The 144,179-nt window shown below is 39.1% G+C and overlaps 5 protein-coding genes across 10 annotated transcripts in view; 4 read left to right on the forward strand and 1 right to left on the reverse strand.

Annotated features, from left to right (window-relative positions):
• The first annotated feature begins 1,883 nt into the window (after nucleotides 1–1,883).
• On the forward strand, nucleotides 1,884–8,323 carry arpp19a (cAMP-regulated phosphoprotein 19a). The gene is made up of 3 exons (XM_084929971.1): nucleotides 1,884–2,090; nucleotides 2,801–2,923; nucleotides 6,862–8,323. The coding sequence occupies exons 1-3, from the start codon at nucleotides 2,034–2,036 to the stop codon at nucleotides 7,030–7,032; spliced, it is 351 nt and encodes a 116-aa protein (XP_084786097.1). The 5' UTR covers nucleotides 1,884–2,033; the 3' UTR covers nucleotides 7,033–8,323.
• Nucleotides 8,324–14,414: 6,091 nt separating this feature from the next.
• Nucleotides 14,415–76,480, forward strand: myo5aa (myosin VAa). 3 transcript variants are annotated; one of them, XM_084929992.1, is made up of 41 exons: nucleotides 21,034–21,142; nucleotides 31,714–31,824; nucleotides 34,244–34,415; nucleotides 34,844–34,988; nucleotides 36,575–36,731; nucleotides 39,584–39,727; nucleotides 41,887–41,968; nucleotides 44,863–44,970; nucleotides 45,064–45,170; nucleotides 45,628–45,893; nucleotides 46,068–46,149; nucleotides 46,451–46,591; nucleotides 47,880–48,005; nucleotides 49,873–49,956; nucleotides 54,582–54,737; nucleotides 55,065–55,162; nucleotides 55,336–55,422; nucleotides 56,041–56,149; nucleotides 56,273–56,484; nucleotides 56,570–56,726; nucleotides 56,885–57,124; nucleotides 57,231–57,479; nucleotides 58,502–58,595; nucleotides 58,695–58,843; nucleotides 59,086–59,199; nucleotides 59,418–59,552; nucleotides 59,816–59,851; nucleotides 59,985–60,212; nucleotides 62,288–62,385; nucleotides 62,533–62,589; nucleotides 66,024–66,104; nucleotides 67,692–67,890; nucleotides 69,047–69,140; nucleotides 69,236–69,385; nucleotides 69,547–69,701; nucleotides 69,856–69,945; nucleotides 70,266–70,416; nucleotides 70,856–71,138; nucleotides 71,213–71,387; nucleotides 71,515–71,595; nucleotides 72,616–76,480. In XM_084929992.1, exons 1-41 carry the CDS (start codon nucleotides 21,110–21,112, stop codon nucleotides 72,766–72,768), a joined length of 5,589 nt encoding a protein of 1,862 aa, XP_084786118.1. In that variant the 5' UTR covers nucleotides 21,034–21,109; the 3' UTR covers nucleotides 72,769–76,480. The 3 variants fall into 3 exon arrangements, with proteins under 3 accessions (XP_084786112.1, XP_084786118.1, XP_084786107.1); XM_084929986.1 differs by lacking the exons at nucleotides 21,034–21,142; nucleotides 62,533–62,589; nucleotides 66,024–66,104 and adding an exon at nucleotides 14,415–14,682; XM_084929981.1 differs by lacking the exons at nucleotides 62,533–62,589; nucleotides 66,024–66,104 and having other exon boundaries at nucleotides 21,036–21,142.
• Nucleotides 76,481–77,607: 1,127 nt separating this feature from the next.
• Nucleotides 77,608–92,385, forward strand: gnb5b (guanine nucleotide binding protein (G protein), beta 5b). Its single transcript, XM_084929997.1, has 13 exons — nucleotides 77,608–77,700; nucleotides 78,451–78,600; nucleotides 81,810–81,921; nucleotides 83,371–83,507; nucleotides 83,677–83,718; nucleotides 84,615–84,691; nucleotides 84,797–84,929; nucleotides 87,649–87,792; nucleotides 88,005–88,096; nucleotides 88,626–88,674; nucleotides 90,322–90,418; nucleotides 90,637–90,803; nucleotides 91,866–92,385. Exons 2-13 carry the CDS (start codon nucleotides 78,475–78,477, stop codon nucleotides 91,875–91,877), a joined length of 1,188 nt encoding a protein of 395 aa, XP_084786123.1. The 5' UTR covers nucleotides 77,608–77,700; nucleotides 78,451–78,474; the 3' UTR covers nucleotides 91,878–92,385.
• A 4,776-nt stretch (nucleotides 92,386–97,161) lies between these two features.
• bcl2l10 (BCL2 like 10) lies at nucleotides 97,162–101,938 on the forward strand. 2 transcript variants are annotated; one of them, XM_084930000.1, is made up of 3 exons: nucleotides 97,162–97,308; nucleotides 98,628–99,086; nucleotides 101,151–101,938. In XM_084930000.1, the coding sequence occupies exons 1-3, from the start codon at nucleotides 97,195–97,197 to the stop codon at nucleotides 101,271–101,273; spliced, it is 696 nt and encodes a 231-aa protein (XP_084786126.1). In that variant the 5' UTR covers nucleotides 97,162–97,194; the 3' UTR covers nucleotides 101,274–101,938. The 2 variants fall into 2 exon arrangements, with proteins under 2 accessions (XP_084786126.1, XP_084786133.1); XM_084930007.1 differs by lacking the exon at nucleotides 97,162–97,308 and adding an exon at nucleotides 97,340–97,807.
• Nucleotides 101,939–115,534: 13,596 nt separating this feature from the next.
• trpm7 (transient receptor potential cation channel, subfamily M, member 7) overlaps nucleotides 115,535–144,179 on the reverse strand; it is a 152,683-nt gene continuing 124,038 nt past the window's right edge. Inside the window, exons 15-41 of one of the 3 annotated variants that reach the window (XR_014800406.1) lie at nucleotides 139,977–140,105; nucleotides 139,587–139,864; nucleotides 139,263–139,491; nucleotides 138,660–138,815; nucleotides 138,329–138,472; nucleotides 134,493–134,621; nucleotides 134,051–134,302; nucleotides 132,053–132,227; nucleotides 130,904–131,036; nucleotides 130,551–130,729; nucleotides 130,290–130,422; nucleotides 129,114–129,916; nucleotides 127,677–127,771; nucleotides 127,077–127,173; nucleotides 126,416–126,492; nucleotides 126,262–126,299; nucleotides 126,123–126,151; nucleotides 125,543–125,596; nucleotides 123,743–123,787; nucleotides 123,488–123,553; nucleotides 120,303–120,586; nucleotides 120,031–120,113; nucleotides 118,802–119,007; nucleotides 118,465–118,516; nucleotides 118,099–118,205; nucleotides 116,918–117,086; nucleotides 115,535–115,979 (exon numbers count right to left, since the gene is read on the reverse strand). Coding sequence is in view for 2 of the 3 variants with exons in the window: in XM_084930026.1 (XP_084786152.1) it covers nucleotides 116,974–117,086; nucleotides 118,099–118,205; nucleotides 118,465–118,516; nucleotides 118,802–119,007; nucleotides 120,031–120,113; nucleotides 120,303–120,586; nucleotides 123,488–123,553; nucleotides 123,743–123,787; nucleotides 125,543–125,596; nucleotides 126,123–126,151; nucleotides 126,262–126,299; nucleotides 126,416–126,492; nucleotides 127,077–127,173; nucleotides 127,677–127,771; nucleotides 129,114–129,916; nucleotides 130,290–130,422; nucleotides 130,551–130,729; nucleotides 130,904–131,036; nucleotides 132,053–132,227; nucleotides 134,051–134,302; nucleotides 134,493–134,621; nucleotides 138,329–138,472; nucleotides 138,660–138,815; nucleotides 139,263–139,491; nucleotides 139,587–139,864; nucleotides 139,977–140,105 (4,086 nt within the window). In the remaining variant the exon portion in view is untranslated. Of the gene's footprint in view, nucleotides 115,980–116,706; nucleotides 117,087–118,098; nucleotides 118,206–118,464; nucleotides 118,517–118,801; nucleotides 119,008–120,030; nucleotides 120,114–120,302; nucleotides 120,587–123,487; nucleotides 123,554–123,742; nucleotides 123,788–125,542; nucleotides 125,597–126,122; nucleotides 126,152–126,261; nucleotides 126,300–126,415; nucleotides 126,493–127,076; nucleotides 127,174–127,676; nucleotides 127,772–129,113; nucleotides 129,917–130,289; nucleotides 130,423–130,550; nucleotides 130,730–130,903; nucleotides 131,037–132,052; nucleotides 132,228–134,050; nucleotides 134,303–134,492; nucleotides 134,622–138,328; nucleotides 138,473–138,659; nucleotides 138,816–139,262; nucleotides 139,492–139,586; nucleotides 139,865–139,976; nucleotides 140,106–144,179 lie in introns of those variants that run through there. The other 2 variants (XM_084930026.1, XM_084930017.1) reach the window with 2 other exon arrangements.

Consider the following 144,179-nt stretch of genomic DNA (forward strand, 5'->3'; position numbering starts at 1 on the left):
TTTTAAACACTGGCCAGTAGTCACTGACTCATCCTGGTGCAAAACAACACTATAAATACATGTGTTGAGATCTGTTACTGACAGCCCTTGTTTTTAGTACATTGTTGATGTTTTTCAAACACAGACAGCATAGCGCACTCTTTGGGATGAGTCACAAGCATTCCTTGTATATTAGGCGGTAATCAGTAAAAGTATATGCACATGAACCATTTTAATCACAATAAGAGTAAAAACGGTATATCTGAGGTGTAAGTGAGAGTTTAAACAGAAGTTAAATTGCTTTATGTAATTACAGAAATTTGTTTTGTTTTGTTTTTCTCCGGTTCAAAACAGTGAGTCTTTGTTACCATACACCCCAAATGCATTTCAGATATTTCAGTTATTTTTTATCAGTCTCTCAATTTGTAAAACTGAGAATAGGCTAAACTTAACCAATTTTATAAACTAAATAACTGGGGTGTTTTTGAAAATCGTACATTTCTGATGAAAACTAACTTTTTCTTTTCTGAAAAAGTTAAATTTTAGAGAATCCTGATCAACTTTTATACTGTTTCCAGGGCTTTTATTTTGAAAATCAACCCAACTGAATAGTTTCCTATATTGGAGGACTTTATTTTGAAAATTACATAATTTTTCATATTTTTTTTATTAAGAAACTGGGGGTTTGTATTGTATCTGACACACACCTGTTGGGCACTGTCAGGGTCTGGGCCTGTGGTCTGTTGTCCTTCAGTGTGTGTCTGAGAAAGAGGAAAGGAAATTGTGAATGGCATCTGTGAAAACTTGATGTTAAGAGCAATGTTGCCTATAAACTGCATGCGTGCAGCTTATAGGGATATATATATATATATATATATATATATATATATATATATATATATATATATATATATATATATATATATATATATATATATATATAAGATATAGAGCCAAATAATAAATGGATCGCACCAAATTCTTTTAATTAACTTGTTGAAAGAATGACTTGACATGACTTCCAGCTTACATAACCACCGGATCCACCATGCAAGGTATTTCCAGGTATTTTGCCTTTAAAATGATAGATTTCTGGAATCTGAGGTATCATAACAAAGATTAAATGACTGGTCGTTTACAGCTTGAAGGATCCTCTTTGTTGTCAATACAATGATTGAAGATGACTAGAAAAGTTTTACTTTTGATACAATAAGATCCTTTCGAAGGGGTAGTGTGAATATCATTGATTTTAAGTAAAAGGGTTTAAGAAGTAATGCAAGTACACTTGTTCAAGTACACTTGTTCAAGTACACTTGTTTAAACTTGTTTCTTGGCACACTGTGGGGGCCCTTAACATGATCTGAGCTAAATCCCACATCCAAGGTGTGGAATACTGCTGATCGTGTCATCCCTTTATGGCCAGTGTACTCATATTCTGATGGCGGCTTCCAGTAGCATAACACATCATGTCACAAACGCTCAAATCATTTCAAACTGGTTCATTAAACATGTCAATACATTTCTAAAAAATTACAAATGGGTTCTAAAACATTAATCGTTTACACTGCACGTGCTCATATTTGGCTTTTTTTTTTAATCAGAAGGAAAAACAAATTACTCTGGGGGTGGGTATAAAAAGAAAATACTTTATTTTGTATAGCTGTATTCCTCTTGGTTTTGTGCAATGAGATGTAGTGAGGAAACGGAAAATAAATCGGCCAGCATTAAGCGGTGCCGGGCTCTCCATCCTCCAGATCTGCGGATTATTTTCTGAGATCTGGATTTGTGACACAGCACATGGACCCAGCAGCTGATCTTTGTGTCATTATGCAACCTAAATCTGAACTCCGTACCCGGTGCGTGTGCACTGCGGGAGCGCGCGTGGTGTCTCCGCATGTGACGTAGTATTGTGTGCGGGAGTGAGCGCTCGGCAGCTCTCGGTTGGGTTCGGTGAGTCAGAGTCGAATCGGGCGAGCAACACGCGAGCGGGGGATTTGTGGAACACTTGTTCGGCTGGTGAGCGGTCTCCTGACAAAAATCACGACTGTTTAAACATGTCGGGGGATAACGAAGAGACTCAGACAGCTGAGGAGACGCCGGTGGAAGAGAAGGTAAACGCGGGCTTTTCCTCACGAGCCCCGGGGACGGTTGCTTCGTGGTAACCTAACACTGTAGCTTAGCTTCTCCTCTTCCTCTATTTCGTTGTTGACATATAAATCATAACTAGCTACCGAGACCCAGGTAGATTAATATTGTTCGTCGGGTATCCTAACGATCTTCTATTACGTAGTAATTCGCGCTTTGTCTTTCAGCTGGAAGTGTTTTGACGTTAGCTGACGTGACATTCAAAGCGTCTATTAGCTTAGCTGCTAAAAAAAATTAGCTTAGCTCATTCAGCACAGTGACAGTTCTCTTTAAACTAGAAGTGCTAAATCAGGGCCTGTCTAATTAACTGTCTTGCCAGCCTGGCTATTGATAGCGTGATTTTTTTTATTTTTTTATTTATTTACTTTTTACAGAAACGAGAATCCCAACCGGTGGTCCAACCTACACGTTACTGGCTAGTAGGATATGCTAATGCTTCTGTCTAGCTTGACGTTAATATGCGGGAGCGGTGAATTTAAACGCTTTTCCATGGAGGACCACCCTTTGCCACCAACGTATTCAGTAAAGTTGTTCAATAACCAGCCTTCAAACGTCATTAGATAGGTTTTATTCATAGTTTTACGGGCTTAAACGTCTGTGTAAGTGTGATGCTGTCTGGAGCTACCAGCTGACCGAGAGCTGATTAATCTAATCTTATGCTTCTGTTTGTTTACAGGAGGTTCAGGAAAAGACGATCAGCCCCGAGAAGGCAGAAGAGGCTAAACTGAAAGCAAGATATCCAAATTTGGGAAATAAACCCGGAGGGTCGGATTTACTTCGGAAACGCCTTCAGAAAGGGGTGAGTAATCTCTTGTGTTTGTCTTCAAAACATAAAGGGTTCACTTTAGGATTGTCCTTGAAGCTTTTGCCATTTTATATAGGTGCACTACACGGTCCTGACTAGCAAGTTATTGGTGTTGGACATAGTTAATAGAGAAATATGTCCAGCCCAGTTTATCAGGAAATTAAACTGAGAAACTGACACATATTGGGGGATTTCTGTTTTATTTTTGTTTTTTGTTTTTTTAACTTATAAAATGAGTACATTTCCAGAATTGTCTTCCATAGAAAACAGTTCAGTCTTGGTAAAATCGACTTTGATTGTAGATGCAATTTAAGGATTTTCTGCTTCTGTCATGTTGTAAAATCTGGGACAGCAGAGAATCGAAAATAGGTTTAGGTTTAAATAACTTGTGATTGGCACCGTAATAATTACTTGACTTTTTAAAAGTAATCACCTGTCAGTAGAAGACCATCTAATAACTGCTGAAGGGCTTAATAATATGTCACAGCGTGATTTAACCTGTGTGGTCAGCTTCCAGGAAATTTTCCATTCTCTTTTAGAACATTTTAGTAATCATGTTTGTTGTGATAATAATACACTAACCAAGATTAATTTTCTTTGAATAAATAAATATTTTTCTTGTACTTCTCACAAGAAATTACCTGCTGCAGTAAAACTGATGTTCCCTAAAATTATTATTCGCAAGTGATGCTAGTTTCAGTCATTGTGCAGAAGTACTGTTTATAAGGGTGGGGAAACCTGCAGTCAGCTGAAACTGAAGAAGTCACTTGGATGAGTGATGAAAATTTTCTCCCACTGAAAGCGCTACGTCCAGATGAATAGGGGTGGGGGGGAAAATCGATACTGTGTAGTATCGTGATATTTTGTTTGCTAATAATGTATCGATACAGCAGAAATCGATATTTTGTTACAAAAAAAGTTTTTGTGGACTGGAACATGCTCTGACTTCAGAGCATGTTGATCAGCTCCTTTTTCTGAGCAAGAATCCTGACATTCCTTCACTGTCCAAATGTGTTTAACGTTTTTTTTGGCAGCAATAAACATGTCGTTAAGTATTGTAATAATATCGTATCGAGGGATGTATGGTGATTCCCACCTCTACAGATGAACAGAATCAACTTTTTGGGATTTCCTTACCTGGATGATTGAGCATGCATCAAGACACTAGTTTTTTCTTTTCCTAGCTTTTGCATTTAATTTGCTGATCAAGATTGTTACTGAGTGTATGTGTTCTAATGTTATACTGTGTGTATTTCTTATAGTGGATGTTTTTCTTTCAGTGTTTGCATGGTCCTCTCTGAGGAAAGTTTTTCTTGGCAATTTGGCATTTATATTTCCTGTGTGATACCCTGAGAGACCACAGAAAGCCTCCACCAGTTGTCAATAAGAAAAAAGAAACACCTGATTAAAATTCCTTAATAAAATCTCAGGAGTGTACCTTTTTGATCTACAGGGTGGGCCATTTATATAGCTACACCGTAATAAAATGGGAATGGTTGGTGTTATTAAAGTCCTGTTTGTGGCACATTAGTATATGTGAGGGGGCAAACTCCTCAAGATGGGTAGTGACCATGGTGGCCATTTAGAAGTCGGCCATCTTGGATACAACTTTTGGTTTTTTCAATAGGAAGAGGGCCATGTGACACATCAAACTTATTGGTAATGTCACAAGAAAAACAATGGTGTGCTTGGTTTCAACGTAACTTTATTCTTTCATGAGTTATTTACAAGTTTCTGACCACTTATAAAATGTGTTCAATTTGCTGCCCATTGTGTTGGATTGTCAATGCAACCCTCTTCTCCCACTCTTCACACACTGATAGCAACACCGCAGGAGAAATGCCAGCACAGGCATCCAGTATCCGTAGTTTCAGGTGCTGCACATCTCGTATCTTCACACCATAGACAATTGCCTTCAGATGACCCCAAAGATAAAAGTCTAAGGGGGTCAGATCGGGAGACCTTGGGGGCCATTCAACTGGCCCACGACGACCAATCCACTTTCCAGGAAACTGTTCATCTAGGAATGCTCGGACCTGGCACCCATAATGTGGTGGTGCACCATCTTGCTGGAAAAACTCAGGGAACGTGCCAGCTTCAGTGCATAAAGAGGGAAACACATCATCATGTAGCAATTTCAAATATCCAGTGGCCTTGAGGTTTCCATTGATGAAGAATGGACCCACTATCGTTGTACCCCATATACTAGGGCTGTTCGATATAACGATATATATCGGATGACGATATAAAAACATCTATCGTTTCATTTTATGCTATCGTTTGTTTCGTGGTGTCGCAAAATAAACTGTTTATGGCAATATTTTTTCACCGTTTTGATGGTCACTGTAGTGGCTATATTAATTTCTTAAATTTCTCTCTTTCTCTTATATTTAATATAACCACACTACGGACAGACAAGCACCTGTTTTTATGCGTTGTGGTTAGCAACAACGACGGTAACACCATTGTGTGTCCGCTTGTTTATGTTCCACATAAACCTTTCACAATAAAGCTCAAGATCCTGTTGAGACTTTTCAAAATAAACTGAATCACGTGAAAGAGCAGATTATTTACGGATGAGAAGTAAAAAAAGACGCCAGGTGCTAAAAGATAAACCTTAGACTCAAACGTTAAAACAGGCTTTTCCCTGCAGCACGCCGTGTAATAAATACTCACAAAGAAAACGGCGGCCGTTACAACCTATGTCTAAAAATGTATAGTTTCATGCATCGGTTAAAACACTCGACTCCAGGTACATGACGCGCAGCTGGAAACACTTCACGCAAGTCGAGCTGCCCGTGATTCACAGAATTTACAGAAAATGTTACATTTTTGTGATTTATATCGTTATCGGGACGATAGAATTCTTATATCGGGATATGAGATTTTGGTCATATCGCACAGCCCTACCATATACCACACCAAACCATCACTTTTGTTGTTCCAACAGTCTTGGAGGGATCCAGCCAATGTGGGTTAGTGTCAGACCAATAGCGGTGGTTTTGTTTGTTAACTTCACTATTCACATAAAAGTTTGCCTCATCACTGAACAAAATCTTCTGCGTGAACTGAGGGTCCTGTTCCACTTTTTGTTTTGCCCATTCTGCAAATTCTGTGCGCCGATCTGGGTCATCCTCGTTGAGATGCTGCAGTAGCTGGAGTTTGTAAGGGTGCCATTTGTGAGTAGCTAATATCCGCCGAAGGGATGTTCGACTAATGCCACTCTCCAGTGACATGCGGTGAGTGCTACGCTGTGGGCTGTTGCTGAAAGAAGCTAGGACAGCCACTGATGTTTCTTCATTAGTGACAGTTTTCTTGCGTCCACATTTTGGCAAATCCAACAATGAACCAGTTTCACGAAACTTAGCGAGCAGTTTGCTAACTGTAGCATGGGAGATGGGTGGTCTCGTAGGGTGTCTTGCATTGAAATCTGCTGCAATGACCCGGTTACTGCGTTCACCAGATATCAACACAATTTCGATCCGCTCCTCACGTGTTAACCTCTTCGACATGTCAATGGCTGTGAACAAAGAGAAACTTGTAAATTACTCATGAAAGAATAAAGTTACGTTGAAACCAAGCACACCATTGTTTTTCTTGTCATATTACCAATAAGTTTGATGTGTCACATGGCCCTCTTCCTATTGAAAAAACAAAAGTTGTATCCAAGATGGCCGACTTCTAAATGGCCACCATGGTCACCACCCATCTTGAGGAGTTTGCCCCCTCACATATACTAATGTGCCACAAACAGGACTTTAATATCACCAACCATTCCCATTTTATTACGGTGTATCCATATAAATGGACCACCCTATAGATCGCAGTTTGTGGGATTTACTCTGACATTTAAAAAAAGAGACATTTTTAAATTGGTGTCTATTTTCATTGGTGCCACTTTTGTTTAATTTGAATCTTCTGTTTTTCTGCAGCAAAAGTACTTTGACTCTGGTGACTACAACATGGCAAAAGCGAAGATAAAGAACAAACAGCTGCCAACAGCTGCACCAGAGAAGACCGAGATCACAGGGGACCACATCCCCACCCCCCAGGACCTGCCCCAGAGGAAACCCTCTCTTGTGGCCAGTAAACTGGCAGGCTGATGTACACGCAGCCTCAGATGGCCCCCTCAGCACCTCCCAGCCCCTAACCCTCTCCACTTAAGTCTCAGAGATGTAATATTACCTCTCCTATGTCTCACTTTATCACTCCACCCTTTCCACACTGACCTGGGCCCCACCCAACTGGATTCCACACCTCCAGGTCAACCATGTCAAATCCTTTTTTTAAGTTGTTTTTTTTTTTTTGTTTCAACCCACCCTTTGGCTTTTTCCTCTACTGCCACCACATCCTTTCCTCTGTTATTGTCCTCCTACATTTCCTTCATGTCTTGTCTTTACCTCCATGTTTGTCCATGTACACTGAAGAAACAGTCTGTGATGCCTCTGAACAATGGATGGACAGCAGATATGACTGTTTACGAGCTGAAGTGAGGGGCGAGCAGCAGAAGCTTGCATCTTGTGAGGTTTGGGCGCGGGGGTGATTTAGTGTGGTGTTCAGTCTGGAGATTATGATTGTGTGTGTGTGTGTGTATGTATCTGATATATATTTGTCTGGCACAGGGGCAGAATGTTTTACATCAGATTTGTATTATTCACTGTATGACCTTACTCTAAATTATGCTGTCAATATGCTTGAATGATTGAATATAGTAATTCAGAGGCCAAGTTCCGTTTTATTAACACTATGATTGTGTCTGCATTAAAGGACCTTGCAGTAAAGGCTGGGGTGTCACTTTGAACTGCATGTGTGATGCTGGGCTCCCGAAGGTGAAGCTTCACATACTGCATTTTTATTCATCAAGGTGCACTGAGCAGATGTTTAAAAGAGATGCTAAAAAGCTTGGGTGCAGCTCAAATGCTGGTAGCAGGTAGTTCCTTCAAGAAGTGTCAGAAATAGATCTTCTTACAAGAGCCAAATGCAGTGTTTTTAAGTTTACACTGTGTGCTGCTCCATTTTATATGCCGACACAGTCCTCTCCTAAGGATGGAGTCATCATGAATGAATCAGGTTTTAATGGGTTAGAGGGGATACAGGACCTGAAGGGTAAAATCCTTCAGAGGGACCAGTCTTTATGCTGTATACATTGGTGGACAAAAACAAGGAACAAATAGTGTAAGTTTTGGGGAAATAATCTTGTGTAATCATGACTTAAAGTAGTTTTATCTTTAGCCCTGCATAGTGCTTTTCCAAGGGTTTTTACTGGCCAGATGCAATTTACTTGTGGTGTGATAAATCAAAGCTAGGACATCTGTCCAAGTTGTGCATGTACATGGCTGCCCTGCTGTCACATTGTGCCATTTTGTTTTGTAAATAAAGTAGTTTTGCACAATACTTTTGTGTAATCTTTAAAGACCTACGATGTATTTCAGGTGCTTTCAGATTGCTAATGTTTACATGGTAAATCTAATGTTTACATAGTAAGATTTAAAATAGTTTATTTTCTAGAAGTTAGAATATTTCTGTGTTCCAGGAGCCAGAATTTAAGTACAGCTTATAACAAAATAGTTTAAATAAGAATAAATATTCAAGCATCTATTTTCTTCTGCTTATGGTCACACAAGCAGAGGAGCCTAAATGTTTAGACACGCCAGATTTGTCCAACTCACCACTAGGTGGTGATAAGTTGACAGCTCAGTTCCTCTCTTCACCCAAGTGTCCAGAAGATATACTTGCAGATCTGATGATACTGTTACAAAATCGACCCTCGACCTGCAACCAGGGTGTCCTGGTGCCATGTGCACTTAGGGGCACCCTTCTGTTCGAACATGGTGTTTATAATTGATAAACCGTTATTTGCCCAGAAATCTAATAACACAACATTAGGCAGACCGTTCCAGTCACGCCCCACCAGGTCTCAGTGTCGTTTCCCCTGTAAGCATTAAAGTCCACCAGTACGATGACAAAGTCACTAAATGGAGGACACTCAAGAGCCACACCCCGTCACTCCCAGAAGGCTGTGTTCTCTAAAATATCATTCGGTCCATAGGCACAAACCCAGTCACTGGCACAGGTAAGCAACCCCCTCATCCATGGGCGAAACCCCCCAGGGTGCACACAGCAAGCAATAGGGATACAAGGATACCCACCCTTGCCCACCGACTCTCATTAAGGGCAACTCCAGGTGGCCTACATGGGTTAAGGCCTAAGTGCTCTACCTTAAGCTCCCTCCCATTCCTGACTCCAGGGTGAGGCCCAGGTAGCCCTATCCCAGTCAGGGTAAGCTGGTCCCTTGTTCTCTTTTCCATTTCCTCACTCAGGACTAATTTGCCTTGGGAGACCTAACCAGGGCCAAAAACTCCAAACAAAATGGAGCCTGGGCTCACTGGGAGAAGGAGCTGTCATTAAAATACAACAGAATGAATACATCAATGGGGTGAAGAATACAAGAACAGCTTGGTAGAACGAAAAGGAGCTAAATACTTAAAACTATAATTACAATACAATGTAATGTGAAGATGAATATGAATTATACACTGGTTCGACTGTTCGGTAAGGCAAATATTTAATCAATCACATGGCAGAAACTCATTGCATTTGGGTATTTAGACATGGTAAAGACAGCCTGCTGAATTTCAAACTGAGCATCGGAATGAGGAAAAAAAAGTGATTTAATGGACTTTAAAACATGACAGTTAGATGGTCTCATCTGTATATTTCAGAAAATGCGGATGTACTGAGATTTTTCCATACAACCATCTCTAGAGTTAACCGAGAATTGTCTGAAAAAAATAAAGAAAATATTCAGTGAGCAGCAGTTCTCTGGGTGAAAGTGGCTTGTTGATGCCAGTGATCAGAGGAGAATGCCCAGACTGCTTGGAACTAATAGGAAAGTAACAGAAGCTAAAATAATCACTCATTACAACCAAGGTACGCAGAAGAGCATCTCTGGACACAACATGTCGAATCTTTGAAGCAGATTAGCTACAGCAGCAAAAAAAAGTACGCCAGGTGCCACTCATGGGTGGTTTTAAACAACACAGCCAGCCTACCTGAGTATTGTTGCTGACCATGTCAGTGGATACACCACAGTGTACAGCAGGATATCACACATTGTCGCAAAGATCAAATCATCTCAAGCCAGTTTCTTGAGCCTTCAGTTTGTGCCAACTCTGGGGACAAATGTGTAAAATATTATGACAGCCAAGAGAGCATTTGTGGTTAGGGATGGGTATCGAAACCCGGTTCTTGTTGAGAACCGGTTCCCACTGTTTCAATTCCTTGGAATTGTTTGCCATTTTTGCAAACGATTCCCTTATCGATTCCAGTCGCCCCGAATGATGTCACCACGTTGCGGAGCATCATTTACCTGGCAGGAAACACGGCGCCTAAGCGGCTCAAACGCTCAAAAGTTTGATTATACTTTACGAGAACGGATGACAACAGGGCAACTTGCAATACTTGAAAAGTAGATATTTCATTTAAGGGAGGAAACACTACGAATATGGAAAAGCATTTGCTCACAAAACACACGATAACCTTAAATGAATGTCGTGTTTTTAATTCCGCTCCGGACTCGTGAATCTCAACCCAGCAGCAGCGGTAACGTTTGTACGTCCTCTCCCGTTAATGCGGCAGGTAAATAATCAACTAACAGTGCATATTATGTTAGCGCGATCTGCCTTATTACAAAACCTGCCATTACTGTGCATTTAGGTGACCATGATGAGAGAGACAGACAGTCTGGCTGGCTCAGATGCTGGCAGTTCTCGCTGCAGTCTACCGTTAGCGTCTCCTTTCAGGCCAGGATAGACGAATGTCACCGAGCAGTGACTAAGTTTGTGGTCAAAGGCTTGAACCCATTTGCCACAGCAGATGCCCCCGATTTTCGGTAAGTGAATGTGTTTAATTGTAGGCAGGGACATTACTGGAAATTCTTGTGTAATTGCTACAGAATAATTTATGTTATACTTTGTTATCGCTACAGAAGAATATTTATTTTATTATTTTACATTTACAATTTTTTTTCCTGGGGACCCTGTGACACCCCATTGAAGAGCCGTAGGCTGTGGATCTCTTAAGATCTCACTGCTGGGTTTGTAAGGCCAAGTTACTCCTAAATTTCTATCTTGTTCAAAGAGAAGATATAAAACAAAGTTCTAAGCTAATCGACCTTAGTGTTCTCCTTTTTTAAAAAGAATCGATAAAGAATCGAATCGTTAAACAGAACCGAAAATGGAATCGGAATCGTGAAAATCTTATCAATACCCATCCCTATTTGTGGTTTTCATGTATTTATGATGATGATAAGGAGGAAGGAAGCACACACATACATGCATAAGTGTTAATATTAGTATATTATTAATATTAACACAGAGTTTTCAATGTGAATTTTAAATATTAGATTCTGATCTAACAAATGTCTAAACTCATCTATTGTCACCATTTAAATTTCAGCCCCACTTTTCATATTTGTTGTCATTCCAGTTGTGCCCTGGCAGAATTTGTGATTTTTGGCCATTTTTCAGAGAATATGAATGATAATACAAAAACGTTTCTTTTACTCGTGGTCAGTGGTTGTGTTTGCCCTTTTCAAATCAGAATGACACTGATCAGAAATTTACATACCCTACCAAAAGTTTACATACCCTAGTTCCAGCACCGGATCCCCGCAGAGCTGCATTCCCAGCCCCCTACTGTACACCCTGTACACCTATAACTGCACACCAACCCAACCTAGCAGTGGCTGCACTTCCTCGATGCCCTAAGGAAGAATAAACTGGACCAGAAGCTGCTGCTAACCTTCTAGCGCTCCTCAGTGGACAGCGGGCTGGGTGTTTGGTACAGGGGCCACTACTAAGAACAGGAAGGCTGTGCAGCGGGTACCCCTCTGAGACCATCACCACATACTCTTGTCTCAGAAAAACCAGGGCCATCACAGGTGACCCCTTGTACCCCTCTCACCACCTGTTTGGCCCACTGGCCTCTGGTCAATCAGGTCCCACACCTCCAGACTTACAAATAGCTTCTTCACACGCAGACTCTATTCAGACCAAGTCTTTTCTTTGCATTACTTCTAAGCACTTTGCAACCATTTTGTTCTCTAATGTGTGCCTTTCTCTTATTTTTGTAAATATTTATTTTGTATATATCCATCTGGATTATATATATTTCTCCTGTTTGCTATTTATTCCTGCTCTCTACCATTTATATTTTGTTCTGGCACAGTTGGTGTGGAGGACCTACAATTTTGTCTTACATGTACAATGACAATAAAGGGCTATTCTATTCTATTCTATTCTATTTTCTATTCTATTCTAAATACCGTGTATTGCCTCCGTTAACATCAATGACAGCTGTAAGACCTTTGTAGTAGTTGTGGTTGAGGCACTTTTATTTTCTCAGATGGTAAAGCTGCCCAGTCTTCTTGGCAAATTGCCTCCAGTTCAAATTTTTTGGCCTGTCTTGCGTGAACTGCACGTTTCAGATTTCCCCAAAGTGGTCGGTAGATTTGGCCTTGTGTTTTGGATCATTGTCATGTTGGATCATCCAAGTGTCTTCTATATGCAGCTTCAGGGCTTCTTCTTCATCCTGGCGTGGATGAAGAAGAAACCCTGAAGTTTGCAGCTTCAGGGCTGATGAGTGCAAATTTTCCTCCAGCATTTTCTGCATTCATCTTACCATCAGTTCTGACCAAGTTCCTTCAGCCTATGTTGCTCACACATCCTCAAAACATCAGCGATCCTTATCTTTTTATATCTTTCCTGTTTTATAAATTCCAACTATCTTCTTTTGCGTTTCCCATGGCTCAGAATCCAGCATCAGTGCAGCACAACATGAAACATGCAGCAGTCTGTCTGAAGCCCAGAAACTCAATGAGTTTTTATACACACACACACACACACACACACACACACACACACACACACACACACACACACACACACACACACACACACGTTACAAGTAAACAGATCACAAGTGAGGAGGGTTACCTTTAGTAGTCATTTAAACCTCTTTGTGTCAACTTGTGTGTGTGTTATCATGCCAAAACTTCGAGGGTATGTAAACTTTTGATCAGTGTCATTTGGGTAGTTTGTGTTGTTGTTATGATTTAAAAAGGGCAAACACAACCACTGACCATGAGTGAAAGAAAAGCTTTTGTAATATAATTCATATTCTTTGAAAAACTTGTGGGGATAGGTTAATTGGATAATCCAAATTGCCATTAGGTGTGAATGTGCGAATGAAAGTGCGAATGGTTGTCTGTCTCTGTGTGTTGGCTCTGCGACAGACTGGCGACCTGTCCAGGGTGTACCCCGCCTCTCGCCCTATGACAGCTGGGATAGGCTCCAGCGCCCACCGCGACCCTGAAAAGGATAAGCGGAAGCGAATGGATGGATGGATGAATTCATATTCTTTGAAAAATGGCCAAAAATCACAAATTCTTCCAGGGTATGTAAACTTATGAGCACAACTGTACATCAAACTTAGTATTCACCTCACCCTTACAGGGTGTGCACAGTGGGTTTTATCACATCAACAGAGTGAGTGACACAACAGTCACCTTATGTGGTTAGCATTATACATCACAGTCACTGCAGAAAATGTATTTTACTGACAGAGAATGTTTTTTTAATCGTCATTATGATAAAAAATTAATTTAATAGGGACAATGCAATTTAACAATGACACAATACAGACCTTGACAGTGACGTGCTGCAAAGATACAAATATTTTTAATTTCCAGTCCTTGTCCCTAGGTGGGTTTTTACATCGACAATACACAAATAATATATGACTCGCTCAGTTAACCAGAATATGTCACCTAAGGTTTTTGCTATATGTATATACAATTATGAAAATGTAAACACAAATATATACCATTAAGGAGGCATTGTCACCAAGTGTAAGAAAACTGAGAAAGAGGTGCCTGCATTGCTGGATGCAATAAATACACTGAACATGAGTAGGTTTTATATCTGCCTAACCAATTGCATCAATGCCATTATATTATATATATCACTGATGTTGGCTGCTGGGTGTGTGGAGAGATCACTTACTGTTTCCTTACTTGTCTTCTTAGGCACTGATTTTTCTGACTCATGCTAGGGTAGTACACACTACATGTAGATTATGTATCAGTTATCTGTCCTATATAAGTCGTGATTTTGATTGGATATTATTGCCATTGGTCTTGTGAACTATCACAGGTGATTTAACATGGCGCTGTCCTGTGTTTCATTGTCTGATGAAGAGCTGGTGTGCTCAAAACGTCATACACCACGAGATGCAATGAAAAACATTATTTTAAAAAAGAAACTGGAGTTCTGCGTTGTGCAAATTATCGATTGTTTACTATGTTTAAATATTTCTGAGCCCGTGTTTCCTTTCCTTTTCTTTCCTGCGTTCCTTTATGTGTAGGATAAAGCCTTGACCATTAGGGGGCGCCGTTTCCCACGCGGCAGCAGTTTTCCTCCGTTTGGCTGAATCATTTTATCCATCATCATACCCAGAATGCAAAGTGAGAGACAGCGAAACCTCGGCAGCCTGGAGCCTGTTGGGTTATCATGGCGATAAGAGGCACGTCTTCCCCCTGAGTCTCCGTGGCAACAAACGCTTTGCTTTCCCGCTACATGAAAACACACGCTGAGACCCGAGCAGCGCGGAGACCTGCCGGACTTTCAGCCCAGATTGGAGGAAGGACATAGCGAGTGACCGTCATGGCAGCGTCGGAGGAGCTGTACACAAAGGTAACGCGAGTGTGTAGCTTTGTGTAGGTGCCTGCTTTTTGTAGCCGGTCCGCTAAATAAATGTCCGAATCGTGGCTTCACCCTCTAGGAAAAATAGCTAGGTTTCCGCCCGACGAACAAAACGCCGAAAGTTTGATTTTTGCACCTCGGGGAATGTGTCCGCGGCTGCAAATGAATGAAAACGGGGTTGAAACCGCTTAAATCTCGTGTTTAGGTGTTTACATGTAACCTTGGATGAACAGCTGAAATGGGTGCAGCTGACAGATGCAGCACAGAGTCGTTTCCTCGCCTCTTCCTCCTCCCTTCATAGTCCTCCTTTGCGTGCAGAAACATCTTCCAAAAGATTTACTTTGCCATTGGATCTCCAAAGAGAAAAACACATATATTATTTTTTACGTTCATATTTTAATTTTACATTTTACTCTCTGGAAGCCAGGGGGCTAGGATGATGCAAAGGCGGTGCCAGCCAACATGGAGGCTCTGCTTTTTCGGCTTTAAACCCTGTTATTTTAGCTTTAGCTCAAACCTTTGCATTCGACATATTTTAATGTCAGAGATTACTTTGGATTTAGCTTCTTGGCTCAGTTGTATGAGCCCTTTCTTTATGTACTCTTGGCTCATGCACATAAAGACCGCCGCATCCGGACACTTTAGCATCCTTCCCCTCAGCATCCAGGATGCTCAGAGGCCCTGAAGCCTCGGTGTGGCTGTGCAGACCCAAATAGTCCCTGAAGACACCATGATACTGCTGCTAGAAAGAGGCCTGTGTTGCACTTTTAACTCTCAAGGTCATGCTGTTGTTTTGCTTTTGCGTGTTGGTGGTTGTAAATGTGAGGCAGAGATGCAAGAAAGTGGTGTGTGTGCTTGTGTGAGGGAGAGGGAGGGCAGATGAGTCACCCATCCCCCTACTTTGACAACTGGTGTCTTTAGTGTGAATAACGTTTGTGGTACAAAGACGGTGCAATGATTTCAAACCTGGACTAAACTCTTCTTTTAAGTGAATCTCTGGACCCTTTTGCAGTCTCTGTTACCTAGACAAAGCTCCAAGGAGGAGACAGTTTTAAACCTTTGGTCACCAAAAGGACACTGAAGCATCCTCAGGGCTGTTTTTCTAGAATCAGTTAAAAAGGCATGTGTTAATTGCTGTATGTAGAGCTAAAGCACTGATGGGAAATCATCTGGAAAGAATGACACTTATCTGCATTGATTAGATCCTATTTAATGTCAACTTTTGCTGGTTAGACTTGATCACGTTTGAATTTTGTGCACCTATTGTTCCTTATCGTAGACTTGGATTGTATTAGAGTAGCTTTGCATGATTTTAAATAATCCACATTGATCTTGTAGTGAGCCTTTGTTCAGCAATTCAGTTCATCCAGTGTCAGAATTAACTGTTTTAGCTCCCTTCATTTTTTCCTTTAAGCCATCTTTCTTCTAATTGGCTGCCCCTCACAAACAGAAGGTTTGAATGGCAGGTGGGTGGAGCTTCTGTGCTTTTAGCTTAGAGCTATGTGCCTGAATTCTCTCACTGACATCCGACAGAGCAAAGAATAGAAAAAACCTGTCTGAAACCTGAGCTTTGGGCTCATAGGAACAACTTTTTAGGGAAGAGCACCACCATTCAAAAGTATCAATACATAGAAGAAAATAAGGAAAAGCAAAATAGGTCTTTGCAGACATCCTTCAGAATTGTCACAATTTACTGCATTTTCTTGAGATTGTGAATTAACACGATCAGGCTTTTGCAAAAGGGAAAGAGTGTTAAAGGATGTCCACACAGGAAAAGATGAGCGGCGATATGGCGACCAGAAACCAGGAATGTAAATGAATTTTAGCAGCTTGAAATAACCATCATTGATTCAGAAGGGATGGATCTAAACTTTAAACTCTAATTTTTTTCCATCTTTTAAGTGAGAAACTCAGGAAACCACTTTGAATTACTGTCATTTAACACTTTCCTAGAGGTCATGAGGATTTCAGGTTGCTAGAGATTTCCTGAACAATCTCTAGAGTGTGTCTGCAGCTTTAGAGGGCTACCTATAAAGCCTGGAATGTTCCCAATGACAACCAGTGGGCTAAAAGTCATATGCAAAAAGCGAATCACTTTATATCTGGACAGGGATTAAAGATGTCACCTTTCCTTTTCTAATTTTGTTTTTTAAACAAAGTGATTAACAGAGAAATTGACTGGCAGATTATTAATTAAGGGTTCTGCTGGGATAGAAAAAAATACACATTAAGATGCCTGGATTCTGCTTAAATAGCACTTAGGTGTTCGATTCCAACCAGCTACCAATAGATGCTGCTGAGTTTGCTTCCTCTGCCAGCAGGATATGGCTTATAGCCATGCATCGACTGAGCTGCCCGTTTCCATAAAAATCTGTTAAAGCGGTGAAATGGCTTTAAATGCAGGTGAGTGTTTGGTCGTATGTGCTTGCATGGCTGCTGACAAGAGTTCGTTTCTGCTTTGAATGGCACAGTGTATTTTAGGAGGACTCTCTATGCGATTTACTTTTCCAGCACAGGGGCGGGAAACAGTCTGCCCTCTGTGCACACGAGTCAGCCTTATAGGAGCTTACTGTGCATATGTTATCACAAACATCCACACACACACACACACCAGCAATCTGTGTTTGTCTCCTGCGTGACCTGACTGCCTGTTTAAAGAGAGGTGATTCAGGGGTGAAGTTCTTTGCTTTAAGACTCGAGTCTGGGTTTTGTTTTGTTTGGGGTTTTTTGTAACTCAGACCAACAATATAAAACAGATCAAGATCAAAACTAGTAAGAGGGAAAGAGAAGCAAACAGAGACAGAAGAAAGAGAGGGCGCTCTCGTGGAGAGGAAAGCAAGCTGCACCTTAAAAAGATGACTCAGAGCTGAAAAGGCCTTTTACCGCACAACTGAAGCTTCAAAAATACACCTGAGTGTCATACAGCTGAGTGTTTGCTGCACTATAACGGGCACATGTGCTGTGTTTTTAAAATAGCTAGACTCAACATTGATTTGTAAAACTAAACTCAGAACTAGGGCTACACTGCATAGCTTTTTTTTTTTTTTTTTTTTTTTTAGCTGAGGTGACCAAGAGTGAGCAGTTGAGCAAGAAGGGGGCGTCTGAGAATATCATAAAGAAAGTTAAAAATATCAGCTCTGCTACGATTACTCAGAAAGTTACAAGCAGTGTACCCATACAGCCACTGGACTTTACAGGAGGAGGTGTGGCTCTTTCCCAGCTAAAGCAAGAGCGCCATAGATTTTTTTCTTTTCCTTAATGGCTTCTTTGAAAAGGGAGTTATAAAAAGCTGCTAAATCTTGTGACAAAGTTGCTACGTTTGCAACAGTGAAGTGAACTGAAGATTGAAGGTCTCTGCTGAGAGCAAGAAGGGTGTCATGCACTTTGAGCTGAGATGCTGGGTAGTTTTCATATTTAAACCAACAAACCAGTGAAGATCAGAATCGAAAACCAAATGAAAAGAAAATGAACGTGTTCCAGCCGCACTGAAACAGCTTCATGATTCGCCGTGTCGGAGAGCTAAACATGGTTAGACTTTTCTTACCATACATTGTTGCATATAATGCAATAAGAAGCTCAATAAGCAAAATGAAAAAAAGCACTCAGTAAGGAACAATCTAAATAAAATACAAAAGAAAGTCATGTAAAAAGGTCAGTGTAATACAACACAAAGTCTTTCTAAGTTGTGTTTATATGGGCTCGTTGAATGATCCAGCGTAAGATCCAGTTTTTCCTTTAATAGTAAAAGATAGTAAAGGTTAAGTTGCAAAAACGGAGGAAAAGATAGGCATGCTAATAGTAGGTTAGGTCATTACTGCTATTATTTCTTGGTTGATTATGGTATCACACACAGGCACTTATAAAATATGTGATTATACTACGAGGCGGTTACAAAAAGATCTCTCTGTAGCTGATTAGAAAATTATTCCCACATGAGGTTTTCACAACGCTCAAATTAGTCTGCATATTGTATATTAATTACAGCACAGTATTTATTTATGCTTTTGTTCTTTTCTAAGATAATTTTTTTGGATAGTGAAGCAATGACAATATGAAAGTGGGGAAAGACGTACAGCAAAGGGCTGCGGGTTCATAATTCAAATGTCAGTTAAAATGTAAAAGTTTTCTACTGTAGGAACTTGCAGCGAGCTTTAAGGTAGTGTGTCAAACTGCAGGAACTGCCCGTTCTTTCAGGGACATATCAGAGCACAGTACTTGTTTCGCAGTAGGTATATCTGATCGGTCCTGAAAAGCTGCTGCGTGGGGCTTGACGCTGATTGGTTAAACCTATGCTAAAAGCAAAATGATCAACAATGTAAACAACAAGAATGAACAACAATGTCTCAGTTCCAGCAGTTGGTATAATTTTTTTTCATTTGTCAAAATAGTTGCAGAATTGTTACATTTAAATCACTGTTAAGGATTTATGTCATTTTAGAAAAAAAATCAATTTTCCAATTTTTTACATTTTTAGATTACTTATTATATATTTTTAATCTTAACTGTTGAGTCACACTTAATTATATTGTTGTTGTTGAACTCAAGACTTGTAGTGGCTGGTTTTTAAATTTTATATTGATATTTTAATTGTAATTTATCCTTCGAGTCTGAAATATTGTTTACACTGAATGGTTTTTGTAAGGGTTTTTGGAACGCTGGCTTTAAAAAGGATATTTAACATAAATATTCTTCTTATTTCTATTATAATATTTATTATAGGGCACGTCAGACCTACCCAGCATTGCTGCAGTGGAAAGGTACTTAAAAAATGTCATATTTTTATTCTCTGTATTGTTTTTGTGATTGTCCAGCTTCTCATTGTCTCACCTCTAAAAATTCTCACTGTCTCAATTGACATGGGTCCTAAGCTCAAAGAGCTGCAGGTTGTTTCAGCGAAAATGAAAATGCTGTATGATACAAGATAACCTGTTGAGCAAGCTGCACATATGGCCACATGCTAGTTAGTGAAGTCACACAGTGAGAGTAGTCAGGAGCAGATGATGGAAGGAAAAACACCTGCTGTTACATCACTGGTTGGGGTGTTGCCGGCATGTCTGACCTTTTCAACCCATTGACAGCCATGCATTGGTGCACTTCTGCCATAACTGAATGATCATTTTGTCTCATTTATTCTGGTATCAAGACGCAGACTACCTAAGAGACCTAAAATGTGGACAAACCTTTTTTGAAAATATTATTTTATGACCTCAAGTCTAAGAATTAATTCATTTAGTGGAAAGAAAACCATCAGTTTGCATATTGTAGCTTGATATGCTGATATCCCTAACCCTTATGGCATTTGCCTGAACCGACCTAAACTTGGTATCAAAGCCTTTATTTCTTACATATGTTTATTACATTTTTGTCAATCTATGGAGAATTATAACTAGCAAACACGCTGCAGATGTTAGTTTGACAGAATATCGGTACCACCTAAAGTGATATGTTGGACTCCAGTTTAACATTGATGCAGATGACTTTCTGTTTCAGTTATTCACAGTACTGCAATACCATTGTGATACTATAGTGGTAGTATTGTATCGCAGTCTGTCGTGAGTTAGTGTAATTGCCACCCCTATTAAATGTGACATTTTTAATGATACGTTAGCATGCTCGTGTTACAAAACCCAGTTTGATTTAAAAAACTTCACGAATAGTCAGATCTGTAGGTGTTTTTCCAACTCGTCAGGTGGCAGGTTTTATATTATTCAACGTCATGGGTTTATTTTTTCCCCTTTATCTGTAATTGAGAGCATGTGCATTCAGTTACTGCCATGACCTGGTTAAAGTAATTGCGCAATCATGTTGTACTCGTTCATGCATGAGGTCATTGCAATCCAAACCAAGATACATGGAAGTATTCTATGGCTGATTGTTCGTGAATAAAACAGCGAGTCCTTTTAATGTGACTGTGTTGATGTAGCATCTGATTTTGACCAGAAAGCATAAAAAATGACCAGAATTCAATGGTAAAAGAAATAAATAATTACAGAATTTCAATGTTGCTTTATGGGAAGATATTACGTTCCTTTAATAGGCTAGCTCCCTTCATGTATCATCCAGGTTCAGTTTTCATCTTTGCAGCTCCCGGCCTGCAGTTGTTTTTCAGAGTGGCTTGTGAGACGGTCCTGTTTACTTGCCGTCTGCCTCGTAGCTCATGTGATCAATGAAGGAAGCTGAGATTTTTGTTGACAGACAGCTGGGAAGGCCAGTCGTCTGCCACGGGGCAAGGAAGTTTGGAGAACGTCGTTGAACGCCGCTTGTGTCTGCAGACACAATGGGAAGATTTCATCTGCCAGCGAGCTTTGGCGCTCACTGCTCGATCAGTTAGTGTCTGGTCTTGTGGCGCGTGTGGCTGGAGGCATCCACAAAACCATCAGAGTCACAGAATGAGCCAGAAGCTCGCTCAACAGTCAAAATGAACCGGGAGTTGGAGTATATGTTTCTGAAAGTAAGTTTTTGCTCCTTTTTAAGCTTTAAAGAAATTCCTTCCCTCTTGATTAAATAGTTGTGTCATTATTTTTTAAGGAGATGGATGCTTTTAATGATAAACTGGTGTTTCTCTTTATGTCATATAAAGAACCTTTCTATGCTGTGGTTTTGAATTTGGTTTTATTACATTGCCTCTGTAATGGTGGCTGTGGAGCCCCAATCCTGACACGCCCTTTGAAATGGTTATGTCACTGAAATCAGAAGGACAGCAATAACTTCCACTTAGCAACAAATCAGATTTTAGCCTGTGCTGAGTTTTGTTATCTGAGTAACAGCAACATCTTTGTTACGGTTTGATGAAATTGAATCAGTGGAAGTAGCTTGTAGTTTTTCCTGCCTGTTTTGGATGCACATCTGGCTTTGCAGGCTTCAGTACAACTTTGTTGGTTGGATGGACCAGCAATATGTTCTTCTGGATAATTTATCTAGCACTGTAATTGCTATCACATAGATTTATTTGCTTTTTATTGAATGTTTTAAATAACTAAAGAACTGGCGAGCTGGAACTGTCTTCCACTTACTCTGTTGGTGTGTTGTGGTGTTGTAAATATAAGAGAGGACAATTGTGGGTCCCATTCTCTGCTCTTTTATAGTGCAAAGAGGCAAACAACACTACTCCTACACTATGCCAAGAGTCAGCACTGGCCAAACTAATGTGATTAGATGCTGATCAGCGTCAGAGCCTCTTAGTAAGAGATCTTGGACAGTCAGTAGACGATTGGCACGCTAGTTGTGCCAATGGTCTAGTTGGGAGCGCAGACAATCAAGGTTCCTTCCTACCAAGCTCTCCAACAGCGCTGAAATCTCTCTAAATCTTGGCGTCATGCTGTGTCTGCCCAGCTGAGCAGAAAAACAGCAGATTCTCACATGAGTGGTATCATGTGATGAGGTTTCTGCAGTCTCCATTGACCGCTTTACTGAGAATATGTGAGCAAAACACTTTTTCGCATACCGCTGCGGCTGTCTGGAAGGTCGCCTTTGCCAGTCTGTGCTACAAAATATATTAAGGTTTTCATCCATTTCCGCTTGACTTACTTTTATGAGGTGCAGTGTACTTGTCTAAATTCCTTTTGCTCCTCTGTTCGGTCAAAAGAACAACATTGTCTCAGTCACTAGACCGAGGAATAGATATTTTATTTGAAGACAGTTTAGCTGCGTGTTTGATGTTTCAGGTTGTTCAGCCATAATCCTTCTGAAATGAAAATTATGAGAATCTGAAATATAGTTTTGAAGTTTTTTGCTCTTTTTGTAGCAGGTAGATTACACCTAAAAACCAAATACCCAGAGAAATACAGTCATTTGGAAAATTGTAAATATCACAAAAATCAATAGATTTTCAGTTACATTTGCATGGAAACAAAGTATAAATCATGAAGGGATTTTTCCTGGCTCCAAATAGGCAGTTAGGGGTGAACCTCTCATGATAAGCATGATTGATCCATAGATAGATAAAGAAGTAGGCTTGTGTTACCTTAGCAAGTCTATGGCCCCTTAATATTTCTGCCTGCAACTGCAGTATGCAGTAAATGTATCACTTTACTGAAGAGGACAAACCCGGCCATGCAGGCTCTCACTTTATGAGAAGGTGAGTTATAAGTGGGGAAAAGACACTTGCAGTAGGCCAAAAGGCACCCACTTCTAGAGCGAAAGCTCAGAGCTCCGTATTTGCGTCTCTTTAATCTGTTGTTGACTCTGAGCAGTGAGTAAACACTGATGGATGCCCCGCCCCATCGCCACAGCCTTGCAACCCCAAAACGGTGCGCTTTACACACTCCCAGCTTCCTGATCTCTGTGACATTGAAAACCTCAGAACACCTCCAGTTTCTGCATTAGCAGGAATTATTTAATACCGAGAGGCGTTGCAGTCGAATACGGAAGAGTTAAAGCTGAAATGACTTTCAGGACGTCTGCAGGTCTTCTGTGATAACATCAGTTCTGTCATATTCAAAAGGTACCACAATGGTTCCACAGTGTTTGGTGGAAGAGGTTTAATCTTCATCTCAGTAGTTTCTTACTTCTTTCATTTGTTGATTTTTAGATGCTAAGAGCACAAACTTTGGCCGTCATGTAAAGAAGTTGCGGTGTAATTGAGTGAAATACGATTAGCTGGTGTTTAGCCAGAGGTAGCCTAATCAGTTCCTGATCCTTTGTCTCAATTAAACCAGGATTAGCATCAGCTCGACTTGCAACTTCAAGACCTTTCCCTTCTGTTAATTGACCTGCTGACCCCTACTGTGTACTGAAACCTTAAGTACAGGAAGAAATCATTTTTGACAACTATAATGTTCACTTTGTGTTTCAGGTAATAATATCATCTTAGGCGCAGGGGAGCATTTATTAAGTTTGAAGTAAACCTTGATGCCATCTGTCTTACCTTAGCATAGACCTGGAGATTAAAAATGCGCTACACAAACCCAATCCCAAGATTGTGCTATTTGGCCCTTAAAAAGAACTAAAATACAGGATTTCTTCTTTTAAATCATTGTCTTCTGAATGTAGCCAATATGAAACAGCTGAAGCATCCGCTATGCCCCCCCCCCTATATATAAAGTATATATAGTGTCAGCTAAATTGTTGGTTTATGAGCCAATCATCAATGTTTGGAGCAGGGAAGGGAGATAAAGCCACATCTTTTAGACGGCAGACGATATAAGAAGCTGCACCAAGATATAGTATGAGATAAATAGGTGTTACTTTCATCCATGAAGTCATGCAAAGCTGCTCTAGTAGTCCATGTGGTATTCAACGAAAGCTATACTACAAATCTATTTAAAAACAAAAGTAATTAAAATAAAGTTGACCCTGAGATACTTCCAGAGAAGTATCCTCTTCCACTTGGGGTAGTAACTCATTCCCAACTTGGAGTGGGCGCTCCACCCTGGGTGGGCTTTGCTCACTCTTAGATATAAGGCCTCAGTCATTTAGGAGGAGCTCACAGTAGACCCTCTATAGCTCCACTTGTACTAGCTTGATTTATTATTTTCAGAGAGCGCTTAAAATGGGGAAGGTTCATTTTAGAAAAAGGTGTTATGTCTAAAAAAAAGTGTTCCCTTCATATTTCATACTTACATTTGTATACATGGAAAATCTTCCTGCATGCCAAGGGTCAGGGGCATAAACCACCAGTGGAGGTCATTTCGCTGCCTCCAAATTCACGAGAATCTATTTCACAGCAATTTGCTGCTTATTTGATTTTATTTTGATTCACTGACAGTCAAAGAATGACCGCCAGATCAGTGTACGGACGTATTATGCTCAATGGATCTGGAATTGAGCATAATATGTTCCCTTTAAACTGTTTTAATAAACAAGTCAGTGACTCTGTCTTTTCCTGAACTGTAAGAAAATAAATGATTAGTTTCAAATTAGAACAACAATGAGGGTCAAATGGAAGTTAATGCTGCAATGTTTATATGCTGGTTATACTGTGATATTGATAAGAGATGTTGGTTTCTCTTTAGGAGTGAACACATTTTAAATCGCCACACAGAAAACATTTCATCCTTGCTTTGCTGCAACCAAGTATGTGCTGCATGGACGTGTCTTGCATTCAGCATGTGGGGGAAAAGTAGAGACACTGTAGTCACATGATTGCTGATGTCACACTTGCTCTGACGTCTTTGCTCCTTTATTGTCATGCCTCCCCTCATTGTCTGCCACCCCAGAAGACACCAGCCTAGCCTAACCAGCCTCCATCCATCCCTTCCACCATCCACCCGTGTCTCTCTGTCTGTCTTTGAGGTAGACAGTCGCTGCACCCTGACTCATCACATTTTTCTCTCCAGCATTTAGATGCTATTCTTTTCCAGCTTCTTTTTCACTGTGGACGATGATGTCCTTGAAACATGTAGATGTCTGTCAGTTTCTGTGTGTGAATGCGAGTGTGTGAGAGAGACTGCGTGGTTTCAACCTACATCTCTCCTCTATTTCCGAACCCAGGGGAATTTGTTGGACTATAAATATGATTCATTACCTCTGCAGCTGTACTACAGTGCTGTCTTTCCTTTCCCCCTCCATGTATGTCTGCTAATGTGCAAATTGGGAGCATATTTCAGTGTTAACTAATTCAGGATAATCGTGCCTCACACCTAGTGGTGTGTGAAACACGTGCTCTGTGTGTGTGTGTGCTTTTTGTGACAATTACCAGGATCAGAAAGTGTGCAGCTTTGCCTCTGTGAGGTGTGATGATGCTCAGAACTTGCTGTTGCTATTTTTAGTCTCCATCCTCCTCCTCTTCTCCTCCTCCTTCTCGTTCTTTCTGCCTCTTTGTTGCCATGAGGCTGGCTGCTGGGATGGTCTAACGCAGGGACATGTTGGAATGAGGAGGAAGATGGTAAAAGCCTATATTCACCTGCATATATAGAGCTTATAATTCCATCCAATCTGTCTCTCTTAATTCCTTTTAAGTAGCTTTATGTGTATAGAAATCATATATATTAACAACCACTTATGAGTGTCTTGTCTTATTTATCTGTGATTGCCATGCCAGTGGAAAATCCCTTCGCTCCTACTTTGAAATTTCAGTTGCTGCTAACCAAATAGACTCTGCAGAGAGTTTCTCATACTGCAGTTGAACAGGCTCCAACTCCACACTCATGGACTGCAGCTGGAAACGGTAGCCTTTGGAGGATCACTTTAACCAGAAATTTATTCAGGTGAACAACTGGTTTATGTACAGATACGCCAAACTCACCAAGGCTGAGGAACTCACTATAGAGACAACCTATTGTTGCTCTGTTATTTGTTACCAGAGTATGCAGTGTGATATAGTTTTGCAAGTGACACAGAAAAAAAGAAATGCGTAAATTACAAAACACAGTAACTAAAAGTAATATCCAGGGCCTCTATCAAATCCTGCTCATTGAATACAGCTAATTATCAAAGGACAGTGTTGGGTGGATGTTACTGAAAAACTTTGATTCTTGTCTGTACCAGGGGTGCTGGACTCTGTTTTTCTTGGATTAATATTTTTGATAAGGAAAAAGACTTCAATAAGAGAAAATACAAAGGTTATGGGTTCAACAAGCCCCTGTTTATTTTCTAGAATAAAACTAGTCCATAGTGAAAAACCTTTCATCATTTCCTCCTTTTTTAAAATATTCTGTTTGGCTGATAGAAAACTTAGTTCATGATACACTATCCTCCCGAGATCCAGCCTATGCAGTATGCCCTCTTTTTATTCCCACTTTTTATTCCAACAAACTTTCCTCACAAGAAAGTTACAGCTGCGAACTTCAAAGCCACAACCAAACATATCGACCATGATTTAATGATGGTGGTCGTTATCTGGCACAAAGCAAAATCTCTCTGAAGTTGGAAGGAAAATGGTGGAAAGCTTTTTATGCGTTTACATGAGCTGAGCATGGAGGAACAGTTTCTGCTGTAAGGGCTGGTAGAGTAAGGCCAGTTTTCCAGCAGCTATGCCAATAACCTGACCTGTAATATTAAGATCACAATCTTTAACATGATTGTACAGCCTGTGCTGCTTTGAGAAGACTAAACGGAGAGAAAACACCGATATAAACATGAAAAGAACCTAAACCTTCATGAGTAAAAGCTTAAAAAGGACGTTTCATTTAAATCTACCTTCTTTCTTGTTTTAGGAGTTTTGTGCCGCTCAGTCAAACATGCTGTTTGATAAGTTTTTGCCTTGCAGAGTGGTGTTTATACTTGTCTTAGGCAGATGGTTGCCTCTCCGTGAGTCAGAGGTTTCTTTTTATAGTCTTTACCTTGCAGAATAAAGGTTTTGAGGCCACTGTTGTTGTGATTGTGTAAATAAACTGGATCAAAATGTCTGGAGAAAGCTTGGTAGTGGCCTCGGCCCTGACAGGGGCCATTGGCATGTCGATGAATGTTGCTCTATTTCATGCTTTCATTTAAGAAAACATGCATTTGATCATGTCTGATTTTTTTTTCCCAGTAATGAACATTAAAAGTGGCTCATCTGAAGTGACCTAGCAGAATTTACCAGCAGCCTCTCTAAAAATGATCTCAGCAGCCATCCCAAAAGCATGTCACTTTTACTAAAATTGTTCTGTTCTCTTGTAGAGAGTTATCTATTTATTTAACTTTGAATAAAATTACTGTAAATCCACTGGAATTCAAATAACAAAGTGTCTCTTATGAGAGATAAGGCTGGATGTTTGATGCTGCAGATGATAGCGAGCATCGGTGTCAGACAGTAATGTGGTTGAGTCCTGTGGTTTGATCATTTGGGCAGTGTTTCAGAGCTTCTCCCTTTTAGCTGCTGTTTCATGTGTAACTCGGCACAGACGCATAGATGTGCAGTTTCTCCGTCTCTCATTGTCTTCAAACATACTGAATACAATAAACATAACACTTATTGTCTCAGTATTAGATAAACTCAGAGTGTGATACATAAATTAGCTCATATTTGTAGATTTATCAGCTAGTACTGGCTTATCTAAGACATGCTGGTATTGCGATAAAGTAGGTGCTGGTGAGTAATTGCAGTACAGAAATGCAAAAGATATCCAACTTTAAAATGTCACAACACGGGGACTGTAATAGGGCTGCCACGATTAGTTGACTAGTCACGATTACGTCGACTATCAAAATCGTCGACGACTGATTTAATAGTCGACGCGTCGTTTGAAGCTTTGTAAGATCACAAAAGACGCAGGAATAAGTAGTAGGATTTAAGAGTGTAATAACGGACTGAAACAGAAGATGGCAGCACTGCATGTACAAGGATGTCAGCTGCCGTTAAATCCCGAAGAAGAAGAAGAAGTAGCTCTGTCCCAGAATTCATAGCGCAGCCCAGCTCAGTTTCCAACAATGGCGGCAGCTACTTAGTTTTACTATTACTCTTATTATTCTTTCTGGGTCACAAAATAAACGTTTAACATATTTTCAGGCGAGAATGTAGCTGTGTAAATCTCAAATATCTGCTCAGTTTATCAAGACACCACATATTTTCAAAAGCGCTCCGACGTTTTCGGAGACGTCTGTTACCTACTAGCTCGATAGCTAACCGGGGGCAAGGCTCACTAGAGCCCGTGAGAACACCGGACTCCCGGCAAATCGTTTTCAAACCCACCGCCCTCTTTCGCTACTCAGGTTAAACATGATATATAAGTCATTTAGATAACGTAAAAATGTTATTGTTTGGCTTTTTTTTTAGTATTTTATTTGTTCCTGAGTAAATCGGTTTGGCTGAGGATAAAGTTATAGTTTTTACACAGCTGAATACAGGTCAAGCAGACAGCTGATTATCAGAAGTGTGAGATGCTCGAGAATATACTCCGGTGTCCCGTTGTATTTTAGATAGCAAGGAGTTTATTAAACTTCACCGAAACAATCTGCAAATTTCATTAGAATTTAATAAACTATGATCTTGTCTTTATTTTTAGTTAGCACATACCTTAAACACTTAAAGCTGTAAGCTAATGATAGTTATATAGGAGCAGACATGCTGGTGCAATAAGCTGTACGTTTTACGTCCAATGGATGATGATCTGATTAGTCGACTAATCGCAAAAATAATCGGTGACTAGTCGACTATCAAAATAATCGTTTGTGGCAGCCCTAGACTGTAAGGCACTTCAAGTAAAGACTTTTTTTGCTACGGTAGAAGTAGCTGTTGTGCATTTTGCAGACTTTAAATGGTCATTTGCAGGCCTTTAAAAATCCAACTTTGGATCCACTGTCACAAAAGCATTTATATACTTCTTTTCTACTAATACATTGCTGCTGCATATCCAGGCTTGGTGCTGTTTGGAGAACCAGCCCACATGAGAACTGTAATTTCTGAGACTGTAACGAATGTTAAAAATTGATCCTCGTGCTTCTGTTCACTTTATTGCGGCTAATTAGCCCCTTTAGTGTTTTTTTTCCTCTTTCAAATGGGCTTCTTGTGAAAAACCTATGGGACTTGTGCGTTAGCTCAGAGTGACCCACAACTTCCTCTCTACCATTCAGCAAGCAGCAGCACCCAGACAGAGTTGTGCACTCCCTGTGTGACATTGTGTTGCCTCTGCCTTTCTCTCCAAGTGTAGCACATTGTCAGACAACATTGCTGTTATCAAATTTGACCCTCCTACCCCCTTAGTCGGGCAAAGCTTTAAATATTTCCTATTTATTATCATTATTAACTCTCAGACATTTAAAAGATGGTATTCAGGACAGCCCTAGTAATTTCCACCTGGGGGATTCTGGGCTGAATCTGCCAATCATTGGTAGGTGCCATTGGTGGTTTAACCTCGTAGGCCACCTATACAAGTTCTATCTTCATCCCAGTAATTTTGTGATCCTGCACTGGTTCCCTTTTATATGGATGCCAAAACCTGGCAGTTTGGGTAACAACACTGCTTCAATGGAAGAGTTGACTTTTAAGAGTTTTAGTTCTTAACCTCTTGGGAACACAACTCACTTTATTCGTGTTAATGTGATTGTATCCTATTTTTACACACCTTAAATATTCCCTATTTACTGTGTTCCATGTATATCTTTTTTTTTTTTTAAATTTTCTTCATCCTCTAACTTACAAAGATGCTCGCTCATTTCTAAGTGCCATTCTCATTTTTCTTAAGTGCCACACTATACATAGCATAACTATACAGGTCACACTGTTTAGTGTTTCTGCACCAAAAGAGAGAGAGAGATAGGAATAATGTGGATAACCTGAGGACTTGATGGAGCTGGGCCATGGGGCAGCATTCTCAGCAGCGATGGCAGGCTCCCTCTCCCCGGCAATCTCATTCTTTTGGTCACTACCCAAGCTTGGGACCATGGGGTATGAGGGGAGGACTTGGATCGACCGATAAACCAACAGTTTTGTTTTCACACTCAGCTCTCTCTTTACCTAAACTTACCAGTGCACCTGAGGTGGTTTGCAGACAATTGTGACGGGGCTGGAATGAGAATCAGCACTTTTTTACAGGTGAAAAAACCCCTAATTGGTTCACAAGGCTCTAAAATATTAAGACTCGACAGTTTCTCTGCTAAAGCTGCCATTTCACCCCCACCACTCTCATGCACTACGAAGGGAGGGTTCATGAGGATTTGTGTGACTATGAGGTCATGATTCAGATGATCGGTAGTGAAGCAGCAGACAAAATTAACCACTTATTCTCCCGTTATGCTCCTCTACAGTGAGGTCTTTGTCTTTTGCTTCTGTGAAATCGTCATGAGCAGTTTACGTAATGAAGGTTAAAAAAAATCCTTTAGGCCTGAGAGCGTTCCTGAAAGTTCAACAAGGAGTTTTATCGTCATGTGCATTAGATGCTCTGGAAAAAATTGGCACTTTAATATTTCTGTATTAAAAGTTATTCCTGTTCATTTTTTCCCCTTTTGTAATGTTAAATATACTCTAAAAGAAAAAAGCTAAACACATGCACTGTTTAGCTTTTGTCTTCTGCCAGGCACTCTGCGGGCACCTTGTCCCATCACACCGTGGTCCTATTAATGCCCCACTCACTGCATGGTTCTCCAGCTGACTCCCGTACAGTTGGGCTTCCTTGCATAAGTGTGGGCATGCGTCACCATTTATAAGCTTGTCTCTTCAGCCATGTGACCGGCAGCGTCCATCACTGTATTCCCACATTTCTGTGATCAGCTGATTGCCTCCAGTCACATGTATGTAAGGCTTGAAACACTTTTCTAGTGATGCCTGTGTGTCTGTGTTTGTGGGTTTGAAGTTATCATCATGCAAGATCCACTGTTGCTTTCTTTAGTCAGTATAAGCTAGTGTTTGTTCAGTTGTTTGTTCCTATAACTTAACTGACCATTAGGAGCTGTGTTCTCATGACTGTGAAACACAGAACCCAGTGTTTTCTCTGAGGTCATGGATATTAAAAGGATATATTGGATATATTAAAAAGGAGGCGTTTTAGTAAAACTGTCCTGTTGTCCTCCTCCATTTGAATTGAGCAGAAGGAAACTAAGTGATTTGTGTTGGCATGGAGCATCAGGTGGAGTGGGTTTATCCAGAGATGTGAGAAAAGAGGAGATATGTCACTCAGTGAATTGTGAATTCAAATTTATGGAAGAATTCTGCAACAGCGAAGATGGTTATATGTGTACTACTTCCAGGGAGGAGAAAAAACCTTATTATGTAAAAAGGGCAGAAAGCATGTGTTGTTTTTATTTGTTTGTTTCTTTTTAAATTACACATAGAAATGGCCCATAGGCATGAATGTGAGTGTAAATAGTTGTCTGTCTCTCTGTGTTAGCCCTGTGACAGACAGGCGACCTGTCCAGGGTGTACCCCACCTCTTGCCCTACAATAGCTGGGATAGGCTCCAGCCCCCCCCCCACCCCCCACCCCCCGGCGACCCTGTGATAGATGGATGGATGGATAATTTCATTTAAAAATCATGGCTGGGAAAACGATAGAAATTTGGATGTCCATAGAAATGGTCCTGTGTTTAATACTATAAACGCAGCAGCATCTCTACAGTTTTTATGCAAGTATTAAAGCACTTTATTGTGTACCTGATGTGAAATGACATGTCTGGTTTCTAACTTTATCTGTTTTTGTTTTTTGTGTGTGTTTTTTGTGTGTCTCAGTGTGCTCGGGTTTGGATCCCTGATGCAGAGGAGGTGTGGAAGTCTGCTGAGCTCACCAAGGACTACAAAAGTGGAGATGTCTCCCTGCAGCTCATGCTGGAAGATGGAAAGGTGAGGATGGTAAGAAGAGGAGCAGGGTGGGGGAAGAAACAGCCTCTTCCTCTTTGTTTTTTCCCCCCCTCTTCTTTCTCTTGGTTTTTCTGTCTCTCTGCAGGATTCCTTTATGGAGAGCGCTAATGATAAAGCCAATAACCACTAATGAGATGTAGCAGAAGCAAAGATGCCCCGTGGAGCATTTTTAATGTATCTCAGTACATTTAATTTGTTGGCTTAGGATAAAAACAGCTACCAGCATGAAGCTATTCCTTACCATGAGGCACTCATTTAAATGAATGGCTGATAGTGGCTGAACCATTTACTATATTGCCCGTAGTGATTTAAGATTTATGCAGTCATATTTAAAAACACAGACTATTAACAAATCGAAAGAAACACCAACATAAAGTGTCTTAGTGTGTTGAGCCTCTGCTTCCTATCAGAACAGCTTCAACACATCTTAGTATCGATTCTCCAAGTCTGTGGAGATGAAGCATCATTCATCCAAAAAATGCTCCAAAATTTGGTGTTTTTATGATGGGCATGAAGAATAGGATAAAGGTTTTGTTCTGTTTAGCTTCTCAGCTGCTTAATATCGCTAAAACTTCAAACATTTAAAATTTAATTTGTTGAAAAGTGTCAAAGAACAATCAACAGATTTTGGGAGTCAGTAAAGGTCAGATGGAGGTTCATGAGGTTTTTTCCTTTTTGTTCAAGCTAAATGTCACAAACTACCTATCCCTGGGCTTTACGCTGCCATAAAAGTAGTAACAATCCAGGTTAGCCAAGGTTACTATAGCTGAGTAAAAATAAATTAAAAAATGAAAATAGGTGCAAAAACCTCTTTCAGTAAAATGAAATAACTCAATTCAAAACCAGACTTAGAAAAAATATAAAAATAAGATAATTGTATAGAAGACGTCTTCTATCTGATGAGGCAGATGTTGTTGTTGTTGTTTTTGAGTCACCTACCCTCCATGTACCCTCCAAATTAACTAATTAACAAGACTAAAGTTGACACTAAAACGAAGCATTTTCAAAAAAAACCCAAAAAAATTAAATGAGCAAATCCACTCAAACCAAAACTAATTTTTTTTTTTCAAAAAGCAATTAAAATATGCAAAATGATAAGAATTCTGATTTTGATTAAATTGAATAGTTATACAGCTTAGGTGCAATATGCTCATGTGTGTTAGATGACCTCTGCTGATCATAATAACTCAATTATTCTGTGAAACATGTAGCTAATCTGTCTCAATCTTGATATTGTTTTCCTGAAGATTTCTTCTTACTGAACCAAATATTCTTATCAGACAAGTATCTGAAATACAGTACATCAATCTCACAAAGATATAAAAGGAGCGAGCAGCAGAAGCTTTCACACAGAAAGAGGGGAGCGAAAATGAAAACAACATTTATACTCTCCAGCTTTGAGCGGTGGAAAATCAGTAGCCTGTCTCATGACATTTCTGAGAACGTGGATATGAAATAGTGTTCAAATACCCTGTTAGTGTGGACCTCTGTTAGTGGTTATATAAATGATCTGATCTCTTCAGAAAGCCCCAGACAGAAAACAGCAGCATGGAAACAGTTTAAAGATAAAATCTCTGAGTGGATTTTATTGCAGGACTTAATTTAGTTTGATGTTAGCAAAGCAGATCTTTTCTCCTTTTAGCAGTGGGTTAAAAAACATGTTCTCTTCTCATCATTTGATCAGTGGGCATAGTGAGTTTAATGGTGACATTGTATTGTATAGGACCACATAATCTACTTGGCTTGGCTGGTAGTTCCTTATTATTGTTAGAAACAGCACATTTAAGTGCTGTAAATCCTGTAATATAGCTTATATCGCTCGAGTCCCTTCATTTTTTTTTTTTTTAGTCCCAGTCGAATATTTGTGTCTTCGTTTTTTTTAACTGAACCCAGACGTCCAAATGAGGTTGTCTGGACTCAGAGTTTGGATGACAAGCTTTTGACGAGTCATTGGTGAGACAGGGTAGATCTGACATACCTCCACATCAAAAGAAGCCAGTCGAAGTGGTTCAGGCATCTGACTAGGATTCCTCCTGGGTGAGTTGTTTGGGTCATGTCCAACCGGGAGGAGACCTCTGGGCAGATCCAGGACACACTGGAGGGATGTTGCAGCTCTGCTGGGCTGGAAACATTGCGGTATCCCTCCAGAACAGGTGGAAATGGTAGCTGGAGAGAAGTAAGTTTGGGCATCACTGCCCCTGTGACCTGGACCTTGGTGACGAGTAGAAGATGGATGAATGTTTTTCTGCAAGTTCTAACAAATCTAAAGTCTCATTTTAATATTTTAACCCAGGATTTTGTACCAATCCACCATCTTTTAATAAAACGAATACCTTGTTGTGCCATATTTTGAATAATGTGCTGTTTCTTGATTAAGTCCTGTTCTTGTGGTCATCCTCAGAACATTGAGCACAAGCTGGACCCTAAGACAAAAAACCTGCCTTACCTGCGAAATCCTGACATTTTGGTGGGCGAGAATGACCTCACAGCACTCAGCTACCTCCACGAGCCAGCAGTGCTGCACAACCTCAAAGTCCGCTTCATCGACTCGAAGCTTATCTACACTTACTGCGGTAAGCAGGTGCTTCATCTATCAAAGATGCCAGACTGTATGTTTGCACGTTTAAAATTACAGCTTTAAGTAATGGTGTCATTGAAGGGATAAATATTGAATTGTCACAGAGTTCCTTTTTAAAGCTGAAAGTAATATAAGCTTTATTTCTCAGCTTATTTTAATCACCTTAATAATGGAAGATTTATTAATTTAAATAAACAAGTCAAGCTTTGTCTGCCTACAGCATTTTAGCTACTTTATTCCATTATCCTCACTGATAAACTCAAGACATGTTTGCTATTATTGTAAGACAAATTCAGTTCACATGAGATAAAAAGATAATTAACAATATTAATCATTTAGCATCATAACAGCATAATTCCTCTTTATGTGGTCTTGCTGCCGTTCAGCTCATTCTTCCGTTTATTTTTTCTCCTCGCGTCGTAGGAATCGTGCTTGTGGCCATTAACCCGTACGAGACGCTGCCCATCTATGGAACAGATATCATCAACGCCTACAGCGGTCAGAACATGGGCGACATGGACCCACATATCTTCGCTGTAGCAGAGGAAGCTTACAAGCAGATGGCCAGGTTTGTCTGAGCATGTGTGTGTTACCTGAGCAGGCTTGGTTGAAGTCTCCCTGTTGCTCAGCCTTGCCTCTCTCATTAGAGTTTGTAGGTCAAAGCGGAGCCAGAAATAGCCAAACGGTGGTCTCACTGACTCTCCCTCTCTTATTTTAATCACATGCGTAGCCCACAAAGACTCTCTGCAGGAGCCAACTAGTAGATCTTTGCACTCTCCTGGTGGGGGCTCATATCATTAACACATTGAATATTGACAGTATGTTGCACTAAGTTTACTCAGACCACAGGGCAGTGAAGGAGGGCCAGAGGCAGCAGCCACAAACATGTCCACTATCTCATGGTTGCAATCCTCTTTATATTATAATCATTAAATAATCATATGTTTATTGTAAACTAGGGTAAGTCTGTAGGTTAGTATTCTATTCAAGTTCTTATTCAAGTGAAATTCGCACAAAGCTTCAGAGTCCTAACTGATGCAACATGTTTGAGACTGATTGAAGTGAAACTAAATGTATGTAAACTCAAATCAGAGTGAACATAAACTTCCCTTAAAGCCTGCAAAAAGGATAAATGGTGGCTGGAGATGGAGTAGGATCTGCAACTGGAACTACAGAAGAAAGGTGATGCCTTAGGAAGTAGCAGTATGTAAGGATTATGTCTCGTGCATAGAACAAGGAAAGTGACCTGCAGATACATTAAAGTGTACAGACCTGCGATGCTTGTTCTGTCAGCAGGCTGAAAAAGTGTTGATGATGATAGCATGTGACACTTCCTATCTGGCTCCTGAAATTGTGTGTGTCACACTTTTAATTATGAAGCTATATTTAATTTGGACTGAAAGCTGTAGCAATTTGCATCCAACTGTTTCCATTCTCTTAATTACACTGGTCTGCAAAAAAAAAAAATCAGCTGCATGGGATATTTTTGGTAAATTTGATGATTTTTAGGGTGCTGAATCCAAAAATGATCTCCATTTCCCTCCGTCATGTACAGTTTTTTTGCAAAACATGAGGAGTTTACATTAAAAAAGTGCAGCAGCGATGAAAAAATCAATATTTTATTACAATTAACTATGCATCATTTTTCTGATAATTGAACAAAGAAATAAAAAAATGATTCATTTGTGATTATATTTAACACTACGTTTACTCTTTTTGTCTGTGAAACCTTTTCTTCTTCTCTTCGATGCGCCTCTGAACACACTTTTGCTTCATTTCACTTGATTCTTGCTCTTAGAAATATTAAATTAATGTGAGAAATCATTATTGGATATGTTTTTTTTTTGACTCAAGTATAAGATACCCGATTTCAGTTTAAAAAGGGAAATTGTATGCTTAATTAAACTAAAAATATGAGTTTTGCAAGAAAACCTGGAATTTTAAAAATATTTCCTGGTTTGAGTGAGTAAAAATCTGAAACAGTCAAAAAATCCTGTGCAGTTATTTTGTTGCAGACCTGTGTTATCGTTTCATTTAGTAACATAAAAAAACATCCATATGATCCCAACACTATATTGTAATCTACAAACTGGACTTTATCAGCATTGTTATGCATGAACTATAAAGCTGTTTTGTTTTGTTTTTTAATTTCAGGGATGAGAGGAACCAGTCGATTATTGTAAGCGGGGAGTCTGGTGCAGGAAAGACGGTGTCAGCCAAATACGCCATGAGATACTTTGCTACGGTCAGCGGCTCAGCCAGTGAGGCCAATGTGGAGGAGAAAGTCTTGGCTTCCAACCCGATCATGGAGGTGAGGACTCGATCCTGATCGTTCACCTGTTTTCTATTTAATTAAATTCACTTTTGTTTATATAGGCTTGGTTTACAACACCAGTCATTTGACAGCATTTTACCTTGTAAGGTGAGGACTTTGTAATAGTAAGAAAATAAACACCATGATCAGATGATCCTTTGGGAGCAAGCACTTGGAGATGATGGGGAAGAAGAACTACTTAGACTTTGTTAAATAACTTAAACGTGACCTTGTCTAACCTGTATACTTAAAATTACAGATCAAAACACACGTTGTGCTTCCGCACTACAGAGTCTTACAAAGTTTAAGTTTATCGTTGGAAGCTAGGTTCCTTGCCCATCATAACAAGAATTTTCCTGTTTAGATTATTCGAATCTTTGTCTTTCCAAAACTTTTTTTTTCAGGGATTAAAAAGTTTCCTTCAGATTGTTGTTGTCTGTCTGTGTTTCTACTGCAGTGAAGACCTGTGAAGCTTAGGCAAATTAGTCCTGACAGCTGTTTTTACGCACGTAACAGCCAGGTTGTATCTCGGCTGTCTGCATCTGTCTTTTCTTTTCAGTCTGCATCAGAGCTTCAGGGCAGTGCGATGGCCGATATAAGCACGCACTTACACACATCAAGCATTAACACCAGACTGGAAGAAGCCTTCTCTTCATTTAGAAAAAGCACCTTCCCTTGGGTATATGTGGAGATATGAATATGGTGTATTTATTAGTGATTTGTATCTATTTTATATCAATCACAAAAATAGTGTTTTATTTCTCCTATTTACAACTTCTTTTGTACTGTTCATTCACTTTCTTCCTCGGTCACCCACAGCCGTTTGTTGTCCCATTCTCTTTCACTCTCTTTGAACAGTAAGTTTAAAGCTGCCATCATTTTCCAATTTCAATTTTTACTTTTCATCTGTTTGTAATTTAAATAGTTGTCTTCAGCTTTAAGCCTCACCCAAACGTTTTTCTGGGCTACTTCCCAGAGTAGGTACGTCTTTCTCCCCTGAAAAAAGTCTTAGACAGAAGTGCTGTCAGGGAGGTTTTCACTGTGGTCACGCAAAAAAGAAAAATCCTCTTGTGGAAAAGGGCCTCTTCTCTTCCTTGCTTTCATTCTTACTCGTATTTACAGACTATTTTGTTCTGTTTCTTCACCAGACTGTGGCCTCAGGCTGCTCTGTGCTGTGATAACACAGGTTTTATCCTTAAGTGTGCTTGTTTGTGTATTTGTTCCCATGGACTCATAAGTCCAGGAAGGTTGCAGAGCTCTTTTCTGCCCGTATGCCACTCCTTTAACCCACCCCTTCCCCCACCTTATCCGTTCTTTCCTACCCGTCTGCTAACATCACTCTCCTCGACCACTGCTGCTCTCCCCTTCAGCCAATCAGGAACAGGCTGACAGAATGAATAGAGAGCTTTCTTCTTTTGCTGCGGTGATGTCACTTCAGCCTGGATGCAGAGTAGACTGTTGCATCGATTTCACAGAACCTGTGTGTGTTTGTTTGTGTTCGTGACAGAGGGAGAGTGTTTGAACGAGGTGTTTGTACGTGTTGGCTGATGCAGGCAGAGATTGGAATACCTGCTCTGATAAAAGTCCCTCTGTCTGCAGTGAAAGACTGTGTTTGACCTTAATTCAACAAGAACCCACAATTTAACTACATTTAACTGACCTGGTTCTTAACTTTGTGTTGTCTCTGGGCAGCTTCAATGGTCTATTTACATCAATATGGCTGATTGAGAGCTCGATGTACTGTTTTGGTTTTAGAGTAAGATGAACATAATACAGAAACTTTGGTACAACTCATTGTGGCGTTATGGGGTAAAAATGAAAAGCAATATCAGTCAAAAGAAAAGAGTTTAGATGCAAGAGCCTCTAAAAGCCGCCTCTGTGAAAACCTAGAAAATATGTGTGCTAAATCCCGCTAAATCCTACGCTGAGCCTCCTCCAAAACATGGTTTCCTGGCAGAAACCTCTCAAAGTCACTTCTGTTCATCACAAAAAAGCTACATGTCCACAACACAACCAATCAGAAGACGCAAATCAGATCATCAACTCTGTAACATTCAGACGGATCAGTTCCAATTTAACAGTTCGCTGACACTGTCACAGTAATGTTGTTTTCCAGCTTCAGACATTGCTTTGTACCTTAACTTACTTGACATGACAGCAGTTGCTTTTTTTGGAGTTATATGTGCACAACTGTAGAAAAGTGTCATTTAGCCTTTTAAGCCTAACACTATTTTTTTTAATGTACATATTTTCACCAGAATGTCATCTAAATGGAGTCTTCTGCAGAACTGTGAGGCCAAAATGAAAATCTGAAGAGACACATAGGAGATGATGATGATGATGATAATAATAATAATAATACATCAGTTGTCAGCTTTTTGTGGAAATTGCTAGATAGTACCTCCTTTCCGATGATCACAAATATGTTGCAATACATAATTAATCAGGGATCAACATTCAGCCCTTACTGTACTTACTGGCCTCTTTAGTAATGATGCTGCGCTTAGGAACCATCAAAAGTGGTGGAGATTGCAGTTTTATAACAGGTATACTTTGCATCTGGTACTGGGTTCTCCAGGTTGTAAGATAAATGTGTTTTTTCTGTTTTAACCACAGTAAAAATGACCGTTCACTCTGCTGTATATTTTCTTTTCTTGTGTTTTCTTGCTGCTCTAATATCTACCCAGTCAAAATCTGAGCACTCTTAACATGATCGGGGTTCTTCCACTATCCAAATGCACAGACTCTTTGCATTTACAGTGCGCGGACCAGTTGTGGTTATCTGCATAGCCTCCCCTAAACACGCACTTTGAGATGATTGTTGGTTGTGTCTGTCTTCTCTTACCCAGGCCATCGGAAATGCAAAGACCACCAGAAATGACAACAGCAGTCGCTTTGGGAAATACATCGAAATCGGCTTTGACAACCGTTACCGTATCATCGGTGCCAACATGAGAACATATCTGCTGGAGAAATCGCGAGTGGTATTTCAGGTGAGTGCACAAAGTAAGCCTATGCTGTGTTTGTTGTTCTGTGTACTGATTCGTCCCCTCATTACGTTTTTTTCAGCAGTCACCGATTAATGCTCAAAAGTTAACCTTTAGACATTTTCAGTTTCTACTCTGAATTTCCTGAATGTTTTTGAGCATCACTTTTGCTTTGTTCTGGGTGAGCATCTTGTCGTTAGCTTGCTTCCTTAATATTAGGGGTGCTTTGGGGAAAAGCTTGTTGTCGGCCTTTACAGCATTATAATGAAAGCTGTTGCCCTGCTAGAGTTACAGCAACATTCTTCAGGTCATTCATAAGAAAACTGCACTGGCAGTAAAAAAGTCAGACCCTTCAAAAACACTCACTGGAAGGTGTTTAATAATATCATCACTTGAGTAGTAAAGTCTCAATCATTGATCCTACAGCTTATGTAACATTAACCCTGCTGTAGTGATACAGTGGGTAGACTGTGAAATGCTGTTACACAGGAGGATGGTACTCTTTGTAATGCAGTCACTCCTCAGCAGCATGTGCTACATAACATCATTAGTGGTGATCATGAAAAACTTGCCCTGTAAGTACAGAATAGGTATGCAACAATCATTTCCTCCTTCACAAAGACAAAGGAAACCAAGTAAACCCGTCCTTTTACTGCTCATCTGTCACACTAGGTGACAGCACGGCCCTCCTTTCCTATTCCTTCCATTTCTTTGTCTGGGCTGGCTGACCACTGGGTTTGGAAACTGTGGAGTCCGATCAGATGAGCAGTGACCCTGCGCACAAAAGTCAAATCAGTTTTGTGTGAAGTTGACTTTTGTTGTGTATATAAGCTTTGTAAGTTTGATGTTCATGGCAAAATCACAGTGCACACAGTGTAAGAGGTCTGAATTAAACTTCCAGGACTAATTTCAAAATAGCAGCCATACTGGAACCTGTCTCAACATACCCGAGCAGATGATCCTGGACTAGAGATTGGCCAGCTCATTTCAAATAAGGATTTCTTTTTATGGGCACATTCCGGGAAATACTTCATAATACCTCATAAAAGTTTACTGAATACTGTCTTTAAATATTCTATAAATAGAGTTTTTCTCTTATATAAGCTGTTATCTTTCTTTCTTATATATTTAGTGGGTGTGTTTTCTTACTGGAGAAGCCTGTAGGGTGGCATCTAGATGATAAAAGAACAAGGACATTTAATGCCTGGAAAAAGAAACATTTTCTCTCTCTCTCACTCACTCACTTTCCCTCCCTCTCACATGCACACACACACACACAGTTATTATAGACAATGCTACTGAGGAATGAGGATGTTGGCAGAGAAACTTGATTACTTTCCTCCTCACATTTTTCACATGCTCGATTCCAGTAACCCAGTTGTAGTAAGTGTGTGTGTGTGTGTGTGTGTGTGTGTGTGTGTGTGTGTGTGTGTGTGTGTGTGTGTGTGTGTGTGTGTGTGTGTGGTCCCGCTGATGTGGAGCACAGGTAACAGACTGCAGATCTTGATGGGTTTTTTTTTCCTAGATTAAAAGCACCTTTTAAATCAATTTTTTTTCACTACATATTCATCTGTAGCTTGAGTTATTGTATTTCTCACAATGTCACATATAGTCAGTTGTCCAGTAAAGGGTTAAACACAGGTAGGTAACACAACTCCATGTTAACTGGGAAGAATTTCCAGGGCATATCAGGACAATTTCCAGGACATATAAGGAATTCTTTCCTTATATGTCTCAAGATGTGAGAGTGGATAGTGGAATTGTAAAGCACTTTGAGGGTCTCGAAAAGCGCTATATAAATGCAATCCATTATTGTTATTATTATTATTATTATTATTATTATTATTATTATTCACACCTGACTCCCTGACATCTGCTATTGTCCCCTTGAGCAAGGCACCGAGTTTCCAGCTGCCGGCCTGTGGAGCTTCCAAATGTTAGGCTGTCAAACTGTATAATTGTAAAGCAGAATGCAGTATGTAAAGAAACAAGCAGCTGATTTTTCTTGTCCCATGAATGTTAGCTGTAAAAAAGTAAAAAAAACATATCTGAATGATGATTAACTAATTTAGTGAACATTAATATTAAACCATTTTATTCATTATTAATTAAGAAATATAATATCTTATTGATTAATCACATATGATCTTTCTGCTTTCTTCCAGGCGGACGAGGAGAGAAATTATCATATCTTCTATCAGCTTTGTGCATCTGCCCATCTGCCTGAGTTCAAGGCTCTGAAGCTAAGTAAGTCGGTCAGATACACGTTTCTCTCACACACACACACACACACACACACACACACACACACACACACACACACACACACATATATGTATGTACTTATATGTATACTGACAATGGAATTAAATACAAAAGCTCTAGCTGTAGAAGTGCTAAATTCATTTGCAGCACCTGAACACACATGGCTATTAATGAAATGCTTTAGAGGTTCAGACTTTATAAAAGTTGCCATCATGGTCTCACTCATTTTGAGAGCGCCAAACCAATGACTTGTATAAAAGATGGATGTATACAGGCCAAGAAGTATAGAAAGCTATTGGTTTGAACTATACATTTTGGAGCCTCAACATCAGCATTTAACAATGTCAGTGTTTTTAAAGCCAGAAGGTTCCTAATTTAGACAAGAGGTTAGAGTGCTAATTTGCGAGCTAATGCTAGCTAGCTTGATTAGCAAGCTCATGAGCTGCATGAACTGCATGCAGTCACATAAATATATGCAAAGTAGTGCCAAGCAATAGAGTATTAAAAAAACAAGAATTTCACCAAAATGGAAACACAAACTTCTTGGATGGTCTGTATCACAAATCAAACCGTATTATTAGACAGACTGTGCCATTAAAAGCCCCAAAAGGCACCAATAGCACAAACAGAGAAGAGAAATGCAGTCCACTGTTCAGCCAGCACAGCTGAGGCCTAGAAGACAGCCAGGGGATACAGGAGTCTTGTGTTGTACATTTGCCAATCAAAGTGGCCACACCTCTTAATTAAATCTAAATAAATAAATAAATCGCTCGCTGAAGGGGGAGACTATCCATAGAGACCGCAACTGTTTTCGTACCAGGGTGTAAGCATGTTTTTAAATGCTTTAATGTGGGGCAATTTAATATGGACGTCTGTGGGGATAAACTCACTTTTTAAAGCAGCCTTGAAGTGGAGGAAGCAGAGGAAATGCAGTTTATGGAACTTCAACGCTTCAGTGCTATTTTTTTTGGTTGCTACTTGTTTAGACCTCATGAAAAAACCATTAAGTGCCACATAAGAGTGATCTTTTTCTTTTTCACTTCAATTTTAGGTGCAAATAGATTTCACAAGCAGTCCAGACCTCTAATATGAGTCATGCTGGTGGTGGCATCGGACTCCTGTAAATATGTTACAGAACAGAAAACTAGGAGAGGCCAAAAAAACCCTCCCTGTTCTAAGCACCGATCACCAGATGAGCACGTGCGTACACAGCTGGGATTCAACCCCAGACTACTCACTTCCTCCTCTGACCCTTTCAGCACATATACTACATTCTACTCCGAATCTGATGATGCCTAAAAAAGATCTTATGTTAGACAAAGTCATCATTTAAAAACGAGGCAAGAGGAGGCAAGTACTTAATTTACAATATGCTGAAAGGTTATGTTTTTTTTTTTTTTTGTTTAAGGCTACGAAAGACCAGCTGTAACTAGAACTAACTTCCTTCCTCATTCGTCTGTTATATTTTTGTGAATGAAACTTACCCACAAATAGAACATAATGGTTAGACTTTCACTTTATGCTGTAAAGTGAAAGCATTTCATTAAAATGACTTAACAGACTGGGGGAATTTCTTTTCCCAAGTGTATTTATTTTTTTGGCTTGTGAGTCACTCTCACTGTAGACAGTATGCCAGAACGGTGAAATCCATTGGCTCAAGAAGTCACTGACTTTGTAATGAGCAATAAAAATTAGGCTTAGATTGAAATTGCTTCCTGATTTTTATGTGTTTTAGAGCATTAAAAAAAAAAATGAAACGACAAATGCAAAGCATCCTGCCCAAAGATCTAGATCTCGTTTAGATATATATAGGTTCAGGTTAGTGTAATGGTCTGGCACTAGTACGATTGGACAAGCAGTTGATGAGATGAGTGAAACACACATAGATGGACAGTCAGAGATTTCTCTAAATTATTAGTAAGATATCGGCTTAGATGCATCAGGCAAAGTTCCTGCTGTAGGAACTGAGCTGTGACTCATTGATTCTCTGGTTCATCAGGCTCCCTTATAGAGCGCTCCCACTGTGGACCTGCACCTGCTCATCCTAGTCATGGACACACACTCTCTGCTGGCACCGCCATTTACTGCCACTCACTTGGCACTCTTTCTATCTCCTACACACACACACACACACACACACACACACACACACACACACACACACACACACACACACACACACACACACACACACACACAGCTGCTGTCTTTTCCTCTCCTGCTAACTTCCTGGCTCAGTTAATGGAGTGGTTGTCACAGTCATGTCACTGACTCTTGTTGCCAGGCAACAGACCGTGCCCTAATTCGGTGTTAAGTGTGTATAAAGAAACCGATTGTAAGAAAGTTGGGCTCATACGCAGAAGAAGCGTTCTTGTTATCAGTCTCCTGATCTGACAGTGAACAAACACCCAGCATCACTCTGAGTGAGTCAGTGTCACAGAATAAAAACAGATTATGATCATTTCTACCTAAACTCAGGAAGATACAGTGAATAAGTTGTTAATAACAATGAAACAAAAACAAAAAACTTCAGCTCAGCAGAATATGACGTATTACCTTAAATAGAGACCAGGGCCTTTAGAAAGTAGAAGTAGTAGGGCCTGTAGAAAATCTTCTGAAATCTGACCGTGAGATTCGTTTGATGACCACAATTTTGTGTCCTTGTTTTATTTGACCCTTCAGTTCAGCAAATCAGGATTGCAGCTCTGGTTAGTTGCAAGGTTGCACGTTGAGTTCATTCTGGACACAATGTCACAGCATATGATTGTAATACACACCTTCCTAGTTAGTGGCTGAGGTTTTAGTAGCACACGTGTCCAAGTAGCACAATGTAAGACTCACTGTTCCATGTTTGCCCCCTCTGTGTCTCTATTCAGGCAGTGCAAATGACTTCCTGTACACGAGGCAGGGCCGCAGCCCCGTTATCGACGGAGTGGATGACACCAAGGAGCTTTGCACCACACGCAATGCTTTTTCCTTGCTGGGTAACTCACACACCTAAAAATACACGCAGGTTGAAATCTGTATGGAAAAAATGGAAGTAAAAACCTAAGGATGTGTTTGTGTGTCCTCTGCAGGTATTAATGAGTCCTATCAGATGGGTTTGTTCCAGGTTTTGGCTGCCATTCTTCATCTGGGAAATGTGGAGATTAAGGACAGAGATGCAGACAGCAGCGTTATTCCTGTGAGGATACTCTTCATACTGCATAAAGAAAAGGGGGAGCATATCACTGGGCTGTTGCATAAATAAGTGTCGTAATTAGGAGGGACTTTCTCAGTTCAGCTGCTCAGAATGTGATTGCATGTGATTATTAATCATATTTTAGTTGTTTCGTGTGGTCTCATAGAATTGGGTGTTGGTCAGTGGGTTTATTCTGCATTTCCTGGGAACTGGCTGCTGATCAGTAAATAGGTAGAGGCAGAAATGAGGCTGCAGCTTTAGTTGTTTGGATTAATTCCACTGGGATCTATTTTTTCTTTTGTTTTATTGAGAATTTTTTAATAAAAGCCACTTTTTTTCCTCACTTATTCCTCCCTAAAGATGCATTTAGTGGCCCCACATCATATCCATCTGTGATGTGGAGCCACATCATAGTTTTGTGTTGGATAGTGGAGATAAAAACTTCTTCTTTCTGATGTAGTCCAACAATCGTCACCTGATGGCGTTTTGCGAGCTGGTGGGCGTGACCTACCAGGATATGTCCCAGTGGCTGTGCCACAGGAAGCTGAAGACGGCCACAGAGACGTATATCAAGCCCCTCCCTCGTCTGCAGGCCACGAATGCCCGTGATGCCCTGTCCAAACATATCTACGCCAAGCTCTTCAACTGGATTGTGGAGCACGTCAACAAGGCCCTGGTGACAAATGTTAAACAGCACTCCTTCATCGGAGTCCTCGACATCTACGGGTATGTCTGTGTAGTACTTTCAAAGTATGTAGTAGTTACAAAGGGGTAGCTAATCAGCCTGAGCTTTTTAGCATCATTCTTTCGCTGGATTTGTCTGAATTTGCTCATCAAATTAAAACACAGCAGTGAAAAAGTGTGTTTCAGGTCATTAACATCACTCTTGTTCTTCACAAGGTTTGAGACATTTGAAATCAACAGCTTTGAGCAGTTCTGTATCAACTACGCTAATGAGAAGCTGCAGCAACAGTTCAACATGGTAAGCAGCAGCAAAAAGCAAACAATCAATAACTGCTCTCAATCAAAACGTGGCAGTTCACAAACTTCAAAAGCATGTCAGTGGTGGTTCTGAACAAAATATGCAAATTCCATGAAAAACCTCAGAGTTTAAAAATAGAACTAAATAATGGACAATTTACATGAAAAAATCTATTCTGATTTACTTTCTGCAAAATGTAAATAATGTATAAAGAGCTGCATAACTCTTGTTAGGCCACTCCTTTAAAGGTAGTAAAAACTATTAAAGTTAAATACCTAACTGTGTGTTTCTATCTGCACAGCATGTGTTCAAACTGGAGCAGGAGGAGTACATGAAGGAGCAGATCCCCTGGACTCTGATCGACTTCTATGACAATCAGCCGTGCATCAACCTCATAGAAGCTAAGATGGGCATCCTGGACCTGTTGGACGAGGAGTGCAGGGTACGTCTTACTTTACCCGACAAATAGTGTATGCAGAATGGGCACAACATTGAAATACTTGGTTCCAGTTTCTTAGGTTCGAGCTAATTCGATTTGTAGAGTTCCTGCTAGTTCTGTGAGAAGTAAATCATGGGAGTTGAATCTGTGGGCTAGGTCTGATGATAATCCATCCCTTAGCCACTGAACTCTGAACCTAGCAATTCTGTGGTCCCATGCTGGTGCTAGTTTGTACAGGTGTCAGTGTTTTATTTGTAGAAATGCATGGCACTGGTTCTAGGTTAGCACTGCGTGGGTGAATACAGGGTAATTGTTGTGTTCCCGAGCAGTTTCTGTGGACTGGCTTGTGCATCATCCTAATACAGCAATGCTGTGGTTGGTGCTACATGTTACTTTAACAGCAGTTTTCCCAGCAGAGCGTTTCATTTTTACAAGGCGATCAATCTTGTTTACTACACCGATTGATTACTTCACCGGTGTATTTCAGATCAGTTGTATCACGGTCAGCGGTTCTGTTGCTTAGGTTGCATCATTCTTCACGTTTGTCTTCTATTTGAGCAGTTTGCTCTTCATGCAAAAGTTTTTAAGAACCGACTTTCTCCAACTACATATCTTTAAAGAAAAAGAAAGGAATTACCATTACATAAGTTACTTACATAAACTTTCTCATGAATATAAACAAGCAAAATAAAGTAAACTGAGCCTGTGCTGCATGTTAAGCAGAGGCCTGTGGGTTTCTTCATTCACACCCACATTCTGCTTTCCATTTTTTGACGTCAGCCTGCAGCTTGTCATTGCCTCCCACCACACACAAGGCTAAAGTCACCAATACCTAAAACTGAGAAACCCAAAGCTAAATATTAACCACAGCTCTCTTTTTCTTCTTTCTCACTGCGAAACTAAACAAGAGGCAGACATGAGGTTGTTTTTAGTTTATGTTCATTCATGTTAGTAAGACTGGAATGAAATATTGAGCATGTATGAAATAAACAGAATTGAGCTTTGTTTTAGTTAATACTGTGGCAGCTGTGATATTAAAGGCTCCAGTTTTTTGTGTTGAGGTCCTGTGTCTGTTGAGCTTATCTCTCTGTCGCTCTCAAACTCTGCAAGGTCATTTTACAGGCTGTTGACATTTGAGGTGGGAACGCATTTCTCACATTATGGCAAGGACGTATGTTTGTCAGTATGCAATGAATGACAAGAAAAAGTTCAATCAAACAACTGCAATAAACATTGTAATTTCTGAAAAGATGAAAATGCATTATTCATGGTTTCTTTCTTTCTGTAACAGATGCCTAAAGGTTCGGATGACTCATGGGCTCAAAAGCTGTACAACACCCACCTAAAGACTTGTTCCCTGTTTGAGAAGCCTCGCATGTCCAACCGCGCCTTCATCATCCAGCATTTTGCAGACAAGGTGGGTCTGTCAGACTGTATGCTTTGTGTTTCCACACTGTTACATATTAGGTTGTTACATTTCTTTTTTTTTTTTTTTTTGGTGTATCATAAGTGTTTGTGTACATTTAAAAAAGGTTGATTTAAAAGATTTAACAGCATGAGGGAACAGATTAACTGCATGTGTGAGGTATTTTTAGGGTAGGAAGATGGACTTTAAAAAATAAATAAATAAAAATTATCGGTGCTCTAACGTAAATGAGCATTTTAGCAATGACATGTTCGTGTAGTGGTGTAATAATAAGTTTTGTGTCCTCTAATGAGATGCTGTGTGACAAAGCATTAATTTTCATGTCTGTTTTTACAGCTTCACTATAAGGTTACTGAGAAAGCGGATTAAAAGACCAACTGATGTTATATTAGGATACCTAGAGCCATATAAGTCTAAGGATTTCCAATATTTATAGTTTTTGTATTAGATGAAATTTGCTTTCACTGTAGTTCAGTTTGACTCATTACCAAGAGGAAAAATACATCCTGTAGCTTAAGTTCTTACAGGAGTAACTCGGGCTGAACAGATCCAACAAATAAAATAATTTTATAATAATTATTAGATATTATAAAATCTCTTACCATAATTATGACACACAACTCTACATTTCAGTGTCACCACATGATCATAGAGCTTGAATAAGTCTGTATAGCTGGAGTTTCTAAAAGAGGTTCTAAAAAACGGTTACATTTTTAAATCAGGCCAGAATAATTGTGGAACAACAGACAAGACAAAGTCTATTACCATTTAAAAAAACAAAAACGAAAAACATCAAAAATTAAGATATTCCTCTCTAAAGCATATACAGAAAAAACTTTATGCGTCTCCTAAGACAGATTTAAAAAATTTTCACTAAGCACTAAATGATCTCCGACAACATTACACTTCAAACATACTTTACAAAACATGTGGAACTCTCAGGTCATCAGGAAGAGGTCACCTATGTCGCTCCCAGAATCATAGCAAACCAAAATAAAACTGAATAAATTTGGAGTGCTTCTTCAGTACATTTATGTCTTGCATGATTTTTTTCCTTCTCTCTCCTTATCTTTTCTTCCCTCTGTAAAGCATTGCCTTGTGTTTGAACAGTGCTATACAAATACATTTGATTTGATAAACTTTGATAAGCATTGTGTAGGTCAACGAGGAACACAACACTAATGCTGACAAGTGATTTGAAATGTTGACACGAGAGATTAAACAGTAGACAAAATTACAAACTGTGCAAACTATAGGTTTGATTTCTGGCATGTAAAGGACAAATGCACATCATTGTATCCAGATACTCCTCGCTCTCTGTATTATAAAACTCTCAGCTTATGGTAATCATCTGTCTTTTAATATCTTTTTTTGAGCTACCCGTTTCTTGTCAGACACACATGTACACTGTTACTCCATGTCATTATTCTCACCTCATTCAAAAACAATAATAAATGGAAAAACTCTATTAAAGCAAAAATAATTAAAGGCTGAAAATTTTGAGAATGTCTTTCCATCAGCTTCACCCACTCAAATGTACATTTTAATAGCTTTTTTGTTCTATTTCTATTTATTGATGCTAGTGTCATTCATGATGATTCACTGAATAGCTCAGTTTCCCTGTTGAGCGCCACTTAAGCAGTAAAAGACTGTGACTTGTTGACCTGCACTTGACCCATGATGGAGCCTTCCCTGCTTCCCTTACAACCGTTCATTAAAGGTGTCCTCCATGTGTGCTGAGTTTTCTAAACTGGACCATTTTCTCAGTATGTGGGTTGGAAATGCTGTGCAGTGCCACATAAAGTGGGGCACCCGCTCGTCCTAAGTGTAACACAAGCTTTGCTGTGTCGTTGGGCAGGTGGAGTACCAGTGTGAGGGTTTCCTGGAAAAGAACAAGGACACGGTGAATGAAGAGCAAATCAATGTGATGAAAGCCAGCAAGGTGAGACGCACAAACACCAACAATGAAAATATGTTTTGTTGTATGTAATCAGCCAAATGTAAGCCTTTAAAACACATTGGACTTCAAGAACTGTGAAGCATCCACTGACATATACGTCTGCTGCTCCTGCAGAGATGTGCCACCTGGTCTCTGTGTGGAAAAAATAGAAAGTTGTTTATTGGCCAAACATGCTGTTCAACTTAAAGTATACGGGGGACAGCGCCCTCTACTGGTGAAGAGGATAGTGACACTAGCAGAGATAAATTCTCAGTTGTGTAGGTTTTTACTTGCATGTGGCACAAAAAGCTAAATGTGTGCTACACATTTATCCTGAATGCAGGATAGATTCAAGTTTGACACACGAAAGACCTTTCTGCAACTTTATACCTGAGTTAAGGACTTCAGTTAAATGTAAGTATATGTTATAGTAGATCACAAAACCTTATATATGCAGCAGTACTCAGAGACCCAGTTTTTCTACACACATAGCTGCAAGTCCAAGTTAGTTAGATCGCAGCTGAATTAACGTCACGTGTGTGTTTGTGTGTGTGTGTGTGTGCGTGTTTTGGTCTTGGCTGGAGATCACTGTGTAAAACCCTGTTGGGTTAAAACGGGCCTAAGCCTTTAAATCCTCTTCGCTGTTTTGGCTACACACACACACACACACACACACACACACACACACGTACGCACACACACACGTACGCACAGAAACACACACGCAGACTTTATTGAAGTGTGTTTGTTTAAAATTCTCACAGTGACCTTCGGCTGTTCCTTTATAGACCTTTTCAGCAAAGCCAGAAGTGGGTAAGGGTTGAAATATAGATATAGTCCGCTCTAACATCTAACAAGACCTTTTCACTCTCACACACAGATTTGTACTCTTATAGTTACCATGGAAATCAGGGGCATTAAAGCAATTGGGGTTGACCTCTTAATGAGATTTAGTCAAATTAAGGTTCTCTGCCAAGCTTATCCCATCATTCTTAATGTTTCTGTGTGTGCGTGTTTGTTTTTACTGAGCTAATACTTAATATGAATATGAATACATATTCATAATATTGCAATTAACTAAGGATCGTGCTGTCTAAAAAACAGCCTTCTATTCATCTGTAATATTGTCTGCATCTGCGTCTAAAACCAGCTCTTAAACCAGCCCTCAACAGCCAGTAAAACTGAAATCATAAACATTTAGCTGCTAGCTGTTTGTGTAGTTTAACACATTAACAGATAAAGTATCATAAAGACTCTGAAGAATCTGCATTTCTGCTTTAGGTCTCTCATCCAGAAATGCACTCCGGCACACTGAATACCATCTCCTCTCCAATCTTTCAGAAGATTTCAGGCTCTTCAACTCTTAAGCATAAATTCCTAAATTATTATGGCCTGTGTCTTACTCTCTAGTTTTATTGTTTTGTCGGTATTGACAAAGTTTTGATTAAAAAAAATTAATGAATTCAAAAATTGGATGTTGTTCTACAACAAAACAGTTGAGAACCGTGTGCGCACAGCATCAGATAAGCAGCGTTTGGGAAAACTTCACTTTTTCTTCTTTCTCACTGTGATGGGGAAGCCAGTTTCACGTTACATTTGTTTGCAATTTTTTTTAAAAGGTGTCATCTCTTAAACTTTCATTTTCCAAGCAACCCAAATGAGATGTCTTTGCAGGAATTGGGTCTGAATGCAGCCACCTTTCAACCACAGATGTGTTTTATACTGCATGTCTGCTGGATGTCAATGAAAATGTTTTCGTTTTGTTTGTTTTTTAAATCATGGTTCCTTCCATCCATTTCAGCTTCATTTGTCTCCCTGGTTTTCTTTTCCTTTTCATTTGAATCATAATTGTGTGTGATTGCTTTGGATGGGGGGAAGGTCGTGATTTAGAAACTGACCTTTAGGATTTTTTGACATTTGGCTTTCCTTTTTAACCTTTCATTGTGGGGTTTTTTTGGTTTTTTTTGTAATTGTGTCTCCATATGTTGTCCATGTATGTTTGGTTCTGTCCTCATCATGACAACCTTCACTGCCAGCAGAAGGTAAACACAAGCGTTCTTACAACGCTAGTCTGCCTGTAGCTCTTCATTTAGCTCCTTTTTCCTTTGACTTTCCTCCTTTGTCTCTCTCTGTGAGTTAATACACTCTAACAGCACTGAGGAGATTTGAGTTTTGTGTATGCCTTTGTTTGCTGCATGGAAAGCACTAAAGGGGGGATTCAACATTGAAAATAAAGGGATGAAGGAAGGAAAGTATTTTTATCTGAGAGTAAGCAGCACGTAAAGCCTTTGTGGATGTGGCTGTCCTGCTTAATGATGCTGGTTAAAAGCAGCATGGCACTGCAGCGACACATAACACAGCATCCTCCTCATATAACCTTCATGTCATATGGAACATGACATGTTTGTGATATTATTTCATGGCATAATGATGCCGTACACTCATATATGGCCACTGCATACTGTCATATATGACAAAACTTAACCTTTTAATTACATTTGTTTGTAAAGCATTGTAACAACTCTGACTGTGACTGAATTTAACAAAACTTTTTAACAAATCAACCAATCTTTTCGCTCTTCTACTTAAACTCTCAAACTGCGTTCGAGCTGTTTTGTTTTGGTTGTTTTGTCCGTAGAAGTTTTAATTAATTAACTCACTCTGATGTCTCCACACTGCATTTGTAAATTGAAAACATACAAGTCCAATTCCAAAAAAAGTCGTAAATAAAAAGAGAATGTAATCATTTGCAAATCTCATAAACCCATTTTTTAATCAGCCAAAACATATCAAATGTGCCAATATAAGAAAAAAACAAAGTTTACCACAACGGTCTGTAAGCGTCTGCGAGTCCAGGGTCTTCTTTGGTGTATTTTACACTTAATAATGCTCAAAGTGTTTTCAGTTGGTGAAAGCTCTGGACTGCAGCCAGGCCAGTTCAGCACCAGGACTCTTCTACTACGAAGCCATGCTGTTGTAATAACTGTAATATGTGGTTTAGCATCAGCTTGCAAAAATATGCAAGGCCTTCCCTGAAAAAGATATCATCTGCATGGGAGCATATGTTGCTCTAAAATGTGTATAAACCTTTCAGCACTGATGGTGCCTTTCCACATGTGCAAGCTGCTAATTTCACTGGCTGTACCGCACCTTCATATTATCAGGGGGTGCTGAATAAGTCAGATGGCACGTCTCCTTTTTAGTTCGGACCGCAGACCAGTTTTCCACTTTGCCTCAGCCCATTTCAAATTAGCTTTGGCCCAAAGAAGACAGTGGACTTTATGGATCGTGTTCACATACAGCTTCTTCTTTGCATTATGGAGCTTTATGGATATCGCAGACAGATTTCTGGATGTGTTCCCGAGCCCATGCATTGATTTCATGAGAGAATCATGCATGATTTTAATGCAGTGCCGCCATAAGCATCCAGTATTGATATTTCTGGCTTTGTGATTTCTTCAGATTCTCTGAATTACTTGATATTATGTACTGTAGATGATGAGATATTCAGTATCTTATGTTGGGGACCATTATTCTGAAATTCTTCCAGAATTTGTAGAAGCAGTTTTTTGTAGAGTGGTGAGCCTTTGGCCGCTTTTACTTCTGAGAAACACTGCCTCTCTAAGATGCTCATTTTGTTAAATACCTAACCGCGTTGCTGATCTGATGCCAGTTAACCTGATTGTTATTATCCTCCAGCTGTTTCTTTTTAGTACCACTTTACTTAACAGCCTTTTGCTGCACCGCTTCCAACCTTTTATAGACGTGTTGCTGCCATCAAATTCAAAATGAGCCAATGTTTTTTCACGATATAGTAAAATCTCTCAAATATCTAAACACTTCATACGTTTTATATGTTCTGTTGTTAGTAAAATATGGGTTTATGAGATTTGCAAACACAGTGTCCAAACATTTTTCGGAAATGGGGTTTTACAGTAAGTCCTCATAGTGATGGTTTTCAGTGTCGCAAAAATATAGCTGCTGTCCTGCTTTGTAAGCCAGTATGTACTGCACGGTAAGTTAGAAAAATCAGAACGCATGGCAGCATAAAAAAATCATTTGTGATTTGTAGGAGTTGAACTAAAGCCTAAATACTGAAACAAAATGAAATATTAGTAAGTCAGAATTATCTGCAGTGTGTGATGCCATGCACAAATGTAGGAATGATGCATCATTGCAGGCGCCGTGTTCCTCAGGGGGAGCTGGACCTCCTAAAGTACGTTTGTCTATGGAGGCAAAGGCAGAGGCTGTTTGGTTTGTTTTAAATAGTACTGCTAAATTAGAATGACCCAAATGCTTATGTTAGATATAAGCCTTTGTTTATGAACTTTAAGTCACCTAAAAAGAAGGATTGCTTATTGTGATATATTAAATTAAACATATTGGGGACAGTAAGATTTCAGACAGTAAGATAAGTTCTCACATGTTCAACTTTTATTATCTGTGTTTTTATTTATTTCTTTATTATTTCCACTGGGACATTGAAAAGCAGAAGAAAAGTGTGGTATTGTTTATCAAACCACAGTAATCAGAATCCCTGAGCAATATGGCAGCAGCAGAGATGCATCTTATCGTTTAGGATTCATGTCACTATCAGCTGGTAACTATGAGTGGGCTGTTGTTTTTAGTTTGACCTGCTGGTGGAGCTATTCCAGGATGAGGAAAAGGCAACCAGCCCCACTGGTCAGGTCCAGGGAACCGGGGGCCGCACCCGTCTCAGCATCAAACCCGACAAGAACCGGGACACGAGCAGCAAAGAGCACAAGAAGACTGTCGGCTGTCAGGTGGCTGTCTCACTCTTAGCTGGACTTGTGTAACTTGGACACTCTGTGTGGTATTTATGTGGGTGTCTGTGGGCATTAGGCGTGGACACGTAAGTTTGTGAATGCGATAACTCCAGAACGAGGTGACGTAAGAGTTTCAAGTTGTTATCATAGGCGTATCTACTAGGAGACTGAGGCGAAGCAGTTGCCAGTATTTTATCTTTCTTATGAGTTTATTTTGGGAAATCTGAAGCCTGTTAATTGTGACTTAGTGAACTTTAAAGACTTTCATCTTAATTTTACAAAAGGGATTTAGGTCATGATGATGATGGTGATCCTCTCTTGTAGTTTCGTAACTCTCTACAAAAGCTGATGGACACTCTGAACGCGACCACTCCTCACTACGTACGCTGTATCAAACCCAATGACTTCAAGTTGGCCTTCTCGTGAGTTTCAGCGTTGTTTTATAATCTGCTGTTTTTGTAGGAAGATTTATCTCTTTTTCAAGTTCTCTGTTTAAATTTTAAACACCAGTAACACTGCATGTTTATGCAGTGTTTTATTGTACAAAACTTTGTATACATGATTCACATTGGCTGTGGTTATTCGATGTCGGCAGGTTTGATCCCAAACGTGCGGTGCAGCAGCTCAGAGCCTGCGGCGTCCTGGAAACCATCCGGATCTCTGCTGCAGGCTTCCCATCGAGGTACTGATGCACCCCAGCAACACTGTGACTGACTCACACTGTAAACGTCTAATTATTTAATGTGTGTTCATATAGAAGAAATATAACATTTGCATAGCAGAAGGCCAGTGCAAGCAGTTGGATCAGCTGAAGTGATGAGTACTGAATTAACTCACTCAAATAGACATAGACACGGTGAAGAGTCTCAAAAATGCTGTCACTGCTCATCTCACCGTGAGCTTCCCCAGTATGTGCACAGTTCTTACTTTCCCCAGAAAATCCAGGAGACGTGTAGAGGTAATAATAAAGGTGAAAAGCAAAATCAAAACCAAAACATAGTGTATTAAATACATTTTAAAGTAAAGAGACGACTATACAACGAACAGCAAAACTTCACACACCCAGCACTACTGAAGAAATTGTTTTACATATCAAAATGTAGACAGTTTAGTACCATCTCCCTCAATGTGATGCTCAATGCAAAAAAAAATTCAAAATAACTTCTTCTTAGATCAAAGAGTCTGCCGACCAAAACTCCAAATACTTAAATCTTTCCAGCTTTTGGTACTTGAAGTATTTCAGAGGAAAATTTGATAAATTGAAAGGATCAGATTTTAAGCGTCTGTGTTTGTTTGTCAGATGGACGTATCAGGAGTTCTTCAGCCGCTACCGAGTGCTGATGAAGCAGAAGGACGTCCTCGCTGACAAAAAGTTGACCTGCAAGAACGTTCTGGAGAAATTAGTGCAGGTCAGATAGTTGGTCCCTTGCTTTATTTTACAGTTCTCTGTTATAAAACAACAGATTAAAACAACTTTTAAATCATGATTGAGTTTCGTTTCACCTCTGATCACTGCTTCTTTTGTCCCTCAGGATCAGGATAAATATCAGTTTGGTAAGACTAAGATCTTCTTCAGAGCCGGTCAGGTGGCTTACTTGGAGAAACTGAGGGCAGATAAGCTGCGTGCCGCCTGTATCCGCATCCAAAAAACCATCCGCTGCTGGTTGGCACGCAAGAAGTACCTGCGCAAGCGCAGTGCCGCCATTACCATACAAAGGTTCACCAGAGGATACCAGGCCCGCTGGTGAGAACTGTGGCACTTAACATTTTATCCAGCTAAAAACTAGAGGTGTACAGAATTTGAAATCCTGACTCTTGCTTCTCCTCAGCCTGGCCAAGTTCTTGCGCCGCACTCAGGCAGCCACTATCATCCAGAAGTACCAGAGGATGTACGTGGAGAGGAAACGCTACAAGCAGAAGCAGGCAGCCGCTCTGGCCATGCAAACCATCCTCAGAGCTTACATGGCCCGGCAGAAGTATCAGGCGGTGAGTCATGAAAACACTCCTGTTTTTAATATTATATTCTGTTATTCTATATTTGCACAGTTTTCAGTGGACAGAAGGAAGTGTAATTTTTCTAAAATTCACTTTAATGTACTCGTATTTCTTTTCCTCTCTATCACTGCCTTTGTATGTGGCTGTAGCTGTTGCGGGAGCATAAGGCGGTAATCATTCAGAAGCACATTCGTGGCTGGTTGGCCCGGTGCTGGTACAAGCGCTGCCTGGAAGCCATCGTCTACCTGCAGTGCTGCATCCGCAGGATGAGGGCCAAGCGTGAGCTGAAGAAGCTGAAGATTGAGGCTCGCTCAGTCGAACACTTTAAGAAGCTCAACAAAGGCATGGAGAACAAAATCATGCAGCTGCAGAGGAAGATCGACGAGCAGGTAACATGTTGACCTGTCGTGTTATTTATTTATTTATTCATTTATTTATTTATTTTGTTCTCTATGAGGGTTTTTATTTAGCTTAACTTTTGTGCTGTAAACGCAGAGCAAGGAAAACCGGTTGGTCAACGAGAGGCTAGTCGGCCTGGAGAGTTCCTACGCAGTGGAGAGCGAGCGAATGCGCGGCGAGCTGAACCGGTTGCGCGGGGTGGAGGAGGATGCCAAGAACAAAGCCAACCAGGTGTCCTCTCTGCTGGAGGAGTTGGAGAGGCTGAAGAAGGAGCTGAGTGCCACGCAGCAGGAGAAGAAGACCATCGAGGACTGGGCACAAAGTTACAGGGACGAAATGGAGAAAGTAAGACAGTAGCCACTGACACATCTCTGTCCACCATGAATATTTAGCATCTTCATATTTCTCTTCATTGTCATCCACTTCTTTCTCTTCCTTTATTAATTTCCACATATTTTGGTTGCATACTGAACGCTCGCTTGCTGCGGATGAATTTAATCACATCACTTTTCTTGCGCCGCCTCTCTTTCCCCTCCTCTTTCTCATGTCTCTGAGACTACTTCAAAAATCCACATTATTAGTTTGAAACTAGAATCAACAGTGACCCCTAATAAGTAAAGTCCCCGGTAGTCTCCAGGAGAAATATATCTTGTTTATCACAAAACTGTGTGTTCTTTTTTGCTTGACTACACATATTGGCAATTCAGGAGCCAGAGCGAACCGGGGGCAGAGGGGCACATGGTGGGCTCAGAGGGCAGTATTGCCCCAGGGCAGGTGAGCACAGGAGAGTAGTGATTTAGTGAGACAGCTGGTGTGTGTGGTTTTCTCTAGTTTATATTGCTTTGTCTTTCTTTACACTGTTGCCAGTGAAGGCTATTAGATTAAAGACCCAAAGAGTTGTGATAGTTTTGTATTTTTAATTTTCTTTTTGCTCATTAGTACTGTTAGCGGGTTGAGCTACTGTAGCAAAGATACATTTTTTTTTTGTTATTGTTTTTACTTATGTTTAGTTTCCCTTAGAGTGAAATCCCTCCAAAAATACTGATGTGCTTTTTGCAGGACATAGATTTAGGTTTAAAGGGACGTAAGTGTTGGAAATGTTGCTTTTAGATAGAAAAATAACCCACACCACTGCACACAGTTGAGTTGACTCCCCTGTTGCAAAGAGACATTGGAGAACAGCACAGACCGAGTCAGACTCATTGCAACGCTATCATAACATCTCTCATTACATTTCATTTCATGAGATTATTATCACAAATCTAAGAGTCTAGATTCATCTCAGCAACAAATGTGTCCCACACAATATGTTCTGTAAGAAAGGTTTAATCATTTGTGATGTAAGGATCACATTTGTGTGTTTTTAGATGGTGGCAGAGCTGAAGGATCAGAACGGGCTGCTGAAGAAAGAGAAGGACGACTTGAATCGGTTGATTCAGGAACAGAGTCAGCAGATGACAGGTACGCATCACCGCATACATTTAAGTTACATCCAACAGCTCAGTTAATTTCATCTTTGCAAAGTTTGAAACGACTTGTTCTTTATGTTTTACCCCTCAGAGAAAATGACTCGTGCGATAGCAGAGGAGACTCAACAGCTGGAGACCGACCTGAACGAGGAGCGTTCTCGCTACCAGAATCTCCTCAGCGAACACCTTCGCCTCGAGGAGAAATACGACGACCTCAAGGAGGAGATGGCTCTTTCTTCGGTGAGCAACACATTTGCTCATGTACTGCGAACAATAAGCCACATTTCTACACCTTTGTTTAAATGTTAAGCTTCCAGAAAAGGTGAGAACAGCAGAAATACTGACTCTTCATAGACTCTGTGGAAGGCAGATGCTTGGTAGTGTTCAGTGCCTAACTGCACTTTTAATCTGCAAGCGCAGCAGAGTGAGTGCGAGTCAATACTTGTTCAAATTAAAAGGCTTATTTCCTCTTTTGTCTGCAGAACGTCTCGAAGCCTGGCCACAGGAGAACAGATTCTACCCACAGCAGCAACGAATCAGAGTACACGTACAACTCCGAGTACGCCGAGTTGGAAGATGGTACCCGTGGCCGCGAAGTAAGAAAATTAATTGTGATCTGAAGATGGAGTTTCAACCATTAGGGAAGCAAATCATTAAAGTTAAAGTGAAGCATAACCCTAACTGGAACACAAGTTAGGAGATGTTTAATATTAGTATTTGAAAATGTTATTATAGTTGATGTTTATGTGCTTTAAGCATTTGCATTTCAATACGTTTCATGTGGCACATTCGTAATCGTTCTTCTCACATGCAGGATGTGACACGAGGAATCGACACCTCGCTAACTCTCAAGCTGCAGAAACGTGTCACAGAGCTGGAGCAAGACAAGCAGTTGCTGCGCAACGAACTGGAAAACAGAGAGGAGCAGCTGCAGCGGGCTAGTGCCATGGTACCTTCACCCATTTTCACTGCACTCACTGAAAAACAGATGATCTAAAACCAAAAGTTGAAAGGTCTGTTAACATGCAGTTCAGTCAGATAATGGATATTTGAGATGATATAGAATATAATTAGAGCTTGTTCAGGTTCAGGTCTTCCTCAATACTTATAAAATAACTTTGACTGTTATGGTAAAAAAAACTCAGACCAAAATCATCTACATGAATAATTATCACTACAGATTAAAAGTATATAAACGTGTTTTCGTTTCAGGCTCGTGGGGCTGAGCTGGAGTACGAGTCCCTGAAGGTAAGTAACATGACCATAGGTGTCCTAACCTCCACTCACTCCTCTGAATGACATCATCAATGCTTCTTATACAACAAATGAAAACAAAGTCAAATTTTCTGCTTGTATTTCTGACTGTAACTTCATCTTTCAGCGTCAGGAGCTCGAGTCAGAGAACAAGAAGCTGAAACATGATCTGGAGGAGATGAGGAAAAGTCTGCTCGGTAACGCTGCTACAGGTGCCGGTGCTCCGGGCTCGCCAGCTTACAAGGTGCTCCTGGAACAGCTCAACGCCTCCTGTGAGGAACTGGAGGTCCGCAAGGAGGAGGTGCTGATCCTGCGCTCCCAGCTGGTCAGTCAGAAGGAGGCCATGCACCACAAGGTAGAGACAGCACTTGATATTCTTTATTTTGTTCACATTCAATTAGAGCAAAACAAAAAGGGGTCTTGTGTTTGGCATGTTGTCATGTTTTACAAGGTCTCATAACCGTGAAGGTGGATGAAATGCTGCTTTTTTACATCCACCTTCTCATATTTGTGTGTTTTCATCTCTGTCTGCGTTTGTTGTTGTTGTTGTTAGTAAGCAGATAACAAAAAAATTGGTCAACTCTATTGACCCAAATAATTTTTTTCTAATTTTAATTTATAACTCTTGTTGTGTTTAAAACTAAAACTTCATTGAGCTTAGATCGTAAAACGAGTCTTTATTTATTCGACACGTGAACTCTTTTTGGGGGTAAAATCATTGTTCACACTGCGTATTGACAATGCTTCAACCTGTCCATCGTGCCTAACTGCCCCGTCTCCACCTTCTCTCCTCCATTCATGCTTCCCCACAGGATGAGAAGGTACAGTTGAAAAATGGCATCAACCACGAGTATTTGACATGTTTTTTCATGGTCTGTGCTGTGTATGAAACATCCTCAGGCATCTCAGTGAAACACAGAATTACAGCATTTATTCTGGTTTCCATTTACAGCGTGGACGCTATCAGCAATGAAAAACAACATAAAACAACTGCTTTCCTGATTCAGTTGTCTTTTATTGTCTTTTATTCTGCATTAGTTTAACTTTGTGGAATGAAGAGATGCGACTCGCTGCCATTGTCTGCTTTCACACACTCAGTGAAACACATTAAGTCCTGTTCTGTTGAAGCTGTGTGAAATTTTGTAACCTAAATTGAAGACTAAAGTAGAAAGGTCAAAGAAGTTACTGATATTTCCGTGTGGAGCAAGTGTGACCGGTTGTAATACAAAGTTAAGTAAGTGGGTAAGAATCTGAAAATAAGTGAGAAATCCTTTGCTAAAGATAACTGAATCAATGTAGCTTAATATTGGATAGACCCTCAATGGCCACTTTGTTAGGTACAAAGATGTTTAACTGCTTGTTAATCAAATATCCAACCGAGCGCATTACAGCAGCTCAGTGCCTTTAGGGGTGTAGACATGTCAAGACAGCCTGCTTAATTTTAAGCTGATGTACGTAAATTTACTAGTGAAAATACTTTATACTTTATTTTAATACCTAATAAAGTATAATACTTTATTAATCCCAGAGGAAATTATGTTCAGAAAATTCTGAATTTGGTGTAAAATAACAGGAAAGCATGTACCCATTGTGCCTTGTATCAACAGTTCAGGCTGGTGGTGGTGTGGGAAATATATTCTCTTGACACTCTTTAGGCCCTTTAGTACCACTTGAGCATCATTTAAATGTGTGGCCAGTGAATCTGTGATCAGTATAGATGTGCTAAAAAGTAATAGTTTAAGTAGACATAAGTAATAGATTTTAAAATTTCATATTTGGCTACAATTACATGTGTAGAATTAGTGGAGCGTTATATAATATATAAATATTTACCTGAATATCATGGATATCTGACTGAAGCATAGAGGTTCTGCTTTTAAATGTTAATATGAATTCAGAGTTTAAGCCGCAACATAATGAGGTGTAAACAGATCTAAATCACACTTTAATATCAGATCAAGTTCAGATTTATGAGGAGACTGGGGCTCATCTGACACCAAGCAGTATTTGTGTGTATTTATTTATAACTCAAATTAAAGGATACAATACTATAATTACAAAATTAAAAGAAAGGAAAAGAACAGATAATTAAAAGAAGTAAAATTATAGAATCAAGACATAATAGTCATATTTATAATCAGACACTGTCTTCACCTGTGTATTGTACATTTGTCTTGTCCTTTGTGTGTGTGTGTGTGTGTGTGTGTGTGTGTGTGTGTGTGTGTGTGTGTGTGTGTGTGTGTGTGTGTGTGTGAGATAACCGCAGTACTGTTATCAATGCAAATATTATATGTATCAGATATACATATATTCTGGCTACCAGTGTCTCATTAGGTGAATGGTTCTTAGTCATGTATCCCAAAAAACATCAAAACTTTTGATCACAAGTGACAAGTATTGTTTCTCTATTGTCTCTTCGCTTATTACCAGGAGACCATGACGGAGCCTTCAGTGTATAAAGATGACGTGTCCAAACTGAAGGACGACGAAGTCAAGCAAGCTTACGTAGGCCTCAAAGACACCAACAGGTACTTCTCTTCCTCACCTCCATGTCTTTACTCATTGTCCTCCACTGACTCACATCAACCTTTGTATGCTCTAGTGCCATTATGATACCGTGTATGTGTGAGCGCTGTGTGTGCGATGTGTGTGTGAATCCCTGTTTGTCCTGTCAGATCTCCTAGGTTCATGCGTCAGCAGCTGGAAGTCAGTGATCTCCTGAGTAGGCTGAGGTAACCGATGAGACGTGGCCGATGCATCGTGGAGCAGAGCACGCATGGCCACGCTGTCGCTGAAATACTGGGTTATAAATGACAGATGTTACTGCAGCTGATTTCAGTCTGTAGTGCTGATGAAAGCTTGAGCGGCAGAGCGTAACATTTTTTTGGCCCTAAAAGCATGATGAATAACGCGCCTATTTTCATTATCACGGCGTCAAATAATGCCGCCGGCGTGTCTTACCCAACTCATTGTTAGTTTTTCCTAAAACTAATGCGTTTAGTGTCTAAACCAAACCTTCCAGTAAAACTGAAAGGGAAAAATGAAGGAGAAAAGAAAAGTTCACATCATTTTGGTATATTGTGGGCCTGATCTGTAATTTCGTCTTACTGATTGGAAACTAGCTGACTGATTAGGTTTAGTGTTATTTATTTGTGAAGTTGGATTTGAAAAATATGACGGATAGAAAAATGTTACAGAAATAATTGAACAAAAAAATCCTTTAATCGATTAAAAATAGTTCAGAAAATGTGTGAAATTGAACATTTGAACTTCCTTCTGAGACTCAAAACATTTTGAAAATGCTGCATCTGTCTGCCCTTTAGAGTAATAAATAAACAATTATAGCTCATGAAAAAATTGTATTACAATGAACTATGATTAGGATGAAAGAACTTTATTAGGATAAACTAATCTAGTCCCCTAATTTTCTGTCTTTAATACTATATGCATATGACTGACTTCTAATGTTTAAAAAAAGAAAGTGAAAAAAGGTTTTAAAAAGTGAAGTAGGACGTGAAGACATTTTCTGGATGATTAACCCTTCAGCTTCCTAAAGCAGGTCTTTGTAACTTCTTGTACATAATGGTGGACAGACGGCAAAAACGGCATATTTGACGCGCAGGAGTGAGAACACGCTGCAAAATAAAATATTAGATTCTGTTTTGGCCTAACAGAAAGAGGACATTGTGTATATGTAGCTGTACTTACTGACATCAAGAATATTTATGAGGGAAGTGAGAAAATGGTTTGCATGGGTCAAACTGTTCTGCATGAACCGGAGCAGAGTTTCTTCTTCTGTCTTCTCTTTAAAACAAAGAGTTCTGTAACTTTAATGGCTCTACAGTTGTTGTGACTTTATCTCTGTATTCACGGTGCTGTAGTTACTGCAGGACCTGCTTCACATAACAGCATGAAACTATCTGAGCAGCGAGGGAGACGGCTTTGAGTTTCGGTTTGACTTTTACGCCCAAAGTGACTAACCGTGCCACAGTTTAGATCCCGATGTAGAAGAGCTTCAGCCTCAGCTTTATAGAAGGAGTTTGGCATGAATGGTGCATGAAATGATTTATTTATGTTTTAATTGTTTTCATTATTACGCTAAAACAGCGATGCACAGCGTACTTGTAAGGAAGCGCGCATTTACACACAACCACAGACTCTCCAAAAAAACAAATTAATTTACACAATACATTGCACGAAAAAAATACTTGATGTAGCAAATATGACAAAAATTAAAGCTCATGTTTGCAAATTAATATTTAATTTATAATCTTTTTAAAGATTTTGTCACAAAGTTCAACACAGAATTTTCCATTTTCAAAAACTTTTCTGGTAATTATTATTTAATGGTTCAGGCTTTAAAGGGTTAATTAGATTTGACCCTTGCTCATCCAATTTCAAAACACGAAGATAGTAAAGTCCAAAACACGTCACAGCAGGGCTTCCATCTTTTATATACAGTCTGTGTGCACAACTAAAATGGAAAAGGGTAAAATGTTACAATCTCTGTATTTTAAAACGTTAAGTCAATTTACTTTTCCTCATAATAATTTTACTGGCTTCAGAACAGTGCAGACATTAGGCCTCATTCACAAATCTGCGTTTGAACATTTCAAACGTTTCGTGCAGAAATCCCAAATTCATCCATATTTTTTTCCTGAAAGCTGGTTTACAGCAGCCTCAGACAATCATGAGGGCCTTTCTGTCTCACACACATTTTTGCCGAAAGCGTAGCATATTAGGGTGGCTTTAATAAAAAATAAATAATCCAAGCATATTTGGCACAATTCATTTAATAGAGATCATCCTAATTGACAGTTAACATCGCCTCTTTACTAAATGCTACTTCGGCATAATAAATGGCTTTGGGTGATGGATCAGGTGGTGCTCGTCCTTCACCCGTTGCCTCCTTTTTCTTCTTGTCTGTTTCCAAGTTTTCATAGCAGCTCTGATGTCGAAACTTTTGCCCATGTCACCTTTCGCTCCGAGTCTCTGGAGACACAATATTTACTGCCTCGGCTATTGCAGTCCAAGCTTTTCACTCCTAAGGAAACTCTTCAGAAAAGTGTGCCTTCTCTGGCTTCTACCTCAAAGCTCTCACTCCCTTTACTTTTTTGTTTTGTTTTTTTAGCAACCGTGCTTCCCTTTTCACTCTCGACTTCATAGAGAAATGGAGTATGACAGTTTCTAGACAGCAAAAAACAGCCACATGCCATTCAATATAGAATGATTTGGATTTGCACACGGAGGCGATGGGAGCTAAATTTGAAAGTAATCTTGCAAGTTTAAACATTACTGTGCAAAGTAACACATGCACATTTTATTGAATGAGGCCAAATGTTTGACAGCTGATAAGATCAATGAGATCAGATTAGAAATATCTACAGCGACAATGTTGGTTTACAGTAGAGCTTCCCTAAAAGTTCAACTTTGTATTGCTGCATTCATTTGTGTCCCATTTCTTGACCTTTTCTGTTCCCACTGACTACAAAGTTCGGTCACTGGATCACTCAGTAAATGCAAGAACAAACTCATTCACTCACACACATATAAAATAATGCAAATTCACATCAGTAGATTTATACCACTGTTACCTGCAGTGGTTGAATAAATGATTAAAGTGGACCTTTTCTTTATTTTCTGTTGTGCACATATTGTTATAGTAATGAGGTCTGCATATGTCCATCTCATCTCTGTCAACCATAATCTCAGGTTTGACACTAAAGGCTCTGTTCCAGATGTCTTTTTTTACTCTTTGTGATCCCTGTGAAAGTAGTTATCTCTAATTTGGTCATTTCAGGCAGAGAAGCGCCACCTGCTGTTCTAACCTTGTTAATGAGGCGGCAAGATTGATGCAGCTGTTGTAAAAGACAGAAGGGGTTAGAAACGAGCGGAATAGGTCCACTTTAATGTATTACTGAAATGCATTGAGTCAGAAATAGGACTTCACACATCATCAGGATCAGGTTTTACAGGTTTTCTTCCTTTAACTTTATGACATCACACAAATTATTATTATTGTTATTTTGTGTTGAAGACCAGATGCAGGATGTTATCACACCTCAGATAAATATTCTTGCTCATATGGTCCCGCTCACCCGACCACCCTTCACGTTTCTTTGTGCCATTGTAATGTTCATGTCGCTTTGTGTTGTGTGTCGGTCAGATCTGCTGCTCCAGACTTACGTAAGCTGAATGAGGACGGAGAGCTGTGGCTGGTTAATCAGGGCTTGAAGGAGACCATCAGGTTTAACAGTGTTTTTGAGCATGATGCGTTTGCCTTTTTTCACGGGAAAGGATGTGACCCGTTGGTTTTCTTCACTCACGTTTCTCTCTCACACTTCATTTCTCTCACATCAGTCTGTTTATTTTGACTGCCTTCTGATTATTTGTCTTCCTTATTGTTTCTGCCACACACTTCACAGGGTGCTATAATGTAAAACTTTCTTTAGGTGTTGTGTAATGTACAGTCACTGATGCAAAGCTTTGGTTTGAGTTTCTAGATTTATTTCTGACAGTGAAGCAGGATTTGTCTTCGTACTGTACTAACCATGTTTTATGCAGCTATGAAAGCTTGTTAAATGTCAGTTGACCTTGGAATTGTTCTTCCTTTTATGCTGTGATGCCTTCGGCTTGTGAAGTTAGATGGGCTGATTTTTTTATCCACTCAAGTGTTTCCTCAATAACTGCTTACTATCGTTAAAAAGCTGTCGTTAAAAGTGTTGTTCACAGACATTGATTAAGGTTAATCACTTTCTGCGTGCTTTTTATTTTTTACAGTGTTTGCCTTTAAATCTTGAGAGGTCTGGTAGTGTCATAGAGCAGTTATTTTTCTCTGAGGGGGTTGCACTGTGATGTGTGTGCGTGCAGTACTTTAAATACATAATAAAGAGTTCAAACACATTTTTACCTTGAGCTATACGAGGTGCTGGTAGAGCCACAGAGGTGCTTTTTATTTTAAAGCAAAAAAAAATTATCCAGAGGAATATTTTAACAAGTTTTAGAAATAAAACCCAGACTACTATAACCTTAAAAACGTTTTAGAATCTGTGACAAACAGGCGGCTGCACACGAGTTCAATCCCCACCAGAGCCGATAGCCCCATATTCCCAAAGCACAGGACACCTCGAGGAATGTGGACGAATGTCTTCTCCAAGTCCACAAAACACATGTAGACTGGTTGGACAAACTCTCAAGAAGAAATATCTGCTAATCATCTTCGTACAGGTGTATTATAAAATGATTTATGCATGCAGAAAAACAATTGGATCATAAAAACTAGTAAAATAATAGAAGTCATTTTATGCACTATATGCATAAAATGACTGATCCCTAAAAGGCATCAGCAAGAAAGGATTGCATCAGAGAAATTGATGGAAAAACAGAAAAACAATGTCTATCCACCAAGAAAGGCAGTCAAAGTTCTTTTTTAATAAAGTGTATGAAGTGCTGCTGTTGTACTAACTGCTACTGTAGTTTTCATAAAAACATAGAAATACTGCATGTTGGTTGCTGAATGAAAACTGAACCTCTGTCAGCTCTACCTGCTCCGTTCCTGAGCCTGATCTCTGAGTACTGATTTGGCTCGGTTCAGTTTTCCTCAGAGAAACTTTTACTCTGAAGAGGGGAGGAGAATGAATGAGCGTTGTTCAGAGAGGCCGGACTCTGAGCTGCTGGTAGTGTCTGCACAGCATGCTGCTGCTGCTGTCCTCAATCACCACTTCCTGGTGGAAACTACAGCTTCTCTTTCCCTTCTGCACTGGGCGTCTCACTGCTTTTCTCCCCCTCACAGTATGATGCTGATTTCTGTCTCTTTCTCTCTTACCTCTCTCAGGCTACTGGAGCACCAGCTGCAGACTCAGCGGAGGACTTACGATAATGAGGTGGAGTCGTTGCGCAGCGAGCTGCAGAACGTCAAGGAGGAGAACAACCGGCAGCAGCAGCTCTTAGCCCAGAATCTGCAGCTGCCTCCGGAGGCCAGAATCGAAGCCAGTCTGCAACACGAGATCACTCGGCTCACCAACGAGAACCTGGTACGCTGCAGCTTCCACACACAGATACGAGGAGGAGCTAAACTTTGTCTCACAAATTCAGCATAATTTTTAAATGATAAAAATAAAAACAACACACTTATTTTTACCAGTATACACACACCTAAGAATGGATTTTAGGTGTGTGTATACACAAACTTTTCTTGATATATATCCATATAACTACTGACAGCTACAGACAATTCGTATATCTTACACTCATATTAAATCTGCAATCACATTATTTATTATTAACAGGCCAAAAACCCACAGAATAATTTTAAATTGCTGTAAATACATTACCACATACCACTAAGAAAAGGTCACACCCCCAACCAACGCTTCTGAAATAATCATTCCACCCCACGGTTTGAGAAAACTGGGACTACGAAGACTTTGGGGGACGGTCAACAGTGTGGATATTACACTATCCGTAAAGATGGCCACAGCTCATTTGACTGATACGTTACATCACTAATAATAAGACCACGACTAAAAACTCTTCCAGTGGTGGAAATGTGAATAAAAGCATTTGACTGTGTGATTTGAGTCACTTTCATGGCCATACATACACAAACGAAACCAGCCACTACAGAGCTGCGTCCCACACGCTCATTTGTGTGGATGGTGTCACCTGACAGGAACTCATGGCAGACGACCCCACGGCATCCCGAGAGGCTCGAGTCGTCATTTTACGGCGGATGGTTGTATGTAGAGACCGCGTGTGTGTTTGCCTGCATGTTTGCACGTTTCTGACTAACTGAGATTGTTCTGAATGAAATGCTGCAGGGTGTCGCTCTAATTCTCTGCAACAGTGTCTTGTAACTCACAGCGGAGCAGCGCTGCGCCTTCTTCTTTTTCCTAACAGCCCAAAAATCCTGCAATCTTCCTCTGAAAAACCCCCAAAACAAAAACCAGTACAGCAGCACTAATGTTGATTTAAAAATCACACCAAGGATGTTTCTAAATTCTTTTCTCTTCATCTTCTAACCTTTTGATTTCCGTGTTTGAGCTGATGTCCACTGCAAAGCCACTAACAGAAGAGTAGGATTCCTCCTTGTCACCACTGGAGGGCGACATTGCGAAGCGGTCTGTGTCTGATGATGCTGTCTATTAGTCCTCACTGTTCTCTCCTCCTTGTCCCTCGCTGTGTTTTTAGGATCTAATGGAGCAGCTAGAGAAGCAGGACAGAACAATCCGAAAGCTCAAGAAGCAGCTGAAAGTTTACTCCAAGAGGATTGGAGAGATGGGAGGTAAAGCGAGAAAAACCGAAGCCTGAAAATCTCTATTCATATATGCTCGTTTCCACCACATGTCAGCTGACAGTCACATGCCATGCTTCTTCCAGCCGGTCAAACCGAAGGCCAGACATCTCCGGGACAGATGGTGGATGAGCCAATCCACCCTGTCAACATTCCTCGCAGGGAGAAAGACTTCCAGGGAATGCTAGAGTACAAGAAGGAGGATGAAATGAAACTGGTTAAGAACCTCATCCTGGGTAAGAATTTAGAATTAATGATATAGTCCACTATCTAAAGCGTTAAAGTAGATGGAAAGGAGTCCTGAAATTACTGAAACTCCCTGGAAACTGAAGCCTCAATTCACGGTTTGCACAAAATAAAATCTACAAATAAACTCACCCCTCCTCCATCTCTCCAGAACTAAAACCTCGTGGTGTAGCAGTGAATCTGATCCCAGGTCTGCCAGCCTACATCCTGTTCATGTGTCTGAGACATGCAGACTACGTCAACGATGACCAGAAGGTCCGCACTCTGCTCACGTCAACCATCAACAGCATTAAAAAGATCTTAAAGGTACGTATGCTTTTAATATTTGAATAAAGTTCACATTTTGCGTTTCTAGCTCCTTTGTTCTTAAATTAAATTTTTGGATGTTTTTTTGCGTTAGATAACTAAAAAAGGTTCTGCAGTGAACACAAACTAATGCTGATGTTTTCTTCTTCGTCAGAAACGAGGAGATGATTTTGAGACCGTCTCTTTCTGGCTGGCCAACACCTGCCGCTTCCTGCACTGTTTGAAACAGTACAGCGGAGACGAAGTGAGACCAACAACAATACACAAAACACAGAAAATGTCCCATTCCAGTACCTACAAGGTTTTTCTAGTCAGTTCAATAAGACATCTGGTATCACTGTATTTAGATATTCGGAAAGAAGGAATCTCTTTTATTATCTTGCTGTTGCAGTCCTTTATATACTAATCTGTTAAAAATGACCAAAAGGACAAAAAATATAAAGCTTGACGTAACAAGCTGTTGTTTTGATTGTTTGTTTGTTTTTTGTATTGACCGACTGTGTCGTGGATTAATATTGACATCGTTCACCTTCTCTAACACATTGTTTTCTGTGCTTGTCTCAGCAATTCATGAAGCACAACACGTCGAGGCAGAACGAGCACTGTCTGTCCAACTTTGACCTCGCAGAGTACAGACAAGTGATCAGCGACCTGGCCATCCAGATCTACCAGCAGCTGATCAAATGCATGGAGAACATCCTCCAGCCCATGATAGGTGTGTCCCTGTACATACGATGTGTGTGTGTCACTTGATCCATGAAAAAGAGGATTTATGAGGTGCAGTTAGGAGTTAGCCATAACTGCAAGCTATCAAAATAAAGAAAAAATGCAAAATTCTAGCTGAGGAATTTCTGAAATAAATCCATGTGATACTATAATTTTACTGCTATGAATGTAATTATAGACGAGGATTTAAAAATAGTAAGATTTTAGGTGGTTGGTGAAGTTAGGAAGTTGCCATAAAATGTTCAGGCACCCACAGCTAGCTACAGAGATGTAGTTGGGCTAACACATAGTTCTCACAAGACTCGATGCAAAAGAGGTAAGTACATGCTGAGAGGGTTGAACTTATAATCAGGGTTGATTGGTCGTCATTTAACAAGCGGGTAGAGCACATGTACTTATACACCTCCTGTGTGCGTGTGTTTCCTCAGTCTCTGGCATGTTGGAGCACGAGACCATTCAGGGCGTGTCGGGAGTTAAGCCCACGGGTCTGCGTAAACGGACGTCAAGCATTGCCGACGAGGGCACCTACACCCTGGACTCCATCCTGCGACAGCTCAGCGCCTTCCACTCCACCATGTGCCAGCACGGCACCGACCCTGAGCTCATCAAGCAGGTGGTGAAGCAGCAGTTTTACATCATCGGCGCTGTCACACTCAACAACCTGCTGCTACGCAAAGACATGTGCTCCTGGAGCAAAGGCATGCAGATCAGGTATGAGGTGTCGCTGCTCAGAGAAGATCTCCAGAGTGAGGCCAGATGCGTTATCTCATCATGCGTGTTTGCAGGTACAACGTGAGTCAGCTGGAGGAGTGGCTCAGAGACAAAGGTCTGATGACCTGCGGAGCCAAAGAGACGCTGGAGCCTCTGATCCAGGCCGCTCAGCTGCTGCAGGTGAAGAAGAAGACTGACGAGGATGCAGAGGCCATCTGCTCCATGTGCCACGCTCTCACCACTGCTCAGGTAAAATATTCTGTCATTACACCTCATTCAGATAAAATCTGATCTTTTAAAATTATTATCAGCTAAAGCTTCAGCTAAAACTTTTCTCCTTCTGTGTTTTGTAACTTTTCTGTCTTATGTCTTTCAGATCGTAAAAGTCCTGAACCTCTACACCCCCGTCAACGAGTTTGAGGAGAGAGTGTCAGTCGCATTCATACGAACCATACAGGTAATTTCTTTTTTGGCTAAATCAAGTCGATACTGCTATATCTTCAGTGTTTTGGGGTCATTTTTTTTCCTGGTTCCAGGCAAGCTGCAGTTGAGTGAGGCTGGCTCTGCCCGGGTTATCTTCCTGTTAAAAGGAAGTTCTTCCTCAAAGCGGTCACTCGTAGAAAACTGTCTGATTGTTTGGGTTTTGTCACTAATATTGTGAGGTCTTTGAGACACCTGTTGTTGTTAACTAGTGCATGTACTGTAAAGGCAATGAATGTGTGCAGCTTTGAAAAACATCAGCATTTTTCTGGCGTTTCTGGGCATCTGATAAACAGAAACTTCTGTTCTGCTTGAGTAACTGAAACGCCACGCAACACAGCTGCAGAGATGAATGCATCCAGTGTCAGCGTGCATGTTAAGGTCAGCATTGGATGGGGATGGCTTTTATATTCAGTTTCCTTTGTGCTAATATATGTCATGTGAGAGAAATATGTCAGAAGTAACGTCAAGTTAAAACTACATTCGCAACAATGCTGGTGAGGAAGAGAATGATATGTAGCTACAGCTCCAAAACCACAACTGCTAGCTTTGACTTTGCCTAAAGCCGTCGCTCTGATGGAAATGAATGAGCTTGTTTATGTGGTGGAGGGGGTGCTGCCAGGATCGACTCACTGTGAAGTGAAGTCGATGTACAGTAGCTGGATAGATAATTGCAAAGACGGTGTTTATATAATTTATTTTTAAAGTAACAGGTTACTTTTTAGTGGTAGCTATCTTGTAATAAGAGAGCTGTAAATTTGATAAGTACAGTTCCTTGACACTTCCCATAGGCACTATGTTGAGCTCAGGGGTCCTCTCAGATCTGAGTCACTGCACTGATCGGTATTTACGAACAAAAGTTCATGCAATCAATTCTGCACCAAGATAACTTTTCTTACTTGTCGAGGCTTCAAACAGACTGGCTTAATATATTTTATGTCTACTACCTTTATTTTTTAATGCACATGAACTTTTTCCATCATCTCTCTCTCTCCAGACTCGCTTGCGGGACCGCTGTGAGAGTCCCCAGCTGTTGATGGACACGAAGATGATCTATCCCGTCACCTTCCCGTTTAACCCTTCTTGCCTCGCACTGGAAACCATCCAGATCCCCAGCTCGCTCAACTTGGCCTTCCTCACCCGTGTCTAATCCGAGCCCACGAGAGCACTCTGAGCCCCGCGGCGAATTTGTCTTAGTGGCCACAGTCGGATTTGCAAGTCACCGTCTCCCCAAAAAATTTAAAACACCACAAACACTTGCAAATTTCACTCAAGTTAACACGATTTGAAGTCATGTTTAAATAACCGGGTGAAAAGGTTCAGCAGTTTCTCTAGTTTAAACTCAGACATGCACGCACATACATGAAAAATGCAGACACGTCACATCTGTAAAGTACTTTCATCCTCCGAACGTACAGACGCACACTCGCCTTCTCTCTTTCACGAACGCACAGATACGCACACATGTGGTCATTTCCGCTGGTTTAAATCTGGCCGTAAGCCCTGAGCATCATCCGCTGCTTGTACAAAACGCCTGCCTCTTAGAGAAGCCACAGGACCAGATCAATGCCTCCAGTACTCGCCATCGATCCTTCATCTGCGTTTCCAGTAATCGTTAAGATAGTTGTTGTTGTTGTTGTTGTTGTTGTTGTTGTCTCGATACACGAGAGCAGGCCCACCAGGTGGAGGTAAAGCCTCAAAACAAGTTATGATTTGTCAGTCTAGCAGTCTGCCCTCATGTTGGGTGAATTCTGAGCTCCTGTGTGAGGGCAGCTGAATGATGAGGTGAAAAAGTCAGCGCTCTCTCCACCCCGTGTTGAGGTAACCACTGAGCAGATTTCACTTTGTACATTTTATTCTCTGAACACGTCAAGCCAAGACAAAATTCATCATCTGTACTATATTATTTATACATAAATAAATATATATATAAATATGAATAATATATATCCTGTATTTTATTTATTGCACTTATAGCTACATCCCTTTTTAAGATTAGAAGCTTCCCCCTTGCAGCGAATGTGTCCGAAGTGAAGGATGGGACCACTCTTTCCCACGGCAAACAGCGTCTTAGAGACAGTTTTAGTTGCTTCCTTGGCTATTATGTCAATATCAGGTAAATATGTAGTATCTTTAATGAGTGCCGGCACAGATAATTATTTGTTAGGTCGCGTCTTAAACCTTGAGATGTTTTTTTGTCATGTTTAGCCTGCATGTCTGGCAGATGAAGTGTAGCACAGGTTTTATAGGCGAGGACAGATTGAGAAGGTTTAAGGTTCAAACTCTGCAAAGAGTTTAACCTGCGACAGTCTGCACCGTTTACAGCTGTGACCAAAGCCGAGCGTCACAGGAAACACTGACATGAACACATACTGTATGAGTACCAACCTTACACTCTGCTTACTGCTTTTTTTTTTCTTGTCCTCTGGCTCAGAGCCATAAAAAATGTTTTACTGTTGTCATTGTGTGATTATTTACTTTGTTCAGTATTGTTATTTTCTTAAGATAATCTAAAGCCATGTATTACTGAGCAGAATAGATGCAAAAGGCTCTTTGAAGTTGGTTTAATACAAATCTGTTGAGCTTTACATTCCCTCTGCTGCATCCTCTCACAAACACAGCTCTGTTCGACGACTCTTACATCTCCTACCCGTCCACCTTCACTCAGCATGTCCCAACGTGGACTTTTATTACCAGAAAAACAGAATGTGTTCATTTATTCCTCTTCTCAGTTTCACAGCTGGGTTAAGGGTGACAAAGAAGTTTTGTTTTTTGTCATTTTGTTGTTGGTGCACATGTTCTTTCAGCTCAGATTGTTTTCTTGCATGCACTGCTACTCCTGCTGCCCCCACTTAAACTGCATGGGTTTGGCAAAATCCAAGTGCATGCTTTTGATTTTAAAGGAGAGAAACCCAGGCACAGGTTAAGTGTCGGACTGTCTGGTAATCTGCCCATGTTGTTACTGAAGTAGTTTTCACACATGCATCTGCTGGATTTGTGAGAAGAGTTGCATGAGATATTTAATATATTTAACTTGCCAGCTCACGTTAAAAAAAGTGCAGCTAATTATGGAGCTAAATGGGTGTATCATGTCCAACCTCCTACATTACCCAGGTGGCATCCTCACCTAAACAAAATCCCCTTTTCCCACTTACGTGGGCAGCAGTACTGGAACCAGTGCTGATGTGAAAACAGTTCCGAGAATAAGCTCACATTTCAGCAGGTGTGAGAAACCGTTATTATGCAGTGTTACCAGCAGATTTTGGGTCATTTCCATGTGAAGAAATCAGGCCAGTCATTGGTCAGTTTCTTGTGATAGCCCCTCCTATATTCACTGACATCACTGGTTGGGGTTAGGCTCAAGTGCTTTTTGAGAAAATGTATAAAACCAGTTTAGACTGGGCACAGTGGAAAAGAAGTAAAACTGACCAGATTCACCAGCCATTATTCAGAGTTTGTGTGTGAAAACAGCTTTTCCTTCGTTCGCTGCCTCTTCTTTTGGCACTTCTAGTTTACTTCTTGTTGTACCGTTAGTATTAAGCTGCCTCTCGCCTTGATGTGAACCTTATTTTGTGCGGTGACCTTACCCTTTCAAAAAACACATTTCACTTTGATGGAATATTTTCTCCTTACACACATGAACTGGATTCTGCAGTTTTGATTGAAAATTTTCAAACCTTTTCAAGGATGTAAAATTTACATTCAGAGGGGAAAAAAACTATCAAGGTGACGTACGAATGCCAAACTCTAATTTTAAGTGGAGTAATTATGTAAAGCTATTTTGTGTTGCACTTTCCTGGGACCATGTTTTTGTTATATTGGTTGGATTTGTAGTTGGTTTAGTGTATGTCGTGTGCAAAGAGAACATATCTTGTAGTCGTAAGAAAGATGGTTACCGAAGGAATTAATCAACTATATGAATGTTTAAAAACATTGAAGTGTATCATGATTTTTAGCTGCACATTGTAGACCAAGCCTTATCTGAATCACTTGCTATCTGAATGACTTACACACATGATCAACGAACATTATGGCATTGTTTTGTTCTGTCAGTGCAGTATTTTTTTTCTTTCACTGTAAAATGAATAGAAATGTGTTTTTTATTTTGATTGTGTGTCATTCGGTCCTGCAGTTGGTGTCACAGACATCAAAATGAACTTTTTTCAACACTGCAGAGGAAATCTGATAAACGATAGATGGGTATGGACTGGAAAAAGAAATCCATCAAACTTCCCCGTTCTTTTCACACAAGTGCAGCCTGTTGACCTTCCTCTAGCTAATGTCCTGACTGACTAACATCTCTTTGTTAACACTATAAGTTGATGTGTGGCGCAGGTGTCGGAGATGAAGCTCAGAGTCAGAGGACACTGCAAAGGATTAGCTAGTTTCAGAGTAAAAACGAAAAGCATCTTCATTCATTCAGTGGTTCGTGTTACTTTCTTAGTTGAGCAGAGCTGCTGCAGCATCTTGTTCCCCTGGGCTTCTCTTGGGCTCTCAAACAGGAGAAATATGTCATTCATTCACTCTGCATTTCCATACTAGAGAGAGAATCGGCTGTATGATATGACTCAGACATTATAAATTACCATTGTTCTCATCAGCACTAGCATAAATTGTGCCGTTTTAAAGAAATGTTCAAAACTAACTTAAAAAGAGATACATCCCCTCCCCAGCTCTTGAGGTACTGGTGTGAATATGCTGAAGCTGGTACCAGATGTTTCCTCTCCAATCCCATGTGTACATTTGGAAAAACTGGACTGTTTGTAGTTTCTGGTAGCTGTGCTTAATGAATGTGTTCACTGTTAAGAAACTTGGAATAAATTGTCAAATCTGTAAAAGTAAAATAAAAGAATTCCGCACTGTTTGGGTTTCCGTGTTTCTTATTTTTGAGAGTTTTGGGTTGTTTTAGGAAAAATTAATCATGAAACAAAATAAGATGTGGAATTTTTTTGTTTTTTCTTTTGGGGGGTGAAGCAGTCTGATTTCTGAGGTTTCAGTGAAAGCACAAAACCTGAAAATTGGAAGGTTTACACACAGTTTCCCTGACTTCATTTAGATGTTATTGCCTTTAATCTGTTGAGGGTACTGTACTTTCTGAGCTTTTGATGAACAAAAATGTTTATTATGCTTAAACTCAAATCAATATTTTGCTGAACAGCAGATTTCATTAGTTACACCTTGATAGTACCCGCTTGGCTTGGTGTTCTGAGCGGCCTTAATTCTCTGTGGCACCGATTCAACAAGCTGCTGGAAACATTCCTCAGTTTGTTTGATATTGACATGATGGCATCACATCATCACACAGAATTTACTGCAGATGTCAGCTGACCCGTGGTGCAAATCGGTTCCCAAAAGTGCTCTACTGGACTGAGATCTTGTGACTTTGGAGCCCATTTGAGTACACTGAACTCCCTGTCACAGTCTAAAAACTCTTTTAAATGATTTGAGCTTCATGACACGGTGAGTCAACCTGCTGGAAGCAGTCATCAGAAGGTGTGTTTTCACTCTGAAATAAGTGATCAGACTGTGGGTTTAAATGATGGCCAACTGATACCAGCTGATACTGAGGGCCCCTTCTGCTTCAAAGTTCAACACATTGAACATTCAGACGTGCTCTTCTGCATACCTTAGTTGTAACATGTGGTTGTTTGAGTTACTGTTGCCTTCCTATCAGCTGGAAGCACTCCAGCTATTGTCCTCTGACATTAATGAGACATTTTCACCCACAGAACTGCTGCTCACTGAAATATTTTCACTTTTTCTGTAAACCCTCTGCAAATCTGGTTGTGCTTATAACTGGTAAATTGGTGCCATAAAGTAATTGTGCAGCTGGTGGTGATCCAAAAGACTAATGCACTGGGGTTACACAGTAAAAGTAACCTCCCAGGCCTTACAGGTAATGCTGCAGGAGTGTATAAAGCATGGCGGTAAAAGCAGAGCAGAGTTGGGGCTTAAATGCTTCACTAAGAAGCTTACCATCCCCTTGCTGTCCCTCACTGACAATCCTCTTCACTAGAAAACCTCCACTTAGATCTCCAGAGACAAGCACCTGCTCTACAGAGGGGGAAAAGTATTTTGTAAGGTAAGATTTATTGTTATTTGTTGATATGGCAGCTATCTGTGTGGACTGACTGGAAGCTGGTGTTTTAGATGTTTGGGACTCTGCAGTTTAGATAAGATCATCAAAGACCGTGTCAGGTATTTAAATGTATCCAAATGATTAAGACACTTGATACAAAATATCATATGAGGACAACTTAAAAAAAAATTTGATATTTGATTACATCACATATCAAAGGACAGTAAGAAGTTCAAATGAAAACTAACTTTTTTGAATTTGTGTGCAAACTTCTCAATGCAATCTACCAATATGACACTATGCTGTTCTATATATACATTATTTACACATTATATGAGTTATACTGTCATAGAAAGCCAATGACATGAAATGATAATTCATTATAAATGAGGGAAACTGTTCGTGTTTCAGTTTAAATGTATATAATTGTGTAGGGAAGCGATAAAATGTTGATCCGTATTTTGGATGACCATATTTAGTTCAGATTTGGAATTCCTTTATCATGCACTGCTGTGAACTCGGTGTTGCTGGATGTGTGTGGTTCCCAGAATAGCTTCTCTCCTCAGAGGAGGATCAGGCTGGAGTAGATTACCAGCTGCTTATCTTCTGTACAGCTCCACACACACAAACGCAAAACAAGACAAGTGGTCAGAGCTGAGAAAAGAAACCAGAAGAGCCACAAAGAAAACCCTCCAACATGTAATCCTGATGATTAAAGTCATCTTTATGTGTGTGTCTTGTGGGTTTCTGCAGGTGTGCTGGTGATCCTCTGCAGCCATGTGTGACCAGACTTTCATGGCGGTCACTTTTGGCCCCTGCGACAGCTGCAGTAAACCGAGTCCTCTGATGAACATCTACATTAAGAACGAGGCCACCAACTACTGCTCCCTCTGTGTGGAAATGGTAATGTTCTCCTTTCATTTTCATCGCTACACCTCCCCTCAAAAATCAAACAAAAGGCAGCATTATGCTAATGAATACCATTGTGAATGATTGTAATGAGTGTGTACTGCTGTTTACCTGAAATACAACAGAGCATGGACCACTTATGATTGTTGTGGCAGTCTCGAATTATTCATCACGATTATATAAAAACAGCCCGAGTCCATGTTTATAACATAATCATTCATTATTGGCTCATGCAATGCATACCAATTAACAAGATGTAGCCTAATTTAAAAGCTGATACTGCATTTATGTAAGTAATCTTATGATTGTGCAACACATTTATACCTAAGCAGTCAACATTTTCTAACAGAAGGTTGTTGTTTTTAGAGAAAAGGTCTTCGCCCTTCAGGGCCGGCAAATAGCCAAGCTAATCAACCATGTCTACTAAATTTATTAAGTTGAACATAAGCATAGATGTCATGTGTAGCCCTTGTGAAAAAAAAGTCCTCTGTCCCTGATTTAAAAGCTTTATACTTGAGCAGCTACCACCTAACAACATTCACATGATGAGACGTCTGTTTCTGCAATACTGGCAAAAAATGCCTGGAGTATTCTTAACTCACCAATCGAGGGATAATATGGAGAGCTTGGTATGCTCAACAGTGCTGCAGGATGTTTTTGTCACCAATGCTCGTTGCCTCCAGCATCACTAACATGAATGCTACAACCTTGCATATCTGAAGGCAGATATTCTGCTACTCCCCTTTAAATATAAAAAAAATGTGTGAGTCAAGTATTATCTGCATTTAGGGAACACATAAATATTGTTTAGCTCTGTTTGAGCTTGGTAGCTGGCTCCATTTTATTAATTTAGTTGCCTCATTCTGCAGATGAACTGGAGATTTTTTTGTTAAATATCGAAACAATTTTATTACTTTGAAATTATTCACTTTACAGAGCTAAATGCCGGTGTTCGTAGTTTTGACAGGTGGAAACCAGGTTAGCTCACCTGTCCAAGTTACTGTACTTCCATGCTGAAAAGAAATGCTACTATTCTAATATCTATTTTAATTTTATCACAATATTAAAGCTGTAGTAGCAGATGGGTTTAAACAAATTATTTGCACTTGTCTGTAAAACAATTTTCTTGCTGTTTTTTTAAAAATATATATTTCTTCCTGTGGCTTAGTGTTAGGGTTAGTGGTAAAATCAGGACGTGCTTCTACATGTGAGGTACATCTTTAGTTTGAAGACACTCACACTTTGTGCAGCATCTGTTGAACTAATGACCCATCGCTCATCTGCACCTTTTGACATATACAGACACACACAGGAAGTGGCTCTCAGCTCACTTGACACCAGTGTCCCCTGTGATCATCTCCAAACAAGGACAGAAATACACTTCCTAACATGTACTTTACATAGTATTAACATATCTGCTTCAATTAAACAAACAATAGATATGTAACAAAGGATCAAACTGCTTACTTTGATTCTATTCAGGTTTGATGTAATGATTATGTTAAATAACATTTGAATGGCCAGTGTGGGAAAAATTGTCAATTTTATTTGATATTCACTTGCAGAAAAGGACACACAAACACGTTAATCACTATCAACATGGCACGGTATTGAAACTGCAGCATGTTTAGACATGTTGTATCATCACCTGCTAGCTAATTCATCAAGCTTTATGTGTGCTGCTGCTGTTGTTACAAGAATGTATAGGTGGTATCGCTATGGGTTTAAAGTAAACTTAGTTTAATAAATAAAAACAATGATTAAATTCATTTAAGTGGTAGTGCACAATCATCACCACCACTCATTAAATTCTACTAAAAAAGCTATTAACAGAATGTGAAGAAACAGCTGCTCTGAGCTTAAGTCATAGAAATCTCTTTATTGTGCTGAAGAGACCTAAAGATGGCACAGGAAACAAACTGACCAGTAATAATTTTACCCATTTAACCTTTTATTTAAAAGCAGCCTGAAAGACGACGTCTCCAGAGAGAATATGATAAACAAACTAAAAGAATATAAAACTTTTTTTAGCATCAGTAAGAGCAAAGCGAACCACTGAGCCATGTGTCAGGGTGGTACAGGGCGGCAATATGGTGAAGGGTTACCTAGGCAACCAGAGCCTGGAATCTCCAGTAGTGGCAAAGTGATGCAAGAAGAGCGACTCACTTCCAGCACTGGCGCTGAGAAGTGTAGTAGAAAAATAAGAGCTGTAACTGTTTTACTCTGTTCTTTGTTTTACTGTGAAAGCTTTGTTTGTCTGCACACAGGTTAACGTAAATGGGAGTGTATAAGCAGTGACCCTTTGCATGTGCCTCAAGGCGAGCAGAGCAGCTCTGGTTTATGCATCTTGCATCTGTGTTTAGGTCAATCTGGCTTCACTCTGTTAGACTCCAGCCAGCGTGCATGCGTGAGAATCAAGCTTTAAATATTGAATCACTTCTTTGTTCGTGGCCACTCGTTTGCAGACTGTCTTACCTTCTGTGACTGAGTTGGTCCCTCTGCAGACATTTCAGTAAATAATATATAAAGACATATAGAGGCTATAACAAGATTTTCTAAGATTCTGAAGGTTTTTAATTTTATTTTTTATAAGCAGGTGTTTGGATAGATTTACAATAGCAGTTTATATAGTCAGAATTATGTATAATATACTTCCTATTTTTTTTAGATATTTTAATGTAATTATAAAATAGAAAACTAAATATTTTGAAGGACTGTCTAAATTAACTTTAATTAACATTTTCCAGAAAAAAACTGATGAAAAACTAAAAACTCAAAATAGGATTTAGACCTACCTTTTTCAGAATTGTCCCACAAACTTAAACTGAAGATTGAGTGTCAGCTTTCTCATAATGCCTCATCATTATTTAAACATCTTAATATTTTCTCATATAATATTTTCTTGCATAAATTTTTATGTTAAATAACAACGTGTTTTGAAAGCAGCTCTCATGCCATAACTGGAATATGGGAATAAGACAAAAGGTGGAGACTGAGGAGCTCCCGGTGAACAGCAGTGCAGGGAGCAGAGAGGGGGAGGAGGCTGAGCAGAGCAGCGAAGTGCAGCACGCGCAACAGCATCACAGTCGCGCTCGAGGACTATTTAAACAAACCTCTAACCGCCAACCACCCGCTTCTCCCAATTCTCCCTTGTATCCCGCTCCCTTCCTCCCTCTGCTCTCCTCTTTTCTCTGCTCTCGAAGATGGCTTGTCAGGGGCTCCAAAAAGGGGAAACCCTGGAGTCACTGAAGAGGGAGAGCGAGACTCTGAAGAAGAAGCTGGAGGAGGAGCGAAACAAGCTGAACGACGTGGAGTGTAAGTGATGAATTAAACAAACAGCAAAACGAGCTTCAAGCACTCTGCTTCTCGTTTTCTAATGAAACATTTTCTTATCTGCTTAAAATATGCAGCTGCCAGCTGTTGGACTTGTCTCTGAAATTTTACATGGGGTGGCAAAGGAGAGGTTTTGACAGGATGAGGAGGAAGGCAGCGTGCAGGGGCGTTTCCAGGATTTGTTATTTTAATTGAGGGGCAAAGGGTGGGAACCTTAAAAAAAGAGGGGGGGCACTAGATATTTGATCATGAATAAGTCTGGTATAGAAAACACTGGAAATATACGGCTGTTAGTTACTTTACTTAACAGATCAGAATTATTAATGTTTTTTTTTTTTCACTTGAATGTTACAACTGCCTTTATATATAATAATCATAATAATTTAGGGCTACAGTCTATGAAGCTGACATGCAGAGGCAACAGTGCACCTGCAAGGACAAACTCTTTAGCGTTATGCCCACTAATGCTGTAATTTACTGGCAGAGCTAGCAATGATCTAATAACAAGCATATTTGAACTACAAAAACATTACATGACAGCAGTTTTGAAAGCCAAGTTTACTAAATATCTATCTGATAAAAGCATCGCCTATTGACAGTGATGTTCACTGGCAGAGTGAGAGCATCAGATCATTGATATTTAATAACAGGCTAATGTGCATTTAAGTGAAATGTACAACAACAGAGCATTAGCAGTTGAGAAATATAAAAAATAAATAAGTAAATAAATATTTAAAAACTGACAAAAAACCCCTAAATTAAACGTTTATTTTTTGAACTGTTGTCATAGACATGCAGGTCGTCTATACTCCATCAGGGATAGCTGCAGCACCTCCTTCTCACAGCTTTGGGGTGCCTTAAATGAATGAAATTATACTTGTATAACTTTAATTTTCTGTCTCTCCTGGTCTAATTTCATTTGATTTTCCTTTCTATCAACAAATGTTTTTATTTTTTTAATGTTTGGCCTCAAAAAACTTGAAAACTTTTCAGGTTTGCAATGCAGTTCCAAATAGTGTGACTTATAATACTGAGTATTATCTAGTTAAAGTGCTTGCATTACAGTTCACTACAGACTTGCAGATCATGCCTATTTTTGTTTGTTTGTTTGTGTTAAATGAGCACTCTTTCAAAATTAAAATTGAAATTATCATACCAATTTATTTGTGATTAGGTCCTGAGTCACTTTATTCCTTCCCCAGTTAAAAATCTAGAGTTGGTCTGACAAAGAGACAAAGTTGTTTTTGTTTTTTTTAGATAAAGATTATTTTGATTATGAAATTGTTAGAAAAAACAGCAAAATGCACAGATTTCTACATTCATGAAAACCACTTGTTTTACTAATGTTTTCACTTCCTTTTCACTGGTAAATTGTGTGTGTGTGTGTGCATGCATGTGTGTGTGTATGTGTGTGTGTGTTTTACACCTCAGTGCACCAGGTGGCAGAGAAGGTTGAGGTGTTGAGTGCTCTCTCCATAAAGACCAGACGTGTACTGAAGGGTCACGGGAACAAGGTGCTGTGTATGGACTGGTGCAAAGACAAGCGACGCATGGTCAGCTCATCACAGGTATGCACCTGCTCACACACACACACATACATCCATACAAAAGATGTAGTATCTAAAGATAAATATTGTGTTGTTTCTATGACACAACAGTGTGTCTGTTATTCTGTGTTGTCCTATTTGTTTTTGTGCGTTTATTTTTCCATTAAAAGACTTCATTTCTCTATCCTAGGATGGAAAAGTGATCGTCTGGGATGCATTCACTCTTAATAAGGTGTGTAAACCTTTATGTGGCGTTTTTGTATGTGTAAGAATTCCTTGAACTTTTAGTGTATTTTTTATTATTCTTGCAAAATTACAAAAAAACCTATGAATTTCATGTCTATGAAATTTGGGAACTTGGAAACATCATGTGCTTTTCCTCTCCTTGCAAATTTCTGGAAAGGAAAAGAGGAAGATTTTACGTCAGGGGCTTGCAAAATATGACAATCTGCTGCTGTGAACGCTTCAGTCCAAATTGTGTCATCTCAAGTTGCAGCAAAAATTACATTACAGGAATCTTGTCCCAAGTTTAAAAATAACAAGTTTAATTTTTTGAGTAAATATAACATATAGTGCATACTGTTACAGCACCATTAATGCTCTTGCATTAATGCTAATGCTCATGTTTTCAGTCTACCTTAATAATTTCCCTCAACATAAAAAAAGATCAGAATCAGTCTCCGTCTGTTATGTAAGTCTGAGTGATTTTTCTCTTCCTCTGAATGCTCAGATGCATGTTCCATCACCATATGTTCTGGTGTTGAGGGTGTGAGTGGGCCATCCTATATCCTCAAAGAGAGAGAAAGAGGACTTGACACGACTATATGGAAATATGAATTTAAATATTATCTATCCATCTGTCCCCCATAATCACTCAGTGTATGTGTCCGGCCTTAAATGATAGCCAGGATTCAGCTTTTCTAGCTGTTATGCCTCGTGACGAGGAGGCATAAGTACACTGAATTTAATCCTCATTAATACACACCACATCCAGATTAAACCACAGCTGTGCACAAGCTGCCTTGCTTGTTTTTATGTTAAAAAAGAAGATATGTGTTTTTCTTAACCATAATAACCTTTTTTTTTTCTTTGCGTATGTGTGTTTATGACGTTCTCTGTTGCCCACAGGAGCATGGAGTTCCCCTGCCGTGTACGTGGGTGCTGGCGTGTGCTTATGCCCCCTCAGGCTGTGCTATAGCATGCGGGTAGGTGGAAAGATCTTTGTGTTTAATCATGAATGGTTATCGGTGACTACTTTGTCGCTGTAACTGGGGTGAAACCCATTGCTGAATATTTGCTTTCTCCCAAAGTGGGCTGGATAACAAGTGCTCAGTGATCCCGTTGTCTCTGGACAAAAATGAGAACTTGGCTGCGAAGAAGAAGTCGGTTGCTATGCACACCAACTACGTGTCAGGCTGCTCCTTCACCAACTCTGACATGCAGGTGAGCGGCGCATCAGCTGGTGGAGCTTCTAGGGGATGTGGTCCTCCAGACCCAATCCAGGCTTCTCAAATAGCCAGTAGAAGTACATGGTAGCATATTCAATGCAGCCAACGAGTGCAACAAGGATTTTTCTTTACTTTGAGCCATGATAGCGAGAAAAGCTTTTGTAGCCCTGCTAAATATAAAGAAAAAACATGGCATAATTACCCGATCAAGCTGCTCATCGTATGAATGTTTCCCTTCCACCTCCATCCCTCCTTCATTACATCTAATCAGTCTTGTTGTTTCAAGGAATAGTGATGGTTATCTTCTTCATTTTTCTTTTAAATACTGGCTTCCATATGTTGAAAGTTAGGGGTCTTTTCTGTACAGGTAGGGAGAGGAAGAGAATCAAAAAGGGAACATGAAGGAGACGACCTGAAATATTTGGCATTAATAATTTACTTCACTTTGGCCCTCGGTGAGGCACAGGAACACAGTGGGAGTGGAGGTAAAATGAGGGCAGGGGAGGAGAGGAGAAAGGAGATGGGTGGCAGGGATGAGGAGGGGCCGGAAAGAGACGAGGGGGGGGTATGATCCTCTCTCATGGGTGTATTAATAGACACTGAGTGGCTTTTATCTAAAGAAGAGTGGAGCACAGTGACTTGAGGGCAGAACATTTAACACAAAAATACACATATGCATGTCGTCTTCCTGTCTGTCGTCTTTTTTCTCCCTTCAACACACTGTCACGCATGCCAGTCTTTATATTTTTTAAGTTCCCGTATATTTTACTGCAGCAGTGTGTAGGAGACTCAATTGAGCAGCTTTAAAATCCCTTAAAGTCTAGATTACATGCTTTGATCGTGTAGTATTTGTGTATATGCGTGTGTTAGCTCAGGTTTTCAGCTGGTGCTGTTGTGTGGTTTCACTGAGTAATAACGAACCAACCATGGACGTTTTAAGGTCAGGCTGGTGGTGCGTAAAGTGATGCAAAGGCTCTCCGTCAGATCGCTGAGATTTCCATCTGTGTGTGGGAGTAATTGTGGCTTACTGATAATTATATTCGTGTTGAAACTGGAGTTACCGCTTGGTGCAGGCAGGATGTGTGGTGTTTTTTGTGCCTGGGGTCATCCAGCAGGAGCTCTCTAATCCACCAGCCGGCAGGGACCTCAGATGTCTGCATGTGTCTCTAAGTGCCCGTAATCTGTTTTCATTAGAGGATTTGTTGACATTTTGTCTGCTTCTTTGTATTTAGATACATAGTAAGAGTTTTTGTAACAGAGAGGATGTACTCTTCTTCCCCACGTTGCCTGTTTGTATCATATGCAACTCACTTCATGTATTCTGATGACGGTTTCTCGATATTTTGTTTTGTTTTTAATTTTATTTCATTCATGTATTTATTTTTTTAGGTTTTTATTATTAATGTCCTTTTAATGTTTATATAAAGCCCTTTGATTTGTCTTGTGCATGAACTGTGCTATAGAAAAAAAACCTGCCTTGACTAATAAATAGGCAAAGGTTCCTCTTTAGATCAGATTTCCTGGCAAATTAACTGACAACCCCTCAGAGCAATCCATCTATAAAAGCAGAATAAAACAAGCCGAACACTTAATTTAAAAAAAAGTACTTTATTTGATCATAATTGCGTAATGATTAGGAGCACACTATCTAGTGTATTATCTGTTTCATTTCTACGTAATTGAACTGAGAAATGAAACCAAGCAGCTAAAAATACTTTTAAAGAAGGAGGAAAAAAACCCTGCAAAGATAAAACCATTAATCATATGTCTGTGTGGGTGTTTAAAGAAACCTTCACTTCTCTGAATTAATCAAGTGCTAGAGTTAACAGTCATGTGAAAATGTCTGCTGTCACAGGACACCTCATGATTCAGTAGTTTTTAGAACCACATTTCGCAGCAAAAAAAATCAAAAATAATCAAGGTGCTGCAAGGACAGCACCTTGATTATTTTATTTTTCAGCCATTCTGCTGTAGATTCGCTGGTGTGCTTGGGATCATTGTCCCGTTGTGTATCCCAGTTTCAGCCAAGCTTGGCTTTCCAAACTATTTTAATATTTCTAAGCTTCCTTTTTGTTTAGTTTCTATGGTCTGGGTTTCACTGGCTTCAAGGTTCTCGATTGGGCAAAGAAATTTAAAAACATTTCCCTAAAAAACATTTCTAACCTCAATCAGATATTGGAACGTGCCTTTGTGACGTTTCATGCCGTGATTACTTCAATCTGCTTCTCCGAGTTTTTACAGGAACTCCCCAATGCTGTGGAAAGGACTGTATTTATTTTTAACTGCTAACATTTAGTTATATTTCAGTGTTTTATAATATTACACATCAACAATCAGAGCTTTGTGTATAGTTAGAACAGGATGGAAAAAACACGCTGACAATGGTGTCATATTTTGGTGTTAAAATTATACTAGCATGTAAAAATACACAATTGTACTACACGATTCACTGAAATATACCTTTGGGTTAAAAAAATTGTTTTGTAAAATGGCAATTGTCTAAATTATTTAGTTCTGCAGTTTGTGCTTTTAGTTGAAGTTTCCATAAAATATGATTGGGCCATAAATGATGCTTATCGTTTTAGCTGCTAAAGTAGTTGGGTTGCTTAAGGGTTAAACAAACAGGCATGAGTGATAAAAAGTGTTGTATATATAAAGAAGATGCATGGCCTTGCTCTTATAGTCATGTATCTCTGTACGTTTGTGTCTGCTAGCTCCTGACCTCCAGTGGCGATGGCACATGTGCATTGTGGGATGTGGAGAGCGGGCAGCTGCTGCAGAGTTTCCACGGTCACACAGCTGATGTCCTGTCCCTGGACCTCGCCCCATCTGAGACTGGAAACACTTTTGTCTCTGGGGTGAGAGCGAAAGAGAGAGAGAGAGAAATATTCTGTGGATTGGTTTGAGATTCATGTGGTCTTCTTCAGGGGAAACCCTGTAATTCACTTCTTTGTGTTTGGTTTTCATTGAACTATGATGAAGAAACTGGGATTTTACTGGAGAACAACAGTATTTTCTTTGTGCACCTGTGTGTGTCTGTTTATCTGTATGTGTGTGTTTGTGTTGTCAGGGCTGTGATATGAAGGCCAATGTGTGGGACATGCGCTCTGGACAGAACATTCAATCTTTCGAGAGCCACGAGTCTGACATCAACTGCGTGAAGTGGGTCCTACTCTTTTAAAAAGCTTAAGTGAATCACAGTTTCTTGATTTTACAAATGAAAAATGGATAATTTCTTTGACAGACATTAAAAAGCTGTAGCCAAAGGGAGCAAATTGAATAAATCAAAATCCATGAAGAGCAAAACCACATATGTTCACACATTGAGTGAAGACAGCTGCTGCCTTTTGATGTTGAGAGAAAAACAATTCAACAAAAATAAATATAATAGTTTTAATTTATTTCTGAGACATTATTTTTACATTTTTGTATTTTCTTATAGATATTTTTTGAGTGTGTGAACAAAATGAGAGTATTGAGAAACCAACACATTTTTCATTTAGAAGACTTGTTTGTGTTCTTGTGTTGGTCATACAGACTGAGCTCTGTGATGCAGATCATGCACCAAAATAATTTACTTACTTCAAAAGAAAAGCTTAAATTAAAAACAGAATCTGTCAATTTCCTCTTCAATGGAAAGTACATCATTACCGCATCATTTCTAAACCTGCTTTTGTCTACTTGTGCATAGGTACTACCCCAGTGGAGATGCATTTGCATCTGCCTCTGATGATGCGACGGTGAGTCCTGTCATGTAACCTGCTCATCTGTTTGTTTTGATGAGCTCATGTCACTCTGTGCCATCAGTGATACAATACCTAAATGACTGTCTCAGTTCCTGCGTGGAGCAGTAATATTGAGTCACAGAGCTTCCTCTGATTTATTTTTGGAACATTATTAAGCTTTATTGTGAACTCTGTGATTCGCTTTTTCTTATCAAGGCATTTATAACAACATTAATAGTTTTATTTATTATAAAGGTGCTTAAAAGCAACGCTACAGAATAGATACATTAAGAGTACAAAACAAGATAAAGGATGACATTAAAATAGAAGTAAAAAACAGAAACATACCAAATGCAGAAAATCAATACAGAACTATCAATAAGAGACTAAAAGCAATGACAACAAAAGACATTGAGATGTTATTGCACTAAAATATTGTACTTTAGGTTGTTTTTAGTCACATTTTTTCAATCTCGACATCATGTAGTACTCAAGCCAGACACCCAGAGTTTTAAAAAGCACATTAGTTATTAATAGCTTTATTATCCTTAATAAGGTATTTTTAGGAAAAAAATGTGTAGGTCAGTTTTAAAGTGCATAGTTAACTGTTATTAAATACATTTTTAAAAATGTGGTAATATCATTAAAGTAACAAAAAAAACATACAAATCATGTAAGGTATTATGAGTGTTATAATCCAATAATGAAAGTGTTTGTGATCTTATTATCAGCACTTATTTAGACTTATTAAGATGTAAAATTGTTATTATCGATTAATTACCTTAGTATAAAGACTTATTGTCATCAGTAAAATTCTTTCTAAAACAAACTGGGACACAAGCTGGGACTGGGATGAAATGATTCCTCCTTAAACCTGCAAAGCCTGAGAGACTTTATGTTTATGGAAGAAAGCAGGACTGCACTGATACTCTGACCTGTGGTCCAGCTTACACCTGGATAAAACTGTACAACTACATTAGGTTTTATATTAGCAGACAAGTGGCTGAGACGAAAGGAAAACGCCATTGATGGGAGAAATTTTCCTTCAGTGCTTTCTGGCAGAAATACCTTAAAGCAGGAAGACTTTAAGACGTCAGGCGAGATAATATAAAGTGCAACAAGGTCACTATAAAGAGCAGATTGTCCCAGATTAATGGATCCATTTCCCTTGGGAGACTGGAGTTATTGTCTCTGAACAATAGTCGTTGTTGAGATTGTTTTTTTAAACTTAGCTGACTCATTTTCCAATTTCGAATTTCCTTTTTTCATCTTTAAGTTGCATTTTGAGGGAGTTTTTTTTTTTGAGACAAAGAAGGTCCTTTTACAAACGTTAAACATGTGTTACATTTTTACAAACAGTTGTCCCATGTACATGTACAGAGATGTGTAGTCTGTGTCATGAAACATGTTTAGTTTTATGCTACCTCTCAGGTTGGATTTAGGTTAAGTGTTCATTATTTTTCCTGTCTCACTGTAATTTGATTGGTCACATTAATTATGATGTGGCAGGAACAACGCCAACATCAGTTTAGCTCTAAAAGCAACCTCAGCCTCGTTGCTGTGATTTACTCTGATAATCTGCACTGTAGGCCATTTACTGGAATAACCACCGTGGTATGTTTTTACATGCTGGTTGTTTCTATGTTTTCTGGTTTTCCAAAGTGCCGTTTCTATGACTTGAGAGCTGACCGTGAAGTGGCCGTCTACCAGAAGGACAGCATCATATTTGGCGCTTCCACCTGTGACTTCTCTCTGAGCGGTGAGGAGTCAGTCAAACACTCTTTAAATTGCTGTAACAAATGTGTTCAGTACGTTTTGGCTCAAGAAAGCTTGAGAACGCTTTGGTTCTCTGTTCTGTCTCAAATTTAGATTCAAAAGGAATTTCACCTTGTAATTTGTGAGTGTCTGCTTCCCTGGTTTTCCCACTTCCTTTTCATCTATGTCTCCACCATATCTTTCTCTTTCTTCCACCCTCAGGCCGTCTGCTCTTCGCTGGTTATAATGACTACACTATCAATGTATGGGATGTTTTGAAGGGCACTCGTGCCACCATATTGTTTGGTCACGAGAACCGTGTTAGCAGAGTGAGAGTGTCACCTGATGGCACAGCACTCTGTTCAGCTTCCTGGGATAGCACTTTACGGGTGAGTTGGAGTTTCTCAACAGGATCAAATTATATTTTTGTTTTGGGTAAACAGTAGGCTTGTTTTGGAATTTACTGTGGCTTTTTAATTTAAAAATATACTTCATGTTCCGTTAGTGAATGAGTCATTTTATAAATTCACTAGCCACTTTATTAGGCACACCTTGCTAATACTGGATTGGACATTCGTTTGCTCTCAGGACGTCTTTAATTCTTTGTGAGATGATTTGAGCTTTTTAACATGGTGAGTTATCCTGCTAGAAGTAACCATCAAAAGATGGGTACACTGTAGTTATAAAGAGATGGACTTAGTCAGCAAGAAAACTCAGGTTAAGTTGTGGTGCTTAAATGATATTCAGTTGATAGCGAGGGACACAAAATGTGCCAAGAAAATATCCTAAACACTGTCACACCATCACCAGCAACCTGAACTGTTGAAACGAGTCAGGATGGATCCATGGTTTCATGTTATTTATGCCTAATTCTGATCGCACCATCTAACAGAAATTAAGACTCATCAAACCAGGCAACATTTTTCCAAGTTTGGTCACCCTTTATGAATTGTAGCCTCAGTTGCCAGTCCTTAGATGACAGGAGCGGCATTCGGTAGCCCATCTGCTTCAAGGCTCATCATATTTGCACTCAAAGATACTCTTTTTCAAGTTATTATTTGAGTTAGTGTTAACTTCCTATCAGCTGAAAGTAGTCTGACCATTCTCCTCTGACCTATCAACAAGGGATTTTCACCCAGAAAACTGATCACTGGATATTTTCTCTTCTGGACCTTTCTCAGTAAACAATTGATATGATTCTGTGGAAAGTCCCAATAAATCAGCAGTTTCTGAAATACTCAGACTTAAATCATCTTTCTTCCCCATTCCAGTGCTTGGTCAAAGCATGTCTACATGCCTAAATGTTGCTGCCAGGTGATTGGCCGATTAGATATATGTGTTAACGAGTAGTTGAATGGGCATCTAATAAAGTGGCTGGTTAATTTTTTTTTTAAATGTAGCTACAGACATAAAAATGTATGTTTTTAACTCTGCACTTCTGTCTCATGCAGGTTTGGGCCTAGAGTTTTTATCGTGGTAGTTTCCAACAAAGGTATCTACATTTGGTGGCCAATAATCCCAAAGCCCAGCCTGAAATATTAGCACTACTTCAGATGTGTATTGAAGAAACCTTCAGTCAGCCAAGCCCTCAGACGTCTCTGAATGAAAATATTCAATAATATCTATAAAGTGGATATTTGTTTAAGCAGAAGTTGGTATTCCCAGTCTTTGTTATTGTTACCCTGATGACTGATGCTAAATAAATATGTTATTTTTTAACATAGTGTGAAATAAGTATTCCTGTAAAGAGCCAAATAACCTTTAGAAATCATCTGCATGATCAAACTTATGTGTCATACTGCAAACAATATTACCGATTGTCATGTAAATAATGCCCACTGTCACTTTTCTTAAGAAGCTGTAGTTGCACATGCTGTTAAATGTGTTGTGTATATTGTCTCTACTTTTTTGGTATTTTGCTGTAGCTGATGTCATGATTAAACACAAGAAAAGAAATTTGAATAGAACCTCAGTTTTCTTATTTCAAAATGCATATTTTATTGTGGGAAAAATACAAATTTTCATGTAGGCTACAGCCACTTCTACCCTGGCCCCTACTTGACACACAGGATACTATATATATACTTTTAATGCGCTCATGTCTAACCGCACTCTAAAGATGCAAATGCCAAAACATATAAGGTTGACCTGATATGGCTTAACAAAGCATACAGCAGCATGTAAAGACTTTAGTAAATCCCCTCATTTTAACTGATTGTGCCTCTCAAGCTGCATTCAACTTCAGCCTCCCGGCATTCAGGATGACCTAGATTCGGTTCCAGTGGCTGAAATTTGCATTTCTTCTGTTCTGGGAAGGGGAGAGATGTAAATAAGCAGAGATCTGACAAATCTTTTATTGCAAGGTTATAATTGGTGAAATCACTGAAGCATTTAAACCCCCAAGTATGATTTTTGGGAAAGTTAGTAGAGAGAAAATGAGAAGGGGGTAGTAGACAGAAGAAAATGCGGTCTTCTTTGGTTCCATTTAGTGGCACTAGGGGGCGTTTACACTGTATCCCAGCAGAAAGAGGGTAGTGCAGCAATGAAAAGCTCAGTAAAACTGAGGTTTTTGTTGGCTTTTTTTTTGCTTTTTGTTTTTTTATATATATAAATTAATGAATGATTTCATAACAGTTCCTGAAAGAAAAAGATATTGGTTCCCTGTGCTAAAGATCGGGACAGGATTTTGTTTGAATTCTCAAACCTTGTTGGACCATTTCAGTCGGGTACTTGTTATCACAATTATTCCTACTCACATACCATGCCAGATTGCTTTATAGTACACAATCTGTTTGAATGCAGTTGATTTATATTGTCTGTTTTATTTACCTTATTTTATTTTTTATCACATACCAGACATTTTATGATTGTCTGATAATCAGTTAACAGGCACTGAGCTTGTTGAATTACGTAACTGATCCACAGTAAACATAAAACTGTCTGGCTCTGCAGAGGATATGGAGATAAAAAAAAAAGATTCGACACTTGACTTTGTTTGTGAATAAGTTGACCATATATCAAAAAAGTAAATGGGAAGCAAAACGTATGCTAGAGGGGGGGTCAAAGCAGGACATTACTAATGCTGACAGGATGTTTGAAATTTTAACATAGTGCTAAATCTTATCTTTAGTGTCATACAAACTGCAAAAACAGCTGGAAAATAACACAAGCTACTGACTAAAAATGTGAAAGCTGTAATTTTAGCTTAGCACATCTACCCTTTTTAAACAACTCCATCTAAACTGCAACGCTTTTATATCTGGATTTGACCAAAATAAACACCAAAGAAAATAATAAAGAAATACACAGAACAAAACAAATGTTAACCATCTCACCAAAAAAGATACACTAACTTTAGTTACTTTAACTTTAAGTTACTGGTTTGGTATTGGTATGTGAAAGCCAAATATATATTTTATTTTGAATGTAACATTCCTGACTCCCTTGCTAAGTAAAACAATAAGCACGCATGGAAGCTTTTTCATGGTCTTATATGAGAGTCTTTGTAAAGTTGGGTTTCCTTTCTTATTGGAATCCCAGTTAAAACTGTTAAGTTAAATTTTCATCTGGTAGTTTGTTTGTTTTTTTTTATTATCGAGGCATTTCTAGATTCGCACATCTCTTTTGAGTTCCTGTTTCTGATATTTGATTTTCATGGACTATGACAATGAAGGGTGAACAATGGTTCTCTGTATGGTAGGGAAACAAATGCTGTAATGCAGGAAGCATGTGAAAAGGTCCACGATGATGTAAAGTGTACATAATTTTGGAAGAAAAAAAATGAACTTTTACGTCAGAACGATAACGTTCAAACAGCATTTTGTAACAGTGACATTATTCCCCTGAAGGAAGTAAACATATTGTTTCCATATAAAATCGCCCTGTGGTAATCTCCTGTGCTTATTAGGAGGGCTCAAATTCTGAGAAATATCAAATGAATCAAAAAGCCCCAAATTTTTATCCATCCCTCCAAGTTTATGCATCAAAGCCTTGCATGGCTTCATTAAATAGCCTAAGAGACAAAGAATAAGCTGATTCTGAGGGTGTCAGGTGGGAGACGCTCACTGACTTTTCATGTCATGACGCTCTAGTGTTTGTTCAGTCTGTGACCTCAAAGCATTGTTGATGCCTTTCTTACACGTCTCTGTTTTTTCTAAACAAAGGTCAAAGGTCGGCCACTTCTATCCACATCATCACTTTATGTATCTAGCGACATGTTTACCACAGTGCCACTAAGTCCAGTCAGTACAGCACAGGAGGGTTTTTTTTGTTTTTGTTTTGTTTTTTTTTGGGGGGGGGGGGGGGGGGGGTTGTTTCTGCTGTAGGAAGGGCAGCATCCAACTTTAATAACATAACAGCTGCATCACTGTATGTGACACCGACCTTCTCCGAAAGCCACTAACTTTGCATTTCAGATGATTGAACTTATGTCATAGAAAACATGCACTCTGGGGATTAGGTTGCTCTGTTTTATGTGTATTTTTTTCACTTTCGTTGCTAGCCTGCATTCAGATTGTCATAAATTTATAGTGGGAATCACCCAGGGGGAAACACCAGTGTAGACAGAGAAAGGCCGTGATGTAGGGAAGGTGAAACGGAGATTGAAGGACAAGCATACAACGGGTATTACCATGAAGTGAAAGTCCCTAAAATTAACACTGAGTTTATCATCATAGTGATTATATGCATATCCTCTGTATGTTTCACTTCCTCATGCTGTTCATGGATTTGGAACGAGTAACAGATGTCACTGTTTAGTGGCGAAAAAGAAATGTCCATAAACCGCAAGTTTGCTTTCTGAGCCGTGGGAAATGTTAACAATTAACTTAATTAATCCTTGCTATCAAAATTACACCTGTAGATTTATCTGGACTTTTTAAGCTAAAAGACAAACCAAGCTAAGGAAAATGAGTTTTGTGACCTCTGTGTCATCACAGTTTATGATATCCTGGGATTTTTAATGACAGCATAATGAGGGGGGTTTGACTAACAGACAACATTGACTTTTTTTTAATGACGGGGACTGCAGCTCCCACGTTTTATGTCAACAAGGGTCCAAAAAGTCCAATGAGACTCGTAACTTCAATTTCATAGGATTTCAGAAATGTTATAATATTTTATTTGGTGGAGAGCAGGATTTACCAGCTTCTGTTTTCAACCAATGCCCACACTTCAGGAGGCAGAGGACTGAGTGATGCAGAAAGGAATTTTCACAGAATTCTTGAAGGAAAGAAAGACTTCCTGCTGTCAGCAGATGAGATGGAGGAGCTCCAGACATTAGAGCAGGAAGGTGAAAGCTCAGAGGACATACCAATTTTTAAAGAGCCTGTGCAGGGATGTCCATTGTTTTTTTAGACACAATGGACGGCATCTAAGAAGCAATGTGTAAGCTATAGGGCGTACACACTGAAGAGAGAACAATATAACATCCTCGACTTCACCAAAAAGTAAAATTGTTATTTTTTTTACTTGCTGATCTCTCTGATAGACATTAAACCCCCCTCTTTTAAGTCCCTGCTAGTAAATGATTAATAATTGAAAGCTACAAGTCAGAAGTCCTGGACTCTCTGAAAATCCATACACTGGAGAAGAAATATAGCCCTCTGTCCTTCTTGATAACCAAATTGCATGTTGAGTATAACAGTTAAAATAAACTATAAATCCCCTTTTTTTTTTTTTTTTTAAATTTTGTTGACATGTCTTTTACAATTGTTAAGTGATATTTTAATCATCAATATACTTTAAAGAACAGTAATTATATACTGCATGTTATGTCCCACAACACTTGTGGACTTCTGTTAATGAAACCTATCTAGTTGGGAAACAGAAGAGAAAAAACTTGGAAAAAGGAAGTGACATAAGTCATGTGCTAGTGGCAGTTCTCTGAGGTCAGTTCTCTTTGGCATAGTTTGTAATACTTGGTGTCCAGAAGACATATTAAATTCAGTTTCTTTCCTTTATTTATATAACTACACTTATTTATTTACTTTCAGCTCAACCTTTCTCTGAGAAAACACCAATACTTACTGATCGCACTGATTTGTAACACTGCTATCTACACACCCTGTTACCATGCATATAAAACAAGTATTATACACTTATGTAAATTATGATAAATAATGCTAGATTATATATCTATTCATCCATGTTAATTTGTGCTAGCTTGTTTTCAAACGTTGATATAAAACAAGTTTTATCTAAGACTGAGTATTCAGTATGATGGTAACTTCCTTTAAATTAACGGTCAAGATTATATTAAACTATATTTTTAAACTCTCCTTTTTCAGGTTCTGTAGTATGGCATCTCAAAAAATGTCACTTTGATGCCTAATTTTTTGGTGGTTTATTATTTGAGTTTCTTAACGGACAGCAGAAAATATTAAAATATAGGGTTAATTAAAAAACAAACAAACAACATTTTAAAGCCTAAATTGTCCCCGAATTGTAGAATGATCCTTTTATGTTCTGATCATGTCAAGTCTTTCCTCGGCTGGTAAAACACAACACCAAACAAGTTAACAATCCAGTTTTTTGGGGGTTTTTTTACAATAACTTTCTACATTGTATTTATGATCTCCATTTGTGGCAATGTAAATTTAAAAAAATACCTAGGCACAAAGACATCTTTCATGACAACTACTTAACGTAAAACAATGATTTATGGATTATTTGTCACTCTTTTTTTGTACCATACCAAACTATGACCACACTTCCGCTGGTTATTCCGTGACGGTGGTGTTTTCTTTCCACAGTCCACACGACGTTCCCAGCACAAAAATCATGTCGAGAGGCGGAGTCACACATTCTGCATCAGCTGAAGGGAAGACTCAACTGTACCGACGCTCTCCTTCCGCCGTCTGTATGTGCAGAGAGCAGTCTGATATCGCTGGGAGGGTGAGTCTTTGTTTAATATATTTAAGAAAAACGTGTTTATTTTGCTGATTTGTGTCTTGTTAGAGAGATACAGGAAAATGTCCACACTGGGGTGTCTTTTTTTGGTCGGTTTAAACCGGCTTTTACTGCGTAGACGTGGCTGTCGTAGCTGAGCTCGCTCTCCGTCCGCGAGCGCTCCTTTGTGTCCTCCATTGCTCTGGTGACAGATCAACGATTACTCAGCGAAGCTAAAGCCAACAACCCGGCCGACGGCTAGCCGCTACAGTAAACGGTCACGTAAAGTGACCCCACTCCCAAACTACAATCTGTTTGATCTGCGTGTCTGTTCGTTACTCTTTAAGTGGAGATAGCTGTGCGTCTTCAGCATCGCTGTGGCTTCCGTTAACAGAAAGCTAAGGCTAAACCGCAGCACAGCCTACGGAAATACTCTGCTAACACCACAGTTTCTCTTTGCCTGTGTTTAACGACACCTGACGCGGAAACCGAAGCCGACTCACAGGTCATAGTGTTTGACTTTTACGCATTTTTATGTCGAGAATGGAAAAACCCTTACGTTAGGTTGGCCGGTGTTAATATGGAAACAGCTGCGGGTGCAAAAGCAAAGCTGATGAAACTAGTTTGAAAGACCGTCTGTTGTTAATCACACGATTGAGGTAGCTGGAGGCGAAAGCTAAAGATTTTGCCTTCATAATTTTACATTTAGGTTTTATACAGAGGCTGTAATCAGTTAAGATGACTCTGGGAGATGTCAGCAGCCAGTATTCATTATTTATATGACATCAGTTCAGAGCTAAAAGGCTTTAAAACCGTTTAGTTACTGTAGTACAGAGAGGGAATACAGTACAAAGAAGACAGTTTGGTAATTTGACCATGTCATCGTGGTTGTTTGAGTCATTTTACCATAATTTTTGGTAGCTTTTATACACATTTTTTTTTTAAGGGAAAAAAATATTGTGTTTGTTTCCCTTTGGCAGAAGGTGAGTGTTAGCATCTTGTTTTAAATGCTGGGAAAAACCAGTTTCACATTTTCACTTTTCAAATGAAGAAGGTACTTTCAGTTGCTTCCATATTTCTCAAGGGAGTTGCCACAGCATGGCAGATCAGATGCCCTTCCTGATATAACCCTCCCAGTTATCCAGGGTTGGGATAACCGTGAGGCTTTGTAGTTGTTAATTATACAGAACCAAACACACAGTTTAGGAAGCAGTCGGCAGATTTACTGATGATAAAACCAGATCATCAGCACTTGTTCTTCATAGTAGTTCAGTGTCTCGATTGGTAAGTTCCTTAAGCTCGTCTTCTTTTTCCCTCACTTGTAGAAAATGAAATTCTGTGGGCTGTGGAAAGAGACCCTGGTTTTGGCCGAGGACTACCTGTCCTTTTGCTGCACGAGTCCACATCAAGCCCCTCCACCTCCCAGCGAATCAGCCGCTGCCATGAGGCGTCTAGGCTGGGACATCGAAAGACAGCACCAAGCTCGCTTCGACAACCTCGCTCAGACCTTCCTGGTGCAGTGTGGACCGGACCACTGCCTCAGCCTCAGAAAGGTGATGAAGGAGCTGGTTGGAGATGGACACTTGAACTGGGGGAGGGTTGTTTCTCTTTTCGCCTTTACTGGAGTGCTGGCCAGAAAGATCCTGGAGCAGAAGCCGGGGCTGGACCCTCGTCAACAGCAGGAACTGGGACAGGAGCCCATGAGCTGCAGAAGGCTGGCAGAGACCATAGCTGATTACCTGGGAGAAGAGAAGAAAGACTGGCTGTTGGATAATGATGGATGGGTAGGTGTTCCCTGAAACTGAGTCAACACAAAAACTGAAGATAAGGGAGGCTTTGATTATGTCAAGAGCAAAACAGTGGATTCAAAGTGGCAGTTGTCTGGGGGATTTTTTGTGTTTTGTTTTTCTTTGAATTACTGTCACTGGAAATCACCAGTCTGATAGGATCACTGTTGTTTAGGTTTATGCCTTAAGATACAACCAGGGACAATTCTCTTAGATTCTGCCTTGTTTATTACTTTGGCATCACAATGAGTGTTGAGACTGCTGTGATTCTGGGAATTACAAAGTAATTGTAGACAACATGCTGGGAAATTTATGCTAAAACAACAAGATCTCAATAATGGTGGTAGGTAAAAAAAAGTTTGTCTAGCCAAGAAATCTAAAAGATTTTAAAGTGGAGAAAAAGAGTAATTAAGGCAACTTAGAAGGATTAGACTTAGAGGAAAAAAAAAAAAAAAAGAAAAATATAAAACATGTTCCAGTAGCAGAAGGTTAGGGTGATCACAGATGATGACTTAGCAGGGTTAAACCTGCTGGGAGGCTGCTTATTTACTGGGAAAACGTGAACTATAATGCCCTCTGGCTGAGTCCCAAAAGCCTCAACTGAACATCAGATGCTGGCTTTTATGAATGGGCTTACCCAACACACACACACACACCCACACACACACCCCTCCTTTCTTTGGCTGGCAGCTGGTTTCAACAGACACAGCCAGATGGACTTTTTGTAGTAACAGTCAAAGCTTGTGTGTGTGTGTTGAGTTTGGCTTTAGCTGTATTGAAAGTTAGCGTGGTATGACTAGAAAAACAAGCAGCTGTCGGGCAGCGAGAACACCTGGAGCTGAGAGCAGGTGCACTCGCTGGTCAGAATGTATGTCTTCAGTCTGAAAACACGATGGAGAGATGCAGCTGTAGGACTTTCCCTGTTTTTAATGCTGGGGATGCACTGATCAAGATTATTATTGCTCATTAAAACAAAGTCAAAACAACAAAACTCGAAGCTACAATAAAATAAAAACAAATGATAAAATAAGATCTGACCAGAGCCCACTTGACAAGAAATCAATACAAACAATTTTAAATATTGAAAATTCAAATTCCAACATACTACTTCTGTTGTTGTACATTTATTTGAGTTTTATACACAAAGATGTACTGATATCAGCCCAAACAATTAAGATGACTTCTACTGATGGCAGTAGCCAATATTTATCATTGTTTATGCCTAAATTTGTTCATAATTAACATAATAGGAATTTAGGGTCCACATTGATACTTAGGCAAAAGCAAATCAGCCAATAGATTAAAAATACATATATTTTATACATTTTTTTTTATGTCCTCTTTGTTCCTGGGGAAACAAACAAGCAAAAATGAATCGATTTTGATGACTTTGGCCTTCATACCCTTCAACATTTAGCAAGAACAAAATTGATGCAGCTGGTAAATTTTGTGTCACAAACATCACAAAGCCTCCTGATTCAAGTTGTTCTAGTTTTCACACCTAGTTTTAATGTACCATAACAATCATCATAAAACATTAACAAATGAAATGATGTAGATGGTATTAAAGTTGGATGTCTGACCAGTAAACCAGTGACACAGACGTGCTTTTAAACCCGCATTATGAACATGGAGTTCATCTTGTAAATTTGGGTAATTCAGAGAGTTAAAAGGAGGTTAAATCCAGGTGTGCTCAATGGTGTGTGGTTTGGCAGACAGATCCGCACCTTGTTTGTTGTGTCTGCTTTAAAAACATAAAGATGGTGAAAACGCTCAGCTCGAGGCTTCAGTTTAGGTTTGTTTATATAGCGACAAATCACAACAGCAGTTCCTTTGTACTGTCAGGTAAAGACCCAGCAGTATTGCTCATAACAAGACTTAACAAACCAATTGTTTACAGCGTGGTGGCTACCTCCATCTTTTATATACAGTCTTTGTGGGGGGGGGGGGGGGGGGTGCAGAGGTGTAGCTGCTTTCTCTAAAACAGTGCATTGGGGGGGATAACTGGAAACAGCACTCGTAATAATACTGAACATGTTGCTTCTGTTTGTCTTCTTGTAGGAAGGCTTCTGTAAGTTCTCCCGCAGTGCCAGAGAAGTGAGCCAGGACTCATCCATGAAGAAAGCGCTGTTTGCTGCCGCCGGTGTCGGCCTTGCTGGGCTTACCTTCCTCTTGGTGCGCTAGCTGGCATTCTCCACACTTGATGCATCCTCATATTTTAAAATTCGGCACGATTTCGTAAACGTTGGACAACGTCCGGCGACCACTCTGCAAAACGGGCCCTCTGTAGTGAAAGAACGTTATTTCACGATGTTACTGTAATGTTTGCACAGTCTCGGAGCCCCTTAAAACTGACATTCGTCGCTTGCCCCTAAAGATTGTAAAACCAATTTGAATGCCTTTGGAAATGTTGCAGTGAGTGAGATCAGTTTACATATCCTGGCTGATTTTTTTTTTTTTTTTTACTTTTTTTTTTGCAGTGAAGGTAAAAGGCTTCAGATTTTGATTTCATGATCCTCTGCCCCTCTCTTTTTTATGGTATAGAGGCATTCCAGAGTAAAATGTAAAATTTAATATATTGTATTTATATGAAACCAGTACACTGCAGTCTGCTGTTTGTCCTGAATTCATATGAACTGTATAATTTTTGCAAGATCAGCAACGCTGTTCTGTACTCCCATGCAACGGTGCTAGATAAAACATTTCTTTGTCAACTTACCAAAAAGCAGGGACCATTCTGAATACAAATAGATTACTCCTGGGAAAAAAAATAAAATTCCTCCAAATTATATTTTTACATTGTTTCTAATTTATTTTGCTTTTTTAAATAAAAGTGTTTATTAAATGTTGTCATGTTTTATTTTTTTCCTCCCCTGAATGTCTGTGCCGGAGGTCAGGAGCGTGACAGGGAAATGTAAATGACAGTCCCTCCTTTCATGTGCAGACACATTTTCATAAATAAGATATATCCTGCTGTCTCTCCAGTGCTCCTCCACTTAAACAACAAGGGTTCACAAAAAAAAAATCCATCTGGTGGACGCTCAAACTCAAATCCTGTTGTGCTGCACTAAAAAATGTTTTAGTGCAGCACTGAATAAAGAGAAATTTTAAAAAAACAAAACAAAAAACCCAACATTTTAGTAAAGTGAGTTTAGTAAAACTCTCTGTATTGTTAGGAGAAAGAAGTAATAGTAACGACCAGAAGGACAGAAGTTGAATCCAGACAGTATAAATAGTTGATTTCACAATCACGTGTAGATGTATAGGTGTACACAAAGGCCTTCTTTTTGCTTCATGTATGTCATCAATTAAAATGTATAAGTATCCTAATTCAAAGTTAAGCTATACAAAACGAGAGGCTGCTTAGTTGCCATGTTGTGTTCAAAGTAGATGTTCTGGGTGTGACTGTTGCCACTTAGCAGTGAGAGGCTGCTGCAAAGTGATGCTCTTATCACTCTAAATAAGGAAGGAAATTGTAGGTTTGCATATTATCAACTTAGATCCTTTATTAATGTTTTGCAGGAAATTACATTGCCAGCTTTCATTGCTTCATCTGTTTACACAACATAATCAGCACATCCACTGTCTTCAAAGCCAGGTTCACAAACACCTGAAGGAATCACTGAACACATGGAGATGATCTGCAATGAGGCTCAAATGTAATTTGACAAAATTAATTCAAATGACATTCATAAGTTAGGTAGATAAGACATCTGGAGATCTTTTCAGGTGTGATATTTGCATCAGGAAGCTATAGCTGTGAAAACCACATGTAATGAAAGGAGCTTTCAGTGCAAAACAAATCATGCAGAGATATCGCAGCAAGTTTAAAGGGTTATCTTATTTTTCAGTTTCATAATAAAGTTTTTTTGGACAACACTTATAAGAATTAGCATTACAAAGTGCTTTACAAAAACACACAAATAAATAGTTAAATGAAGATTCAGACCTGCAAAAAGGATCAATTATAATATACAAAGCAATTTAAATTTAAAATAGGCCATAGCAAGTGTGACATCAAGAATAAACAGTGTCACTAAATGATCAAGAACAAATTTTAAATAACCGAAAAATCTAAAACGCTCAGCAGCAAAACATTAAACCTGTAGCAAATGTTTCAGTAACGGAAAATTAATTAATTAATTATTTAAATCACAATAAATGTAGGATAAGTAAAACTATTAAATGTCGTTAAATAAAATATTAGAGTAGGACAATAAAAATACAAAACTCAATGGGGCAGCTGTGCCTTGGAGGTAAAGCAGGTCATCCTCAGCATCTGCACAAGTGCACAAGATACTAAATGTGGGTGATTGCAGTTTAAAATCTGAAAAGTGCTTTTAGTGCACATGTAGATTACAAAAGTGCGTACAAAAAAGAGACACATGCATTCAGTGTGTTGGCAGTCTAAGTTACTCTAGTTGGTCACCTCGAGCAGGTGACCTTAGCAACCGCCTTGTGATCAAAACCACCCCAAGCCACCAAGTGATTAGTTGAGATTCAGTGCACTCACTGGCCAACCAAGTTAGTCATGGTGTCAAAGACACTGCCATCTTATCTCTGCTCTAGTGTGTCTGAGCCATTACCAAATTAGAAGAAGACGAAAAAAAACCCTGGCAGAAAAAAACTGAGTCGACTTTAGTGAGGCGGGACCATTGAGTAGATTCCTGCCTCGGGATCTCAGGATGCACGCTGGTTGGTAAAGGTACAACAGCGTCTCAGTGCTAATTGTAGTTCATGAACTCTGCTTTCTGTGGTAATTTGTGTCAAAAATATATTTCCTGCTACAGCAAGAGAAGCGCCAGGTGAAAAAGGGCAACAATTCCTCATGTACAATGTATAAATTGTGCATGTAGAGAGAACGTTCCCGGTAAGGAAAAAAGACCAGAAAATACCTTCTTTTTTAAAATCTCCACAAACAGACTGAATGATGCCATCTCACAGTAAAATGCGACGGTGATTAAGACAGCAGAAGATAACAAAACTGTTTTAGGAATCAAAAACTCAAAGCTTTGTGATCTGTTGACACAGAAAGCGGGAAAAAGTTATGCCAAAACAATTGGTACAGCCAAAGACTGACAAATAAAATCTTAAAATTGAATCTAAAACAAACAGACAGCTGGAGAGTCAAACTCGAGTAATATCTGCACATTTCTTGAGTTCTTGTAGACTCTTTCAGTGGTTTCTTGAATAATTTCAAGTCTATTGATTCATTTTATTTTATTGCTAAAATTATTTTTATTGCAATACCTCTGAAATGGTAGCAGCAGAAATTGCAAGCCTTGTTTACATATTTCTTAAAACTTAGGTTTGTATAGAAAAGCATGGCCAGGCTTCTGATTCAACAGGAACAGACAATCAACCCCAGTTTGTCATGAAACATGTCTCGTTGCTAAAATGCAGAAGGAGGAGGTAGGAGAATTTGCCCCCCACCAACTCTGTTTATACCAGTAAGGCCCTCTCAAGATTTTAGCAAAACATGCTTTCTGGGTATGATTGCGTTCGTGGGAAACATAAGAAGTTAGAGAAAATGTCAGAGGTCAATTTCTTTTTCTAAACTGTGCGAGGCTTTCTCAGTATCTAATCTGAAGATCGAAGGCTTTCAAGGGAGCAGAACACGGCCCCTGAAATGGTTTCGTGGGAACTGGGAGTTGGACCAAATGTGACCACTTCATCATGTGACAAAAAAAGCATTGTTGCCATGAGAAACAGCAACTTCAACACAGATACAGAATTCACCAAATCCATTTCCCAGGAAGGGAAACCAGGTCAAAGGCTTGTGGTGGGCTGAGGCCATAGCTATACATGAGCTTTTCTCAGTAAATGAGTGAAAATAGAAAGATGTAAACCACATACACTCCAGATTTCTGGTAAAATCTGGCTGTGTTTGTGAGTAAATCCTGCTGTTAACCTAGATACATAACAGCGAGGCAATCATGGAAAGTGTATCAAACCCACAAATATTAAACTGTGGCTGTGTTACGCTCTCAGGAGATGGAGACCTCCAGTGAATTAGCTGTATACTGACTAAACAGGGCTAGCGCGGCGTGACAGTTTGACCAGACTGAAACCGAAACTTGGCCTGCACATGAATTGATGTGTTTTTTTTTGAATGGCAAATCACTGTACGTTAATTCAAAATAAAATAAACCAAATCTAGAAAAAGTCCCTACCTGCCCCCTCAGAATCTGCCGCTTTTTTTCTGTACAATACCTTTAGTGTATTTATTGAAGCCATGCAAAATTTTACCTTCACACCAAGAAATAATTTTAATAATTGTTTTGTAACGTCATAAGAACAGAAGATATCCACATGACATTTTTAAGTATGAAAAAAAAGCTCTGTTAAAACTGCATCCAAATCAGTTTTACACCATCAACTCTTATGTTGTTCAGAATTATTCTTTAACCGAGAGCATGATTGCATTCAAGAGCAAAGTTTCACCAGTTTAATCTCTGTGACGCAGTGGAACAGAAACAAGCAGGAACTGCAAACGCCACACAGAAAGACCCCGTGGATTTGAAACAAGGACCTGCTTGCTGTGAGGTAACAGTGCTAACCACCGCGGTGCCGTCACGAAAGGTCTCAGTGGATAATTTGAGTGTCGGCCAGCAGATGAGGATACTGCACTGAACACAAGACGACTGTGACACTTTGAGTGGGTGTGTGTGTGTGTGTGTGTGTGTGTGTGGGGGGGGGGGGGGGGGGTGCAGTGACTTTTTTTGTGTGTGTGAAAAATGATCCTGCAGGCAAAATAGTCCATTTCTTTCTTGAAGAAAGTCCACCAAGAACTTATGCCACCATCACTCCTCCAACCTCCTCACAAGGACTTTGCTGTCTGTCTCTCAGTGTCAGATATATCTGCAGCAAGAGTGTCTGAGCGCCAAAGGACACCTTTTGGGGCTTTTGTCAGTCACCAACTCCAGCAAAAGTTGCATCTTTTGCAGCCATGGATTACTTCATGAAGTTGCCCATGGTCTGATCTGACCTCTACAACACTGCAGAGACTGAAGAAAAAATGCTCAGTGCATCATGGGAAGTCCCCCATTATCCTGACGCTAAAGGCAGCAAAACTAAGGGATGGTTCAAGCTCATCTGATCAAGCTCTAACTTTCAGGTTTGATCATAAAAGTACAGATTCCTTTCTCCAGAAACCAAACTTGCCCACATCCTGTAATTCAACACAAAATCTGACTGTATTTTGTATTATTTACAGTAATATTTGCCCTGTTGTATTCTAAACTTCATTCATTTTGCACAAGGACAATTATTTATATGGCCATTGTTGTGATATTGCAAGCTCTTTCAACCATCATAATCACTAGGAAAAAAAATCTGCATTATTCATCTCAGTTTAGAATAACCAGGTCACCAAACACGTATCTGTTTGGACTGTGGGAGAAACCCATCAGGAAAGCTTGCAGACTCCTTGTAGGAACACAGAAGAAGCTCAACCAATCAGCAGGCTGAAGCTTGAAGATGCCTGAAGCTCCCCAAAACTTCGCTTTACTCAACAAGCTTCAGCGTTAAAGAGGTTCCTCCATATTATCGCAGCCATTTAACAATCAGTAAACATTTACCAGCTAAAGCAGCTTACAGGAGCAATCACAAACAACAGGATCAAAGACGTGGAGAGTTTAGGCTTAACAGAGTGGAACTGGCCAGCAGCAGAGAATGACAGCGTTTATAGAAATCACAGAAAACAGATAAAGACCAACTTGTCTGTTATAAATAAGATGTGGGTCTCTGAGAGAGACACAATTACAGCGTTAACAACAGAGCATTAATGGGGCACCGAAACTCTGCTCTCAGTGTAGTATGTGCATGTTTCTCCGTTACAGCCATGACATACATGCAGTCGCACTGTTTGTGAAACAGAAAACCCTGACCCTCTGATGTGGCTTTGTGCTTCCTGTTGATAGTTTTTTTTTAGTTTTCCAGTGAACCCGAGCATCCAAGCAGCTGCTTACAAATCCTCAGTTATTATCATGATCTGTTTATTTTATGGATTATAAGCTACAAAGATTACACAGATGGCGACCTCTATAAGTGCTCTGAAAGAAGACCAAACAGGGCCATGGCTTTGCATTGTTTCAGCTGTCTGATGTCCTTTAAAAGATGGTGTCTGGATATTCTTTCTGTGCATTAAATTTGTTTTTTTATAGATAAAATATAAATGATGGGCACTTCCTGTGTTACTGCACACAAAACAATCAACACATACTATAAGAAAATAGCTGAAATAAGGTAAAATTGGAGGAAATAATGATATATTTTAGTTTATAATGTTGTATTTTTCAGGAATTCATTAATGCCCTTTATTCAGTTGTATGTCAGCCTCTCCCAGTTCCACCAAACACCAAATACTCCATCAAGGAAAATAGTTTCCAGCTAATGCGCCTTTTTTTGTTCCTGGTTTTAGAAATGCCTCAACAGGACATAGCTGTTGAATTTCTGAACTGTAGAAACAATAGCAACAATAGCAAACAATAGCAAGTTGGAGTGGTTCAGTGACAATAGCAAACACCACGTCAATCTGGTGTGTCATTGTGATGCATGTTTAATTAAAGAAAAACTTGTTACACAGCAGAGAGGCGAAGCTTTAGATTTAATCCTTTCACACAGTGGAAAACAAAGACTCCATTTAAACAAATGACAACAGTGAGACTTTACTTTGATAATGCTTCATTTCAGGGTTGAAGGTGTATACAATAAGATTTTTAAAAAGTCATAAAATATTTGAATATATATTTGTTTGTTGTATCATATATAAACAAATATATCATATAACACAGCTTGTGTATATTTAGACTAATATCATTTATCAGATATGACAATCAGTTGAGAAAGTTTTTCCTTTCATTACAGTGACTGATAATATTATCCTGCGGATGACATCACCCCGGGTGTGAAAATCGCTTCAATCGAGCAAATCAGAGATTCAACAGTGATTTCTTTGTTTTTATTTCATTTTTGAAAAAAAGAGCTGCAAACATGAACAACAAAGCTAACGTGTTTGAAACATATATTAAATATGTGTCACTAATTCAAAATCTGTCTAAACCTTTAAAAAGATCAGATGACAGTGCACTCACCACACAGGTCTCTCAAAATAATAGTCCCATGTGATTTTTTATATGTGGCAAAGTATAAAACATATACACCACATATTAAAATAAAAAATACCTCCTAGAAAAAAAAGTTCACAAAGTATCTCATGTTGTCTTAGCTTCTTTAAAAATGTTACAATGCAAGGCTCACTAAATAAAAGAAAGATGAAAAAGAAAAACTATTCGACTCTTGTAACTTCTCTTGCTTATCAGGTAATGTTACAGTGTTTCTCAAACAGTGGGGCAGGGCACTATTGTGGGGCAAGGGTGGCCAGTTGAGAGGGAGAGGGGATAAACAGACAGTTTGTGGTAGCACTTAATAATAATGTCGCACTATTAAGCATTATTAAGGTATTAGCAAGTGCTTAATTCATCATTTATGAAGCATTACTCCTCCTTAGTATGCCATTTATAAATACACATATATTATTATGACTGTGATTATTGTTAGCAGTGATGTAGTAGCAGTGTTAGCTATACAAGGGTAACAGTAACAGATGGATAAACATTTGTGTATATAGATGACATACCAAGGCAGATAATGCTATATAAATGATGAATTTGCTATATTAATGGTTAATAGTGTGACATTACTATAAAGTGCTGCTGAGGTTGCTAATGCTACAAATGCTAATCTGAAGCTTATTTTAAGTCAAATTCAGCTTAGATATTTCTTATTCTTAATGAACGTTAAACTTTTGTGGGATTTGTGGCACGGTAGAAAGACGTTTGAGACCCACTGGATTAGAAGATGGATGTCACTCTCATGTCTGCACCATCAATATGAAGCTGCAGCTAGCCGCTAGTTAGCTTATCCACAATGACAACACCCAGCTTAACATAGAGAGGACTGGAAATCACAAAAACATACCATAATCAATATTTCATTTGTGTCGAAAGAGTCCATTTGTAACCCATCATTCATGTTTGTTTGTTTGTTTTTTTTCACACAATACACTGTGAGGCACAAAACTGATGATCAGATCTTTGTGCACATTTCAAAGATGTGATAAAATGTGTTTGGTTTTTTCAGCTACACTTCAAAACTATTTAAAACTCCGTGCACTTCCTGTTTGCTTGACACATTTACTACATAGCGCTTCAGGAATATATGCAGAGCACCACAGACGACAGGAAGTGTGCAGAGACAACAGCAGCAGATCTGAATTAAAACAGTCTGCGAGTATTCGACAGTGTTCAAAAAACCATTTTGTCCCAGCTGACGTGCAGCTCGGAGTTAAAACATGACACTCGTTTATTCCATAAACCGAAGGTTTCTATTAAACAAGCATAATAATCAAGGGGCTAACAAGGACTGCTGTTCACCTGTGTGCGCTATCCTAAGGCAGATACATGAGAGTGACATCAGTCTCCTCATTCACAATTATTCTATTCAAGGCACAGAAACAATGTTTTTTGTTTATCTAAAAAGGGAAAATCCAAATGATGAATGTAAACTAAACTTAGATATGTTTCATAATAACCTGCGCTACACAGACCTGATGAGAGCACATCTTCAGGCCAGGGTCAACTGAAAAGCTTCTCCAGTGGCATCGTGCACACACCACATGCAGTTTTTAGTGTGTGCATTCATAAACAGGAGTGCAGATCAGCAGTCAGGTCCTCTGATGGGCTCCCATCAGCATCTCATCTGTGTGTGCATTCACAGCAAACAAGTTGTCTGATCTGTGACACTTAATTAACAAAATGTGTTAATGTCCCTTTCTTTGATGCTTATGTTAATTTCTTTGGATAGAGAATAGGGAAACACACAAACAAATAAGAACATCGGTCAAATACAGTCAGTGCAAATACAGCTGGCGTTTCATCCTCCATCTCCTATTGGGTAGAGCATCTCTGTTTCCAGTTCTTTTTCGTTCCTTTCGTTTTTGGGACCATCGCTCTCACCTTCTCTGTCAGCTGGTTGAACACAAAGATATTTAACATTGATGTGTGGTGAGCTGTCAGCGTGCCCCATCAAGTTAGTAATTCAACACATCCTGTTCTAGAAAGCAGGTTTAGTGAGAACTCTGAGTTTGTTAACCCTGATTATGAGAAAAAAAACTGTCGGTTTTCGGTACCAGAAATAACCCATGGGTCAGTTACCACAGTAACAGAGTCTGTGACGCTCGTCTGCTCACTTCAACAAAGCCCGAGTTTCTCTCTAAGCCCTCCCTTCCTGCAGATGACTGACACAGCTTCACTTCCTCAATCATACAGTCGACATCAAAGCTCACACAGCTGGGGGTTCATTTGTGACCCCAGTCGAGTATCTACAAATGCAGCGCTACAGTTGATTTGTCAGCCTACTTTGCCTGCAACATTTTACAGAAGTTGTAAAAAAACAAAAAGAAAAAAGTTTATTTAGTTTAAATTTTGTTTCACTGTGAGCAAGTTTTTTAACTAAAGAGTCGGGACAGTTGTGTGTTATTGCAGCTAAAACATAATATATGAGTTGGGTCAGTAAAATAAAAATAATATCATAGAAGAAAACACACTGAAGAGGGAGTTCAGTTAACTGACATCTGATGACCTCCCTGTACCCATGATGACGAGCTCTGACACCTCCGGAAATCTTAATGAAAGTGTGGTTTGATAATCATTCAAATAGTTCCAAGTTTTTTCAAGGGCAGCTGCAAAGGCATACACCCTACTTACTAACTTTTAATGCAACTCTATAAGCAGAAATATGACAGAAACTGCTCAGTTCAGGACAAAAACTTGAAGGGTTACGCCCTGTAGGCTTTTAAGGGGTGAAGAGTTCAACAGAAACTACAAAAGGGTGAAGAATTCAAAAAGTCGAAACATAAATATGATAAAATAAAAAGCTATTAGTTTGTTGTTAATCAAATTATTATAAAGTATTATAAGTTTGCAGGCAGCAACAAAGGGCCTCTATTACTGCAATACATAACTCAGAACAATTTTAAAATCTACATTTTTAAAATAAGAAAAAACTACGAGGATTACAGAGATAAATGTACATTTGTGTGAGTTTTTAAAATCTCTTTTAATAGAAATAAGTCAAAACCATTTCAGAATCTCTCTCATATAGAAACAAAGTAACAAGTGTGATAAATGTGAACAGAACGAGGGATAAAATTAATATTGAGCAGAATGATAGTCGCTAAAAATATTTATATTTAAAGTGCACTGAGTGCGCAAGTAGAGTAGGACAGTGCTATTTACTGTTGACCAAATTAGCTTCTTCCGTTGAGGCTTAACACGTACAAGTTCACACCTCCACAAACTGTAAACCCAGTTATCCAGTTATGTATTTGCTATTTGTTACAGTAATTCCTTTTTTAACCAGTCTGTTATCAGCATGAGAACAGAGCAATCATTGTGGACTTATTTTCATCTTAGAATATAATCTATAAACGACATCTTTCTGAGGACTGTGAGGCAGCTGTCAAGTGTTATTAGGTTACTCTGCACTCAAACATTTCATCGCTTTAGCAATCACTTAATCTTTGTTAGGGGTTAGGTTAGAGGTTAGGTTAATGTCTCTGCTTAATGTAGACTTTTTCCCTTAATCAGAACAAACATAGACATGTAGAACAAAGCTCTGCTGCCTAAGTGAAAACACATCTTCTAGTTTCTGAAAATGTGCCTCATTATAACACGTGGCTAAAGCCTTCTGCACACATACATGACTGTTTTGGTAAATGGAGCCTTTTCTACAAGTAGCTTTGGTTCACATCTAAACAGTGTTTTAGATCACTGAGCTTTTAAAAACCTTCAGAAACCATCTTTGTCTTTTTTATGAGGCCAAACAATGCTGTGCTGTTGTTTCTAGATGTCTGATTGGCCAACACTTTTATACAGTTAAGATTATATTGCTGCACTAATCAGTTTATAAAGGGATAAAATGTTCCACCGTCCACAACAGTCCCAAGTTTCTCATGTGGCCCCATGAGAAAATGAATTGCCCACCTCTGATCTAAACAACACTTATCATTTATTGCATTTTAATGCGGACAGATATGTTTTTCAAAAAGAAAGCGCAAAATTAAAATTTTAAAAATAACTTGTGTGCAAGTTGCCTAAGACAAACACTAACCCAATTAATAACTAATGGTTTTGAAGCAATTCTGATCTGCTGTGTCCTCATCTCAGGGTTATTCAATCCAGATTTCAGTGCCAAACTCAGAGTTTGTTTGATAAACCTGCTTTTGTAAACAGAGCCCAGGTACTTCCTTGTTAGAATGACACGCCAAAAGTTGGCTTGAAAACATGTGCCACTAAGAAAAAAGGAAGCTAATTTATGTTCATGAAAATCATGTGTTTGTTCAGCTTGAAAAGAAAACTGTACTTAGCTGGCTTTGTTGTTGAACAGCACAGTGTTCAAATTAACATAAATTCAGTTGAAAAAAGGGACACTACAGTCTGAATAAGATGTAGATCTACATTTCACTAACCTCTTCATTATCAGGAAACTCTCCCGTCTTCAGCTTGGAGTAGATTAGCTCACCGTTCACTGACACCTCAAAACTGTCTGCGATGGGGTGAGAAATTCACAAAAATGAAACCGTGTTCATATCATTTCACACACATACTGTCAGCATGACTGCTGGCTAAACTGGTTTTTTTTGTGTGGGGAGAGGATGCCACGTTGAAATACTGATTTATTTCTTCTACCACCAAAATACAGATCTGTGACATGTTTCATGGGTAAGTAGAAATAAGTAAATAATAATAAAAGAAAACTGTATATGTACACTTTTTTTCCCCCCGCACGAAACTTTAAAAAAGCGACAGTGAAATATGTTTGTAATTGAAATGGCATGAGTGGATTTCCACAGACAATGTATGACATAAAGACCAGAGCAGCTTACTGTCTTCTCCTGTGAGTCCTGTTACTTTCACACCAGGAACCTGCCGGAGGAGACCAGCTAGATCCCGGTAGCGAAAAGCATAACTTCATCCTTTACTGTGCCACAAACCAACAATAAGGGAACATCAACATCAACATTTACCACACCTTTAAGCTCTAGTTTGAAATACAGAAAAAATAAGCAACATAAATGATAAATTAAATGATGCATTTAAAAACAAAAAATCATCTCAAAGTAAAGCTACATCTTAAAAGCATAATGAATAAGTAGAAAGAAAAGCAAGCGTGCTGATACAGTGTGCACAGAATACATTAGACTTACCAGTATTCAACAGTGACTGTGGCCATGGTTTGCAGCTGCTGAGATGTAAACTCAGTGCTCAGCTTCAAGAAGTGAAACGCCTAGTCACGATCACAGTCGACTATATTAGAAGCAAACCACACCCAGTGGGAGGGTGGATGAGACTTTTTTTTCTTTCTTTCATACAGTTTTCAAGTGACTCTCTGTCCTGTAATGACTGCAGCCACACCTGATGTCCGACTTGTGGGGATGAAGGTTCTGCTAAGAATGTAAAAAATGCAAATCTTCCAGTTATCTGCAGTCAAAGTTCTCCTTTCAAGTATCAAATTATGGCACAGGTGAGTGTGACCAGAGGCAGCTCAACAGAGGTTTCTCTGTGTGCGGACTTGATAACAAGCAGCCGCTTCTCACCTCAGGAATCTGAAAACAGCACAGCTACTGTTTCCTTTTGCAGAATGACAATCAAGTATTTCTATGCCTTTCATCTGCAGGCAGGGCTGCTGGTAGCTTGAGCGCACCGGCAATATTTCAAGTGTAACTTAACCCGTGTTGGTTAGATGTGCATGCTTGGAATATAACTAAATGTCAGGTGGGAGACTTTACCATGGGAACAACTAATCATTTTCACTTTATCTAGAAAAGGTTACAAAACTGAATTTGGCTTGTATTTCTTAGTAGAAATATACTTATGTCAGTAGCTCCAAACACTCACACATTCCCAGTTATTAGTTCAGGACAACTATTTCAATATTCCACTCCTTTTTGTTATGTTTTATAGACACTTTCAGCTGTTTGTCCATTTTTTGGCAACAAACTCCTTTATTCACACTGTCAGTTAAAATTTCAACAGGTGGGTACCTCACTCCTGTCAGCTCAGAACAAGAAACGGTGCATTCACATCAAAACTGGACAACACAAGATTAAGAAAACAATATTACTTGGCCCTGTGAGTCTCCATTTCTGCTGCAACATTTAGCGGGTAGGGTCAGATTGTGGTTTACACTACATGAAAGAATACACCCACCTTGTATCACTAGTTCAGGCTGTTGCTGGGTTGCGGGGAGATGTTGTACTTGACACACTTTGAACCTCTTAGCACCAACAGAGCATCACTTACACCACAGCCTACCAGAGTATTGTTGATGCCCATGTCCATCATTATAATCACAGTGTATCCATCTTCTGATGGCTGCAGAATAACACACGGCACCACAAATCGTCTCAAACTGGTTCCATGAGCATGACGATGATCCAGCCGTAACATCCAAGTCTAATAACTTTAGCATCTTTGGGTTTATGTTTGCAGCACCTTATTGACTGTCTCATAAAGAATTAAGGCAGTTCTGAAAGCGAGCCTAACCCTGTACTAGCAAAATGTACCTAATAAATTGGCCATTAATACAATACATACAATAATGTAATCAGCTTCCAATTCAAGAATTTTAGCTGCTGGCTATAATATTGGCTAATAATTATCCAATTACTAATTAGCTACATTAATTCTGAAGTCAGTACCTTGAGTTAATAATTTATAGCTTATTGCTAATTTTAGACAGCTGTAATAACCGTTAATGTACAATGTTTGCTAACGATTCAGTGTCTCCGATACTATTATATACGAGTTTGAACAGTTTCCATAAGCTAACCTACCAGTGGCTAATAGTTTCCAGCTTTTAATTAATATTTTACTACTCAGCCTTAGCTAACCACTACAGTTGGCTAACCTAAATCTTGTTAATAATTTTCAACTTTTAAGTTATAATTTTAACTAGCGGTTTCACTTTTATTTTTTCGTATTATTGATGACGATCAATCAATATAATTTGTAAATTAATTTTTGCTTTCTGGTTAAGCTGTTACCTTTCTTTTTAGGTTTGATCATAAAATGTTAAGGTTCGTTAAGGTCATTTCTCCATGCACCTGACTGGCCGTCACTAACGGTGATGCATTTAAAGTGCGTTTTATGAAACCATCTGTCTAAACCCTGAATATATTTAGATTCGTTTTTTCAGAATAAGCACAAAATCCCCATGTTCATAATTATTTTGGTTGAAAAAATAATAATATCATAACTTAGAATAAAAAAGAGCAAAATATTGATGTGTAATTACTGTAAGAGCTGCAGGCAGAAACATAAGAGTTAGAATCTGAATAGAGACCACAAATGTTAACACAATGATTATTTTAAGACTTGGGCGATGTTGCTAAAACTTTAACATTTTATTTGTTTAAAATGATATCCAGTACAAAATGTATACAGTAATACCCTTATGTTTGTCACTTCCCCTGAATAAAATATTTTTATCTGTTCAGCTCATGCCAGGTAACAGTATCTATAAGATACACTAGACTGTAATTTGCTCATACAATAGTTGATGACAAAGATATAGCAATAGTACCTTTGTAACAATAAAAACTATCATCGATATTTTGCTGGACACACTTTCATTACAATAAAATTACATACATTGTTCTGTAAAAGTTGCATTGCAATCTGCCCATACTTTACATGATCTTTATTCGTGTATATGTTTTCAATAACTAAGAGACAAAACGTTTGATACAAGTCTGTAAAAATGATCTGGTGGCAATCCGCCGTGTAGCAGTGACTCGGTTTCAGCAAGCGATCTCTTCTGAAGCTGCTGTAACAGATATACAATGCACTTAGATTTGTTCTTTTTTTTTCTTCTTTTTTTGGTAAAACAAGGCAACTTTTCAGACTTCTTAATAAATAAATCCTTTGCAATGACACTGTACCTGTTGATATATCCAGTTTACACACACACACACACATATATATATATATATATATATACATATACATACATATATATATATATATATATATATATACATATACATATATATATATATATATATATATATATATACATATATATATATATATATATATACATATATACATATATATATATATATATATATATATATATATATATATATATATATATATATATATATATATATATATATATATATATATATACACACACACATATATATATATATATACACACATATATATATATATATATATGTATGTATATATATATATATATATATATATATACACACATATATATATATATATACACACATATATATATATATATATGTATGTATATATATATATATATATATATATACACACATATATATATATATATATGTATGTATATATATATATATATATATATACACACATATATATATATATATATGTATGTATATATATATATATATATATATATATATATATATATATATATATATATACACACATATGTATATATATACATATACATACATATATATATACATACATATATATACATACATATGTATACATATATATATATATATATATATATAAAAAATTGTACAAAATATTTTAAAACCTTCTCCACACCCTTCCCATGTATATACTAAAAAAACAAAAACAAAGAGTAAGATGGTTGATTTATGTTCACACAGCATTTTGGTGGGTGGGACAGAAAAACATGACACAGTCTGCATGCACTGGTTTCGATTGAAACATAGCTATTCCAGTTCATTTCACCTTCCTGCTCCTTGGCTATGACTATAATGAATCAGGTTAGTGTCTCCTCGCACGCATCACAGCATCAGCCTCATTGATTGGCGGGACTCTTTAACGCCACCCCCGGCGCTCGGAGGTTCTTCTTGTGGGAATGTCACCTTATCTGGTGTGTAGTCGTTCCTCTTCAGATCTGATGAACATGAAAAATGGGAACAAAGTTAAAGTGTGGTCAATAAATCAGAATTCACGCAGGTTAGTGCAGTTCAAAAAGCTTCACAGATAAGTGGCAACCTAATAACGAAACACGTATGCAATAATGTAGAATAATTTTTTTTTTAAAGTAGAAATTTAATTGGCTTATAAGCAGAATAAGAGTACATTAAATACATAACAATTAAAAATCTATGGATACGTAAATGAAAATAAAGTCTAAATAAAATGAGAATGTAAATAAATATTAATAATATTAATATTATCATCATCAGGTGTGAGGTTTTTTTAAAAAAAAAAACAACCATGAGTCAGTGGTCAGTAAGCAACCCTGTTTGTCACTAATTTTATTCTGTTGACGTTATAACGCGACCAATGAAAGGATGTGTGCGCACAAATTGACGTGTGTGGTTTCACAGTAGTATCTTCCATGGGTGGAGAGGTGATGTAAGGGTTGAAGGTTTGCATGTGCATTTGATTATGACTGGAACTTGTATGTCTGATATGTGTTTGCTTTTTGTTTATAACCCATTTAGTGTTACATATTCCTGCCCAGAGACTAGGAATGGAAATATGCAAGAAGCTAAATGTGGAACAAAGCATCTTTTTCTAATGTGAGAACAGTTGTTTTGTGAAATACTGCAAGGTTTAGATATAACTTCTGTGGTAGCTCCTGTGGTATTACTGATGACTGTGTGGCAGCAGGAGGTTGGTGTACACCCATTACGATAGCACTCATCCACCTTCCATGATCCACAATGTCTGGCCAGCAGAAAAAAAAAATACTTTATGTCAATAAAATCATGTATCAGCTGGGCTTTGGATTTTTTCTTAGCATGTCCCACCTCAGAAGCAGATCAAGTTAAATTTGACTAAAATCCCCATGACTCCACCTGTAATGGCTCCAGGCCCCACCGTTTGCGAACCACTCATTTCATGTAAGATTAAAGTTAAAATTAATCTAACTAAAGCAACAATTAAATCTCTCTCACCAGGAAGTTTGAGTTTCCGACAGCAGGAGTTGCAGTGGTGTTTTGTACGGAAGTTTCGAATAGCATCGTCTCCCAGGTTTGCGGGTCCAAATATCATATCGTAAGATCTGCAGTAGGCACAGAGACATCATTTAGGACAAACTGACAGTAATGTTAAAACTGAATTAAATATGAAGACAGTATAATTTTAACTTTACCTACAGTCACTACTGTACTATTTAACTTTAACTTGCTAGTTGCTCTTCTTACTGTCTTAGAGCAATAAGGACTGCATCATTTCCTCTGAGAAAAATAAAGTATTCTAATTCTGAAATAACATCACAGATTAAAAGGGCGACTGATTTATGTGAGAAATGGAGCACTCACCCCTTCTCACCGCTCTTTATAACTGAAGGATCCGTCAAAATCTCCCCGACACCTACAGGAGGCACAAGATTTGTTTCACAGCTGACAGAGTAAAGAAGATGAGAACACCTCAGCTAACTGCTCACGTTTGTCAACTACAAGTACAGATGTCATCATTTCTAAACGAGCCCTTTGTCTTGAACTCCATAACTGATTATTGATGGATCCATGCACTGAAAGTGATGGATCCTATTGTTAAATAAATGAACTTGACAGTTTTTGAGGCATTGAAAGATGAGTTGTAGTTGTATTAGGTGGGACCCATCACATGTCCTGAGGGTGTGTGAAGACATTTTACCCTGCAAGTCGAGCACCAGTAGCTCCCCCCGGGTGTACTCGTAGGTCCAGTGGCTGAAGGCCAGCATGGTTTCCTCCAGGAGATTGGTGGGGACGATCTCATCACCATTGTTGTTGTTGAACTTCCTGAACTCGCCGGTAATGCACTCCTCTATAGCGAACCACTGTCCAGCAGAGTGGCAATACAGCAAAAAGACCTCCAGGAACCTGAAAGCACACAGCAGAACAGGCTTCATTCAAAAGCAGTTTGAAGGACTGTTGTTTGAAGGAATTTGGAAAGCAGCCGAGCCAGGTGAACTGCAATAACACAAGAAATATCAAGCTCACTAAATGGCTGGATCTCAAAGAAATGATATCAAAATTATCAAAATACCACCAAATAACTGAATGATGTGACGCTGGTGACTGAACCCATAAAGTAAAGCAATATCTATGTTAAAAACATTTTACCAAAGACTTTTAGCCCTCATGGAGCACATCACATGAGAACAACAGGAGCACTGTACAAGAAAAAAAACACAAACAGATCAAAAGACGCACACAAACTCTGCTCAGTGCCAGTGCAAACGAAACTCTTCCTGTTTTGTGAAAGCACTGCACTGGATTAATATAAGCTGACTTTTATTTTGAAGTGGTCTCAGGAAATACTGGCCTGGTTGTTGTTGTTATGACTCATCAGTGGTCATTTTTAGACATTGGTTTGAATTATTGTGACTGATGTGATGACCAGAATGATATCAGATTACACACATTGTGATGGAAAAAGAGGCCGACTGTGGTTTTAATGCTTTAATAAAAAAAACAAGAGTTTGCCCAGCTGACCAGAACTGTTAAAGCTGTAACAAGCTTAAAAGAAAAAAAAAGGAAGTGAAATCTTTGACTTTTATGCTTTAAGTCCTGGAAATTGAGGCCTGCAAAACTGATACAGATGAATAGTAAACAAAGCGTTCATTTGCTTAACAAATAAAGGAATGTAGACTGGCCTGTAGTTCAGACTATGACAGTAAATAAGAACACAGGATGACAATAATGGCTTTATCTAGCCACCATCTTCCAACAGACTATTTTTATTATGTAGATGTACAGGGGTGTTTTTCAGTGGTTGTAAATGTTGTACAACCTAGTGAATGACTGACAGAAATAAGAGGAATGGTAGGATATGAAAAATAAAGCCTGAAAGTGGTTCTGTACTTTATGGTTGAATGGGATTTCTGTGTCAGGCACACTCACCTCGGTGAATAGGGGATTGTCTTCAGCCTGATTTGGTTGAAAGCAAATGTCAGTTTCTGAGCAGCTCGTTGTTGTTGAATTTCCTGCAGTGACACAAAGCAGCACTGGATGAAAAGCTTCAAATAACCTTCAAAACGCAACGTTACACAAAGCAGTGCATGTGAGGGTTGCCAACAGTGATAAACGAATAAAAATGTTAAAATATTGCCATAAATGACATTATTTTGCTACCCCCAACATGCCAGAGTAATCCACAGGTCAAAATATTTTACCCTGAGACAAAGATGGAGCACAGTGTCCTCCTTGTAGATGCTCTGCCATGTTTGGACCACCTCAGGAAGGAAGGATTTGACTATATACAGGTGTCCTGGTTTCAGGATGTCGTACTCTGACCAGGTACAGAGCACCTTGAGGGCCCGTCTGAGTCCTCCGCCCATCTCCTCCTTGCTGAGAAACTCTATTTTTGCACAGAGGCCCCGCTGAGCCCAGGAAGACATGCTGTTGTTGATCGTGTTCGGGGAGCTCTCCTCCAGACGGTAAACGGTCACCGGCTCCCCTGAAGGAACACAGAACAGCGGGTGATGATTACACCTCACACTGTCACAACCTTAAAATAAACAGTAGCTTTAAAACTCATTCACACAGGCGTATTGGTCTAATAGTGACAGGCGCTTGTTTTCGACAGATTTGATTCAATGTCTCTTTAACTACAGTAGCTGCGGGTCGAGCAGCTAGTTATGCTCTATGCTCATTTTTCCAAATTTTCTAATTGTTTGGGTTTTCACCATAATATTTGTGGATTTTTACTTGAGTCAAATCTTGAGTCAAATCTTTTTGTAAATGGCATAATTTCCATTAATGCAAAGAAAAATTTAAAAAAAAAAAAAGTACCACTTTAACCGGTTAGGAATTACAGCCATTTTAATATAAAGGCCCAATTTTCAGATGCTAAAACATCATTGGACAAACTAACATATTCTGACTGTACATGTGTAAAATGTACAGGCCACTGTTCCCACTTTGTTTCACAATTGTTGGTCTTCAGAGTCTGAAAGTAATACTCCTGCTCCATGTCAATGCACCTTTTTTTTTTTTTTTTGAGGGGGGGGGGGCAATCTGGTGCATGAGTTGCAAAAGTTTTGTCAATCTCTGCTACCACTTTAATAGATTTTCACCTGGATAAATAAGGGATGTATATTTGCTACACATTTCTCTTCCCTGTTCTGTATTTGAATACTTTAAGTCACTTTTCGATTGATTATTCTTGGGACATTTATATCAAAGAAGGCAAACAAACAATGTCTTTGGGCTGGACTTTAACTGACGTCAGTGCAGTTACAAGATGCATCCTCGTCAGGGACTTCTCAAACTTATTCTACTGAATGAGTCGGGGTTTTTTCCAACTCGTGCATTGGAAAATTGGCACAGAGCTCCTCTGGGTGTGTCAGTGAGAGCCTGAAAACTCTTTGTTCCACTCTTCCTCTTCCTGCTCCTCATTAGGAGCAGACAAGGGCTCAGGAAACAACACCCAATAAATCCAGGTGTAACAAGAACTGCAGGTCCTTGAATGCTCTTAGGCCACTTAGAGTTTACATCCACTTCTCTAAGAACCAGTATTTACATTTAGTTTGTACCAGTATCTCCATACAAAGCCAACATGCAGAACAACAAAACTGAGGTAAAAATTCAACTGTAGTGACGGATTAATTAAAAAAAGGAATCATTAGTTTAGCAATTTGATCACATAAATTTAACAGATATTGATCAACCAACAAGCCTCTGAACAGGACGTGGAAATAAATTCATACAGTCTAGTAATGTGAGTTGGGAGAATAATAAAAAAAACAACAAGAAAACAAAAATAAAACATATTTGGCATTAGATTAGAGATTAGAATAGGACTAGAGTAACGGTTAAAGGTTAAAAGACCATACAGACTCATTTGGCTGTCGTGCTGCATCCTGGAGGTGTTCATATTAGGGTTGTTAACAAATATTCTAGATTTGATTACGGGGGTAAAATAAGAAGCATTTCTTTGTGCTCTGAGCAGCACAGACTGGAGCTGGACTTCTGACAGAGAAGTTGTGCGCGTAAAACATATTTAAATGTTCTTTGAAAGAATAGTCAAACGTGATTTGGGCCAACTCTTACAGCTGTTACAGCACTAATTCACATAGAACTTAACCAGATTTTATTTCTGAAATTTGATTAGTAACTGGCAGCATGTCTCTTACCCATATAACACATCTAACTCTACCACATACACTCACAGGCCACTTTATTAGGTTCAGTGAGTACAGTCCATGCGTACAGTGAATTAATGGTCATGTTCAAGAAACCAGTTTCAGATGATTTGAGCTTTGTGACATGGTGGGTTATCTTGCTGAAGCAACCATCAGAAGATTTGTACACTGTAGGTATAAAGAGTTGGACGTAGTATCAAATGAGCATCGCTTAAAACCATAGCCTACGTGAGTTTTGTTGCTGACTAAGGTGTCCAGAGTCTCCCAAGAAAATATTCTTCACGCTATTAATCATCCACCACCAGCCTGATACAAGGCAGGATGGAGCTATGCTTTGATATGCTTTACACCAAATTTTGACCCCGCCATCTTGAAGTTGCAGCAGAAATTGAGCTTTATCTATTATTAAACCATTTTTATGAAAAATGGTTATTTGAGTTTCTTTTGCTTTCCTATCAGCTGCAAGCAGTGTGGCCATTTTACTCTGAGTTGAAGCATTTTCATCCGGAAAACTGGGATACTTGCTTCTTTTTTACTATCATCTATAAAGTCTACAGATGATTGTGGAGAAATCCCACCAGATCAGAAGTTTCTAAAAACACTCAGACAAACCTGTCTGGCACAACAACCGTGTCACATTCAAAGTCATTAAAGTCACCTTTCTTCCTCATTCTAGTACTTAGTTTCCACTTCAGCAGCTGTTTTGACAAGATAAGACTTTGCTTTCCTCATTTAAAATATATATCTAAATAGATTTAAGACACCCGTGTTCAAGCAGCTCTTTGATTCAAATGGACTAAGCAGGTGAAGATGGAGTGTTTTGTTGCATTTGATTCTGTGCCATAAACATGCAGTATATAAATATTTTACTAGCTTTTAAGCAAATTTGAATCCCTTTTGGCTGGTTTACTGTTTCAATAGTGACTGCTTTTGTCAGGCAGTATTAATGGCAGATAATTTGGTAGCACAGATGTGCAAAGAGAGATTTGTGACAATCGAGAAGTCAAAATGAACAACACACACAAGTACACTTATTTGCCTGACGATCAAACGACAGCTATTGCTGACCCAGCTGCAGATATAGGGTGAGGAAAAAAAGCACAAACAATACTGAAAGCAGATCTGTGATGTTCCGTCTTGATACTTCCTCATTCTGCAACTGCCTGCATCAAGCTTTCGGCTGGGATTTTCACCTTGTAAAGTACTGTTCTTACCTCTAGGTGGCACAGGGGTGAAGGGGATGCTTTGAGACAGCCTCATCAAGTTGTTCCGCTCCACAGCTACAAGAGGAAAAGTACACATGAACATACACCATGTACAGCAGCAGTAGAGGAGTGAGCTGAAGTAAAACTGCAGAAAATACTTTGTCTCGGTTACACTTTTCACCTACATTTTAGTACTGATTTTAATAAAAATATTAATAGATACAAACATGGAACAGATCTTACTGTCTAGCATCACCATCTCACCTGAGTACTGGTAGCTTTCAATGGGCTTGAATGGAGAGCCAATAGCTACGGAAAACAGAAAATAATGTGTTCATATTTGTGCAAAACATACCAGCAATAATGACTCAATGATCTTCGGAATTAATCATTTAAGACCGTCCAGACTATCAAACAGACATTTTTACCTCTGACCCTCAGTGCTATTTTATTGATAACGCTTCTTTGCTGTAAGTAATGGGCTGTCTGATTATAACAAAAATCATTATTGTAATTTTTTAGTTAATACTGAGATCATGCTTGTTTAGTCACAGTAATGTAGAACTACAACTTCCTTGCGACTAGAACACAAAAATAAGTGCAGGACATATTTGCAATCAGCTCTTAGTATTAAAAAACTCAACTTAACTAGCTGTCAACTTGTATTCTGGTTATGTTCCTATATAAAAACATGGTCGCCAAGCCGTTAAATCACCATTCTGCAGCAACTAGTTGACTATTTGTGGGGGATTCGCGGTATTATTGGAAATAAACTGCACTGCACTTCATACACTAAAGTCACTTTAACGATGGAAGCTGACTGCGTACGCATGTTTGAAGCGATCATTTTAAGGTTAAGTTCATTGCACACTGTTGTAATACTCTGGGTTGTACCAGAGTCTCCAATAACTGTCTTCAATAATGTCACTGTAGTATTAAGAAAAAGAAACTTTTCTTTGTAATCATGAATTTTCTTGAACTTTAATTATAATCATTTAAACCTAAATAATTAGTTGTAGTAATCCAAGTAATCCTACCAGAGAGAAGCAACATTTTAAAAAAGGGGAATAATTGCATAACATTATGCAGCTTAATAATTGTTCTATTTTAATTATCTTGTTTTAATAAATCTCCAGAACAACATTTTAAATGATAAATTTTGGAGATATTAGCTGTATAGATGCCTGCTTTACTCGATTATTGGGAAACTAGATGGAATTTTGTGTTTTGTGGCTTATTTTGGTTAACAGATTCAGCTCAGTTGAAATATTTCACATTTAAACCTGCTTTTAAAAAGGTTTGTGTCATGGTTTCTGCAAAGAAGCCTTGCTGTTCCTGAGTTTTTCAAATAGTGATTTGAGCACCAGAGACGTGCCATTTATTTCTATTAAAATCAAATGAAGCCAGACCTGACACTTCCAAATTAGGGCAGCTTCCATTAAATCAATCTCAATGGATTAAAAGTACTGCATGTCCACAGTTAAATAAATAATGTTCCTTTAAGAAAAACGTGAATTGTTCCAACATCCGCCAGCAGGTGTCACTGCACTACTTAACAGAGGCACAAACAGGCCCACGCTCTTTTTTACTTCTAAAAGTTTTTTTTAATTTAAGAAAAAAAATAGATTGAAGTATAAAAATGTAATATCTATACATTATTAAATTTATTACAATTTCAAGCCAGTTCTTTGTTTTCTAAGAAATTCTAAAAGTCACATGTATGATCAAATATTTCACACAAATATCTTACTTTAATTTGTCATGTCTTTAGTATCATCAATTTGTTTGTATAGATATTAATAAATGATTTAAAATATTTTAATGACTGTTTTTTTTACCGACTGACACTATTCAGGGCCAAAAATGTGTTGCAGATACATTTAAATACTTGTTTTGTTCAAAAATACATAAAATAATGCCATTTTCCACTCATTTTAAAAGTTTGCTTTAAAACTGATTGGATTAGCCATTTTTCACTGGATTAATCTCCCACTAAAGCTCAGAACAGATGAAATGACTAATGCAGATAATTATTGTGCTTTTTGGCCAGTCAGCGACACTCACAGTCCTTTCTGGGTCCGAGGTGGGTGTGACGTGGCGTATAGAGAGAAACTGCAGCTGTAACCACAGAAGAAGAACTAAACAGTAAAAAACTCATCCAGAAAAAAAAACAAACCAAAAAAACCCCATTAAACATTCTGCAGCAGCGTTTCTCTCTCCTATCAGATTTTTCTGCAGGTGTAGGCTTTTAAATATTAGTGAAATCGTTCCTCTCTATCACATATTATTGATCCGTTCTAGACCTTTCCTTCTCTGGAAAATGCTTCGCACAACTCTAAACACATGCTGTGACGTGTTCTTCCCTTAAGGTCAACTGAGTTTATTCTAAAGAACAATGCTGCGAAAGACAAATCACAATTCTTCAGTTAAACATTAACAAAATATTGTGAAAATGGTATTTTAAAAAAGGGAAAGGTGTTTTTGGTGAAACCTGTTACAGTATAGATTTTATTGCACACAAAGGATGCTGAGAAAGCTAACAGATCAAAGATCATTGTGATAACATTGTAAGTAAAGCAACCGGACTAGTTAAGCCAGACAGAAAACCCTGACTACGCAGATTTCAGAGGAGCACAGATCTCACCTGTTAGTGTGTCTTCCCCAGGGGCCCGCCTGATAGGGGAAATACACAAATAAATACAAATATGTCCTAACGCCCAGCTTGACTTTGACTTTACTCTGTGCCTGTGCGTGTGTGCACATGTGTGGGTGTGGACACTTACAGGCTGCTGGCTTGGGCCGATTTGACCTGAATTCTTTCCTGGTAAAGAAAGCAGAAGTTGTTAAACAGTTACAGGAACAGGTACAAATATAGTTCAGAGTTAATCTGCACAATATATGACTTTTTCCGATGGAAAGTACACGGACTAATCTTACCAGTACTGCAGCCCTGGGGTCATCATGTGTGAGGATGTCTTCAGCAGACACTCTGCTCCTGTCCTTCTTTGTCAGAGCTAAAGTAACACAACCAGTGACAAACAACCCGTATATTACAAAAGACGTGAAACATTGATCACATTAATATACAGTCTGTTCAAAAGTATTCTGGAACAATGTTTGTCATTTTTCATCTGGCCATCTTCAAAGTGGATTTTAGTTCAAACAATCAGAACGTGATTGATTTCCAGTGAGCGATAGCGACGTTATCGGCCTCACGAAACTGTTCTTCAGTCAGTTGTTCAGTTACCTTGAGCCTCTGAAAATAGGGGACGTCTGCTGCGTTTTTTTACCTTGGAAACTTGAGCTGGGAGTGACGTCATACCCAAGATGGCTGAGTTCTAGTATTTGCAGCTGTTTTTGTTTTGTTCCCCATCATTCAGCCATCACTACCATTACGTGCAGCATTTCCATCTTCCCACTTTCAATGTAACGCAGTATTTGTATAAAAACAGCTATAATTCCTCAACAGTTAATGTACTACCTGAATCACACTGAAACTGTGTGACACAATCACATTGTGTGGTGGTGTACAAAGGAAAAATTACAAAACTTCTGGACCCACTGCATGTTATAATTCATCGCTGTTTTGTGAACTTACTCGAGTCTGGATGAAGAAAGGCTGGGTTTCTGTCAAACTCAGTGAAGCCAGCATAAGAGTTGACTGCTCTGATGTGAGTGTGACCGTCGGGTTGAGCCTGGGGACGACACAAAAACACAGTGAGATTAAAAAACTAAAATAACAAAAACAAAAGCACACATGCAAAAAGTTGCGTGAAGGCAAACAGTTCTTAATCACAGATCTGTGGTGAATTTGACAGTTTAGCTGTAACTGGGAAGATTATTTCATACAACCGTTAAGTTAACATAACAGAAATTTAGCATCCTGTTTACCCATCATGTTTTAATAAGTCAGCCATCTGTCACACACCAATTAACAAGTTACTGAATGACTCTTCCGGGTTTTTTTTTGGTTTTTTTTGATTAGTCAGAACATGTATTTGCAAATTCAGGAAAAATGAGACCAGTTTGTTTTGCTGTGGTTTGGTTGTTTTTACATGCTTATTATGCAAACAGCCCAGTCAGTCATGTTAGGAGTCTACATATGAAAATGTCTGCGGAGGTCTGACATTATGAGAAGAGAAATTTTAAAATAAATAAATAAATAAAATACACATCGGTATAGGTGACATACACACACCTGGGATTTGGTCTGTGGGGTCGGGCTTTGCTGTTTGCTGGAGGTGGGGGTTGCTTTGGCCAAAGAGTGCTGGAGTTCCTCACTGTCTTTATGTCCTGAACCAAGAAAACATCAAGTTATATTCCTATTACAAAATCTAATGCAACTGCGCAAATTAATTCAAATTAAGACAAACAAAAAAAAAACCATACACAGTCCCCAATTTAATGACACGACCAACCCCTTCATGGTGAAATAATCTCAGTTCAACATCTGATTCCTCACCCCCACCTGACAGACACAAATGCCATAAAATAATAGGGCTGTCCCGAATAAAAGTTCTTTTGAGATCCGGGGGACACAAATAATCACTAACTATTGTGAAATAGTGCCACATGCAGTGTAATCTGTCTGGGTACTGCTGCTTGCTGGATGGTACAGAGAGAGAGATGTGGTTTACGCCAAGGGAAAGTGCCCACTGATTTTTTTTTGTGGTTATAAAAAAGAGCTGCTAAAACTTGCAACAATCTTAAAACAGTGAGGTGGTGAGCTAAAATGACGATCACTGCTGTTAACGAGAACTGTGAAAACCCATAATTTCCAGGCTAGTCTCTGATATATATATATATATATATATACACACATATATACACATATATATGTGTATTTATTTATTTTGATGCCTATGCAACTAAATAAATCCGAATACTCAAATATTTGGGTGCAGCCCTACAAAACAAAACAATACAAAACAAAATTCATTGTTAACTTCAATAAGAAAACCAATCACCCACACTCCTGTGACTTAGGTGAAAACCACAGAACTACCCAAGAACAAGTCGGGCAAAAGGTCCAGACAGAGCAGAGAAAGGAAAGGAGAAGATCCCCAGCCAAAGCACTACTGCACTCCTGATCTGGAGGTGGACAGCCCCAGCACCTGGCAAATGGAGCTCAGACTGAAACTCAAACCTCTTGCTGCATTTGGCCCACTCGCCAGGCTCCTCTTGTCATGATGACCTTCTGACCAACTCTGACCTTCATAGCAAGATGTTGCTTGTTCTGACACTCCCACTCTCTTTATCCACTTTCTGTGGGGTCTCCTGGATGCCACAGCAAACGTTTCAGTGCAGCCTGGCAGTCTATTATTTCCATAGCTGTCACCCAGTGGTGATGTTAACTCGGGGTCTGGAGAGAGTTCATCATCTGTATACCGTCTACTCAGATAGCCGGATCTGCCCTCGTCGTCACTGAATGCCTCATTTACATATCCCAAATTGGAGTCCCACTCTCTCTCCCCCTTTGTGTTCTCAGGCTTCACAGTGCAAGCAGGCAAGCAAACAGGCTGAGTAGAGCCAGAAGTCTTAGACACAATAACAATAGTAGGATAGAGACACACACACTTTTCATCCTCCTCTTTTATCTTCTCATCACCAGATTCAGCCTCATTCACATACTTACCCACAAATGCCCCAAACTCTACAGAGGTGCTGTCTGACTGTAGGGGGTGCTGGTAAAGCCCAGACAGGGCTAGTTCAGGGTGGCTGGAGCCACTGGGCTGGGAGGGGGTGCTGCTGATGTGGAACTGAACCCCAGGGGAGGGCACATTAGGCAGGCTGGATGGTGAGTCGGAAGGGCCCGGCTCTTGTGGACGGGTCTGCTTAGTCTGAGTGAGCGAGTGTCCTCGTTGACGCAGCTCTGAAGGGGAAATGGGCACAACACTTTGCTCAAAGGCCCTGCAGTCGGCACTGCTTGACGAGCCAACCTCTGCAGCGAGGTGTCCAAGCCCGAACAAGCCCCTCCTCTCTGGACTCAATGCTAGGTTCAGGGTGGGGTCCGGCCCCAATTCTGATGCAGGACTGGGCCCGATTCTCCGTCGGCTTTCTGTCCCAGCCCTTCGTTCTGCGCCCATCCCAAACAGAGCATCCGCAATGGTAGCTCCTGTCTGGGGAAAAGAGGAGCCAAAGTAGGCACTGACACTGCTTTTTCCTTTCACAGATGATTTGGAGAGGGGGCCAGTGTCTGTCGACATGGGGGCAATGCTCGGGACCACATTCTTAGACAGACTGAGCTCCCGAGTGATCTGATTGTGGACCTTGCTGGCTTCTGATGCCCTCTGAACTGTGAGTGTCTTCAGAGTGTCCACGGTCAGGGCTGAGAGGTCCTGCAGGTGGCCAATCTGAGAGTCCAATGTGTGCAATGAGCGCTTTATAAAGTTCACCTTGTTTCCAACCTCCTTCAGCTGCAAGCACATGATCTCAACCCTGTAAATGACAAACAGCAGCTTTCATTACTTACAGAACAACCCAAATTCCCTGTAATTTTCCTCATTCAATTCAAATCAGTAAAACTGTTCAGATATTGTTATATTGTTTGTTGAATGTTGCTCTTTTCCCTTTTTGCTGAGTTTTTCCTCCTGTCCTTGGGCAAGTACTTCCATAACAGCCTTTTTCTGAGATGACTCATGTTATAATTTGGTGCTATATAAATAAAACTTAAGAAAATAGATTTCTTGTTTAATATTACTGGTACAATTTTCTGGGTGCTTATTAAAACAAATAAACAAAAAGAAACTGCCATTTGTTTTAATACTTTGAAAACGTATCTTGCCTCTGTGAAGGCCAACAGTGGTCTTACCTTTCTGAAGTAAGGCGTATGCGTTCCTGACTTCCCGAGTGAAACTGATCATCCTTCTCATGAAAGTACGTCTCCACACACTGCTCCTCAAAATCATGAAGCTTCTTTTGGTCTTCCTCTGTGAGAAACAGCTCTGAAAAAAAAAAGAAGCAACAGCAACTTGTAACTGCTGTACATTTCTTTGATGACCACTTAAACTGCTTGTAATGAGTATATAAAGTATTTAAATGTGTCATATTTAAAACAACATGGAGTATGTACTTGGTCCGTAGATATTCTCCTTCTTCCTTTTTCTACACATACAGAAGAGGGAGTATATATGGCACAGTAGGATGAAGGGAGGTGGGAGGACAGGCTTCTCATGGTAGGCCATAATGAAGTGGTAACGCTGGTACTTCCACACCAGATTAGAAATGGACTTTACTTGCATATAGACATTGCTGGAAGCAGAGTTAAACATTTAACGGTCAACTGCATCAATGGCAAGAATACAAAGATCAATAATGAAATCAGAAAGCAGTATCAGTAAATGGACAAAACCAATATGGAGGAATAGAAGTTTAAATGTTCACATAGCTCAAAGCTGGGCAATGCTGAGGCTAAAAAGTACTTACTTGAAAAAGGCGATTAGGAGGTTGACCATCAATATGTACTGCACAAAGAGGTAGACTGCTTGTAGGAAAGGCGTCAGCCACACTCCTGCTGTGCACAGCGACTTCACCGATAAATCACTGTTGTTGGCACAAACTGTGAAGGAAAGAAGTCCATTAGGAAGGAGCAGGACAAACATCCACCAACCTTCTAATATTACAATGCACACACATGCAGGTTTAATTCATTGTCTTCTACAACTAACATTCAAAGATAAAGGAGGACAGCAAAGCTTCAACAGTGTGATGGAGATAAAAATGACTGGAAAAAAATGCTCAAATGACTGCAGTCGTGTAACATTCTTCATAGTTTTGTATCAGATGTATTCATTTTATTTTTATTTCTACTGGCTACAGCTGTTTGAAACATCGTGAACTGATTCTTTAGCTGCCACAAGGTCATGATAACCTATGTGATAAATTTAGCAGCTTGTAAAATGTCAGCATACCAGCTCAGATTATGGAGGTTGGCCAAGTGTTTTGTTCCACCAAAGCTTCAAATGCACCCAACACAAATGATGACCACTTAAGCACTGCCTTTTAATCTAGACCATAGGTGTCAAACTCTGGCCCGCAGCCTAATTACATTTGGCCCGCAAAGCCATACCAAATTACTATTAGAGCTGGCCTACTGGTATTATACAGCTAATATATATATTGTTTAGTATTAAGCTTTGCTTGTTCCATATTCAGTTTTTCAGCAAAACTTGTTTGAGTCCATAAGAAAAGATTCATTCTTATATCTGGAGGAAGATTTTTTGTTTTCAATAAATATTAACGTTAGCCCGCGACTTTGTTCCAGTTTTGAATTTTGGCCCACTGTGTATTTGAGTTTGACACCCCTGATCTAGACCATTAAGAGCCACATCAGGACAGTTGATGCTGTGGTGGAGAAAAATGTCCTGCCCTCCTAAAGTGACCTGTTCTGGTTGCCGCTGTTTGGGAACCATGTTGTGCCAAAGAGGCTGTGGGAGCAAACGATGATTAGGATATCGTGGGTTTGATTTCCAGTGCTTGTTTTGACTGATGATTAGCTGACATGCTGTGGTGAGAAGCTTTGAACAAAACTGCCCTTACCCTACTAATCTCCCCTACCAAGCTCATCGTCCTTACCATCGATTTCATAGGCATATACTTCCCCATACATCATCCAGTACGGCTGAAAAACCACGTCTTTGGCCAGTGTCCAGCTTGGCTCCTCATTCGGATACAGAATAGCTTTCCTAGGTACTCCATAGCTCAGCAGGACTATAGCCATTATTACCACAATATAGAACATGTTGGCCACCTGCAAGTGCATCACATCAAGTCAATGGAAAACATGATGGATAAATAATAACCATATTATTTATCCATATATGAAAATATTAGACTGCTAAAAAAAAATTTAGGGACTTTTTAGTATATATATAGGTTACATCCGGGATTTAAAGTAAACTCGAATTTAAGTTTTTATATGAAACAAAAACAAGCTGATGCTTTTCCAGTTTTTAGTTTGGTTTAAAAAATTATTGATTTTAGCTGATAGTAGAAAATCTTTCCAAAGCTTGTACTGAAATCACCAGGATTATTAGTCTAATACATTTTTAAGCTGTTGAAATGCACATAATTAAACATATGTTGATTACATTCTGATTAAATTTTGCTTAATTTAAGAAGAAATCTAATAAATTAGGAAATATGTATTTGCTTTCTGGCTGAGTTGGAACACTAATACCACCAATACAACACTAATACCACTACTTTTAAATACCGTATATATAGTAGACTTTAGTCAAATATACATAATATTTATTTATTCAAATGCCAACTACATATGAAGCTCCAGCTAGCATAGTTAGCTTAACTAAAAACAAAACAAAACTGAAAACAAGCAAAATAATGTGTGTGGTTTTGTCCAAAGGTTTTTAAAAAAATCCATATATCAACACCTGGAATTGCACCAATTAGACTTCAAATTAAGTGTGATGCCACACAATCCCCTTTAAAAAAAAAATTTCCCTTTGCAATTCACAATGAAATTATTATTATTATAATAATTATTTATTTTTAAAGGGTGTCAGAATTTAAAGGAGCTGGTTGATGGACATGTTTAAGCTTTGGACAAAGCCAGGCTAATCAGTTTAGCTCAAGTAAGTGCTAAGCTAGCTCATAATCGTTTAGTCCCAGTAAGGAAGCAATTTAGTGTTTCATCACAGAATGCCAAATAAAATGAACCAGCCTCAGAGTTTATCTCATCATTTCATCCAATATTATATTTAACTATGCCATCGCATGTGATGTTATATTTTAATAGCACAATAAATGGTGAAACTAAATGTGGCAGTTTAGGATAACATAGTGCGGTACAATACCTGCAGATGGTGCTGTTTAAATATGAATTGAAAGTGATTAAAAAAGCGAAAATAAACATGGCATATTCATCAATACACAAAAGCCAGGAATCTCTGAGAGTTTGTTTAAATTATGAACAAACTTTAGAAACAAACTAAGAAAAAAGAAGAAGCCAGATTTGCAGCTGGTGCTCCTTGCAGAGATGGGATAAGGAGAATTTGCGGCCAACAACCACACAGAAAGCATGGAGGTTCGAGGACAAGCCTTCTGACAAGCTATCAGGTCATTATAAGAGGCCGCTGAGAGAAGCAGCAAATTGGCTTTAGAAGACGCCGTCGTCCAGCTGGGCTGCAGTATGTCTAACATGAGAGGTAAAAGTGGGAGTGGGGGTGGGGATGGGACACCTAGCATGCTAGGTACTATTGTTGAGGTTTCTGGGGTTTTCATGGGCCTCTAAAGGAGGATGCCCCTTGTTAACCAGCACAGCAAAGGTTTTGCAGGACTAAAACACTCAACCTGGGGCTAAAGTAACTCAGTCTGCAGTTCTTCATTTCTGTTATGCAGAAACTATGTCTGACAGGCCCAGGAGCCTGGAGGCAATGTTTTCCCTTTTACGTGAGATTCACTCTGCATGCCTCAAGTTGAATTTTCCTAGAACCACATACCAGACATCGTTGTGCTTGTGGTACGAAAGTAAATTAAACAATCTCACCCTCAGTGTCACAAGTTGCTGTAAAATTTGTGTTCAAATGAATACTAAACTTAGAAAAGACTCACCATTTTGGCAATCATCATAACGTAGGGCCCAGCTTGTTGATTAACAGTCAGGAAATCCAGGAGTCGCACATACCAGAAGATGATGTTAAGACAATAAACCGTCCTCCCAGGGCCAAAGGCATCACCTCCGCCCAACCTCAGGCCACAACCAATAAAGAAGGTCACAATGGCCAGGAAGTCGGACACGTTGAAATATTCGCTGAACCACACCTTTATTTTCTGACTTATTTTGCCAGCCTCAGCCATAAACATCTAGAGAGTAAAAACAGTAATAGATAAGAGAAGTGAAATCAGAAAGACATTAAACAACAGTCAGTCCTCCAGAAAGAAGCTGTATTAATAAGCTAACCTCTGTGTATTCCTATGAAATGCAAACTCATTTTGGACAATGAACTTATGGAGACTCATGCATCTGAAAAAGGAACACTTCTGATCCACGCACCTCTCTGATTTTCTCAATGGCAGCCGTAAAGATGTAGAGGATGACCACCCACTCTTGAGGAGTAGGCCATGGAGGCATTTTCACCAGCACCACATATGTGTACAACATCAAGTAGCCCAAGTAGAAGAGCTGAATATGGGAGACAAATAAAGTAAGGTTCATTAAAAAAAAAAAAAAAAAATTCCTCCCTCCCATCCCTCCTACATGTGAAACAATGCACAGCAGATTCCCTATAGTATATAAATCAGAGGGGACGGAAATGGAAAACGGCCCTGGCTTACAAAGAGCCCCTAATTCAGATAACTTCCTCTGTTAATTATTTTGAGATGAGGTCAGTTAAAGTCCTTCTAAAGGGTTGAACCTCATCACTTTGAGTTGGGAACAAATAGTCATGTCCCTGAAGTCTCTGGCCTCAGAGCTCAGCTGGTGGTTAGCCGTCTGAATAAATATTGTGAGAGATATTCAGCCCTCTCAGTCTCAAGTGAAACTCACAACTCTCAGTTCCCAGAAGGTATTAATGGGGCACTTTGGTGGATTACTTGATAAACGGAACAGAAAATGCTCAAACAATTGTTATTTTTTTAAAAACATGTTTAGTCAGTGCATTTAATATAAAACTGATTACTCACAGTGATAAATTGAAAAGTAAATACCTAACCATAAAGGCTTTAGGGCCTCTTACCAGCAGCACATTTACTGTAATATATTAACAACCCAATATTAGTCACAACTCCTGGGCTTAGTAGTTCATTTGCCTTCTTTGGACATGTGCAGAAGAGGGATCCCTGACATAATTGGCAGAGGATATTAAAAATAGAGCTGCCAAAGAGACGGTTCATGGATGTGGTAAAAGAGGCCATGCAGATGGCTGTTGTGTTAGAGGAGGATGCACGAAACAGGATGAGTGTGCCACCAAGAAACCAAACAAGGGGGAGTTTTTAATGTTTGGCAACAAAAGGTTTAAAAATGATGTTGACGGAGCAGGTCTTTAGGCAATAGAATGGTGGAAAAGGTACCGTTCATTTTGCAAACATTTTAATAAAATATCAATGACACAAAGTTAAAAAAATAAAATGAAATAGAATGCAGCCTCAGTGGAAGCTGCCAACTCCCCCCCCGACTCTACTACTCAGTCCCCACATTTATGTCTTTCCCAGCCTCACATGGACCCTACCACTTAAGTGAGGAAACCACCAATATATAAATATAAATAATCATGAGAATGATAATCCTCAGTTCTGGTAACACTTTAAATATGAGTACCTATATGACATATACTGTGCAGCCATATGTTCAAAGAAAGTCAATAACTACAGAAAACCCACTCTGTTGCTCTCCTCTACTGCTCCTATCATGCAAACTTGTCTTTACTACCCACCGACAACCAGGTGACCCACAGAAGGCAACAGGAAAACCAATCAAAACACTAAACTGCGTCCACCGAAAAAAACTCCATCAAAAAGTAAACAGAAACTTGTGATCAAACACTGGGAAGGGTGAAAAGAGGTAAGGAGTGACTTAAATCCCAGTAAGATGGAGCGAGATGATCTTATAGTCACACAGGAGAAGATGATACAGAAGACTTTAAAGTACAACTGTCATACTAGTCTAAGGAGCTTGGAAAAAAAGCAAAAAAAAAGTCATTCACCCACTATTAATCATGAGCCTCATCACACAGTAGTAATATTCTTATAATAGCGAGTCAGTGACCCTCTTAAGGGACAATCTGCACTAGGGTTTAAATATCTGGGACTCCACCATTTGGTTTTAGAACTAAAGAAGCCTCTTGGATGAGATTTGCAATGTCTTCCAGAAACTTTAAGAAGTCCAGTCACTTTCTTTCCAAGCTCCTTAAACTACCATGACCTAAATGACTAAGAACCTACACAGACAAACTGTCATACTATAACATCAAATTAGTCTTTAAACATGTAATTTGTATCACATTACTATATTATTACTATTTGCTGAACATGTTTTCTTGTGCTGATGAATAAGTGTCAGATGCCTGATGTTTTTGTTGAGTCCAACTTTTTCTTTAGAGGCACCATGAAGCTGGCATGTGGTTTTAAGTAAATTTCTTCAACTTCTGCACAGCCAGATATTGTACAATTTTACACAGACACTCTGATAAAATAATAAACTCTGATATATATAATCAGACTCTCAGATAGACGACAGACAGACAGATAGACAGATAGATACATAGACAGATATAGATATATCTCAGATCAAATTTCAATTTGCCCAGCAGTTTGTTTTGTGGTTAAATAGTAACAAAACTTGAGACATTTCCATCCTCAGTTTCACTTTGTGTTCTATACCTAGCAACAACCATGAACAAACTAACACAGTAAACGAAGATGGTGAACATTATACCTGCTTAACATCAGCAGTGTCTGTGTCAGCAAGTTTAACTGTCAGCATTTCTGAAGAGACTTTGCCTCCACGCAAATATCATTCCATATCAAAATCAACTAAATCTGAGAACAGTTCCCACCTGACCCTATACGAATCAGCCAGTTTTGATGTTTTAAGTAACATTATTTTTCTGCTATTTTTTAAGTCACATAACCTTTTAAGCACAGGAGGGGTTCAGGAAGGAAGCAATGCCTAACTCTACTGTTTCCCATCGTTACGCTGACTCTCAATTTAAGTTTGTATAAAATTGCTACTTAAGTAGTACTATTTTTTAAGTAGGTCAAACACACTGTAAACTGTGGGAAAGTCTTAAAATGTCCTCCCACACACACATATCCAGTTTCTTAGTGTAACGTTAATTAAGTCAGTTGTGAAAACTGTTGAACCTTGACATGTGAGGTGTGATCTGCTGGAAAAATCGGCCATTATCCCACGGGTGATAGGCAAGTCAGCGGTGCAGTGATGCAGTAATGTGCTGAAACTCGGATGAAATCCGCTAAAGCAGATGTAGATAAGCGTAGGCAGAGGCTATATTCTGTAGGTTAGTGGGTTTTAGTGATGGTATCAGTAACCAACAAAGATCACTCCCAGCCTAAGTTTCTGAGAACTAGTGTTGGGCAACAGTGAGAAAAATGCGAGAGAAAAGAAGAGTGTGAACCTGACAGTGCATGAGCGTATTTAAGAAAATATATTATAACATAATTTTCCTCAAGGAAAATTAGTAGGAGGACTCATGCAGTTTGAAAGGTGCACCCCTTGCCTTCTGATTTGAACATACTTTCCTGCCCACTCTCTACTGTATTTTATTTAAAATAAAAAGTAACGATGTGGAGATGAAGGTGGTGCTTTGCCACTTGGGGACTGCCTAAACACAGGTAAAACAAAACCCACAACTGAATGATGAATACCAGATACAAGACAAGAAGAAGAAGAAAAAATATATATAAAGACCTCTTACCAATAATCTAGAACCATTAATTGTAAGTTTTATATTGGATATTTTAGTGTGATTATGTTCCATAAGCTTTCATGTGGGTGAGATACTGTGAGATCAATCAGGGCTGCCCCTTGTACCTTCTACTGTCTCAATGGTGTTTGATTACCTGAAGTTGTTAAGTCTCGAGCAACACCTTTATTGCTTTACTGAATTTTTCCTAGACACATATTGCTGGAGTTTTAACTTCTTCAGACTTTATCCCCTTCTCCATGCACCAAGGAGTAGATAAAGTTGTGGCAGAAACTTCTTGTACGGTATCTGATTCCCTGACACATGTTGGCTTTAGTTGAAGGATATTTGGCGACTAAATTTCTTAAGTGAAGCAATGCTGGCAAAAAGATCATTTAAGTGTCTGAGAAGATCTTAGTCAACTTGCTTTTCCATATATATCTATGCACTTTCACTGTAATCTTCATACCGTATTGGACCAGAACTTGACAATAGGAGCATGATAGAAGGCATAGATTTTCCTGGTTAAAGGCAGTTTCCTGGAACGAACATGTGTCTCCATGTCACTTTTTGTCTCCACGTGGTCATGGGATCTTGTCTCCTTAAACACATCCTGCAAAAAACATTAAACAGGCCCAAATTACACAATGAGGAAAAAAGATTTAATTATCTTAATATTACAGTTTTCCCACTTTTCATTGTTATACATAGATACAGCCTTTAATACTGCTCAACTAGAACAAATTGACAGCTTTTCATTCATAAAGTCTGTCGAAAAATGAGTAATGAGTAAATCTAACCATTTGAATGTCTTCAGCTATGTTCTGGAAGTTGTGTTCGCTGTCCTCCATGGTCATCTGGTGGTCATCCTGACTCTGAGGAATGTGAGCCATCTCAGCCTTGGATTTGTACTCCAGCAGGAGGATGGCAGGAGGCACCAAGATACTCAGAATCACCTGCAGATACATGCAAACTCATGGGGGTGGGTACTGCTATATTTGTTGAGACAGTCCTTTGAATTACAAACACTGATGAAACCCATAATATTGCTATTTAAGAGAAAAACTAACCTGATGTGTGCACTACCAATTTTGCTGCTTTTCACAAATGTAAATACTTTTCTGCTTTTCTATAGTGTGATTAATCACTACAGTGTAACTCAGCTTCATTAGCTGCTTAAGGTCTAACCTTGATTTCAGAGTATGACCTCCTTAAATAAATGCTTTATTCCCTAATGACTCACTTAACAGCGTCAGAAGATAGATTTTTGTTGACCATTTTTAAATAAAAGGTACTGATAGCAACTTTTGTATATTAGATCTGGAAGCAAAGCACTAAATATCACATGAAAATTATACCAGCTTTATCTTCTACCAAAAATAAAATCTAAATGGAACATGAACCTTGTACCAGGAGTTCTTGCGCATATTCAGTCGTCCCATCCACATGTCTGACAGCAGCATCTGGGTGCAGGTATGAGCCACAAATGGTCGTAGGTGAGACGAGACAGCCAACTTCAAACAGGTGGAGTTGCTCCAGTTCTTTAGCTCATAAGTCAGAAGCTTCATGGCCATAGTCTCATCCTGCCTGAATGACTGCTCCAGCAGGTCTACTGCCAACCTCCCAAACTCACTGCGATACAACCCGCACGATTATTTCACTCCTGATATATAAGAATAATATTTCACTCATATCTGAAACTTATCAAAAGTCATAGAAAATCTTACTTTGAGTACTCCTTTAGCTCCTCTGAGGTGTCATCCACTACATCGCTCTTCTTGGCCTCATAGCTCATAGACCGGCAGAGTTTGCAGGCCACCAGTGCCTTTGCCATGTTTTCTTCTCCATGCTGCCAGAGGAAGAGTGACATTTTCTGCCTTTTCATCAGCACAGCCCAGACCAGGAGCTCATTAAAAGGGTAGGGGAAACGCCGCGTCTCTGGGTCGTCAATGTCCACAATCTCTTCTTTGTTTCTCTTTTGTTTCTGCTCGGTGGAAGACTCGAGCTGAGAAGTGAAATGAACAATGGGGGGTTAAGAAGGAGACAGACCTTACTTTCAACAATGGTTCCAGATATGCAGAGGCTTTAATTCACCACAGCCTTTTAGGCATGTTTACCTTGGGTTTGTACGGTTGCGCAGTCTTGATAAAGTGGTTGTGCCTTGTCTTCTCCTTCTTGTCAGCCTGCATGCTAAAAGACTCATGACTTTTTCTTAAACCAGGACCTGCTGTATGGCGCCCAGACCTCTGTGCAAAAACATGAACCCATATTCACGTTTAGTAGACTACTTGTTCATAACAAATATAACTAGAAAAATTTGCATTTCCTGCGAAAATGCAGTGTGGATGCTTTAAAGCTGAAGCTGTATGCAAAAACTAGCTGAAAAAGCTGAAAAGTTGCAGAAATTGTAAGAACTTTGCTAAAATGGAATAACTTGGCAGAACTGCAATATCTTAGAGGAAACATAATACTTATCATGTTTCTGGTAAGTTACAATATTTCTGCTAACTTCTCAAAAATACAAGAATTTAGGAGAAATAGTATAAGATAACAGAAAGAATATATTTAGCCAAAAATACTTAAGCATTACAGAAACACTATGATTTAGAAAAATAGTACAACAGAGCAGAAATACTGTGATTTACCAGAGACACTGTGATGAACTATGAATATTGTCATTTTAAATTAATACTATGTTTTAGCACAAATACTATAATTTGACAGAAATACTATCATTTGGCAGAAATACTATGTTTCAGCACAAATACTCTGGTTTAGCACAAATATTATAACATAGCAGAAATACAATTATATAGCAGAAATGCTATATTTAGAAAGAAAAATATAATATAGTAGAAATAGTATGATTTAGCAGAAATACTGTAATCAGCACATATACTGTAACATGACAGAAATTCCTCCACTTAGTAGTAATACTTTAACATAACACAAATGTTATGATTTGGCACAAAAACCATGATTTAGCAGAAATACTATGATTTAGCTTAAATACTACAATATAGCATAATAACAATGATTTAGAACAAATACTATGATTGAGCAGAATAGCAATAACTGAAGTAGAAATATTGGAAAAGTAAAATGACAAGATGAAAAAAAAAAAAAAACGAAACATGGTTAAGTTCCCTCAAAACTAATTGTTGTTCACCTGTGAAAAAAAATAAAAATAAATAAAAAATAAATTAAAAAACAAGAAGGAACAGCCAACAGACACACAAAATCAAATATGTATACACAAATGCACAGAGAGAGAGACACACAGAGGGTCTATGCCAGTCAACCAGTCTGAATATATTATATGTTTTTCCAACAATGAGATGCTGCCCTAAAGTGGGTCTCTCTCTCTCTCACACACACACACACACACACACACACACACACACACACACACGGAGAGAGAAGCAAGTTTCTAGGTCAGTCAAGCAGCCTGGGAGCTGCTAAATTTGAATCCACCAATCAGAGAGGCTGTGTACTTTTTCCCGCCAAAACAGGTGCAGCCGTTTTTACACACATGCAGCACAGAGACCGGATTTTTGTAGTCTATTTCTCATAGTGAGGATTCCCCTCAAACAAATGACCATAATTTCCTAACTGTAGGGGCTAGAGCGGTCGTTCTTACACCGTTTTGTTCAGAAGAGATGGGGGAATCGTCAAGTGTTGACAATTTATCATTAAAATATGAATTTATAGAGATATATGACATGTATGACTTGTTGGCTTAGAAGCCACGAAGGCCCCAATATGCAAATTTGAATGCCTCAGCCCACATATATGATTGGCTGGCTGGGAAGCCGTCCAGGGCCTGATTTGTAAATTTGAATGTCTCATCCGTAAGATATGATTGGCTGGCTGGGAAGCCGTGCAGGCCCCAATATGCAAATTTGAATGCCTCAGCCCACATATATGATTGGCTGGTTGGGAAGCTGTGCAGGCCCTGATATGAAAATTTGAATATTACAGTCCTCACAGAGGAATGATTCCCTGGGGACCTGGCAGAAATATATAGAAATACTATGATTACCCAGAAATACTACATTTAGTAGAAATACTATGTTTTAGCACAAATACTATAAAATGGCAGAAATACTATAATTAATCAGAAATACTATATTAAGCAATAATCCTATAAAAAGCAGAAATATTGTACAATGATTTGGTAGAAAAAACTATAATTAATCAGAAATACTATATTTGGCAGAAATATTATATTTAGCACAAGTCTTATAAAATAGCAGAAATAGTATGATTTAGGATAAATACTAAAAAGCAGCAGAAATGCTATGATTTAGCACAATAGTAATAACTTAAATAGAAAAATTGGAAAAGCAAAATGGACAGCTGAAAAATTGCTGAACATGCAAAAAAAATCGGCAAAAAAAAAAAAATATATAACAGCCACACAATCACAAATATGGACACATATGGAAACACACATGCACACAGAGACACACACACAAGATCCAATTCAGTCAACCAGTCTAAATATATTGAATTTGAATCTTACAATGAGATCATCCCATAAAAAGGCTTTCTCTCTCTCTCTCTCTGTCTCACACACACACACACACACACACACACACACACAGCAGCAGAAAGTGAACTGGGGCTGTTAACAGCATGTTTCTTAGTCAGTCAAGCACCCTGGGAGCTGCTGAATTTGAATCCACCAATCAGAGAGGCTGTGTACTTTTTTCCCGCCAAAACTGGTGCACCAAGTGCAGGGTTTTACACACACACACAGCACAGAGAAACTGGATTTTTGCAGTCTTTTTCATATTGAGGATTCCCCTCCAACAAATGGCCATAATTACCTAACCTTAGGGGCTAGAGCGGTCGTTCTTAGACCGTTTTGTTCAGAAGAGATGGGGGAATCGTCAAGTGTTGTCTATTTAAAATAAAAATGTGAATTTTTAGAGATATATGACATGGATGACTGGTTGGCTTACAAGCCGTGAAGGCCTCAATATGCAAATTTGAATGCCTCAGCCCTCATTTATGATTGGCTGGCTGGGAAGCCGTGCAGGCCCTGATTTGTAAATTTGAATATCTCAGTCCTCACAGAGGATTGGCTGCCTGGGGACCAGGCAGTAATATATAGAAATAGTATGATTAAGCATAAATACTACATTTAGTAGAAATACTATGTTTTAGCACAAATACTATAAAAAGCAGAAATACTATAATTTAGCAGAAATACTATATTAAGCACAAATACTATAAAAAGCAGAAATACTGTACTATGATTTGGTAGAAAAACTATAATTAATCAGAAATACTATATTTAGCACAAATCTTATAAAATAGCAGAAATAGTATGATTTAGCACAATAGTAATAACTTAAACAGAAAAATTGGAAAAGCAAAATGGACAGCTGAAAAAATGCTGAACATGCTAAGGGTCCCTCAAATATACTTGTTAAATGAAAAAAAAAATCAGCAAAGAAATATATAACAGCCACACAATCACAAATATGGACACATATGGAAACACACATGCACAGAGAGACACACACACACAAGATCCAATTCAGTCAACCAGTCTAAATATATTGAATTTGAATCTTACAGTGAGATCATCCCATTAAAAGGCTTTCTCTCTCTCTCTCTCTCTGTGTAAGTTTCTAGGTCAGTGAAGCAGCCTGGGAGCTGCAGAATTTGAATCCACCAATCAGAGAGGCTGTGTACTTTTTCCCACCAAAACAGGTGCACGCAGCACAGAGTGACACAGGATTTTTGCAGTCTATTTCTCATAGTGACGACTCCCCTCAAACAAATGACCATAATTTCCTAACCGTAGGGGCTAGAACGGTCATTCTTACACCGTTTTGTTCAGAAGAGATGGGGGAATCTTCAAGTGTTGACAATTTATCATTAAAATATGAATTATTAAAGATATTTGACTTGTAATGCACCATAACTGAGTAGAGCAAAGCAAAAACTGTCTTGACCTGCCCTCAAACAATGCTTTGTAACTCTAAATCTATTTGGAGTATTGATATCATTCTTTCACTGTAAGAGACAGCAGGCTTTGGTGAACAGTCATGGAAATTTTCAGGTCTCTGTGGAAATCCAAAAAAAAGATATGACGAGAGAAAAAAGTGGTTCATTTCCAGAGTTTGAAATCTCAAGAAATCTGAGCGAAGGACGAATTTCCTACCCTCAAACAAGTCTAACTCATCTCAGAACGGTAATAGGTGAGAAAATAATTCTTGAATTGTGAGCGTCAGGAGTGTCTGAAGATATACTGGGACAAGCCTCATGTTTTAACTTCGCTTCGTTGAGGAGATATGACGATTCGA

This window comes from Perissodus microlepis, chromosome 1 (genome assembly GCF_051167445.1).
Source record: "Perissodus microlepis isolate ML-2025 ecotype Zambia chromosome 1, ASM5116744v1, whole genome shotgun sequence".
NCBI lineage: Eukaryota > Metazoa > Chordata > Actinopteri > Cichliformes > Cichlidae > Perissodus > Perissodus microlepis.

Bases quoted from the DNA above. Each gene is read 5' to 3' on its own strand.
- arpp19a (XM_084929971.1), top strand. From the start codon at position 2,034: ATGTCGGGGGATAACGAAGAGACTCAGACAGCTGAGGAGACGCCGGTG. The intron at 2,091-2,800 runs GTAAACGCGGGC...GTTTGTTTACAG, and splicing joins AGACGCCGGTGGAAGAGAAG to GAGGTTCAGGAAAAGACGAT. The intron at 2,924-6,861 runs GTGAGTAATCTC...GTTTTTCTGCAG, and splicing joins GGAAACGCCTTCAGAAAGGG to CAAAAGTACTTTGACTCTGG.
- myo5aa (XM_084929992.1), top strand. From the start codon at position 21,110: ATGAACCGGGAGTTGGAGTATATGTTTCTGAAA. The intron at 41,969-44,862 runs GTAAGTCGGTCA...GTCTCTATTCAG, and splicing joins GTTCAAGGCTCTGAAGCTAA to GCAGTGCAAATGACTTCCTG. The intron at 48,006-49,872 runs GTGGGTCTGTCA...GTCGTTGGGCAG, and splicing joins TCCAGCATTTTGCAGACAAG to GTGGAGTACCAGTGTGAGGG.
- gnb5b (XM_084929997.1), top strand. From the start codon at position 78,475: ATGTGTGACCAGACTTTCATGGCGGTCACTTTTGGCCCCTGCGACAGC. The intron at 81,922-83,370 runs GTAAGTGATGAA...TTTACACCTCAG, and splicing joins CAAGCTGAACGACGTGGAGT to TGCACCAGGTGGCAGAGAAG. The intron at 84,930-87,648 runs GTGAGCGGCGCA...TGTGTCTGCTAG, and splicing joins TCACCAACTCTGACATGCAG to CTCCTGACCTCCAGTGGCGA.
- bcl2l10 (XM_084930000.1), top strand. From the start codon at position 97,195: ATGTCGAGAGGCGGAGTCACACATTCTGCATCAGCTGAAGGGAAGACT. The intron at 97,309-98,627 runs GTGAGTCTTTGT...CCTCACTTGTAG, and splicing joins AGTCTGATATCGCTGGGAGG to AAAATGAAATTCTGTGGGCT. The intron at 99,087-101,150 runs GTAGGTGTTCCC...GTCTTCTTGTAG, and splicing joins TGTTGGATAATGATGGATGG to GAAGGCTTCTGTAAGTTCTC.